Below are 142,898 nucleotides of genomic sequence, written 5' to 3'. Positions count from 1 at the left end.
AGTTGTTTGTTGAAATAGAACTGTTAACAGATTTTTTTTTCTCTTTTAACAGTGTCAGTGGAATGCACCTATTTTAATTTTATTGCTATCGCTAAAAGAGCACTATTTTATGGTGATGGCTTAGTAGGACCTGATGAACTATTTCTGGGCACGGGCTGTCAGGCAATTCAAGTGCGCCCAGATGAACTTGAATTTGATTATCCTATTAGTCTCTGTGGAATCGTAACTCAGGTAAGAGGCATAATTATTTTGTCCTAGCACTGTCTTTGAAAATGTTGCTCTGTGGTTGTGCTTCTATCACTGGTATTGCTGATTTCTATGAAAGATTGAGCGGAAGTCTCCAAAAAAAATAATTAGCATAAAGGACCTTTTTCTGTTTTCATTCACCAAAGACCCACTCTGCATCAGACCTTGAAGATGAATAAGAAATGTGAAGAGCTTTCTCTTAGCAAATTTGGAATTTGCTAGAGTAGAACACACAATCCATGAGGTGGGATCATCTCATGGATTGAGATCCAGCATCTTCAGAAACATTTTAAGCCTCACAAAAATATAATTTTTAATTTGCCGTTCTCATTTTTGTCTAACATTTTAAAAGATTTACAGACACCAGAGTAAGCAAAAAATGTATTTCAACTCAGAGATTATATAAAACATTTTAAAACCTTACAACAATTGTCTTTTTAAAATATTTTCTCTTGGGCCAGAGCAATACTACAACGGGTAGGACGTTTGCCTTGCATGCAGCTGACCCGGGTTTGATTCCCGGCATCCCTTATGGTTTCCCGAACACCATCAGAAGTAATTCCTGAGTGTAGAGTCAGGAACAGAACCCTTAAGCCTTACCAAGTGAGACCCCCCACACCAAAAAGGCCAATAAATTAATTAATTAATTTAAAAAAATTTTCTATATGGGACCAATTTTATCCCAAGCACCTCTAAATAATTTTTCTTTCCTGGAATTTTTTGTAAGAGACGTCAAATGAAAAACAATTTTGTTATTCAAATGAAAAATTGACCTGTCTACTGTCTCTAGAGATCCTACACTATATGGCTGTGTTCTGCTATCTAATAGAGTTGCTTCGTCAGGAAGAACTTAGAATGGTCTAAACTTGGGTAATATGTGATCTCCACAGACATTGGATTAGCTAACTTTTTATTTGAAGATATTAATATTAAATATTCATTATTTATGTATAATGAATATATTAAAATATTTCAAGGGTTCATTTTTCTCTTTCAGTTTTTCTGCGATGGAGTTGTTTTTCATTCCTTGCTCACCTATAGACCAAAGAATTTGTCCATTTCTGCGGTACTTCATTTGGAGTGTGTGGTCACCAGGTCAGCCCCCAAATATCTACTGGCTTCTTCCTGAAATAGCAGTAGCTTTTTGCTGAATAGTCTCACTGTTTATCCAGAGATCCTGAAATCTTGTTGGTTTGTATTTAGCTTCTCAATCTTCTAGAATGTATCTGGCCTTGTTAACGCTCTGAACTCTTTGCTCTTCTGGTCCCAAAACTCAAGTGCATAAGAGAAAGCTAAAATGTCAGAAATGCCTCTTCAGTCAGACCCTCACAGTTCTTTCCTTTCTGCTCTCCTACAGATTCTGAGGACAAACTGCCAACCCTAACTCGCAGGAGCAGCAGTTGAGACATAGCATAGAGAGATGTTGTAGGCATGCAGATTAACTTTGATTTGTTCACGACCCAAAGGCTGAGTGGTGCACAAGAGTTTGGGTTTAGGAAAGCACGTAACTATCCAGTTCACCACCTGAATTTAAGATGAGTGAATCAATCATGGGGTATAGAAAAAGTAGATGCAAGCATAGCTTCAGGTCTAAGAAAGCCATGGCTTTAGATCACTTTGTTCTGCTATTCTGTGCTAATTTGTTTCTCAGTTCAGTCTCTAAACTGATCCAGGTAGTTCTTTGAATAAATGAAGAGAATTCAAGTAGAAAATTTGATATTAATAAATTTCACAAGATTCTAAGATAACCTTGCCTTAGACCAGGTCTTCTCTTCAAGAAAAAATTAATGAACAACTTGAAATTGTTTATTTTTGTTGTTTTAGGGACACACCTGACAATGTTTGGGGCATACTCCTTGCTCTGCAATCAGGGATCATTCCTAGCAGTGCTCAGGGAACCATACAAGGTGCTGGGGGTTGGTACTGGATAAGCCATGTGCTAAGTAAATGCCCTATCCACTGTACTATCTCTCTGGACCCAACTTTTTCTTAATTTAATAAAATGTTTCTGCATCCATGATAGAAAAGTATGAGGATTTGATATAGGATTAGGAAAGTATTATAGTATGTTTTTTTATACAAAATTTAAAGTTGTAGCTGTTTAAAGCAAGGTTAGGTACTACCTGAGCCCAAATTTTATCCCAGAAATGATACCTTGCCTATTTGTACTACCTTTTATTTTCATGTTTTCCTTTAAAAGATCTTGTGTCTCACCTGATGACTTCTCTTCCAACAACAACTCAAGTGACATCGTCATGTCCCCACCTGCTCAGTATTGGTTCTTGGATCAGTACAGATACTGTGTGAGATGTGGCAGGTCCCACTTCAGAGATAACTGGGTAAGGATACCATATAAACCAACACGTGATGTACTCAACTTGGTGCTAGATGGTGATAAAATGTATTCAGAGCAAGTTACAACAGGTGAGGTCTAAATCCCCACTAAGGTATAAACAGGATGTGAATCAGTCATAAACATAAGCAAAGAGGAATATACTGAATTTCCTCTCTAATATGTGTACTGTAAAAAACTTGTTATTAATTAATAAGGAAAAACTGGTACTAAAATTACCAGTCTTATAAAATTCTCTCGCAGTAGGATTTTTTCCTTTCATCTTCCTTTCACTTTCTTCCTTCTTTCTTCCTTTCTTCCTTCCTTTCTTTCTTTCTTTCTTTCTTTCTTTCTTTCTTCCTCCCTCCTTCCCTCTCTCTCTTCCTCCTTCCCTCTCTCTTTCTCTCTCTCCCTTTCTCTCTTTTTCTTTCTCTTTTTCTTTCTTTCTTCCTTCCTTCCTTTCTTTCTTCCTTCCTTCCTTTCTTTCTTTCTTCCTTTCTTTCTTTCTTTCTTTCTTTCTTTCTTTCTTTCTTTCTTTCTTTCTTTCTTTCTTTCTTTCTTTCTTCTTTCTTTCTTGTTTTCTTCCTTCCTTCCTTTCTCTTTCTTTCTCTTTCTTTCTTTCTTTCTTTCTTTCTTTCTTTCTTTCTTTCTTTCTTTCTTTCTTTCTTTCTTTCTTTCTTTCTTTCTTCCTTTCTTCCTTTCTTTTTCTTTCTTGTTTTCTTCCTTCCTTCCTTCCTTCCTTTCTTCCTCTTCCTTCCTTCCTTCCTTTCCTTCCTTCCTTCCCTCCCTTCCTTCCTTCCTTCCTTCTTTCCTTTCTTTCTTTGTTCCTTCTTTCTTTGTTCCTTCCCTTCCTTTCTTCCTTTCTTCCTTCCTTCCTTTCTTTCTTTCTTTCTTTCTTTCTTTCTTTCTTTCTTTCTTTCTTTCTTTCTTTCTTTCTTTTTCTTTCTTTCTTTCTTTCTTTTTCTTTCTTCTTTCTTTCTTGTTTTCTTCCTTCCTTTCCTTCCTTCCTTTCCTTCCTTTCTCTTTCTCTCTTCTTTCTTTCTTTCTTTCTTTCTTTCTTTCTTTCTTTCTTTCTTTCTTTCTTTCTTTCTTTCTTTCTTTCTTTCTTTCTTTCTTTCTTTCTTTCTTCCTCCCTTTCTCTCTTTCTCTTTCTCTCTTTTTTTTCTTTCCTTCATTCCTCCCTCCCTTCCTCTCTCTCTCTTTCACTCTCACTCTCCCTCTCTCCTCCTGGCTATGCACTCAGGAATACTCTTGGTGGTACTCAGAGGACCATATGGGATTGGTCACATGCAAGGCAACCACCCTACTTGCTGTACTATCTATCCAGCCCTGGATTATTTTTTCTCTGGTGTTAAAGATTTCACTGAATACGTAAGTCCAAAATCAGTTACATCGTGAGAGGATATGATAAGTTCAGAGGTTTCCACATTTTCTTTGTCTTTTATGAAGATATTAAACCCATATGATTGAAGAGTGTTCCCTGCATCCATCTCAAACTAAATTGCAAATGTGTACCTGACTCCCTTGAATTTTGTTTTTATTTCTTCTATAATCTATAAGAGACAGGTTCTATGTTGGTCCCATTCTTAAAGTCTGGCTGATCTCAGTATTCTTTGGATGATACTTACAATCTTAGAGTTATAAGAAAAAATTCTTTTTTTAGGAAAAAAATGTTTTATAAAGCTAACCTTTGTATTTTAGCTAGTTCCTTTTTCATGGCTTTGAAAATAAGCCTGAATTTTGTACTTCATAAGATACCAAAATGTCACATAATAACTTCTTTGGTTTTCACAGTCAACACCTTTTTATGGAGTGGCCAACTACACCAAAGGAACTCTATTCGCCCCTTCATCTAAATTTTAAAGTATTGTACTCTTGAACATTCAGAAAAAAACCCGGTTCAATGATGTCTTTGTTATTCAATATTTATATATTTATGTATTTTTACCTATTTTATTCCCCATCATGATGGTTTTAAAGAGTTGTTTTTAATTTTCAATATGGCCACAAATCCATAAATAAAACTTGACAATTTTTATTACATATGTGTTTATTAATCTCAATCTTACAGCTTTGTTTTGGTGCCACACCTGATGGTACTCAGGGCTCTCTCCTGGATGTGTATGCAGGGATCACTCACAACAAGGCTCAGGGGACCATATGGGGTACTAGGGATAGAACCCAGGTTGACTGTACACTAAAGCTCCTTACCTGCTATTTTATCTCTCCAGTCCCCATCCACCCACCAATTTCACATTCCAAGTTCCTGAATTGAGTTTCCATGAAAGTGGGAGCTAGAAAGGAGGTCTTTATTACCAATCTGTTCTCAATAGCTATTCACCCAGCTGTCGAAATCTTGTGCTATCTCTATGCTGTCATATGAAGAGAGAAAAGAATCTGAAATCTAAATCCAGCATAACTGCCTCTCTTGGGCTCTGCAAGTTTAGACACGGAGACTACAGTGTGACTTGAGTCTGTACTCTGTTATCACCGCAACCCATGTCAATACTTACTATATCCTGTTCTATTTCCTGGAGGGCCCTAATTCTCGGCTATAGAAGCTTTTCTCAGAGTTACTGTATTGTTGAAAGTCCTACTGCTCCTCGCCAAAGCTACCAGTCAAGAGATGAGGTGACAAAAAAAAAAAAAGAGATGAGGTGACAAGTAGAGAAAGAGCTTTATTAACATCAAGACACAGGGTGGGACATAGCACATTCAGATCCTCAAGAACCACTTGCTTACATGCTGTCAAGAAACATGTATTAGAGAAACAAATATTTTTTTAAATGTAGATTTTCAAACTAGTATTTGCAAACTGCATAAAGGTAGTCAAGAAATGACAATGTAACCGTCCTGTTGGTGGCATTGTGGCTAGCATAGCCACCTTCCAAAAAACACGCATGTGAATTTATTGAAGTTCTTCTAAAACATATTTCATGTATCAATAAATCTAAACGAAGATTTCACATTAAGGGTTCAGCCTTCATTACCTTCATGATAATGGAATTTGGGGGAAAGATCACGAGAAGGGAAATATTCTTTATATCCTCAACTATCTATCGTAGAAGAAGTTTATTTCACAGTTCTTAAATCCAGCTCTTAACTTTTTAAAGCTCATTTTACTATGAAAAAAAAGATGTGCTGGAAGTTGTGGATATAGAACTGGTGTACGAGAACACAAAAACATTAACTTGAAAAGATCTGTGTACAATTATGTTCATTGCAGTGCTTAGTACGCTAGCCAGGACATGAAAACAACACAATTGTCCAAGAGCTGATAAATGGATAAAGAAGTTGTGGCAGACATACACAATTTCCTATGTAGCCACAAGGAAAGATGAAATCTTAAAGTTTGCTGAAACATGGATAGAATTGGAGGGCATCATGTTGAGTAAAATATGTCAGGGGGAGAATAACGAACAATAAGTAATCTCACTTATGGTACACAGCAACAAATCAAGGGAATAGACAGGATCAAATAATGACAAACTCTTAGACTTGGATTATAAAACAAATTACTTAGCAGTGGAGGGAGGGATGTGGGGGACGGAAATATAGCCTAGAACAGTGATAGAGGGTTTTGAACACTTTAGTGGTGGTGAGGTAGAGTAACTTGGGCATCAAAACCACTAACATTAACACTACCCCTAAACTATAGTACATTGTAAATTTTTAGAAATAAAAATATTATACACACACAACATAATACTACTTGGCTCTAAGATGAAATCTTGGGGCTGGAGAGATTGCACAGTGGATAGGGAGTTTGCCTTGCACACGGCTGACCCAGGTTTGATTCCCGGCATCCTATATGGTCCCCTGAGCACAGCCAGGAGTAACCCCTGAGCATCACTGAGTGTGACCCAAAAAGAAAAAAAAAAACAGATGAAATCTTCCCTTTCGCTACAACCTGGATGGAATGAGAGGGTATCACATTAAGTGAAATAAGACAAAGGCAAAGGGGTAAGTGTCAGACAAATCTCTATCATATGTGGTATTGAGAGGAATACAGCAAGGGATTGAATAGTATACAATGATAGCAAACCCTTAGACTTTGTCAACAGAACTGAGATTGCCAAGTGGTGAGGAGAGGAAGGTTGCAGGTGGGAAGGAAGAGGTGGACAAGATGTGTTATCCGGAGAGTAGTGGGTAGTCTTTGGTACTTTGGTGGGGGGGGGAATAAAATTAAACCATACATCCAAAGTATTAACACTATTGTAACCACGCTACCTCAACAACAATAAAATATACCAAAAAAACCCTAATTTGATAAAGAGAAAAGTCTTCCCTGAATAACCTACATATTAGGAATTAACCTAATTCCTAACCTTAAACACTAGGAATTATGTTGTACCTAATAAAAGTAGTGGAGCAAATATACTATGGCAGGCAGGCAACAAACAGATAAATTAAATTAGGCAAATTTTTTTTCATTTACCATTTTTTAAAATTTTTTATTGAGTCACCATGTGGAAAGTTACAAAGTTTTCAGGTTTAAATCTCAGTTATACAATGCTCGAATACCCATCCCTTCACCAGTGCTCATATGCCACCACCAAGAGTCCCAGTATAGCTCCATCCCGCCCCCCCACACCCCTAACCCCCCCACGCCCCTAGCTCCCCCACCCTTAGCCCCCCCCCACCTGTGTAACTAATAAATTTCACTTTACTTTCACTTTGATTGCATACAATATTTCAACAAAACTCACTATTATTGTTTGGAGAGTCTCTCCCCTAAAGTCAGACCTGCTGAAAAGGAAAATTTTTAGACTAAAATAAAAGAACAATTAGTGCCCAAGGGATTGTTCTTGTAGTGCTCAGGGTACCATGTGGTGTCATGGATCAGATTCTGGTTCTTATACATGGAAAATGTACACTTAGTGCATCAAGGGCTCTCTCTCTCTCCCTCTCTCCCTCTCTCTCTTTCTCTCTCTCTGTCTCCCCCTCTCCCTCTTTCCCTCCCATCTTCCTTCCCTCTTATCTTCCTTCCCTCCCTCTCTCTTCTCACATAGATCTTAATTCATCCCTCTATCTTCCCTTTGTGTAGCCATTCAACTACTAGGAAAACAATAATAGGAAATGAAGCAAACAAGCAAGGTGGCCCCTCAAAAAGCTTGGGTATAACAAATATATATTGGAAAAATCATCAATTGGAAAGTTAGGTAAAGGTTAAAGGGCTATTAGTGCTGAAAATTTTTTTTGTAATAGCAAGTAAATTTTTGCATAAAAACTGTATGGAAAGGGGCCACATCAGAAAGATAGTACAACATGTATGGTGCTTGCCTTGCATGCAACCCACCTGGGTTTGATCCCCAGTGTCCATATGGTCCCCCAAGCACCACCAGGAGTAATTTCTGAGCGCAGAGCAAAGAGTAACCCCTGAGCATCACCAGGTGTGGTCCTCAAACCAATAAATAAACAAATAAGCAAATTTATTCATAAATGTCTATATTTCCAATTCAGAACACTGGTTTATGCATCTTTGCCACTGTGACATATTGATCTACTAACTGGAATTAACCACAAAATTCACATTGCTCCCCATGTACAAAGGAGGATGAGGAAATATGTGAAAACTTTTAGCAGAGTTAGAGCCAATACAAAGTTAAATTAAAAATATTTTTAAATTGATATCCAAACCATGGAATATGAACCACAAGTGTGCAGTATCATGATTTATTTATAAGAAAAATATAGCCCCTTAATTTTTTAGGAATTAACCTAATACCTAATCATAAACACTAAGAATTATGAATTGATAAAAGGAGTGGAGTAAACATACTATTCCTGGGAACAGATAGGGAGGCGCCTAGGGGTGTCTCCCATAATCATATCCCCCCTCAAAGAAAAAAATTTTAGTCCCAAGCTACCAAGAGTATCGCGCCTGCACGGCAGAGCCTGGCAAGCTACCCGTGACGTATTGGATATGCCAAAAACAGTAACAAAAAGTCTCACAATGGGAGAGATTACTGGTGCCCACTCAAAATCAATGAGCAATGGGATGACAGTGACAGTGATAGTGACATTCTGATGACTAAAATACATTTCTCATTTATTTGGTAGGGGACAGATTTCCTGACTCACACATTCCCAAATGCATGGCATTTCTTAGGTGTTGAGAGCAATCAAATTGTCATTCTGCTGAGAAGAAAAGTACCTGCCATAGAGGCAGGCAGGGGGTGGGGATTGGGGGTTGATGGGAGGGAACCTGGGGACACGGGTGCTGGGAAATGTACACTGGTGAAGGGATGAGTGTTGGAATACTATATGACTGAAATCCGATCATGAACAGTTTTGTAAAAATTTTTTTAAATGTCTGTTAAAAGATTGAGCTAACTTTTGGAAGCACCCAAGGATGAGGGTTGGCTGCCTGGAGAACAACGTGACTAAAGGTGGTCAACTTCCAGTCCTAAAACCAGACCTCTGGGGGGGCCGGAGCGATAGCACAGCGGGTAGGGCGTTTGCCTTGTACGTGGCCAACCCGGGTTCGAGTCCCAGCATCCCATATGGTCCCCCAAGCACCGCCAGGAGTAATTCCTGAGTGCAAAGCCAGGAGTAACCCCTGAGCATCGCTGGGTGTGACCCAAAAATTAAAAAAAAAAACCCAGACCTCTGGAGAGCGGAGACTGAGGTGGAGTTCAACTGCCAGTGATCGAAGATTTAGGTCGATGCCTACGTAAGTAATGAGGCCTCTATGCAAACTGTAGGGATAGACATTGAAGAGCTTACAGGTTGATGAACATGTATAATTTGAACATGTCACGGAAGACCCCAGTTCTCTTTCCATATCTTATCCTATTCATCTCTTCCACTAACTGTTGTTAATATCTTTTTGTAGTATTTCAGTGATCCAGTAAATAAATGGGTTCCCTGAATTCTGGTAACTGAATCAAAAGACCACAAGACCTTTGATTTAGAGCCAGTCAGTCAGCAAACAGGTAATAAGCCTGAGTTGGTACAAGCGTCTGAAGGTTGAGAGCAGGTGTTAGGAACCTTCAATCTGAAGCCAGGTGGTAAGAAGTACAGGAAACAGGTAACAGGCTAAGCCTGCAACTGGGACTTAAAGGGGAAGGTGGTAACCCTTACATGATAACCTTTCAGTATCTGTATTACAAATCATAATGCTTAAAAGAAGGGGAAAAGGAGAAGGGGGGAAGTGTCTGCCATAGATGTGGGGAAGGGGGCAGGAGGGAAACTGGGGACATTGGTGGTGGGAAATGTTGATGAAGGAACAGGTGTTGGAACATTATATGGCTGAAACCCAATAATGAACATTTTGTAACTGTATATCTCACTGATATTAAATTAGATATATATAGATAAAAATATAGATATAGATATAGATATATGGGCTGGAGCGAAGCACAGTGGGTAGGGCATTTGCTTTGCATGTGGCCAACCTGGGTTCAATTCCTCTGCCCCTCTCAGAGAGCCTGGCAAGCTACCAAGAGTATCCCGCCCGCATGACAGAGCCTGGCAAGCTACCCATGGCATAATAAATATGCCAAAAACAGTAACAACAAGTCTCACAATGGAGACGTTACTGGTGCCCGCTCGAGCAAATCAATGAGCAACGGGATGATAGTGATACAGTGATATATATATATATACACATACATATATACACATATATATATTTAAAGGTAAAGGTGGTTTTAGTTGACTGAGTCCTTTACCTATGGAATCCGATGATATCTCTGGGTAGATAGTATCAGAATTAAGTGAATTCCAAGATTTCTGCTGGTGTCTGGAAACTAACAGTTCTCAGATTGTGGAGATGTGAATGCAGGCACATACACATGTGCTAGCTTATATAAACACATGCACACACACACACACACATACACACACATACACACACGCTGAAATTGGGTTCAGAAACCTTATTCAGCATGGGGGAAGGAGGGAAGTAATTCATGAAAACATGCACATAGAAATATAAAATTCATATTCTGCCCTGAAATAAAACTCTTTCTACCAAATAATACTTTTTCTAAACTAGATGGACTTTCCGTCCTCAAAGAGCTGAGAAGGAAAATTCTGAATACTTTGTAGACTTTCAATAAACATCTCTAAAGTTTAAGAGCTAGTGATATGTTAATTACTTCCTAAATTTTGAAAAGTGTCACAAATGATATATGGAGTCATATATTGTATATCTCGACCTTATTTCAAATTTAAAAGAAATATTAACATAGTCTTCATATTTGTAAAAATGTAGAGCAAAACTACTTATATCCCTAGGTGTATAGACTCCCTATTTTAATTAAAGCTTTAGAACATGGATCCAAATATTATGTCTTTCCCTTACCCTCTTCATCTTTTTTTATGACTTAGTAGCACTAGATCTTCTGAGACAAAACTTTAAAAATAATAAATAGAAAGGACGTTGTTACAACTTCTAATTCATTTTTCCTTTGAAGAATTTTTCCTTTTTTCTAATTTTTTTTTGTAACCTTAACCTGTAACTTCATTCACTGCTTTAAAACAAATAAAGAAAGACAGAAAGAGCCAGCCCCATCTTCTAAACCTTTGCTCACTGCCTCTCCCTTCCTGGTGTGTTTCAATAAAATGTCACAAGGCATTCATATCTGTGGGTTTTATATACTTCAGATATATATTACTCAAAATATATAAATACATATAATATATATTTTATGGGGCTGGAGCAATAGCACAGCGGGTAGGGCATTTGTGTTGCACGTGGCCAACCCTGGTTCAATTCCTCTGCCCCTCTCGGAGAGCCTGGCAAGCTATTGAGAGTATCTTGCCCGCACGGCAGAGCTTGGCAAGCTACCCGTGGCATATTCAATATGCCAAAAACTGTAACAACAAGTCTCACAGTGGAGACATAACTGGTGCCCGCTTGAGCAAATTGATGAGCAATGGGATGACAAGTGATACAATGATACAGTGATATATTTTATATATAAAAATATACATAACATATAATATAATATTAATATCAACATATATAATACCTGGCAAGCTACCCGTGGCGACTTCGATACCCAAAAACAGTAACAATAGGTCTCATTCCCCTGACCCTGAAAAGAGCCTCCAATCGTTGGGAAAGATGAGTAAGGAGAGGCTGCTAAAATCTCAGGGCTGGGAGGAATAGAGATGTTGCTGGTGCCTGCTGGAGTAAATCGACGAACAACGGGATGACAATGACAGTGACAGTGATACATATAATACATATAAATCTTCCCATTGCTCATCGATTTGTTCCAGCAGGCACCAGTAACGTCTCTCACTGTGAGACTTGTTGTTACTGTTTTTGGCATATCCAATACGCCACGGGTAGCTTGCCAGGCTCTGCCGTGTGGGCGTGATACTCTTGGTAGCTTGCCGGGCTCTCTGAGAGGGATGGAGGAATCAAACATGGGTCGGCCGTGTGAAAGGCGAACGCCCTACCATTGTGCTAGCACTCCAGCCCACATATAAATAAAATACTCAAAATCAATTCTTTGATTTTTCAGTGATATCATCCACAAAAAAAATCATTAGGACCAGGAGCCAAGACTTCTTTATCCTGAATACAATGTTCTATTTTGTTTCTGGGGGTTGAAATCAGGGTCAAGAACACAAACTTCTTTGCTATCTCTAATCCAGAGCCTTCTACTTGGGCCAAACAATATTAAGCTTGTCAATAGAAACATGCATAAGACAAGGGAAGTTAGGAAGAGTAGGTCAACTGCAGCCCCAACGCTGCTAAATGACTGCATCTGTGACTTTTTACTGAAACCCAGTCACAGCCATTCACTGATGGATGTGTCTAGGAGCTGAGGGGAAAAAACTGAAACCTAAGAACTGAGCATGAGGCGCAAGTGATAGAACACACACAGTTTCTACACTGGGAACCAGATGGTCTGTGTTCTACGCTGGCGTCCCAGCATTAGCAAGTGTGGATCCCACTCCCCCACTTCAGGGGAAAAAAAAACAGCAACACGAGTGACCCCTTTGTGCTATTGATTAAAAGACTGCTATCCACCTGTATTTCCACTTATTACATCATTTATTGGATTGGGCTGGAGCGATAGCATAGCAGGTAGGGCGTTTGCCTTGCATGCGGCCGACCTGGGTTCGATTCCACCGTTCCTCTCAGAGAGCCCGATAATCTACCAAGAGTATTCTGCCGGCACGGCAGAGCCTGGCAAGCTCCCCGTGGCATATTCGATATGCCAAAAACAGTAACAGCAAGTCTCACAATGGAGATGTTACTGGTGCCCACTCGAGCAAATCAATGAACAACAGGACAACAGTGTTACAGTGCTACATCATTTACATTTTTTTTCACCCGTGGAATCAAACAGTATCCTTGGTGGGTGGGTAAGAGGTATGAGTGGAGATTTAATTTTCAGCAGCCAGTGGGGTCTTGGGAATCCTTGAGGATTTAAAAATGAGCCTCCACAAAGCTGAATGAAGAACTGCCTGACAAGGAAAGGGTGATTCCATAGACGCAGAGCAGACAAAGGCCAGAGAAACCTCAACTGACACGATCTGCTATAAACACTTATTCATGTGTAATCTGAGTGCCAGATCACCAACCTTTACCCAGTTGAGTTAATTGGGCGTTCTCTGATGCTGTTCAAGTGTAGATTCAAATACAGTGAAGGCAGTTCACTTGTTACTGGACAATATTGCTTTCCTTCCCTTAAATAGTGCCAACCCTCCACGTTGCAGAATCTTTTTTAAAAAAATCAATTCAAAAGATGTGAATCCTAGCAAAAGGCTTCATTCTTGGGGGCGGGGTGGGCTATGAGAGGGAGAAAGAGCCTTTTTCTTTAAGTGTGGAAGCACTAAAATAAATCTACCTCCAATTTATAATTACAGGCCCTTGTGAAGCTGTAAAGGCAACATTTCCCATATTGGCCTGGGGAATGTATTTATGATATTAAAATTTTTTATGAAGAAAGTGGGGGGGCTCCTATGTGGTACTCAAGGCAAAGGCCAAAGGATGTGATACGCTGAGGCCCTTCAGTGCTGAGGGGTACCCAGGCCTAGGGAACCTGGCAGAGTGGGGATTGCTGGGCTCACAGGTCTTACTCTCCTGAGAACCAGATGGCCTGTTTTCTACCACTGGTTTCGAAGCATGAGCCCTAAACGGCATCATTAACACCTGTACTAGCTCCAAGGGCCCCGCATGTTAAACTCGAATCTCAAGGATTGCATTGGGCTCAGACCTAGATTTTTATCCTACCTCAGGGCACCAAGCAGTAAAAGCAGTCTTTGATGAGTCAGGATGTCAGAGTGACCAAGTGCCTCTAGAGGACAAATAAAAAGTCTTTTTTTAATACTTGGCGATGAAGTACTTCAAGACCTCCTCTCTTGAAGGTCTCCCGCTTGTCAGAAGTCTGTGTTGAAATGTCATAAGCAGCTCCAAAAACACGTTCGTCTTCTGCAGGGCAGCTAGGAGACACTGAAATCAAGTTCTTACTTTTGTCCCAATGCAGAAATGACTCCTTCAAGTTAGCAACATTAAGAGTTTGCATGTTGTGTTTCCTCCTCCCTGAGTGCCTTTCCCTGCACGTGGGACAGCTTTCATAGCTTAGATCCAGCTTGAACATAGTTCCTGAAAGGGCATCCCAGAGGTCCTGCTCTGAAGTCCTGTCTTCCTCCCCTTATCCCCACCTTCCCGTCTCCCTCATCAGTCGCATCCATCCAAACATCTGCTACAGTACCAACTTATCCATTAGCTATGTGTAGGGAGCCATTTTACAAGCCCAGCTCTTATCCTCTAGTCAAGCGGAGGCTTACTTGGGATTCCTGTAACAAGGTCACCACTGTTGACCTTACTGATCTTATCAGTTCGCCATTCCTCTCTCACTAGCCAACACCCATGCCTGATCTGCATTTTACTATTGTTCCTATGGGGGTCCAAGCGTGCATACCACCCCCTCCCACCAAGAGGTATAAGTATTGTAACTGCAGTAGAATAAACTCTCTCTCTCACTCTCTCTCTCTCTCTCTCTCTCTCTCTCTCTCTCTCTCTCTCTCTCTCTCTCTCTCTCTCTCTCTCTCTCTCTCTCTCTCTCTCTCCCTCCTCCTGCGTCTGCGTCTGTTCATTTGGCTGCATCCCCTCTTTAGCCCCGAGAAGGGTCCTCCCTGCGGGACAGGATGACGCCCGCAGGGGGGACCCCACAGCTATGCATATGTGACCTGTCCTTTAGGCCAGAAAGCTCCAGGCTGGAGGTGACCTTGTGTTTCCTGCCAAATGCTCAACTCCTAGGACCTAAAGCATCATCCAATACAGGGGACGGTGCTCAAATTCTATTCCTTACTATGTGGAAAGGTAACAGTTTGACCAGAACAAGAAAAATCCCTTGTTTCTAGGAGACAAATGGAGATACAATATTACTTTCAAGAAAGAAAACTGATAACAAGATTTTCTTGGTTACTGAACTAATTGGAGCGGAGGAGCTCTGCACAGAGAGAGACAGAGACAGAGACAGACAGAGACAGAGACAGAGGAGAGCCTGCAAACTCATTTCCATTCTCCACGCATCAATAAGCAGTCTTGCCCACATCTTCCCTGTGCCATGCAGGTGTACCAGAGCAGAAACACTGTATCACTGTATCACTGTCATCTGTTGCTCATGATTTGCTCGATTGGGCACCAGTAATGTCTCCACTGTGAGACTTATTGTTACTGTTTTTGGCATATCAAATAAGCCATGGGTAGCTTGCCAGGCTCTGCCGCGCCGGTGGGATACTCTCAGTAGCTTGCCGGGCTCTCCTAGAGGGGCGGAGGAATCGAACCCGGGTTGGCCATGTTCAAGGCAAACGCCCTACCTGCTGTGCTATCCTCCAACCCGTAGCAGTAACAATGGAATGTTAATACTATTTTTTAAAATTTTATTGAATCGCTGTGAGATAGTTATAAGCTTTCACGTTTAGGTTACAATCACACAATGATCAAACACCCATCCCTCCACCAGTGCACATTCCCCACCACCAATATCCCCGGTATATCCCCCCCCCCTTTTGCATCCTCCTCCTGCCTGCATGGCAGAAAGTATTCCCCATACTCTCTTTCTACTTTTGGGCATTATGGCTTGCAACACAGACACTGAGAGGTCATCATGTTTGGTTCATTATCTACTTTCAGCACACATCTCTTATCCAGACTGATTCCTCCAGCCAACTGGGAACTTTGCAAGTAAGTCCGTTGTTATTCGCTCTCCTCCCTACAGGGGGCACTGCTGAGTAAACCTAGAGGCACCCATCAAGGTCTTTCAGAAAAATAAACAGATCTGTGAACTTTTACTCATTTAGCAAATATTGTAGCACCTGCTTCCGGTTTTTTTTTCATTGATTTGAACTTATCATCATTTTCACATAAGTCACTATTTTAAGAAATGTTAAAGAAACTACTGATCGATCAATCTGACAGTATTTATCACAGCTTTTGAAAAATCACTTTATGCAAACAGAGAACTCTTATATGCACTTTAAATTGTATCATTTTCCTGCTGCATACAAAAGCAAATGCAAGTCACATTAACTGCTCAGTAATCCGTGTCCCTGTTTTCCCACAGAATAATCCTCTGGGCCATGTAGGTATTGATTATGCAATAGCTCTTGAAAAAAAAAATCACTATTCTCTTCAATTATTCTCTCTAATTGCCTGACTAGTGGTCATCGTGTTCAAGTTTTCATGCCTGACTCCTTCTCTGATTTTTCCTGGATGAGTAATAGAAAGTTCCCGATTAAGTTCTCCACTTACACATTCACAACAACAACCCTTCCCACTGGCCAATTGTAATGTCATTAACTCAAAAATGTCTGGATATTGGTTAATTGGGGGCTTCGGGGTATTAAAATAGATGAAATGTGGTGTATTTCCCAGTTCTTTTCTAGATAGGAGATGCAGATGTAGGGGTGGTAGCACACAGTCAGGGTGGGGGGGACAATAGGGCAGGGGTCACATATCTGGTACTACAATGAAGAGATGCAGACATTAAGAATTAAGCAAAGTTAGGGGCTGGAGCGATAGCACAGCGGGTAGGGCGTTTGCCTTGCACGCGGCCGACCTGAGTTCGATCCCCGGCATCCCATATGGTCCCCCAAGCACCGTCAGGAGTAATTCCTGAGTGAAAAGCCAGGAGTAACCCTTGTGCATTGCTGGGTGTGACCCAAAAATAAAAAAAAAAAAGAATTAAGCAAAGTATAGTCTCATATTAGATGGCAGAAAACACTACAAAAGGTTTCATATGTAGGATAGAATTTTTGAATAACTTTCTCTGTCAGGGAAGTCCTTGATGAGAACTCAGCATGTCAGGTGAATGACCCATATGGCGGTGGGGGGGGGGGGGCGCAGATGGCAGTGAATATTCCAGGCGGAAGGAACATCAAGATGCAAAGATCCTAAGGGAGGGGCATGTCTGCCCTACTCAATGAAGGACAAGGGCAAGGAAAATGAGGAGTTGAGGGCTGGTATTCCCTAGTCTTCTTCCTAGAGAAAATAATAAATGCAGACTCATGGACCAGAATAAATCCTGTGGTTTCTACTGTGAATCATAGTTGCACAGATAAAGACATTGAGCAGAGGAAGGCCATCATCTTAATGTTATTAGGTTAAATGGTATTTCCCTCTCACCAAGAGATATGCTGAAGGGCTAACACTTGTGTAACACTGTCCTTGTGTATTAGTCTCAGACTATTTTTAGTAAAATCCCACAAGTGCATTCAATAATTCTATGTCTGTCCCTCTCCCTCTGACTCATTTCACTCAGCTTGATACTCTCCACATTCATCCATTTATCGGAGAATTTCATGACTTCAGGTTTTCTGGTAGCTGCGTAGTATTCCACTGTGTAGATATACCATAAGAACCTGGGTTTAAGGTAGGCATATTGGGGCTTGCCTAACTCCCCAAGGTTTGCCTTTAGTAAGTCAAGGAAAAATCAGAATGATACTAAGCCTTGTTTAACTACACAGAGGAGGGGGAAAATGTATAAATGATCTAAACATGAATATGCCAGCTCAGGGGCTGGAGCACAAGCTATGCATGCAGAAGGCCTGGGTTCAGTCACCAACACCACCATAGTCCCCTGAGCATAGTGGAGGAGGCAGCGATCTTCAAGCTCAGCACTGGGATTAGACCCCACTCAGTGTGACTCAAACCCTGTCCCGTTCACTCTGAAAATAAAAGCATCTGCTTAATAAAGAGATGCTGAGATGGTGGCGAAAATAGATGCAATATGCAATACAGGAAGACTCCAAACACCAAGCCCTTCAGGTTGGATTCCTTCTTCATGATGACAAGCATCATCTCAGTCATTTATTTCAATTTTCAAGTTTCTCCTCTATAAACTTCCAATATTGATTCTAATGGGAATACCCAGTAGCACGTGTTAGTAACTCATTATTTGGCTTAAGGATCTGAAGCAGTTCCCGCCATCAAATATTTGACAACCTGTTAAGTAACAGGTGTTTGCGTGGTGCAGTCATAGATAAGAGAAGGGGCAAGAAAAACTTACCCTTGCCACTGGCCCATGGTTGGAAGCTTGCCTTAAGTGGAGGAAGGGGGAGAAGGCAGTTAGAATAGAGAAGGGAGCACTGTGACTGTGACAGTTGGAAAATAGCACTCTGGACAATAATTGAAGGCTAAAAGTAGGCACAAGGTTATACATAATAACCTTACTATACTGTACCTTACTGTATTGCAAACCATAACAACCAAAAGGAGAGAGAGAGACAGAGAGAGAGGAGGAGGAGGAAGAGGAGGAGGAGGAGGAGAAGGAGGAGGAGGAAGGAGGAGGAGGATAAGGAGGAGGAGAAGGAGGAGGAGGAAAAAGGAGGAGGAGGAGGAGGAGAAGGAGGAAGAAGAAGAAAAAGAAGAAGAAGAAGAACAACAACAACAACAACGACAATGACGACGACGACAATGACTGAAAGCCAATCATGGGCAACATTGTGACTTAAGATGATTTAGTAAAAAAATAAAATAAAATAACTTACCGTTTTCTTTAAGGAACTCACATTCTGGTAGGAGACACACTTCAAACACAATCAAAGGGGTTGGGGACAGGGTGATTAGCTCAAAGTTCTGGGATGTATGTTTGAAACAGGAGCTTCAGGTTTGAGCCCCATACTGAGCTCTTGCTCCCCCAGTACTGCTGGGAGTGACCTTTACACACCAAGTTGGGACCAGCCTCCCATGCCCAGTCAAATGTGACCCAGAATGGTCACTGTCACTGTCATCCTGTTGTTCATCAATTTGCTCGAGCGGGCACCAGTAACGCCTCCATTGTGAGATTTCTTGTCACTGTTTTTGGCATTTAGAATAGTCACTGGTAGCTTGCCAGGCTCTGCAGTGTGGGCGGGATACTCTTGGTAGCTTGCCAGGCTCTCCAAGAGGGACGGAGGAATCAAACCCAGGCCGGCTGCATGCAAGGCAAACACCCTACCCGCTGTGCTATCGTTCCAGTCCCAAAAATAAATCATATCATTCTGCAAAGAGCTAACTGCAGAGTTAGCAAGAGAAGACTAAACAGAAGAAATGATGGGGGTGAGAGAGTTATCTCTAGGCCTGGAGATTCAGAAAGATTGTCTCTAAGTAAATACCATTTCAGTGGAAGGATGAGCAGGCTGCTTGAGGAAGCAGTGCCACCCGAAAATAAGCTTTCAAGAGAGGAAAACCACACTTGCACAGAAGACCTGGGGCAGGAAGGAACTTAGCACAAGAGAAGAACTGAAAAAAAAAAATGAAATTGAAGTGTGATGTTGAAGATGGGGGAGACGAGGCAGTTAGATGGACCGGGTCAGAAGGCATCAGTGCTTAGAGATCAGTCTTCAAATATAGAGTTAGGGGCCCAGAACAATAGTTCAGTGGGTCAGGCATTTACCTTGCAGGCAGCTAACCTGGGTCAATCTCTGGCATCCCATATTGGGCCCTGGGCCCAACAGGAGTGGACTATAGAACCAGGAGTTTCACCTGAGCATTGTCACCGCCCACGCAAAAATATAAAGTTTCATCTGAAGTGCAATGGAAACTGACTATTCCTAACTACAAGCCAGTAGATCTGCTGGGAAAATACGTATGGGCGGGTGGAGGGAGGTTATTGTAAATGTACAACTGGAATATTACTCGGCTATGAAAAAAATTTGCCATTTGGAATGACATAGAGGGTGTCATACTTAGTAAACTAAGTTAGATGGAGAAATATAGACACACATAATTTACTCTTTCAAGAGAAATCGAACAAATGAATAATCTAAGTAAAAACAAAAATAAACTTTTGGACTATGATACAGAATTGGTGATGGGGGCAGGGGGTGGCGGGAGTGGAAAGGGTAAATGAGACAAAAGGGGTCAGTTATAAGGCAGAACTGGAATTTTTCATGATAAATTTAATGTAGCATACTGTAGATGTTGATGTGCAATAACATATGCCTGAAACGTACATCTTACACTATAATGTAACTTCAAGTTACAAGTGTTGTTATTGGGCCAGAGAGATAAGGCGCTTGCCCTACATATGGGAAACCATGGTTCCTATCCTGGCACCACACATGGTCCCTGGGCATTCCCAGGACTGATCCTTGAGCACAGAGCTAGGAGTAAGTCCTGAGTACCTCTGGGTATGGCTCAAGACAACCCCCCTCACATATATCATTATTATTTGGGTGGGGGACTCCATACCAGTGCTTAGTGACCAAGGCCACTTCCTGTGACACTCAACCACCTGCGATGGATGACTGACACTGAGAACATGACCCTGGGGACTGCGAAGACTCTGGTGCTGGGAATATCAGGACCACCCCAGCAGTGTTTGGGGGGTCTTAGGAGTACACTCTATAATAGCCGTGTGTTGCTAGGGAAAGAACCATATATATGCCTTGTATATGCACACATTCTTGCATTTCCAATTCCCCCAGCCCCTAGGAATTTAATTTTTAAGAAATAAAAAAATGCAAATAAAGCAAACCACCTTACTGAATATTAGGTAGTTGGTAGACTGGGAGCTATATTGTGTGGGTTCTCTAAGTGGCTTTCCCAGCAGGTTAATTCATGTAACCATACATTGTGGGGCCCAGCTTTCAAACCACACAATTTGGTGCAAGAGCAAATTTCAAACTTTCACTTGCATCCTATGTGCTAACTTCCTATTGACTCAATAGGACCAATACAAGAAAAACTTAAATTTAGGCAGATGGCTCTCATGCAAATAAAATTTGCAAAACAGTAACATGCAATTATCATTTAAACTGGGTATTAAAAATAAACTCTAAGACACTCCCAACATAAATGAGTTTACCAAGAGGAGGAGAGACGAAGCTAGAACTTCAGCACAGTGGCGGGTATGGGCACTTTGGTGGTGGGTATGTTCTAATCATACCACATGCCTAACACATAAATACTAACACTAAATTTGAGTTAGGTAAACCATGTCACCTCAAATTTTTGGCTTTTGGGGTCACACCTGTCAATGCTCAGAGGTTACTCCTGCCTCTGCACTCAGGAATTCCTCCTGGCTGTGCTTTGGGGGACCATATGGGATGCTGGGAATTGAACCCAGGTCAGTCACATGCAAGGCAAATGCCCTACCCGCTGTACTGTTGCTCCTGTCCCATCTCAATTGTCTTAAAAGAAATTTTATTAGATTGTTTAAAAAGAATTCCATAAATAGGACTATAGTGTATTACAACTTTTTAAAATTTCAGGTACATTAGGAGAAGGAAGAAAAACAACAATAAAAAGATTAGTCCGGAAGGCAGGGAAGGAAACTTTCTACAATTGACACTCCATTCTACAACTGAAATAAAAAAGGTGTTCAGAATTAAGAACTCTGAAGCAAATTGTCATGAACAACTTTGTAAAGCACAGTGTTTAAATAAAGTTTTTTGGGGGGACAATTCTGGAGCACACAGAGAACAGATAGACCTAGTAATTTCCAGCACAACATCCTCTGATCCTACCATTAAATCCTATAGTATTGGTCAGGTGTCTCCAGGAGGGACCCCCAGAACACTGGAGCACTATTTGGTAGGTTCACTTAAGACAAATAAAACAGGACTCATGTTTTCTGGGTCTGTTACTGGGATCATGATCATTGAACCTAGCTTTTCAGGATACAACAGAGCAAATTCTAGGTCAGCAAATTCTAGGTCTGAAAAATAAGAGTTGGTAGATTCCGTGCTTTCTCTTATACAAAACACAAGTTTTTTGCCCAGTGATGGTGATTAAATCATGGTTGTTTTGGGGGAATATCAAGGGGACGCCTCCTATTCTGCTCTCTTGGTGACACAGAACAAACATCTTAAAGCCAAACTGCTAACAGTTCTTGGGGAAACTATGTTATAAAACACTTCTCCCATGTAACATGCAGCATTTTCCCTAACAAGGCAAAATTCATATGTGGTGCACATTTCTTTTTTTTTCTTGTAGGCTAACAAATTTTCTGGGTTTCCAGCTTAAGGAGAAATTCATAGATCAAGATAAATCATAGATAAAGAGGGGCCGGAGCGATAGCACAGCGGGTAGGGCGTTTGCCTTGCACGCGGCCGACCCGGGTTCGATCCCCGGCATCCCATATGGTCCCCCAAGCACTGCCAGGACTAATTCCTGAGTGCAAAGCCAGGAGTAACCCCTGAGCATTGCTGGGTGTAACCCAAAAAGAAAAAAAAATCATAGATAAAGATATCTCTGCCTGAGGCTGGAGCAATAGCACAGCAGGTAGGGTGTTTGCCTTTTTGCCGCTGACCTGAGTTTGATTCCCAGTATCCCATATGGTTCCCTGAGCACCACCAGGGGTAATTCCTGAGCCAGGAGTAACCCCTGTGCATCACTAGGTATGACCCACCCCCACCCCCCACCCCCACAAAAAAGAAAAGGAGCTACTATGCCAAAGATCTAACTGTGTGCCAAGGTCCTCAGTCCTGTCTGCTCCAATTTTAGTCTTCTAGCTTATATTTCCATTTTCATATGCTGTGAATTCAATCTCTCAGAAACACAAATAAGATATAACCGAAGTGGAATGGAAAGAGGGAAACAAAATTTAAAACAGCTACTTAGTCATTCTCTCTAAAAACCATATGAAATATCAACCCTAGAGGTTTGGACTAGAAAACAAATAAAAATGATTTCCTTATTCTCCCTGATCAGACCTTACTTCTTCCTGGTCGATCACATTACTTGGGCGATACACTTGACTACACCCCCTGATGTTGCTCAATATTTCGGTGAAAGAGGTGTTGGCAATCTAAAGGAGGAGCTCTCATTTTCCTCCCCCTAGCACCCCATAACCTTCTGGTGGAGCCTTCACTATCCCAGTCCGCCTGTTGGAGAGATGAGACTGCACCATCAGATGCCCCTGAGGGCGCTCCTACTGTTTTCTCTGATTTCAAGCCAACTGTGCAAGATCTGTGGTGAGTATACTTTGAGCTAAAGCTACTCTAAGGGTGATAAACTCCTGAGGGCTCCTGTGTAACATTATCCAAGAAAAGATCCTACTGACTGCAGTAAGATCTCTGTGTGGCTGGACTCCATGTAAAAGGCAGCAGAACAGGGGCCGGAGCGATAGCACAGCGGGTAGGGCGTTTGCCTTGCATGCGGCCGACCCGGGTTTGATCCCCGGTATCCCATATGGTCCCCCAAGCACCGCCAGGAGTAATTCCTGAGTGCAAAGCCAGGAGTAACCCCTGAGCATCGCTGGGTGTGACCCAAAAAGCAAAATAAAATAAAATAAAAGGCAGCAGAACATAGTGAGTTAAGTTCCAGAATGTATCTTGTTTTAAGAAGGAGCCTAATATAGAATAACAGAGTGGGAGACTAACACCCAAGAATCGTAGAAATAAGTACCAGGAGGTTGACTTCATGGCTTGGAGACTGACCTCACATTCTGGGGAAAGGGCAACTCAGAGAAGGGATCACCAACTATAATGTAGTCGAAGGCCATGCGGGGGAAGGGAGTTGCGGGCTGAATGAGGGCTAGAGACTGAGCACAATGGCCACTCAACACCTTTATTGCAAACCTCAACAACTAATTAGAGAGAGAGAACAGAAGGGAATGCCCTGCCACAGTGGCAGGGTGGGGTGGGGGGAGATGGGATTGGGGAGGGTGGGAGGGATGCTGGGTTTACTGGTGGTGGAGAATGGGCACTGGTGAAGGGATGGGTTCCCAAACTTTGTATGGGGGAAGCATGAGCACAAAAGTGTATAAATCTGTAACTGTACCCTCACGGTGATTCACTAATTAAAAATAAATAAATTCAAAAAAAAAAAAAGAAGGAGCCTCGATTCAGCCTCATTGTGGCTTCCTGTTCTTCCTCAAGCTCAGATTCTCTCTGTGGCAGCCTCCCTCCCCCATCGCAGTCCATTCCTGCTCATTTTTAATCAGAGAAATGGAGGGTCCCAGAAATTCTTGAAGTGCATGGAAAATGTTCCTTTCCATTTTGAGACACAATCTGTTTCCCTAAAGTTAAATCTGTGGGTTTAGGGGCTAGCCCTTTATAACTCAAGGGGGGAAAAAAGTTAATAATCTGTTTCAAATAATGAAAACATTTGCCTTGGCATTAGAGTTTGTGTGTCTCAAGTTACAGTTTTCTGCTTGTCTTTTGCTACAGGACTTGCATTTAAACCTCGTTGTATGATAACATTGGTTTGTCCTTTCAGCCTTGCCGCAGGGAGTTTAGGTTCATTGGGTTATTCCCACCACAGTGCTCCCATTCCTCTGTGTTTATTTGTAACCAGTTTCTTTGTGCTCTGTTGACTTGTAAATATTGTTTTTCTCTTCTCCTTAAGTCCTCTGCATAGTTAATTCAGAGCAATGTCCTTTTTGTATGGACACAGTAAGAGATATATTGAGCTTGTAGGGTGACTCTCCTGGGAACATCTTGCCACAGACTCAGATTACAGTGCTCAGGCCGGATTAATCATTCCTAACCCTAGCAGGGTCTGAATCTAGTTATTACTTTTTGGATCATGACAGCATTTGTCCGTGACCATGCTCTTAACTTATAGTTAAGTATGATGGCCCTTTGGTCTGGCCCTTTCAATGTCAGGGTAGAACATAGCTCAGAGCTTGTCCTGGGTCCATCCAGTCCCTCGTCGGGACCCTGCTTTTGGGGTGCTAGGAAGTAAGGGCAACTGAGGCTTAAGTTGAGAGAACAGATGTCCAGGAAGAAAATATCATTCAGAGTCAATTAACTCCCAAGTTACAAAAGCATAGTATTAACTGTCTTCCTGTGTCCATACAAAAAGGACATTGCTCTGAATTAACTATGCAAAGGACTTAAGGCAAGAGAAAAACAAAATTTACAAGTCAACAGAGCACAAAGAAAGCAGTTACAAATAAACACAGAGGAATGGGAACACTGTGATGTGAATAACCCAATAAACCTAAGCTCCCTGTGGCAAGGCTGAAAGGACAAACCAATGTTATCCTACACCTCATTTCTCTTCTGGGTGTTGGCCCCTGTGTGGTTTTATTCTTTAATAATAAAGTAGAAGAAAGAAACCAGGGTTTGACGTTAGTCTGACTCCTTTGTACTGAATGATCCAATGTTTCTGAATTTTTTTTCCGCTTCATCCATGAATGGAGGATAATGCAGAGTGGGGATTGAAGCAAGTGATTTCTTAAAGATGGGTGTAGTTTGTTACGGCCATAATTTCCCCTTTGTAAATCTTTTCCCCACATTTTTAGTAAAGCACTGTGATTTACAAAGTTACTCATAGTTGAGTTTTAGACATGCAATATTGCAGCACTGATCCCACCACCAGTATCAACTTCCCTCCATCAAGTTCCCAAGTTCCCTCCCATACCCTGTCACCCTTCACCCACCTCCAGCCTGCCCTCTTGACAGGAATCTTTCCAAGTTTGGTTGCTAAAGTTTGGGCCTATTGGTTTCAGTGTTGTCGACTTTTGTGGTTTGGATATTTGACTCTAGCATTCCTTAACACCACCTGGCCTCCATTGCTTCTCATCTGTCTCTTATCTCCTTCCCCTCCACTCTTTTTTCTAAATGAAACTTTTTTTAAATTTTATTTTATTGAATCACCATGAAATATAGTTACAAGCTTTCATGTTTGAGTTACAATCATAAAATGTTCAAACACGCACCCTCCACCAGTGTACATTCCCCACCACCAATCTCCCCAGTATGCACCCTCTTTCCCATCATCCCACTGCCTCCATGTCAGACAATTTCCCACATACTCTCTCTCTACTTTTGGGCGTTATGGTTGTAACAAAGATACTGAGAGGCCATCACTTTTGGTTAAAGAAACTTTGGTACATCTACACAATGGAATACTATGCAACTGTTAGGGGAGATGAAGTCATGACATTTGCTTATAAGTGGACAGATATGGAGAGTATTATGCTAAATGAAATGAGTCAGAGAGGGACAGATATAAAAGGACCGCACTCATTTGTGGAGTATAAAATGACATAACATGAGACTGACACCCAAGGACGGTAGACACAAGGGCTAGGAAGATTGCTCCATAGTTTGAAACCTGCCTCATGAATGGAGGGGAAAAAACAGCTTGAATAGAGAAGGGATCACTAGGAAATGATGGTTGGAAGGATCAGTCAGGGTGGGAGATGTGTGCTTAAAACAGATAAAGGCCCTCCACTCTTTCTTTCCTTCTCCTCCCTATATTTTGGGGCCAAGTTTGATCAGGGTAGTGTAACCCCTCCCCTTTAAAACACTGCATTCCCTCATCTAGTAATTCTAAATACCAAATATAAGTGCTATCATCCTGTTTTTATCCTTCTTCTTCTGGCTTACTTCATTATATATGATGTCTTCCAGTTCCATCCGTGTTGCCACGAATTGCATGATTTCATCACTCCTTAGAGCTGTGTAGATTCTATCATGTATGTCTGCCACATCCTCATGTCAATCAATGATTCTGTCGTTGGACATCTAGGTTGATTACAAATCAGCCATTGTACTTAGTGCTGCAATGAACAATGGTGTGCATATGTTCTTTTGAATGAATGTTTTTCTGTCCCGGGGATAGAGACCCCAAAGTGGAATTGCTGGGTCAGATGGGAGTTCAATTCTGAGTTTATTGCATACTGTTTGCACTGTTTTTTATAGGAACTGGACCAGACAGCATTCTCACTAGGAGGGATAAGGGTTCCTTTGACACCACATCCTTGCCAACAGAGATTGTTCCCAGTATTTTTGACACATAACATTCTCACGTGTAAGATGACATCTCATTGTCTTCTTGACTTGGATTTCCCTAATAATAAGTGATGATGAGAATTTTTTCATGTGCCTGTTGGCTATCCCTTGGTCTTTTTCAGTCAGTGTCTGTTCATTTCCTCTCCCTGTTTTTTGACAGGGATTTTAGATTTTTGTTGTTGTTGTTGACAATGATATTTGTGAAAACACTTTATAGATCCTGGATATCAATCCTTTATCTGATGTGTTGAGTGAAAATAATTTCTCCTATTGGAGTTGTTCTTTAGTTTTAGCCCGTGTTTCTTTTGCCTTACAGAAGCTTTTGATTTTTGTAGTTCCTATTATTTAGTTTTACTTCTGTAAATATTTACCCTGGAATTGAAGTTTCAAACAGTTCTTTTCCTAGGCAGCCACATCTTCCTGGTGTGCAAAACCGGTAACAAGAAAAGATCAAAACCGCAGTGGAAAGACATGTTCTCCTCTGAGCTAAAAGCACAGGATCCTCCAACTCTAATTTTTAATCCTGTCCCATCATCTCTTCTATTGTATTTACAAATATTTAGAAAATTTCCAATGAAATTTTTATTCATTGTAAACAATAGTTACAATTATAATTATAATTCACTTTGTCTTCCTTGGCCAAAGAAGCTGATTTGAGTTGTTGACCAGGAAATGAACAGGTCTATTTCTGTGCCAAAAATACATATACTGAGCTGGATGCTTCCACAAAATTTCACAGTAAATGACTCACAATAGTTGAATTGTGCATGCAACAAGCCATGACCTCTCAACAACTACTTTATTATGACCTTCCTGACTCTTTCTTTTATAGTAAAATAAGGTGGGCAGTGAAAATCATAGTTCTCGAGCTCACTAAGTATAGTGATAGGAACTCCCACTGAGTTAGGTGTAACAATATAGACAAGTGTTACAGTTCATAAAGTGATTTTTACCTAATATCTATGAGTAGGTATTACAGTAACCATTCTAGAATGAAGAAACTCAAGGTCAAGAAAGGTATACCGGGGGCTGGAGTGATAGCACAGCGGGTAGGATGCATTTGCCTTGCACGCGGCTGACCCGGGTTCCATTCTCTGACTATCCCACTCACCTCTGATACAATCTAGAGATGGGTAAGATTTTCTTGGGTTTATGGGCAGAGTTTATTTGTTTTAAATATAAGCTATAAACATGCTAAATATTTGTTACTATAAGAGGATATGTCTTAGTATAAGCACAGTTTAAAACATTTAAAAATATAAAGGATTGGGGCCAAGAATATAGCTCAGCAGTAGAGCCTATGAATTGCTTGCATGAGTCCCTGGGTTAGATCCCTAGCAACAACTAACAGTTACATGCATGCACATGCATGTGCATGCCTCTGTGTGTGTGTGTGTGTGTGTGTGTGCTCATAGCAGTTCTTGGGCAACTCTGAGCTCTCTTTACTTCCACAGTAAAATGTGTTTCTCTTCAGTCCTCACCCCTGGGACCTAGAGGTGTTGTGGGTTAAAACTAGAAGATTTTCAGAGTAGGTACTGACAAATTAAGATTTTTTTTTTATTCCCAGTCTGTTGAGCAATCAGACGATGCATCTGTGGGCCACTTGCCAATATTATACAGATATTTTTACTTCTTTCTCTCAGTATTAACCTGAAGGAAAGAAAATAGAAGGTGAAATAACTGAATCCAGGAAGTAGGAGGACTATAGCCTGCAATCTGCTGATGTGTATTTTATCTCAGTGAAGACCCCAATGTCCCCATATTCAGAATCATGGATTCGTAGTAACATTGTCTACAAGACTGCTATGCTTCCTGCTCACAAGGGGGAGTTTATGCAATTGTCAAATTAGTGAAATACTTCCATGCTGGCTGGTAAATGAACAATACCTGGCAAAACTGGTGCTATAGATATGTTTTGTGTTGTTTCAGAAACCGTCACCACTGGTTGACATATGCCTGTGCCATATATGTTAGTCAACGTTTCTATGTCACTCCTGTTCCTATTTTTAACATTTTCTAACATTTTGGTTCCTCTCTCTCTCCTGCTACAGAGATAGGCAGAGAGAAATACTTCCACGTAAACCCTCTGGTGAGCACAATAATCAATTCCAAATATACTGAAGGAGTGCAAGCGGCTAATAGCCTGTTGTCCCTCAGACTTGTTGGGATCCATAATCAAAGCCTCGATCAGCGACTGATCCAACAAGTCCAAGACAGCGTGGCAAGAAAAGGTCAGAGTCCTTATCCTCTGAAAGATTGGGGGTGGGGGGGAGGTGAGCACATCTGGTAGTCCTTGGGGCTTATTTCTGGCTCAGTGCTCAGGACTCCTGGAAGTGTTCAGGGGACAATATGTGTTGCCAGGGATCAAATCTGGTTCGACTTCCTGTAAGGCAATCATCCTGCCCCTCTGAAAGGTTTTGAAAAAAATAAAGGCCTAATTTACTTTGTGAGGCTCTGGCCCAGGACAGACCACAGGAATCTATTTAGCTTTCTTAAGACTCTTTTTACAGTAGCTCGCATTCTAGAATAACTTGTCTATCTGTCCCTGAGCAAGGAATTTGGATATAGGCACCCTGGGTCACAAGAAGGGTGGTGGTCAGATCAGATAACCGGACCCATATCACACGACCCATATCACAAGACCCAGGACTGCCCCAGAACTGGGACATTCCTGAATATTGGCGCAAATACTGATCTCTAAAGCCATAGGCTAAGGAGTGATGTTCTTTTAAATGGATTGGTTAAGAAAGGTTGTAATATTACAAATCTACTGGCTATGAAATGCGCGGGCTCTGCTGTAACGGTCAGGGAAGGCCTATATAAGATCTCCTTTGGGGAAGCTCGGGGTCTTTTGTAGGTGGCTGGACCCTGGCTAGCCAGTCTTACAATAAACCCTGCTTGCTGTTTGCAGTCTCTGGACTCCTTGTCGGTAAGGGAGATTTTGATCCGCGCCCTAACAACTTATAAAAAGTATCTCCAGAAATTTTAAACTTGTATGTACCCCCACCATAATTGTGGAAGACTTGAGGCTCAAAACTTAAATCTGGCATTTGAAGAGGTTTAACTTCTCTCACTTCTGAAAACCATGTTTCCTTAAGAGGGAAAAAAGCAAAAGCACAAGAAATTGTAAATGTTTCCCCATTTACCATATTTTATTAACAAGATAGGAATATGGACCAAAGGAAGGAAGTTGACAATAAAGGGGCAATCGTGGAGCATAGAGATGTAAACTGAGGTTGAAATCTGACTCTACCTTAAACCTTTCATGCCAAAAGGAACCTCAATAAGTGTGAATAGGAAATGAAGCACTGCTTCCTACTTCACATGATTATTAGAATTATATGGTGTCTGAGAGTTTTGTTACTCTGTAAGGCAAAATAAGCAATTAATTGTTACTCTCCTAGCAAGATGACACACACAAAGACATAAATCCAAGGTTTTACAATTTATCTTACTTCTCCTGGTTTGCTCCCTTTTAATTATTTAACTGGGGTCACACCTGGCAGTATTTGGGGCTGAGTCCTGGCCCTGAGCTCAGGGATTACTCCTGACAGTGCTCAGAGGACCTTATGTGGTGCTAGGAATCAAACTAGGGTCAGCTGCTAGGCAAGGACCTTGGTACCTTGACCTGGGTACCACCTCTCTGGCCCACTTTGGTTCATGCTTATAAGTACTGCATGATTCAATTGGTTTTTTTACTGCTTCATAAGAAAAGATATAGCTTTCATTTAAATAGTACTGCCAAAAAAAGAGAAAATGAATCTGATCTGGGGAATAAACAAACAGTTAAATATCAGTATGGAGTGGAACAGAAGACAGATATGACAAACAATCTAAGTCACAAATTGTGAGGAACTGGCCCAGGACAGACCACAGGAATCTATTTAGCTTTAAGACTCTTTTTACAGGAGCCCGCATTCTAGAATAACTTGTCTATCTGTCCCTGAGCAAGGAATTTGGATACAGGCACCCTGGGTCGCCAAAAGGGTGGTGGTCAGACCAGATAACCAGATGCATATCATAAGACCCATATCACAAGACCCATGTCACAAGACCCAGGACTGCCCCCAGAACCGGGACATTCCTGAATATTGGCGCGAATGCTGATCTCTAAAACCATAGGCTAAGGAGTGATGTCCTTTTAAATGGATTGGTTAAGAGAGTTTGAAATATTACAAATCTATTGGCTATGAAATGCGCGGGCTCTGCTGTAACGGCTGGGGAAGGCCTATATAAGATCTCCTTTGGGGAAGCTCAGGGTCTTTTGCCCAACCTGCTGGACCTGCATGTCCGCGTAGGCGGCTGGACCCTGACTAGCCAGTCTTACAATAAACCCTGCTTGCTGTTTGCAGTCTCTGGAGTCTCTTTGTCGTTATAGGGAGACCTCAATCCGCACCCTAACAAAATAAGACAGAGAGTCAAAAAATATCATAAGCAGGAGGGAAACTGGGGACATTGGTAGTGGGAATTTTGTAACTGTATCTCATGGTGATTCAACTAAAAATTAATTTTAAAGATAAAAATTTTTTTAAATGTACATGAATGATAAAACTTAAACTTAATTTTTTTTTCAGGATCGGATTTAACCTCAGGACAGCTTGCCTTAATTACATTGGCTTTGGGAGCATGTCAAAACCCCAAGGCTTTATTTAGATATGATCCTCACCTTGTTGGTCAACTGGAAAAGAAACTCCAAGCAGAAATAGAAAATATGGGTAAGAATCAAATGTTCAGAAACCTTCAAAAGTCCTATCCCTCCACTTGTCCAGAGCTGTAGGAAGTTTCCCTTCACTCCTTCCTGCTCTTCATTCCACTTTTTTCACTCCTCTTTGCAGATAACTGTCCCTTCTTTCCTCATTCCACAGGCAACATAAGCCTCCGTTTCAAATATGTTCAACTGAACACTGACATTACGGCAAAGAACTGTTTTACAAATGATCACACACACACATCCATGCACACGCAACACAAAGTCCTCTACCAAGCCGGGAACCTGAATTTTAGATTAGTATGAAACATACAAGAAACAACATTATGAGATGTTATGTCATAAATGCAAAAGTTCTCCTCATTAGTATAAGAGCTGAAGGTGGCCAAACTTCTGTATCACTGAGAGGTGTGAGACGTCGGGGAGGGGCTGGGGAGGAGGGGACAGGAGTGGGGGCGGCTTACCATACAGTGATGGTTGCTAGTGAAGTGTATTGCTTTTCTTTTAACTCCTACAGCATATTTATTACTGAGGGTTTTTCTGATTTATTTTTGGGCCATACCCGCTGTTGCTTGGGGCTATCTCGTGGCTCTGCACTCAGGAATCACTACTAGCAGTTCTTGGGGGACCATGTGAAGTGCCGGAGATTAAACCCAGGTCAGCCATATGCAAGGCAAGCCCCCTCACCGCTGTCCTCTCTCTCCAGCCCTTCCCCTTATGTTTATCCTATAGCTCTTTGTCTTCACTCCCATCTTTTTCTGGGATGGCCTCCAATTTGTGTTTGTCATTTCAGCACATTACTATTGAAATTGGGCTGGACCGATAGCACGGCGGGTAGGGCATTTATTTGCCTTGCACGCAGCCACCCGGGTTCAATTCTTCCACTCCTCTTGGAGAGCTGGCAAGCTATCTAGAGTCTCTCTCCTTCTCGGCAGAGCCTGGCAAGCTACCCATGGCGTATTCAATACACCAAAACAGTAATTTTAATTGTCACTGTCATTGTCACTGTCATCCCGTTGCTCATCAATTTACTCAAGTGGGCACCAGTAATGTCTCCATTGTGAGACTTGTTGTTACTGTTCTTGGCATATTGAATATGCCATGGATAGCTTGCCAGGCTACCCATGGCATATTCAATGCGGGCAGGACACTCTCGGTAGCTTGCTACTGGTACCTGCTGGAGCAAATCGATGAACAATGGGATGACAGTGCCACAGTGCTACTATTGAAATTGCCCAAGACTTGGAGGCGGGAAAGCTGTGCTCCTCATAACTCAGCGACCATGTGAATACTGGGGTAGTACTTTGACATATTTGGTGCTGGGTGCTCTCAGTTATAAAATAATAAATTGAATTTGTATGTCTTTAAAAGTTTCAATGTATCAGATTTACTGGTTCTATGAATTACCTCCTTCAGCTATTATACCTCCTAAAATTAAAAAATAAAGATGGAGGGGAGTGGCATTCAGTAAGAATAGATTGAAAACGCTTTACCTTTCTGCCAATTCTCTCTGTCAAATACTGTTTTCTCTCTGCCAGAAGCACACGAAGGCAATCCACTGACTAACTACTACCAGTTCAGCACGGCTGTTTTGGCCTTATGTCTTTTCAACGGAACGTACTCAGTTACCAAAGTTGCCCAACTCCTGATGCCTGAAAATAAAAACTATTATTTTGGTGGCCAGTTCTCAGTTGGTGAGTCACTAAACACGATTCCTTTATACGCAGGAGACCACTGGCACTGGGCTCAGGGATCACTGCTGGAGTAAGGTCTTCTCTGTGAGACCTTTGATTTTTTTTTACCTCAAAGTAAATATTTGGATTTGTCTACCTCTTTGCCCTCATCTCCTTATATATTTATTTTATATAACTATATGATATAGTTATATAAATTTCATATAAATATATGTAATGTATAAATGAGTTTTGTATCAATATATTTTATATAAATAGTGCATATTTATATATAGGCAAAGTTATATAAGTTATGTAAAATTATATAAATATATGGAGAAAAAATTTGTTTTTGCTTTTTGGGTCATACCCGGTGATGCACAGGGGTTATTCCTGGCTCATGCACGTCCTCCCCGCTGTACTATCGCTCCAGCCCCAGAGAAATTTATTTTTGAAAATAAAGTCTATTCTATCTAATCACATTAGATTATGAAATGTTCATATAAGATATTTTAGGAAGCATGAAAGGAAGAAATTAATACTACTTCTATTATTGGAACAATTTGGATGTGTGGATTTATTTTAACGAAACCTCTACAATAACAAGGCCCATATTTTGGGCAATTAGATGTACATTCACTACAGAAAAGGATAAGAAATTTTCCACCAAATCCAAAAACTACCATATCTGAAAGTCCCTTCTAGAAACAGGTATTGGTGTTCATCTCCTAAATATCCAGATCCAAGCTCACCTTTCTAAGAAACTTAAAGTAAATCACTATTCAGTGTCTCAAGATAATTAAGAAGAATGTGAATGTTTCCATACTTCTTTTCCTATAATATAGGGAAGACTCCTAACCAGGGGAGCCATGTAATGAGTTCTTATTCTCCCTGTTTTCAAACCTTTCCCTTAAGAAGTTTTATTGGGAGGCTGGAGTGATAGCTCAGTGGGTAGGCATTTGCCTTGCACACAGCCGACCCAGGTTTGATTCCCAGCATCCCACATGGTCCCCTGAACACCACCAGCAGTAATTCCTGAGAGCAAAGCCAAGAGTAACCTCTGTGCATCACCAGGTGTGACCCAAAAAGGAAGAAAACAAGAAGATTTATTGGAAAACAATTCTATTAAGTGCTATTTTCTCATCAGTCTAATAGAAGTCTTAAAATATTTCAAAGACATGTTACATACAGACAATACATTGGCGTATCATCCTGGGTTTTCTTAACTTCTTTGCCATTATGACTAAAAGATAAAAAGACAAAAGTAACTAAAATATAAAAATGGAAGGTTAGCCCTGTGTGTATACACCTCCACATTCACCATGAATATCTAAAACCAATGTGGGAGGAATTGAGTACCCTGAAACTCACTAAATGAAAAAAGTCTTGCAATGTTTGAAAGGCTAATGTTAATGAATGACTGCTTTGTCGTATCCTTCTCTCCCATCATTAAATAACAGGACTGACCATTCCCTAGAGATATGTCTGTTAGAACACTGAAAGTCCCATACTCTAGGAAACCCCTCAACCCAAGGGACATAGGGGTGGGTGGTCTTCCTATCAACGATTCTGTTTCCTGACAGATACTGGTGCAATGGCTGTCCTGGCTCTGAGCTGTATGAAGAAGAGTGTAGTAAATAAACAGATACAAACAGACTTAAAGGTTATCAATAACAATATACAGCTACTGGTCAAAAAGATACTGGCTGAGAAAAAGGATAATGGTCTCATAGGAAACACATTTAGCACCGGAGAAGCTATGCAGGTAAGTCAGAGGGTGAAGCATAAGACAGAGAATGGTGTCATGGAAGGAAAACACCTTTGTCTATTTTTATTGACCTCTAAAATTGTATTATTTATTTAATTTTCAATGATGATATGTATTTTACTCATGTGATTCCCTTTCCCTGCAATCTACAGTTTTCCATATCCAAAGGTTCTATGAAGGTTTTCCTGTCTATAATGTTTTATAAAGTTCTAGAGTCTTCTACAACTAATATACTATTCTATGAATGCAATTTTACACTTTACCACACTTTTCCATTATGTGTCCATTTTTTCTCTCAAATTGCTATGGAAGCATTAAATAGAAGTGATAGTAAGGGTAGTAAGTATTTATTGATGTTAACGCTAATGCAAACAACAAACCAACGAGGAAAGAACTATAACCTCCATTCCCTAAAACGAGAGCATGAGTCATAGCCAGGGATTTCCCTACCATTATAAATCCAGAAAGCAGTGAAAATGAATGTAACCCAAAATAGCTGGTTTCAAAGCACACTCAGGAGCTACACTTTTACTGATACATTCCTTGGTCTGAGATTTTCATATATTCACTCACTGATTTACATAACTCTAAGGATAAGAAACAAGAAGAGTGCATGGCAGATTTACAGGGTTTTAAAAAAAGCCCTTTACATGAATAATTCAGAGTGAGAAAGAAGACTTTTGAAAGGGATAGAATAGAAAAGGACAAAAACGAAAGGCATGAGCCAAAATTGCGTATTTTAGGAAGATCAATGCATTGGGCATAGTCAGCCAAGGATCCTTGGAAGAACTTACCAGATGAAGCTGGGGATATAAGCAAGGATCCAGTGATCAAGTTCCCTGCATTATTGTTACTATTCATGTGATTCAACTTCCTATGTTTGAAGTTAACAGAAAATAGTAGTTTCCCCTTCTGACTGAACATTTGAATCACCTGAAGGAGTTTTAGGAAATGTAAATGTCTAGACAACACAGTAACTAATTCACTGTATCACTGTCTTCCCATTGTTCATTGATTTACTTGAGCAGGTGCCAGTAATGTCTCCATTTGTCCCAGCTGTGAGATTTTAGCAGCCTCTTCTTACTCATCTTTCCCAATGATTGGAGGCTCTTTCAGGGTCAGGGGAATGAGGCCTGTTACTGTTACTATAGTTGGCATATCCAATACGCCATGTATATATTTCCCTCTGTAATTTTATGGAAAAGGGGCAGGGATTTAAAACCATAAAACAGATAAATCCTGAAAAAAGCAAGCAATACCCAAATCCAGGAGGATGACAGTGAATGTCTGGCTAGAAAGGAACCAGGTGCATAACAAGAATGTCAACATATCAATGTTTTCATTTGTTTGCTTTTGCTCTGCTTTTTAAAATGCAGGATAGTCACACTAACTAATCAAAACTAACTAATTAAACCAGAAATTTGGGGGTGGAACATGACCTTGGTCTTGTCGAAAAGCCCTACATAGGATACAAATTCACAGTAGGATCAAGAGCTACATGCCATTTCTATTTGAGCATCTTTGGTCCTGGTGGCCCTTGTCAGCAGAGTGCTCCCCTCCCTCCTCACATCACATACTAAAATGCCGTTGCACCACTAAAGCCTGTCTCGCATTTCCCTTCTCCACAAAGCCTTTCCTCAGTCCCACTAAATGCTTGTAAGCTCTCCCTCGACTGAAAGGCCATACACAAGGTGGTCATTTATCTTAGGGCTCATTTCATGATTTTTGTTGATAATATTTCTTGAAGGCCTCCTCTAGCACAGCTATTGTTCCATATCATCAGTTCAGAAATGACATAGAGGAAAAAAAAGTTCTCCTTGGAGGTCCTATATTATAGCTTGTGTTGTTAAGCCTTTCTCTACCACTTCATCCAAACTATTTTGGACACTTCCTGATGGCAGTAGACATCTTAGCTGGCTAAAGTTCCCTTCTGCAGTCAATATTTACAGAATTCATTAGCTGTCATCTTTCCTCTTATTTAACGTTTATTTCTGTCATTTACCCACTCTCGCTCTCCCATTAGGCTCTCTTTGTCTCATCAAATGATTACAGTGAACCTGGGACAGTTTGGAATTGCCAACAGACTCTGGACACGGTACTCAAAGAAGTCTCTCAGGGAGCATTCAGTTTGCCCATTGCTGCAGCCCAGGTCTTACCGGCCCTACTGGGAAAGACTTACTTGGATGTTAACAAAGATTCTTCTTGTGTCTATGATTCAGGTAGAGCACTGAAAAGCAAACTATTTTACCTTTCAGCATTATGCCCAAAGCAGATGAGATTTTGATGCCCTGAGTACCAAAAGGGACCAGGTAAACAACAGAAGCACAACAATCTTACAGAGAACTCACTCTCAAGAATTTTCATTCCCCTGAGAATTTGTTCTTAGTAGGGTAGCAGGTGTCATTCTTGGTTCAAATGCTGATTTTAAAAAATTGTTTAAAAAAATCCAGATCCAAAAGGATGTTTTCTGATTGTTAGATCCAAGAGCTATTCCATTCATCAATCCAATTTGAAGTAATTTGATTCTCTGTCATGCATGGAGAGTGATCCCTCTGGGAAAGAAGATATCTGTAAGGAAGAAATTTGGTCAAAAATAGAAAAATGCAGCATGAATCATTTATTTTTTTAAAAAAAACTGGTTTTGCTGTGAGGTATAAAGGAAGGAGAGATTTTTCCCTTCTACTTTGCTTGCTCCTCACTAGTCACTTATAAGTTTATGGACCTCGGGCAAACGTTTAACCTCTAAATGTCAGTGATCTGGCATAAACTTGCGAAAAGAATAAGATCAGGTAAGACAGTTTAATAAGGTACAACTGTGTTGGCAGTTATGAAGCCAGTAATTTTATATAAAAATAAAATCTTGGGGAATAAAAGAAATAAAAAATAGGGGAAAGGAAGCATTATTGTACACTATACCAAAAAGAGAAAATTAGGTGTGACTAAAAGGAGATTGGAGATGAATTACTTGAGAAGCTTGAAACTGAACTAAACACAAGCATTTGCAAACTTGTCAGTATTTGGTTTAAGTTATGTATTTGTGAGGGTCCCTCCTGGCCAGCAGGTAGGACCCTTTGTGGGGCTGAGGAGGGGATGCAGCCGAATGAACAAACGCAGAGACAGAAAGCAACAAGAAAGAGGAGAGAGAGAGCGAGAGGGAGAGAGAGAAGAGAAAGAGAGCTTTATTCCACTGGCAGCTACAGCATTTGTACTTGCCTGCTGGGAGGCCGTGGTATGGCATGTGTGCCCGGACCCCGTACAAGCAGTAGTCAATCACAGATCGTGACATGTTCATCTATCATGTCAGGCATGGGTATCGGCTAGTGGGATGGTAAGATCAGTAAGGTCAGTAACGGCAACCTTGTTACAGGAATTTTAATTAGGCCCCTGTTTGAGAAGTGCCAGGCTCTGTCTTACTTGAAGATAAGAGCCAGGATTGAAAAATGGCTCCCTACATGTATTAGTCCTAATTTCTGCTTAAGATCTATATCGATGCTGCTTGTTCCTTACAGCAAATCCTTCTGTACATACAGAAAAATGATTCCTTGGATAGGTGTTCAAATTCTAACATCACTTTTAGTACTATTTCATTAATCAATTTTTCTTTATAATGCACGTTTCTTATTTATGTTGTTTACTTTGTATGTACATGAGATTATTTACCTTGTTTATTATATTTATCACTGTTCAGGCCATAATAACTTCCCTGCTTTTCTGTTTCGGATAGGTAAGTTCAACGTCTCCACTCATCAGCCTCTCTCCGTGACGCCTACTGATGCAATCTCAGATATCTCTGTCCATTACTCTGTGAAAATCAATGAAACATATTCCACTACTGTCACTGTGAAAAATGGTTCTGTCTTCTTAGATGTAATGAAGGAAGCTCAGAAGAAAAATGAGACCCTATTTGGGTATGTCTTTACCTAAGGTTAATGTGTTTGGTGTGGTTTTTAAAAGACTCGATAAAAAGACATCTGTACCTGGAGCTGGAGCGATAGCACAGCAGGTAGGGCCTTTGCCTTGCATGCGGCCGACCCGGGTTCGATTCCCAGCATCCCATATGGTCCGCTGAGCACCACCAGGAGTAATTCCTGAGTGCAGAGCCAGGAGCAACCCCTGTACATTGCCGGGTGTGACCCAAAAAGCAAAAATAAATAAATATAAATAAATAAATAAATAAATAAATAAATAAATAAAAACATCTGCACTAGAATAAAAAGGTCTAAAACTCTTCAGTTCTTTTGCTATCTATCCATCTACGAGGTATCCATCCACATCTTCCAACAGGATCAAAAAATGTAGATTAGACATTCCACTTTCTATAACACTGTAGAATTTCAACTGAAGTTTATTCAACGAGTGAATAAATCCCAGCAACCTCTGTCGGCAAAATTCTTTAAACAAGTTCTTTAAACAAACTTCTTAGGTCATACATTTGTGTCAAAAACAGTGTATTTTCAACCACTGATCTGCTTGTTGATTGTGGTCCGCATACATTTCTGCTAGTATCCAGGAAAAAAAATGTTGCAGTATTATAAAAACTACACATAAATGCATAGTTTTTATGTGGTTTACATAAGTAAATAATGGTTTTACTTCTTACTCAGAAGCCATTGAAATACTTCTCTTATTTTCACTGGTCTGAAAGAAGGAAAAGGTTTAAAAACACTGGTCTAGTTTCTTAACTACTTCTGAATCTCTGACCTATTTGAAAACCAGAAAAATAAATATACGCATACAAAATATATGCAAACAAAAAAGCAGGGGTTTCATAAACACTCCTGAAACCTCTCCACTTCCCACTTTCAGGAAAAATCAGACACCTTTAGATTAAGGTTCCCAATCTTCTGTATCACTGTCATCCTGTTGCTCATCGAGTTGCTCGAGTGGGCACCAGAAACGTCTCCATTTTGAGACTTGTTGTTACTGTTTTTGGCATATTAAATACACCACGGGTAGCTTGCCAGGCTCTACCGTGTGGGTAAGATACTGAGAAGCCAAATAATAAAATTGAGAGATCAACTTTGCCTCTAGAAAGAATGGCTCATTTGACCCATTTAACCTAACTGTTAATTATTTATTATGCTTAATAATATGATGTTAGAGGTGTCCGAGAAAATCCTCTAAGAGGGTGCTGGAGCGATAGCACATCGGGTAGGGCCTTTGCCTTGCATGCGGCTGACCCGGGTTTGATTCCCAGCATCCCATATGGTCCCCTGAGCACCACCAGGGGTAGTTCCTGAGTGAAGAGCCAGGAATGACCCCTGTGCATCGCCAGGTGTGACCCAAAAAGGAAAAAAATCCTCTAAAGATAAAATATATGCATGTAGAATTATAAGGGTTGTCTTCAAGGACTTCCAGAAAGAAGAATAACATGACTAGGAAATGAAAAACACTGACCATATTACTTTTCAATAAACAGCATCAGTGTATCACTGTATCACTGTCATCCCATTGTTCATCGATTTACTCGAGTGGTAAAGTCTCCATTCGTCCCAGCCCTGAGATTTTAGCAGCCTCTCCATACTTGTTTTTCCCAATGATTGGAGGCTCTTTTCAGGGTCAGGGGATTGAGACCTGTTATTGTTACTGTATTTGGCATATCGAATATGCCACGGGGAGCTTGCCAGGCTCTTTCAATAAACAGCATATAGCACTGTAGCACTGTCATCCCATTGTTCATCTATTTACTCAAGCAGGCACAGTAACATCTCCATTGTGAGACTTGTTACTGTTTTTGGCATATCAAATACGCCACAGGTAGCTTGCCAGGCTCTGTCGTGCAGGTGGGATACTCTCAGTAGTTTGCCAGGCTCTCTGAGAGAGATGGAGGAATCGAACCCAGGTCAGCTGCATGCAAGGCAAATGCCCTACCCACTGTGCCCTATAGCATAAAGAATTAAATTATTCTTTCTTATTCCCTCTTTCCTAAGAGAAATTCTGATAACTTTTGTGTGTCTAGGACACAGGGACAACTTTCCTTCTACTGTTTTTGGATCACAATGGTTGCTAGCTAAGTGTCCATTGGAAATGGATCACTGACAAGCGTCTACCATGACAAGAGGTGGGGACAGAAGCCACAAGCATATTTCTCTAACTTAGCATGGAACTAAATTGAGTGCTTTGTAGAGAGCTTGCATTATCCCCGAGAATGTTTGTAAAACCTGCAGATCCCTGATCTGACACAGATCTACAGAATCATGGTATCTGGACAAAAAAAAAAAAAAGGCTGAGAAAACTGTATTGTTTGACAACAGTTTCAAGTGATCCTTAAGCACAGTGGAGTTTGTAAAACTGCCATATGGGGTTATCTAAATTCCTATCACTGTTCCCACAGTTTTACAGTGACAGAGAGTTCGTGGGGCCCCTATGTCACGTCTGTTCAGGGCCTAAAAGCCACCAATGAAGATAGAAGCTACTGGCAACTTCTAAGTGAAGATAAACCATTAAGCCAAGGTAAGGAGGAGCACCCACAGAGTAAAAATGCCCAAAGATGAAGGGTGGGGGGAAGGAGGAGAGGGGGTTGTTCTTTTGAGGAACAGGTCAATGACGTGGAAAGTAGTCATCATTATTCAGTATCACTGTCATCCCATTGATCAATGATTTTCTTGAGTGGGCACCAGTAACATCTCCATTCGTCCTAGTCCTGACATTTTAGCAGCCTCTCTTTACCTGTTCTTCCCAGCAGTGCCACAATGGAGGCTCTTTCGGGGTAAGGGGAATGAGACCCATCATTATTTCTGTATTTGGCATATCAAATATGCCACAGAGAGCTTACCAGGCTCTGCCGTGTTCTCAGAGAACCTGCCAAAACTCTTGCCAGGTTGTCTGAGAGGGAGAACTAGGCTATAAGAGGTCATGCGGCCGAGAATGTGGCCATGTGCTTCTGGGAGTGTTGTTTTATAGTCTCTGGATCTTGGCCATTGATGGGATTTTAGTGTTCTTGAGTAAAAAAATCATTATTCGGTGAATTCATAAAATCATTTGACCCAATTTCTTTTGATTTTCCTAAATTTCACTTCCTTGAAGCACCATGATTTACAAAGTTATTTATAGTTGGATTTTAGAAATACAATGTTTCATCACCAGTCCCACCACCATCATTTGACTCACTTTTTTTTTCTTTTCTTTTTCTTTTTTTTTAATCTCAGGCATTGGCAGTTACCTTGTTCATGATGGAGAAAATTTGGAGATTCGGTGGAGCAAATATTGAAAAACTCAAACCTTCCTCAGCTGGATCTAACCCTTTTTTTCAGGGGACTCTCGTGTGGAAAATGACCTCATGTCTTCCTGTTCTCTTCTCTCAACCCCCACACAGAGAGTCAGAAACCTTCTTTTCTCTGGTTGTATGTTCAATAAAAGATCAACAACAGTATGAAAACGAGCAGCTTCAACTTGGCTCATTACTACTAAAATGGATTCTTATTAAAGGGAACAGTGGCCCAGGAAGGAACAATGTGAAGAGAGGGTCAACCATGAATCTAAGAGCTTTAGTTCCTCTCAAGTTTTCTCCCACTGACTAGATGACCTTGGGCAACAGGAGAAAATAAAGATAAAGTTTTAGGTCAAATGATATAGCAACAACCAATGAATCAGGAAGAATGTTTACAGGGAAAGTGAACTCTGAAGTCCGGATGCTAGGGCTGAGTGGACATAATGACCTCATTCAGGCAGGGGGAAAGGGGAAATTTTCTGGAAGAGAGGAAATGTTCTAAGAAAAGGGAAGAATGTGCAACTTCTACATTAAAATTAGTTCATGGGGTCAAAGAGCACTTGATTCACCTGTGGGAACTCCAAGTCTGATTCCCAGCACTATAGGGTCCCCCAAGAAACTTTGCTAGATGTATCCCTGAACAGTCAAAAGAATTAAAAATTAACTAGTATATAAATTTTGAGGGACAGTATCATCTTCACCTCCAGCTGCATTTTTACTTTTCCAAAAATTATTTTCCCCTTACATCCCCATCAAAATCACCTGATTCCATATCATTAAAATACACATGCAAGTTCCCTGAACAACACTAGGAGTAATCCCCTAGCACAGAGCTGGGAGTAGCCCCTAAGCACCACTAGGTGTGGCCCCAAAACAAAAAATAATAATAATAAAATGCATGAGCCCCCCCAAAACAAAAGCAAAAACCACACCTCCAATATTAGTTTTAGCACAACAACCAGAATGCTCATGAGCACCACAATGAAAGGGATACAGTGCTTCATGCACCCACCCCGCCCCAGTGAGGCCCACAGCTGCGCGGGAAAGTGCCAAAGCATGAGGCACACTCCAGGTCATAACAACAGTGACAAAGGGAAGGGAAGGCGGGGGTTAGAAAGCAGTGGCTGAGGCAGGCATATGGGAGAAGGGCCTGGCAGTGAGGTCTCAGGAAATGATAAAACCAAAATGTGTGGCTGGAGCAATAGCACAGCGGGTAGGGCATTTGCCTTGCATGCAGCCGACCAGGTTCGAATCCCAGCATCCCATATGGTCTCCCAGCACTGCCAGGAGTAATTTCTGAGTGCATGACCCAGGAGTAACCCCTGAGCATCTCCAGGTATGACCCAAAAATAATAAAAAGAAAACCAAGATGTGATTTAAAGAAGTTACTCTGTCCACTTGTCCTAAAGTAGCCTAAAATGCACAAAGGCCAAACTCCTTTGGGGATATAGAAATTGGGCCAACAGGACTCTCGTGCCAAGGTTGCCTCCATAGAAGCCTGGATCACCTCAGGAGATAAGTTTCATCAGGAACAAATGGCTGTGATAAGAATTTGAAAGAAGACCACTGAAAGTTCTGAGCTCTTCTGTTTGATAACACCTTGCAATAGACTCTTATGGACATAAAAAAAAAAGTCCCAAGGGAGTGGGGTGGGTGGTTATTTTTGGGGGAAATCTCATAAAACCAACTTTGCAAAGCAAATTGCACACTTTCCCCATTGGGGAGCTTACCCACATCTCTACTTGTCTCTGCCCTGGAAAAGTTTGTGCTCTGTCTTGAATGAATTTCACTCTTTCCCACCTCAATCTCTAAATAAAATTGTTTCACCCCATGGTACATCTCCTCCTGAAATTCTTTTCTGCAAAAGTAGTTGTCAGATCTGGAAATGTGGGTGGAGGTACAAACTGGTTTTCCTTTTCCTGCAAAGGATAATCCCTCCCTCCACCCTGAGACCACAGTTCCCCAAGAATTCAGGTGATGGGAGCCAGTTCTCATGCCAGATAGATCAAGTGGACTGTGGGTGAAGCTTGATGGGTGCCCAGTAAGATGGTAAGACACTAGCATACAGGCCAGGTGAATTGTTGGTTGCAGACTTTTCCAGTCCCAACCACCCCCAGGGACTTCCCTGGGAAGATGGTGGGTTGAGCAAGAAGATGACAGTACTCTATATCGAGACAATTACCTCCCTCATTCCCCACTTCTCTGGAGCGATAGCACAGCCAGTAGGGCATTTGCCTTGCATGCGGCCAACCCAGGTTCGATTCCCACATCCCTCTCGGAGAGCCTGGCAAGCTACTGAGAGTATCCCGCCTGCACGGCAGAGCCTGGCAAGCTACCAGTGGTGTATTCGATATGCCAAAAACAGTAACAACAAGTCTCACAAAGGAGACATTACTGGTGCCCACTCGAGCAAATCGCTGAACAATGGGACCACAGTGCTACAGTGCAACTCCCCACTTCTCCCACCAACATCACTTGGGAAATACCAGGAATCCTACGTATCTTGGAGGAACCACCCACAATACCAACATCAACAGAATAACATTAATCTTTGAGCAAAGATATGAAGGGAGGGAGGGAGTCACAGATTTGGAGGAAGAGAGTTCTGGGCAGAAGGAAGAGCAAGTGCAAAGACGCTGATCAAAAACAGCCTGAAGGGGGCTGGAGTGGGGAGGGCATTTGCCTTGCACCCGGCCGACCCGGGTTCAATTCCCAGCATCCCATATGGTCCCCTGAGCACCACCAGGAGTAATTCTTTAGTGCAGAACCAGGAGTAACCCCAGCGCATTGCCAGGTGTGACCCAAAAAACAAACAAACAACAACAGCAACAACAACAACAAAAAAAACAGCCTGAAGTTCTCAGGCAGCTGCACAGAGTGAGGAAAGGAGAAAGTGGCTAGAGGTGAGGTCTGAAAGGAAATCAGAGGCCAGATCCTACAGGACTTTGATTGATCACTGACAAGATTCAGAGAGGCCTAGGAATGGCTCAGTGGTAGACCAGCAGCCGGGGAGGCATGAGACTCTGAGCTCAAACCCCAGCACCAATCCTTATCCAGACTCCCACTGGAACTCTGCCGCTTGGGATCCCAGGTCACAACAAAATGTGTGACCTCTGCAACCAAGTGGGTGTGAACTTGTTAAAGTGTGTTACCTCCAATAAACACCACAGCCAAGCCTGCAGATGCCACGACTGACCGCAGGCGGTGCAACTCCCCACACCCAGCCCTCTGCCCTCATCACAACAAACGAGAACACTTAAAAGGGCCGTAGGTGGGGCTGGAGTGATAGCACAGCGGGTAGGGCGTTTGCCTTGCATGCGGCCAACCCAGGTTCGATTCCCAGCATCCCATATGGTCCCCCGAGCACCGCCAGGGGTGGTTCCTGAGTGCAGAGCCAGGAGTAACCCCGGTGCATCGCCGGGTGTGACCCAAAAAGAAAAAAAAAAAAGGGCTGTAGGAAAAGATGAAAGCACTTGGAATTTCATTCAAAGCCACCTGGAGAAGGTGCGCCTGAAAGGAGCAAACTCGAGTTCATATATGTCACATTTTAATATGACTTCAAAAACTATATATCTGGAAGCTGAGTATTTGAGACCGCTTTCATCCCAGATACGGGGAATAAAAGTCAAACAAAATAATTTCTGGGAAACCAGGAACTATGGCTTATCTAAAGTCAACGGACTTCAAAGAATCTAAGGTAGACTCCAGGTTGGATCAACTTCACTGCACAGAGCCGGGCCTGACCTGGCGGGTCCGCATCTGAGGTCTAGGAGAGCAGACTGTACAGCCGGGGGCTCTGGCTGGCCACAAGATGAGTTCCTTAGCAATCGCTCAAGCCTCGGAGAAGTGGTTTCTGACCATTGGCCAATGACTGTCTGACAGGGCACATCAAGATGTAGTCCTTCCACTGGAATAGAGAGACAACGTCTTTCTTTTTTCCTACTTTTTAAAGATAGACCCTTACAAAGCTGTTTGTGGTTAGGTTTCAGCTGTATAATATTCCAACACCCATCCCTCCATCAGTGTACATTTCCTGGCACCAGTGTCCCCAGATTCCCTTCCATCACTCCCCACCCCCACCCCACCCTGCTTTTATAGCAGGCACTTTTCTTCTCTCTCTCCCTCTCCCTCTCTTTCTCTCTGTCTCTATCTGTCTGTCTGTCTGTCTCTCTCTCTCTCTCTCTGCAGAGTCAAAGTCTTGTGTCTATTCATACCATAGCCCGACCTCCCAAAGCAATGACCCAGGAATGCGGTAAAGGGCGCTTTGTGATCCGTCTTGACTTCACTAGAAGCCCCAAGTTTCTCATGTGACTGAGCTTTCTAGAAGTCACATTCAGACTGCCTGGACAGAGTAGGCAAACTTAGATAAGCAGAGGGACGGAAGCTCTATCAGAAAGAGAGGTCAGCAAAGACTGGAGGTCAGCAAAGGTCCGGAAAGGCTGGCTCGGGAGGAGGGCAGGCTGGTTTCCCAGGAGACGCACATATGTATATAAAGGAAAGACGAGAAACACTCTCTTGCCAGCACAAGGATTTGTGGAGAACAGACGTGGGCAGCAGAGAAGAGAGAGATGGCCTGGTTCACTGTCCACCTCTTCGCCCTTCTCTTCTCCTTGGCGAGGACCGGGGCCCTCACCTGCTGTGAGTTGAGCCTTTTTGCCCCAGAGCACAGGGAAGCATCTCCTAGGATTCCGAGAAACGGCAGGCACGGGGCATCCATCATTCAGCTGATGAGAGAACAGCTCTTGCAGGAGGAGCTCCCAAAGGGGCAAGGGGGGAGGAAGTGGTGCGGGCCCTCTTTCCTAGCTTAACACGCTCATGCCGGTGCATAGATGGCTCACATGGGGGTGAGGATCAACTCACCCAAATTGCATCAGTGCCTTAATAAGTCCTTGGAGGGGCAACTTGATGCCTTTTTTCTTTTCTTTGTTTTTTTTTTTTTTTTTGAGAATGATTGAAATACCCACAGAGGAATGAAGCTTGATGGACAGAGTCACACTCCAAAGATGATTATCCATCTGTGGCCATTTGGGGTATTTGCTTGACAAGTCATGTCCCTAATCCTTTTTTCTTTTTTCTTTTTTCTTTTTTCTTTTTGCTTTTTGGGTCACACCCGGCAATGCCCAGGAGTTACTCCTGGCTCTGCATTCAGGAATGACTCCTGGCCGGTGCTCAGGGGACCATATGGGATGCCGGGGATTGAACCTGGGTCAACCGCATGCAAGGCAAACGCCCTACCTGCCGTACTATCACTCCAGCCCCCATGTCTCTAATCCTTAATGGTCCTTCTGTAAGAGTGGGGGTGGGGTGAAATCTATGCAAGGAGATCTGTCATTTCTAGGAATCTACTGCAAGGCATCAAAAATGCCTGTGAACCGGGGCTGGAGCAATAGCACAGCAGGCAGGGCGTTTGCCTTGCATGCAGTCAACCCGGGTTCGATTCCCAGCATCCCATAGGGTCCCCTGAGCACCGCCAGGAGTAATTCCTGAGTGCAGAGCTAGGAGTGACCACTGTGCATCGCCAGGTGTGACCTAAAAAGAAAAAAAATGCCTGTGAGCCATCTGCTGGAAATTCCTAAATGAGAAAAACGTTCTTCCGGGGGAGGGTTATTTCAAAAAGTGCTGGGACTAACCAGAAAAGAAAAATCTCCATGTCGCTCCACGCATCTTGGATGCCCACCCCTACTCGAGGGCATTCCCTGGGAGGGCTGCACCAACCATCTCCTCCCCAAAGGCCCAGACCTGCTTCTCAGATATGGAGAGGGAGGTCTCGGGGTGGAAAGTGGCTTTTCTCTCCCCAGCTGTTCCCCCGGCACAGCAGTCCTTGGTGGATGGGATCCAAGAGCTCATGGAGACATCGGTGAGCAACTCGGCCTTCCCTAACCCCAGCGTCCTGCTTGCCATGAACCTGGCTGGTGCCCAGGACTCAGAAGCCCAGGAACTGCTGGTGTACAAGCTCATGGCCAGTGACGCCCCTGGTAAGCAGTCCCAGCCCTCCACGGGCTCCCTGAAGCCCACGGAGATCCCAACTTCCTGTCTCCCAGACCCCATGCTGCCTCTGATTAAACCCCATCCCTTCAACGCCTTTCCCAACACATCTGGGAAACCCCAGGAAAGAAATGCGTGTGATGAAGAAGCAGTGTGTGACAGACAGAGCCTTAGACCCAAAGTAGAAAGAGCGGACTTCCTCCACTTCATTTCCTCCTCTGCAAAAGGCAGATGATTCTAATCATTAGAACACTAGTGGTGCCCGAGTGATAGTACCATGGGTAAGGTGCTTGCCTTGCAAGCCGCTGACCCAGGTTCGATCCCCGGCGCCCCATATGGTCCCCTGAGCACTTCCAGGAGTGATTTCTGAGTGCAGAGCCAGGAGTAACCCCTGAGCACTGCTGGGTGTGCCCCCTTCCACCTCCAAAAAAGAAATACTAGGAAAAAAATAAAACCCTAGTATGGGCTGAGCTGGGGTTCAGCTGGGTAGAGCAGAGGCCTCACATGTGAGAAGCACTGAGTCTCATCCCTGAAACCACACGATCCCTGGGAATGCTCCCCTTCCCACACCACCAAAAGTGGCTCTCGCTACAACAAGGACCAACCGGAAGTAAATAAAAATAGTACTAAAAGCAACAGAAACGATGGTGATGAACTGTTCTGCCAGCCTGCCTCACAGGATTCACCTGGAATGTCCAGTTAAGTCACTGGGTCAGAACTGTTTTAAAACAGGGCCTAGGGAGCTAGCACAGAAGTCAGAGGCAATGTACTTGGCCTGTGGAGCACCCTGGTTTGATCCGCAGCACTCTAGATGCCCTGAGCACTGCTGGGTGTCACCCTGGGAACCCTTGAGCACTACAGGGGTGCCTGGTATTTCTCTGCCCTACAAGTCTTGCCTGAACAGCACACATCCTTGGGCCTTGCATTAAACCATGCTGCCCAGAGACCAGAGTGATAACACAGCAGGTAGGGCTTTTGCCTTGTATGCGGCCGACCCAAATTCAATCCCCCGCATCCCATATGGTCCCCCGAGCACTGTCAAGAGTAATTCCTGAGTGCAGAGCCAGGAGTAACCCCTGAAAATCCACTAAACTATCCTTCCCACCAGCCCATCATCACTCCCTAGCCCTCTGAGTACTGTTTGAGAGAATAAAATAAAGGCTATTTGACAGCTATAAATTTTGATGTATAAATTTGCATGGGCTGAAGGGATAGCACAGCAGGTAAGGCGTTTGCCTAGCATTCAGGTGACCCAGGTTCGATTCCTCCTTCCCTCTTGGAGAGCCCGGCAAGCTACCAAGAGTATCTTGCCTGCACAGCAGAAACTGGCAAGCTACCCATGGCATATTCGATATGCCAAAAACAGTAACAAGTCTCACAATGGAGACATTACTGGTGCCCACTCGAGCAAATCGATGAGCAATGGGATGACAGTGATACAGTGAAATTTTCATGAATATTCTGACTGATTTTCTATTTGGGTGGGTGGGAAGGCCACACCTGGTTGTGCTCAGGGCTGACTCTGGGCTCACAGATCACTCTTGGTGGTGCTCGAGGGACCCTATGGGGTGCTGGGGATCAAAGCGAGGTTGGCTGTGTGCCAGACAAGTGCCTTAACCCCTGGACTAGCTCTCAACCCCTCCTGATGCTTCTCTAAACAGCAGAGATCCTTAGTGGACGGGTCAAGTCGTACAAAGGCCATTTGATTAAATATTCCTGAAATTAAAAATTTCCCACATTCCTTTCCCTTAGCCAGGTCAAAACTAGGGAAATAGCACTGGAATAGACTGGAATTCATGTCTTTCCTGCAGAGGCCTTGAGATTAACCCTGGCACTACATGGTCTTCCAAGCACTGCCCGGATGGTCCCCAAAACCACTGGTCCCGAGCAGCACTAAATCAACGTGTCTGAGTATTGACCTTTCCTGCCCACACTACCAGGTAGGACAGGAGGAAAAAATGGCCCCAAGGTACCCAAAGCACTGCTTGGGATACCTCCCTAGAAAAGATCAAAATATGGGGCTGGAGCGATAGCACAGCGGGTAGGGCGTTTGCCTTGCACGCGGCCGACCCGGGTTCGATCCCCGGCATCCCATATGGTCCCCCAAGCACTGCCAGGAGTAATTCCTGAGTGCAAAGCCAGGAGTAACCCCTGAGCATCGCTGGGTGTGACCCAAAAAGCAAAAAAAAAAAAAGAAAAGATCAAAATATGATCCAGTCAGATTACAAAATTAAATGATCTGAGTAAGATGCAGAAAACTTGGACCAGAGATATAGTACAGGGCTAAGGTGCTTGACTTGCATGTAGCTGGCTCTGTTTTGATTCAGGAACCACATTAGATCTCTGGAGTATCGCCAGGAGTGATCCCCGAGCACAGTACCAGGAGTAAGCCCAGAGATGCATCAGGTGTGATCACTCTGTAAAATGACAATAATGAAAGAAAACAAGCAAGCAAAAAATATTGGGCCGGAGCAATAGTGCAGTGGGTAGGGCGCTTTCCTTGCATGCAGCTGGCCAGCGTTTGGTCCCCGGCAACCCCCTGTGGTTCCCCTAAGCTCTGCCAAAAGTGATCCCTGAGTGCAGAGTCAGGTGTAAACCCTGAATAGAGCGGGGTGTGGCCCAAAAAACAAAACAACAATAAAAAAGAAAACCACCAATGAAACAAAGTACACACAAGATATACATACATCTTGTGTGTATGTACTTTGCATATAAATATATATATACATATATATATATATAATCTGGGTAGGATACAGAAATCTGGGGCCAGAGATATAGTACAAGGGTAAGGTACTTGCCTTGCATGCGGTTGACCCTTTTTCTATTTCTGGCACTTCATATGGTGCTCTGACACCTGCCAGGAGTGATCCCTGATTGCAGAGCTAGGAGTAAGTCCTGAGCACCTCTGCTCGTAGCCCCCAAAACCAAGAGAAGAAGCAACAGCAGCAGCAGAAGAAAAGCTCAAGTCTGTCCCCAGAGCCCTTTTCTCCACTAAGCTGTGTTGTTTTCTCCACTGTAGACCTGACCATTGGCCAGCTCGCCCTCACTGTTATGGCCCTCACCTCCTCCTGTCGAGACCCCACAAATAAAGCAGAGATTCTACAGAGAGAGATGGAGAAGTGGGCACCCTCGGGTAAGATCTCATCTGAAGGAAGGGTCAGAGTGAGGCAAGTAGCCCTTCCTGAGGGTTTCAAGTCTCGAACAGGGATTGGGAGGGGGACTAGAGAGGAGTGGAAAGTTAAAGAATCTTGAACTGGCTCCACCCAAGTGCCCCCGAGTGAGGCTAATCCTCCTCCAACTGAGACCCTCACTTGCAGGCCACATTGAAAGTGACGCCCTTGTCCCAGTGACACGGATGTGCCCAGAGCTTCACTACCTGCCTGGACACAGAGGCCAATGTCCTTTGATTTCATTCTCCCATCAGTTGGCCAATAAGTTTTTTTCCTTGGGGGACAGGGTTTTCTAGCACTATCTCTTGTAAAGGTTTGGTTCTTCCTCTTTCACAAGCATCCTTGACATGGTGTATGTAAGTCTGATGAGGACCCTCTGTTTCCGTCAAGGTCTCAATGAGCCAGCTTCGTCCTTCTATGGCCCCAGTCTGGCCATCTTGGCTCTGTGCCAGAAGAACTCTGAGTCCACTTTGCCAATAGCAGCGCGTTTTGCCAAGTCCCTGCTGGTCAACACTTCTCCCTTCAATGTGGGTGAGTAAGGTCCCTGCTTTCATCCCCTGACCTCAGCAGGGAATATTCAGGGCATCAAAATGCCTAGAGATGGAAAAGATTTGATCACATGTTGTCAGTTCTGTGGATGAATGGATATATCAAAGGGATATAGTAAATCCTAGAAACCAGGATGACATTTGTCTCAGTTACCAAATTGGGAACAATAAACACACCACTCAATTCAGAGTGGTTTCCTGACAAAATATTCATCATTAGCATCATCATCATCCCATTGATGGTCAATTTTCTCAAGTGGTCTCAGTAACGCCTCCATTTGTCCTAGCCCTGAGATTTTAGAAGCCTCTCTTTACTCGTCCTTCCTAACAGTGCTGCATTGGAGGCTCTTTCAGGGTCAGGGGAATGAGACCCATTATTGTTACTGGTTTCGGCATATGAATACGCCACAGGGAGCTTGCCAGGCTCTCCCCTGCAGACAATAAACTCTCGGTAGCTTGTCAGGTTCTCCGAGAGGGAGAACTAGGCCATAAGGCCATAAGATGTCGCGAGGCCACGAAGCAGCCTGGAGATTCCAGGAGCTTGGTTTTAAGTCTATGGATGTTGGCCGTTGATGGGATTACATGGCAGCGGGGGGGGGGGGGGGGGGCGCCGGCAGCAGTTTCTGGGTGTCACCACCTACCTACTGGAAAAAGGGAAATCTGGATGGAAGAGACCCAGTCCTGATCCGAGCAGGCTTGGAGATCTCAGCCCCGGGTCCCACACACCTGGGTTTCTTTACCAGTTCCTTCATGCCTGAGGCTCATCCAAATGTGCGGAGAGGGGCCTTGAGTATGGCTGTAGCTGGGTTCCACAGGTCTTCGGCTGCCGGGGCTCTGCTCAGGGCAGGGAGGGAAAGTCAACCTACCCTCTCAGGAGCCCCTGTGAAGACAGATAGGCGCGAGGGCAAGAGATGTTGTGCAAAATCCTTACCATAAACAACCTCATAGAGAAGAGTAATAGTAGTAATAAATAATAATAGTAATAATAATAGCAACGTGCTGAGACTGCATAATAAGTGCAAAAAACAGAGGTCAGGGGCTGGAGCGATAGCACAGCGGGTAGAGCGTTCGCCTTGCTCGTGGCCGGCCTGGGTTTGATCCCCGGCATCCCATATGGTCCCCCAAGAACCGCCAGGAGTAATTCCTGAGTGCAAAGCCAGGAGTAACCCCCTGAGCATCACTGGGTGTGACCCAAAAAGAAAAAAAAAACCCAGAGGTCAGAGGGTTCAGAAAGGAGACAGCAGCTTCTGACTGGGAATCTGAGAAATGGTGGCTTTTTGAAAGATTGAGACCAAATGTTGAGACCAAACAAGTGGGATGGATAATACTCCCAGTCAATCAAATAAAAACAGAGGCTGAGGAGTCATACAGGTCTGGGAGCATGACTTACTTGCTGTGTGCTCTTGGGCAGTTACTTGATTGACCTCTCCAAGCTTCTATCGCCTCATCCTAGATTTGAACATCATTTCAGGTTCCATTTCACAGGTTGTCCTGAAGAGGCAATGTGTCCGGAACACATTTTATCTGGCACCGTGTATCTGGAAAGCAACATGCTCAGAATAAGTGGTGGTGTTGGTATTGTGGTGGTGGTGGCGATGGCAGTGGTGATGGCGGTTGTATTTTCCCTGTGATTCACAGACACGGGAGCAATAGCAACGTTGGCTCTAACCTGCATGCTCAACAAGACCCCTATTGGTGCAGAAGAAGGTTACAGGACCCTGTTTGGTCAAGTATTAAAGGATATGGTGGAGAATATCAGCCTGAGGATCCAAGACAATGGCATCATCGGGGATATCTATAGTACTGGCCTTGCCATGCAGGTAAATACATCACTTCGTCTCTTCACCAAGTCCTTTCCAATTAGGTTGCACTATAGACCAAGAATTCAGGATTCTCTCCATATCTCTGGGGAAGATCAGTGAGTATGATATGAAGAAGTTTCCTTATGGTGCCTCTATTTTTCTACTGATAAAATGCACTTACTAATTAGGTTAAATGTTCAAACAAATCTCCTTTCTCTTCCTGGGAAACAAAAAAGAAACAATCCAAAAATATTGGCTTATTATTAATAACCGTGTTCACATAATTCGCAGCTGACCCAGGTTCAATTCCTCCATCCCTCTCGGAGAGCCCGGCAAGCTACTGAGAGTATCTCGCCCCTACGGCAGAGCCTAGCAAGCTGCCAGTGGCATATTCAATATGCCAAAAGCAGTAACAACAAGTCTTACAATGGAGACATTACTGGTGCCTGCTCGAGCAAATCGATGAGCAACGGGATGACAGTGACAGTGACTGTTGACATAATTGTAAACAATTGAAAGTTCGCGGCATTAAAAAATACAAGGTGCTAGGGGCTGAAGAGATAGGACAGCGGGTAAGGAGCTAGTTTTTCACATGACCAACGTGGATTCAATCCCTAGCATCCCATACGGTCCTCTGAGCCCACCAGGAGTGATCCCTGAGCATAGAGCCAGGAGTAAGCTCGGAGCTCCATCAACGTGACCTTCCCACACACCAAAAATAAATAAACAAAATAAATAAGTTTTTTTAAGGGACTAAAAAAAAACTACCAAATTTTCTGACCCCATCTTGCTTATCAAATGTTCTTTTTAAAACTGTCTTGATATAAAAAATTAATAACCAAGGGGGCAGGGAATAGAGACTTAATGGACTGAGGGGTGTAGTTCAGTGAAGGGGCAAATGCCTCACCTACATGAGAACCTAGGTTTGAAAGCTAGCGCCAGGTGGGGTGAATGTTTGTTTAAGTAATGACGGGGGCTGTGGATTTTATTTTTAAGTAATAGAAAGCTCTACCTACATATCTAATTCATGAAGATCTCCCAAACTCACCAAACAACGAATCCTTCTCAAGCTGTCATACAATCTCATTGTCCTTTCAGCCTTGAAAAGGTCCTAGGAAATAACAGTACCAGCTGAATCTGCTACAAGTCTACACACTTAGTCCTGTGCTTTTCTGAGTTTAGATTTCCAGTCTTGGAGTCTATAAGCTACTCTTTTTAAATTTTTTTTCTTTATTAATGAGTCACCGTGAGGGTACAGTTACAGATTTTCCTGCTTGTGTTACAGTCATACAATGCTGAATTGAGTACCCATCCCTCCACCAGTGCCCATTCTCCTCCACCGATGGCCCCAACATCCCTCTCGCCCCCCCCATTTCGTCTCCCCCACCCTACCCCCTCCCTGTGGCAGGGCATTCCCTTTTGTTCTCTCTCTCCTTTTGGGTGTTGTGATTTGCAACGGAGGTACTGGGTGGCCATCGTGTTCGATCTATAGTCTGCTTTCAGCCCACCTCTCCCATCCCAAGAGGATGCTCCACCACACTTTAGTGTTCTCTTCTCTATCTGAGCTGCCTTTTCCCCCAGCATGTGAGGCCAGCTTCCAAGCCATGGAGCAAATCTTCTGGTACTTATTTCTACTATTCTTGGGTGTTAGTCTCCCATTCTGTTGTTTTATATTCCGCAGATGAGTGCAATTTTCCTATATCTGTCTCTTTCTTTCTAACTCATTTCACTCAACATGATACTTTCCATGTTGATCCCCTTATATGCAAAGTTCATGACTTCATCTTTTATGACAGCTGCATAGTATTCCACTGTGTAGATGTACCAAAGTTTCTTTAACCATAAACTACTTATTGTTCTACAGCTCCACCCCATCCCTCGGGCACCATCCTCCCAAGCAAGATGCATTCGAAATAGCAAGTAAAAGACCGTGTAGTCAAATTCCCTAGTCCAGGGGTTTCTAACCATTCTACACCTGCCAGTCTGCATCCCAGCAGCTGAACTTGTTAGTTGTTTCGCTTTGTTTTTTGTGGTGGTGGTGGCTGTTGTTGTCCCGGAGCCATACCCAGCCCTAGTTCAAGCACCCTGCCCTCTGTACTATCTCTCCCAGCCCCTTTTGTTTTGTTTTGCTAAGCCCAGGATTCTGGGTTCCCAAGTGGCGAGATGAACAGAAACACAAACTTGATAATGCAAAAGCAGTAGGAGTTTTATTCCAATATACTGGAGTCAACTCTCCCAACTCACCACCCACAGAGTGGTCTCTTGATAGCGACTCTGACTTCAGGCAGCAAGCAGTTTATATAGGGTTTGATTACACAAGTAGTACATGCCTTATTGTTTCAGAAAAGAATCGTACTTAGTTACCAAACAAAGGTGTTTTGGCAAGTGTCTAGAGTACGTGTTGGACTCTGATAGGCTTGCGATTGATGGGTACATTTTCTATGGTATCTGGCACATCATGACTGATTGAGCCCACTTGCCCACTTGCTGGGCTCAGGAACTTTCTGGGGGGTTGCAGTGCAGGTTGGTTAGTTACACATTGTTTTATTGCTGGGAAACTGAAACTGTTTTAGTTTCCTTAACTGGCCCCGAGTTCTAGTTGATTTTGCTGATTTCTGCCTCCTGTCATGGCATCAGTTTTGCCCTTACAGTTTTTGTTGGGGTTTCTTGGTTGAGACTAGGGGATTTTGTTTGTGGCAACAGGGATTGAATCCAGGGCCTCAGACATGCAAGGCGTGAGTTCTACAGAGCCACATCCCTATCCCTGAAGAGCAGAAGTTAAAAACTACTGTGAAATCTGTTCTCAAAATGTTTTCTGGGGACTGGAGAGATAGTACAGCAAGTAGGGTGCTTGCCCCACACAAGGCCAACCCAGGTTCGATCCCTGCCACCCCATATGATCCCCCAAGCCTGCCAGGAATGTGACCTGAGAACAGAGCCAGAAGTGAGGCCTGAGCATTGCTGGGTCTAGCCAAAAAAACAAAACAAAACCCCAAAAATCCAACATCAAAATACAACTAGGATTAATAGAGAAACTATATTATGACTCTTCCAATTAAGAAAGCACAGGAAACAGAATCAGGGGGTTACAGGTTGTCATCCTAACTCTAATGTAACTCGGAATGTCACTGTCACTGTCATCCCGTTGCTCATCGATTTGTTCGAGTGGGAATCTGTGACGTTTCTCATTGTGTGACTTATTGTTACTGTTTCTGGCATATCCAATACACCTCGGGTACCTTTCCAGGCTCTGCCATGTGGGCACGATACTCTTGGTAGCTTGCTGGGCTCTCTGAGAGGGGCAGAGGAATCGAACACGGGTCGGCTGCATGAAAGGCGAACGCCCTACCGCTGTGCTATAGCTCCAGCCCAACTTGAATGTAAGGACATAAACTAAAAATTTGCTTATATGAAGCATGCATATAAATGCAAACTACATGATAAGAGCAACAAATAAGAACAAAGTCCATTTCCATGTCAGAGTCAAGGAGATTCTGCCACAAACACACACAGAGCTTGTCTCCATGCTGAACTCTACATGTTTCACTCTATATTTGCAGGGCTGAGCTCCACAGGGATTTGTGGAGAAACAAAAGCAGTTTGGAAGGCTTTAAAACATGGGCTTATTTATGACTCACTGAAGAGTAAACTAATTTAACCTTCGTGCTAGACTGAGAAGTGTTTGCTTTCAATAGTCTGGTTTGTCAATTACATATGCGATTTTCTCACTACAGGATATATGGTGATAAATGTACCCGTGAATGAAAGCTTTCCTAGAAAAAGGCAAGATGTCATCTAGAGCCAAATATCACTGGCCTCAAGGCTTTCTTAAGGATACACAACCTATCTCTCTCCTGACAGCTCATAGCCAAAGTTGAATTGGTTCTGACTGCAACCTTTAGTCTGAAATCACCCCATATCTAAGACAGACACTTTCTCTAATTAAAACATTCCAGTGAAGTTAAAAAGTGCAAAGGAAGCCAGATCAGTGCTGACGTGGATGTGAGTCCCAGCTCTGCCACCATTTTAAGCCCACAGTGAATTTTATTTTGCAAAAGTAATTTTAACACATGTTCCATAATTATCTGTGGCCGCTCCCAGCAAAACTAGTGTGACATTGGGGCAGGAGTGGGAGTACATGGGGTAGGATGCTTGTCTTGCATGCAGCTGACTCAGGTTTGATCCCTGGCACCCCAAACAGTCCCATGAGCCTTGCCAGGAATAATCCCTGAGTACAGAGCCAGGAGGAAACCCTAAACATCACACTAAGTGTGGTAAAAAATAAAAAATTTTAAAAGTAAGGGTGACTTTGAACTTCCTTTCTTACCACAGTCACCCACTTCTGCCAAGTCCATGAACTTTAAGTGATTTGGTCCATCTTCATCACTTCCCAAAGACACTCAGATAATTCCTTTGTTCCTATAGACCTTCTCTATCATCATCATCATCATCACCATCACCATCATCATCATCATCATCATCATCATCATCATCCCGTTGATCATCTAATTTCTCGAGTGGTCTCAATAATGTCTCCATCCGTCCTAGCCCTGAGATTTTAGAAGCCTCTCTTTACTCGTCTTTCCCAATAATGCAGAATTGGAGGCTCTTTCAGGGTCAAGGGAATGAGACCCAGCATTGTTACTGGTTTTGGCATATGAATACACCATGGAGAGTTTGCAAGGTTCTCCCATGTGGGCAGGAAACTCTCGGTAGTTTTCCAGGTTCTCCCAGAGGGAGAAGTAGGCTATAAGATGTCGAGAGGCCACTTTGTGGCCGCGCACTTCTGGGAGCTTGGTTTTAAGTCTCTGGATGTTGGCCGTTGGTGGAATTACATGGCGCCGGGGGCAGTTCCTGGGTGTTACCTCCTAGCTACTGGAAAATGGGAAATCTGGGCAGAAGAGGCCCAGTCCCAATCCAAGCAGGCTTGGAGATCTCATCCCTGGGTCCCACACACCTGGGTTCCTCTGCCGGTACCTTCATGCGTCAGGCTCATCCGAATGTGTGGAGAGGGGTCTTGGGCATGGCTGTGGCTAGGCTCCGGAGGTCTTCGGCCTCGGGAGCTCTGCTCAGGTCAGGGAGGGAAGCTGGAGCCCATCCCATCCAAGGGGCCCCAGGGAAGACAGCCAGGCATGCAGGCAAGAGACTCTGTGTGGTCAAAGAAGTAGACCTTCTCTATAGTCCCACATATTACAATGCTTTAATGCTTCTACTGAAAATAACCTGGATAGGGATCTAATATAATTCCCTCAAAATTATGAGCAGTTTCTAACAAGTTGATGTGTTTCTCTTGGGTGTTGGGATGGGGGGGGGCTTTATCTCAACCAGATACATCCCACCTGGGGTAACTTAACCGTTGACTGTATTTGCTGAGGAATAACTACCTGATGCCTCTTAAAACAAGTTGCCTTATATTGTGACCTCTGTCAAGAGCCACTGTTCAAATTCTCCAGAGTTAGGAGTGAAAGTGTGTGTGGTGGTGAGGGTGAGCGGGGATGTGCGAGGGGAGTGGAGGGGTTAGGTGATTCAGGATAAAGCAGAACAATAGAGATCTACTCTCATGTTTATATGGTCAGGGTGTCCACACTAAAGCTCCCCTAAGTTTGCTTTCCCAGTTCCTGTTCTCATTTCCTACCCAGGGATCATGTGTAACTACAGCAGTGACAACCGCTTCTCTAAATTGGAGCTGAGAACAGATATTTGTTGTGTGGCTACTAGGTCATCCCGCAGTGAATAATTCCGAGGCTGTCTCAAACCTTGTGCAGCCTCAGTTCGGGACTCTGGGCAAGCACAAAGATTAGTGATCACGCCTATCCTTGAGATGACTTGAAAGGGTTCAACATCAAGCGGTGTCTCCACTTTCTCCCTTTCCCCTGTCCTAGGCACTCTCTGTGACACCTGAGCGACCTAACAAGGCGTGGAACTGCAAGAAGACTATGGAAGCAATGCTGAGGGAGATTAAGAAGGGGAGCTTTCACAACCCCATGTCCATCGCCCAGCTCCTCCCCTCCCTGAAAGGCAAGACATACCTAGATGTGCCCCACATATCTTGCATCCCTGGTAAGAACTCTTAACATCTGCCTCTCTTTGGGTCACTAAGTAGCAAGTTATGTCAGGAATGGTGTGGAAACTGATTTTTTTTCTTTTTTTTCTTTTTGGGCCACACCCAGTGATGCTCAGGGGTTACTCCTGGCTTTGCACTCAGGAATTTCTCCTGGCAGTTCTTGGGGGACCATATGGGATGCCGGGGATAGAACTGGGGTTGGCCACGTGCAAGGCAAACGCCCTACCCACTGTGCTATCGCTCCGGCCCCAGTGTGGAGACTTATTTTAAGGGACATGCAGGCTCCTTACAACTAATACTCCCATGCAGGCAAAGCTGGAGTGCAATCCCAATCCCCAGAGTTGTGCGCTAGCTAGCACTCAGGCATACCACCCTGCCCTCACGAATCAGCACCCACGTCCACTTTGCCCAAAACATCACTGAAGAAAATGGATAAAACATTTTGTGGGACGCTGGAAAGAAGCTCAGTGGTGCTTAATAAGAAGCATACGGAGTTTCTCCATTCATTTCACAAACATACCAAATATTATGTAAGGTATCATATCTGTTTTTTTATAAAGTCAGGAGACATGATGTGAGTAAAAATTACAAGACTGGTAAGAGTGAAATAAGCGTTCCTAGAAATGAAAGCCACTATCAGTACCAAAGCAAAGAAAGCATAGCAAATGCCTTGACTTTTGTTGGGAATCTTAGCAAAAGAACTGAGCTGATATTTGATATTTGAATATCCAAATGCATAGCATGCCAAAAGAATGTGGCATATTGTCTTTTTAATTTATTTTAATTTATCCAATGACAAGTGTGATGCAGAAGTACCTACAATTCAAACATTACAGAAGAATACATTTAGAAAGGGAGACTCCAGCATAGAAGTGTTAACCACCTAGAGAAAATTGGTGTTTGGTATGGATATATCCAACTCTTCTTTCCAATCAACTATTAATATGAAGTATCATTCACCTTTCCTTGCATGTATCTTCCTAAAATAAACAGATGACTAAGTTGTCTACCTCAGTGAAAAGTCTACCGAGGCCACATTCAAACAACCTAAGTCAAATCATACCAAATGCAATCATATTCACCAAATTCTTCAGCTGCTTTCCAGTGATTTTCAATTTTATCAAAGTATGAGCGGGGCCTTTCTCCATGGAGTCTATATTAGTTGTCCAGGTATTTTGTTAAATGTCTGAAACTTACTACCTTTGCTCCCAGACCCTTCAATTAAACAAAGCAAACACTGATTTGGAAGTACCATCTCAAATATACAATTTAGGGCTCCTAATCTTGCCTTTACACTCTCGATTCTTGGAGCAAAATAAATGTTCATTGTAAGACTTTCTTCAGCGATGGTTCATTCTCTAGCCTGGAACCGAGAGCTTCCTATCATATCAGCTGCTCAAAGAAAATGATCAAGTTCACAAACTCATTGACATTTCCTAAAATGCTTCCCAGGAGTCACCAGCCACAGAGATTTTGCTCCCAAAATGCAAATTAGGGCGTTTGTCTTGCATGCGGCCAACCCAGGTTCGATTCTTCCATCTGTTTCAGAGAGCCCGGCAAGCTACCAAGAGCATCTCGCCTGCACAGCAGAGCCTGGCAAGCTACCCATGGCGCATTCGATATGCCAGAAACAGCAACAAGTCTCACAATGGAGACGTTACCAGTGCTCGCTCAAGCAAACTGATGAGCAAAGAGATGACAGTGTGACAGTGTGAATGCAAATTCCATCCCCTTTAACATCTCTGGGTTCTTCGCTCTTCTCAGATCAGGAGGTGCAACCAACTCTACCCGACCATCCCAGCCCTGTGCCCACATCAGCATCCAACATCACAGTGAGATACACCATCAACAACCAGCTGCGGGGGGTGGAGCTGCTCTTCAACGCGACCATCGATGTCAGTGTGAAGAGTGGGTCTGTGCTTCTTGCTGTTCTCAAGGAAGCGCAGCGCAAAAATCCCATGTTCAGGTGAGCCCTACAAGGGCCTCCACGATTCCCCCACCCCGGCCTCACTGGAAAATAAAAACAAAAATTCAGAGAGAGAGAGACAGAGAGACAGACAGAATCCTTTGTGAATTATAAATGTGAGGGAAGGGGGCCAAAGGGATAGCACAGCAGGTAGGGTGTCTGCCTAGTGTGCGGCTGACCTGGATTAGATCAAAGCTCCCAGATCTCTTGTAACCTCGCCCACTGATGTGCCTAAAGCAGCACACGTGTTTGGTTTTAACATACTTGCTTGTATTCTTTGATATACGTTCTTCGTCCCTCTTGGAAAGCCTGGCAAGCTACTGAGAGTATCCTGCCCACACAGCAGAGCCTGGCAAGCTCTCATGGTGTATTCAATATGCCAAATACAGTAACAATAACAGATCTCATTCCCTTGACCCTGAAAGAGCCTCCAATCATTGGGAAAGACGAGTAAGAAGAGGCTGCTAAGATTTCAGGGCTGGGACGAATGGAGATGTTACTGGTGCCTGCTCAAGCAAATCAATGAACAACAGGAGGACAGTGATAGTGATGCAGTGATTTTCCCATGTCACTAAAATAACTAAAAATATTTTCATAATTTAAAGTTTTATCTTCACTATTCCTATTTATTTGCCACTGTTGGGCATTTTTTTCTTTTTGGGTCACACCCGGCGATGCACAGGGGTTACTCCTGGCTCAAGCACTCAGGAATCACCCCTGGCAGTGCTCAGGGGACCATATGGAATGCTGGGAATTGAAACCGGGTCAGCCGAGTGCAAGCCCTACCCGCTGTGCCATTACTCCAGCCCCTAGTGTGGGACATTTTAAAGATTTGCTTCTTGATAGTTTTTTAAAAATCCACTCACTTAAATTTCACTTAATTACAAGTCAAATAATAACTTCATTGTGGGTTTTTTTTTTTGCTCTTTTTTGGGAGGAGGGGGCGTCACAACCAGTGATGCTCAGGGGTTTCTCCTGCTTCTACACTCAGAAATTACTCCTGGTGGTGCTTGGGGAACATATGGGATGCTGGGGACCAAACACAGGTTAGCCCAGTACAAAGCAAATACCCTCCCCACTATACTATCGATCCAGGCCCCTCATTTTTATTGTTAAGCATAATTCTATCTGATCTTTAAGGTACTTATACTGTTTCCATCCCTTTATCTTAATTTCTTGTTGCTTGAACCAAAGTGAAATGTTTGTTGTATGTATTCATATTCCTACAGATTTGAAACTACTATGACATCTTGGGGACTTCTTGTCTCATCTATCAATAATATTGCTGAAAATGTTAATCATAAGACTTATTGGCAGTTCCTCAGTGGCCAAACACCTCTGATTGAAGGTGAGTGAAAAAATATCTGGAAAAATCTTCCATTGTTTGAAGTCTTCATTCTTTCATTCCTTTACATAATTCACTTATTCCTTTGATCAGTATATAATTGAGAAATTGCATGTATATACTGTAATTCATGCACAGCGATTACATGTATATGCACATATGCTAATATTGCCACTACATATAGTGGTTCGGGCTGGAGTGATAGCGCAGCGGGTAGGGCGTTTGCCTTGCACACAGCCGACCTGGATTTGACTCCTCCACCCCTCTCTGAGAGCCCGGCAAGCTCCCCGTGGGTATTCAATGCGCCAAAAACAGTAACAAGTCTCACAATGGAGATGTTACTGGCGCCCACTCAAGCAAATCGATGAGCAACAGGATGACAGTGATACAGTGATACAGTGATATAGTGGTTAAATGGCTATAGTAAAGATGAATAGCTATGTAGATGAATGAGAAAGAGAACAGTTAAATAGTTATATAAAGTATTTTTTCTAAGTAAAAAATCATAAAAGATAAAATAAAATAAATGCAGAACTCTGAGTCAGATAGAAAATATCAGGTGAGCAAGAGAAATAGATTGACCAACTTAAAACAAGAAGGGCTAAAAGAAGTAAAAGGGCGATAATGTTAGGGGAAAAAAAAGGAATGGATAAATCAAAACATGATGTTGGAACATGATGTTAACCTGATTTAACTATCACCACACAGAGATATAACGTCAAATAAAGTCACAGAGAGTCGAGATGCTTCACTATTCAATATTGTTCAGTTTTTTGGTTGCTTTTATATGTGTATATAAATCATGCATTTATATAAAATCTGGACACTCAAAATTTGTAAAATTGCAGCAAAGCATGAAATAACGATCCCAAGAGATAGTACAACCAGTAAAACACTTGCTTTGCATACAACAGATCAGGGTTCAATACCCAGGACATATTCCCAGTTACCTCTGAATACAGAGCCAGAAGGCAGTCCTCAGCAGTAAAAGGAAAGAAAAAAGACAAGGAGGAAAAAAGGAGAAGAGGGGGCAGAAGGAGGAAGAGGAGGAAAATAGAAAGAGGAGAAGGAGGAGGGAGAGGAGGAAGATGAGGAGGAGAAGGAGAAGTACAAGGAGGAGGAGGAGGAGGAGGAGGAGGAAGAGGTGGAGAAGGAGGAGAAGGAGAAGAGGGGGAGGAGAAGGAGGAGGAGGAGGAGGAGGAGGAGGAGGAGGAGGAGGAGGAGGAGGAGAAGAAGAAGAAGAAGAAGAAGAAGAAGAAGAAGAAGAAGAAGAAGAAGAAGAAGAAGAAGAAGAAGAAGAAGAAGAAGAAGAAGAAGAAGAAGAAGAAGAAGAAGAAGAAGAAGAAGAAGAAGAAGAAGAAGAAGAAGAAGAAGAAGAAGAAGAAGAAGAAAAAGAAAAGAGTAATGAGTCTTCTCTGAGGCACAATTTTCACAGCTACAAGATAGAAATAGTCATAGCCATTTCTGAATTATTATTAGGATTAAAAATATGCATTAAAGATGAGTGAGTGCAGTGTCCATTTTGGGCTGAAGATGTGTGTGAGAAGGGTGAGAGAGTTAAGTACAATGTCCAGAGGGTGGTTATATGCTCCGTGATCACCTCCCTCTGCTCTCTGCTTACTCCCAGGAGTTGCTGACTACATCCCCTTCAACCATGAGCACATCGTGGCCAATTTCACGCAGTACTAAGAAGGAGATGGCTTCAGCTCCAATCAAACCTCTCCAAAGGATGGTTGAGACAGTTTTCACTTTATTTCACTGGAATTTCACTTCACTTCATGTCTATGACAGAATATAGAATATATCAACAATGCTACCATGTTCTTGGTAAAAATGTGGAAACTACTGTGTAGAATAAATGATGCAAATTTCCCTGATCTAAATATTTGTGTTCCATGGGTTTCAGGGTGGAAAAAAGTCCTTTCTCAAGGCAATACAAGCACTCATTGCTTAAACCTAGAGCTGGGGGCAACAGCAAAATCCAGAGGATATTTCAGACATCATTGTGATTGTCTCAATCAATTACCTAACACACTCCTAAAATTAGTCACTGTCACTGTCATCCCGTTGCTCATCGATTTGTTCGAGTGGGCACCAGTAACGTCTCTCATTGAGAGACTTATTGTTACTGTTTTTGGCATATCCAATACGCACGGGTAGCTTGCCAGGCTCTGCCGTGCAGGCGCCATACTCTCAGTAGCTTGCTGGGCTCTCCGAGAGGGGCGGAGGAATTGAACATGGGTCGGCCGCGTGAAAGGTGAACACCCAACCGCTGTGCTATCCTCCAGCCCCTATGTGTTTAAAATCCGAGTACTTTTACAAATTACTTAGTGTGAATACTACATGAAATGACCGGGGTTGTTCCTTAGGAAATTCCCAAATAGTTCAGAAATGGGTCATGTCTGAACTCTCCCCTTTTCCAAAATGTGTTTTAGAGAAAGCCAAGTTTTAAAAAATATCTTGATGTAATTTACATTCATAAATATATATTAACACTATAATCTGTATGTGAATGTCTATCTTAATATATATTTATATATTAAATACAAAATCTATCCATAGATCTATCTATATAAATAGATCACCAATAACCCCATTTCTTATACGACTTTAAATATTAATTATTTATAACTCTACCCCATACGTATATAGTTGAGTCGCTATATTTGACAAATTTAAGCTTTCTGTAGCTGCTGACTCCTGTCAATGAGCCAAACATCTAAAGAAAGATAAGAAAGATCGCATCAAAAGATTTAAAACATCTCACCTTTGGCACACTTAGCCCCATCCCATTTTTTTTTTTTTATTGTTTTGAGCCACACTCAAGGGTGCTTAGGGGTTACACACATAAGTGGCTCTACACACATAAACCACTCTTGGCCGTGCCTGGAGGACCATATGGTATGCGGGGAATTGAACCCGTGTCAGCTGCATGCAAAGCAGCCGGCCCATCCAAATTTTGAAAGCTATACAAAGGGGAGTATCATAAGAGACAGATACACGAAAAGCAATGTCATCTCAGGCAGTTAAGGAACATACTCTAGGTCGGCAACTTCCATACCCTTCCTGCTACTGACCCCCAGAAGCAGGCCAGTATAACTGCCCAGTCCCAGGCCTCCCTTCCTGGCACCTTAGTGTAAGAACTTACTTCCTGGCATCTTAGAAAAAGAAAAGGAGGTTCTGATCTGCAGACCCAGGTCTTCATCCAAGCGCACCTACTAGAACGGGGTTAGCTGTGTGTGTCCAGTTGTAGACACTGGTGGGAGACCGGGAGACTGACAGTGCGTTTTCTATAACAAGTTACAACTCCCCCTGGTGGAAGCACTTTAAGGAACTGTAACCTTGAGTGTTCTCGCGGGATATCTCTGTGTGTGTGTGTGTGTGTGTGTGTGTGTGTGTGTGTGTGTGTGTGTGTGTGTGTGTGTGTGTGTGTGTGTCCAATAAAGTGCTTTTTGTGCCCTCTAGTGGCTGGATCTGGTAAAGTCTAGGTAAAGTCTAAACTTTCTTCAGGAGCATGGTCTGTTAGGCATAACTACTTTTGTGAAGATGAGAAATAAGAGAAAAGATTGCTACCAAATATTTTCCAGCCACTTGAAAACGGTTTGCTATCGTACTTGCCTTTACTAAGCTGTATGAATGACCTATGGCAAGCACTAATTTCATAAGAACTGGGAATAGCAAGTCTGTAGTACTTTAGTAACTCCCCAGGACTGAGTTGGATCTAGATTTAAGGCTCTGGAATACATATAAACACATAAATGTTTCTCCCTGAAATGACGAAGGCACTCAATAGAGATCTGTTAAATAAATAAAGACTTTTCAGTGCCCGTTTCTACCACTATCGTCTACAGGATTTTATTAAGATAATCTATGGGTATATGAAAGCTCTTTGTAAACAGTAAATTATTCTAGGGCTGGAGAGGATATGGTCCTTTTTTTGGCATGTGGCTAACCCTGGTTTTGATCTTCAGTATCACATATGGTCCTCGAGCCTGGCCAGGAGTGATCCTTGAAGACAGAGCCAGGAATAAGGCCTGAGCACCTTTGGATGTGGTCCCCCAAAAAACAAATAATAAATCATTCTGATATGTTAGTTAATGTTAATTAGAATAAATATAATGTTAATATTACACTGGTTTTGTTGTAGCAAGGTTATAGTGCCATTGCACTTTAAGACATGTCTTTCAGAGGCCAGAGAGATAGTACAACAGGCAGATGCCATGCACGCATCTGATCCAGGTTTAATCCCCAGCTCTATGTATTGTCCCCTGAGCATCACCGGCAGTGATCCCTAGCATAGTGTCAGGAATCAGCCATAAGCACTGCCAGATGTGACCAAAAGAAAAAAATGGAAACAAACACCCCCAAAAATCTTATGTAATATGAAAGCTGATTCAATGTTAAGGCACCCTTGACAAAGAAAGCTTTGTGGCTTTCACCCCATCTTATAATTAATAAATATTTTATTTAAATTATATAGTGCACCCATTTATATACATACACATGTGTGTTCCATTTATAACTACAGCCAAACTTGGAACTAGTTTGGGGTTCCTATTATATCTTTATATTAAAATAAGTAGGTTAAAAACTGAAGTGCTATACAATTTTTATATGCATAGAAAAAAATAACAAATCCTAGTGGTGTCAACTTGAATAAGCCAGAAACAGTACCTTGTACAGACTCTCAACTTCTTCCACTGTGAAAGTGTTCACAGAACACTGCATCTCAAACTTTATCAGGCATTAGAACTATCTGTAAGGCAAGTTCTCTGTAGAAATTCCTGAACCCCATCTTTAAACTTCTGACTGATGTAGAAACCAGTTACACTGTTCACAAGGAATAGTCTTATGCAGATGATCTAAAGACCAATTTGGGGAGAGATTTTATATCAGGTCTTAATCCTTTTGAGCACACTTGGTATCATTCTAACTGTGTGGCAAATAATTTAATCTTTTTTCTTTTTTTTGCTTTTTGGGTCACACCCAGCGATGCTCAGGGGTTACTCCTGGCTCTGCACTCAGGAATTACTCCTGGAGGTGCTTGGGGGACCATATGGGATGCCGGGGATCGAACCTGGGTCGGCCGCGTGCAAGCGATACCCTCTGTGCTATCGCTTCAGCCCCCAAATAATTTAATCTTAAACCTTCAATGTCCTACAAATGGCAACTAGAAACATTAGAAATGTAAATATCAGAACAAAATAAGGAACAGTCAGAAATTGTAAGAAAAAGAATAGGTAAGGGGCATGAGATACAGTATAAGACTAAGGCACATGCCGTGCATGCAGCCAACCATCTGATCCCCAGCACTACATGATACTCAGAACAAACCCAAACACTGAACAGGGGAGATCTTAGGTGCTACATTTGATTTTTTCTGACTTATATACACTTCTTTACTGAAATCCCAATATAAGCTAGTTGTAGCCTCATCATAAATTAAGACTAGTATAAGTTGCTAAAGAATTTATGGGGGGAGGGTGGAGAGAGTACAGCAGGCAGGGCACTTGCCTTGCACACAGTTGTCCCAAGTTCAACTCCTGCTACCCTATATGGTCCCCCAAGCCCCACCAAAAGTGATCCCTGATGGCAGAGGCAGGACTAAGCCCTGAGCACCACCAAGTGTGTCTCTCTCCCCCAAAATAATTGTACCGTAGCACTGTAGCACTGAAGTCCCATTGTTCATCCATTTGCTCGAGCGGGCACCAGTAACATCTCCATTGTGAGACTTGTTACTGTTTTTGGCATATCGAATACACCACGGGGAGCTTGCCAGGCTCTGCTGTGCGGGCGGATACTCATGGTAGCTTGCCGGGCTCTCCGAGAGAGATGGAGGAATTGAACCCGGGTTGGCTGCGTGCAAGGCAAATGCCCTACCCGCTGTGCTATCGCTCAAGCCCCCAAATAATTAATTTTTCAAATTATAGAATGTTCAATATACTTTCTAGTTCTTTTAAAATAAACTAGGTGGAAATTTTCCATTTAAAAAAAAAAAAACCTTAGCAACCAAAGATTGTACTGCTGTCCTATTTTCTGCCCAAAGCAATATTGCACAACATTCAGTTTGAGTTTTTTTTTCTTTTTGGGTCACACCTGGTGATGCTCATGGGTTACTCCTGGCTCTGCACTCAGGAATTACCCCTGGCCATGCCCAGGGGACCATATGGGATGCTGGGAATCGAACCCGGGTCGGCCGCATGCAAGGCAAACACCCTACCTGCTATGCTATTGCTTCAGCCCCCAGGTTGAGTTTTTTTTAATGCTTGCAAGCAAGTTAGCATTAGACTACCTCCTTCTCCACATATGTACATCTGTCTTCACTTCTCGTTGGCTTTTGTACCCAGTTTCCCAGTCAAGAGTGGAGGGAGAAGAGCAAACACCAAGCAGGCCCTCCTGGGACTTCCAAGGAACATTCTACTATCTCCTCAGGGATTCATTAAGCCACTGAAGCAGGCCCATGGAGACTGAGCCCCTCTTGCTCCCTGATCCTCTGTAGCACTGTAGCACTCTCGTCCCATTGCTCATCTGGAGCGGGCATCAGTAACATCTCCATTGTGAGACTTGTTGTTACTGTTTTTTGGCATATCGAGTATGCCACAAGTATCAGGGAGATGCAAATCAAAACAACAATGAGATACCATCTCACACCACAGAGACAGGCACACATCCAAAAGAGCAAAAGCAACCAGTGCTGGCGTGGATGTGGGGTAAAAGGGACGCTCTTTCATTGTTGGTGGGAATGCCGACTGGTCCAGCCTTTCTGGAAAACAATATGGACAGTCCTTCAAAAACTAGAAATTGAGCTTCCATATGACCCTGCAATACTACTTCTGGGAATATATCCCAAGGATGCAAAAAAGCACAGTAGATATGACATCTCTACCTATATATTCATTGCAGCACTGTTCACAATAGCCAAAATATGGAAACAACTCGAGTGCCCCAAAACAGATGACTGGTTAGAGAAACTTTGGTACATCTACACTATGTACTGCTACATATGGAATACTATGTAGCTGTTAGGAGATATGAAGTCATGAAATTTGCTTATAAATTGATAGACATGGAGAGTATCATGCTAAGTGAAATGAGTCAGAAAGAGAGGGACAGACATAGAAGGACTACACTCATTCATGGAGTATAGAATAACATCACATGAGGCTGACACCCAAGGATGGTAGATACAAGGTCAGGAGGATTGCCCCGTAGCTGGAATCCTGCTTCATGAGCAGAGGGGAGAGGGCACATGGAATAGAGAAGGGGTCACTAAGAAAATGATGGCTGGAGGAATCAGTCGGGATGGAAGATGTGTGCTGAAAGAAGATAATGGACCAAACATGATGACCTCTCAGTGTCTGTGTTGCAAGCCATAATGCCCATAAGTAGATAGAGAGTATGGGGAATATTGTATGCCATGGAGGCAGGGGGAAGGTGGGAAAGGGGAGGTATACTGGAGATATTAGTGGTGGGGAATGTGCACTGGTGGGGGGTGGGTATTTGATCATTGTGTGATTGTTACCCAAACATGAAAGCTTGTAACTATCTCACAGTGATCCAATAAAATTTTTTAAAAAGAATATGCCATGAGTAGCTTGCTAGGCTCTGCCATGAGGGCAGGATACTTTCAGTTGCTTGCCAGTCTCTCTGAGAGGTACAGAGGAATCAAACCCTGGTCGGCCCTATGCAAGGCAAACGCCCTACTCGCTGTGCTATCGCTCCAGCCCAAACCCACTACCCATTTTTATTATATTTTACTTTCTCAACTAGTCCTGCATAAATTCCTAACCCCAACCTGGGAATAACACTGTTTAAACGGACAAGTCCACCATTGTCCTTCCACTGTTGTCCTTCCATTGCTAAGCCCTGAATAAACCAGCTCATCACCCCCTCCTTTCAAACTATCATCTCCAAAATGGGTTCAATAGTGTGCTAACACCTTAATAATGGCGCACATAAGGCTGAGGAGCACGGTTTGATCCTCTGAGAAGTTCTCTTTGGACCATAAGTCTTTGCTATAGGGACTGGAGAGGTAGTAGAGGGGTTAGTTAAGGTGCAACTTTGTACCCAGCCAAGGCCACTTTCTGTTTTTAATTTCTAGCATGCCAGGAGTGATCCCTGAACAGAGCCAGAAGTAAATCCTGAGCACCTCATGCCATGGCCTAATCCATCCCTACCAATTGGTTATAAAAATAAAAGCCCATTAACTCTACTGAGGGAGATTTAGTGTGCAGACAAAAGAAGCCCGTAAGATTGTGAGCAGAGTTCTCCCAGTAACTTCTTCAGCATAACAGATTTAATCTGTTGCCATCTGTGAAGTTAATCTCGTTGATGCTGGGGGCATGCACAGATTTAGTTTGATTTAACTACAAGATATCAGCCACAATCTGCTAAGCCCTAGTGTGTCCTAAAAACTTGGGAGGGCGGGCACTCTCTGTCTTCCTAAATATTATGATGCTTTAGGCTCATAAAAAATATTTACCCCGCACTCTCCAAATAAAATTGCACGTAACTTCCTTCTACTTTCATAGCAAGTTCACTGGGGTCTCTGGCATGACAGATTGTGCTCAAAGTTAGATCCAATTGTTTTCCTGATATGTGACCTTGGGAAATAAAGTCCTTTCATGCCTTCGATGGAACCCATCAACTGGTGTCATGACCTATCTATATCTCACGGATTTGCTGGAAGACCTCAAGGCTGTGCCCAAGTACTCAAAGCCTGACACACTGCAAGCGCCCAGTAAAGCTAAAGGTCACGGTGAACCAGTAACATTCTTGTCATGCCTCTGAGCGGCAGCCTAGAAACGTGGCATTAGAAGGGTGTTATACGGGCCTCAGTGACAATGCAGCGGCTGGGGCGTTTACTTTGCACGCAGCCCACCCTGGGATCGATCTGAGATATCGATCCTGCAAGGACCATATATGGTCCTGGGTGCAGAGGCAGAAGTAACCCCTGAGCATCGCTGTGTGGGGCCCCTCGCCCCAAAAAACAAACACCAAACCGAAAAAAAGATCTAACCACCCCCCCACACCCCGCCAAAAAAGAAAAAAAACAAGCGCGTTATCAATGAACCCAGGCTCATTCCGAATAAGAAAGGAAATGAGGAAACGGAGCAAAAAAAAAAAGAGACAGAGAGAGATGCCAGGCGGTCCCTAGCGCCGCCGGAACGCACGTTCCGCGGCTCTGGTTTCTCCTGCTTCCGGCGGAAGTCTCCCGGCGGAGCTCTGGGGCGCGGACCGCCCCGACCGGAACTTCCGGCGCCGCCGAACATTGCCGGAGTCGCTGCGCCCGTGGGAGCCCGAGTCGTGGCCGAGCGCGCGTGGCCATGTGGCGCCTGCTGGCCCGCAGCGCCGCGCCGCTGCTGCGGGTGCCCCTGGCAGGTGGGAAGCCCCCCGGGGCGCCCTCGACCGCCCCCCTCTTGCGCGCCCTAACGATCACGGGGGTCTCTGCGCCCAGCGACCCGCGCAGGCCCGGCCTGGGTGCCCACGAAGCACCCCTGAAATCACCTGCGTGGTTTGCAAGCTTCTGGGCACCGCCCCGCCCCCCATCCCACCTAGTTTGCGCTTGCGCCCACTCTGCCCTGCAGGTTGGACTCTGACCCTCATAGTGCGCCCCCCTCCCATTTCTGCAGTTTTCACCCGTGCCTCCCCCACCCCACCCCCGGGGGGAGGGGGAGATGTCCACGTGGCCCCGTTGGGAAACGCTGGCCCCCGTGTGCCCTTGGCCCAGGGCTCTTACGTTTGTCCCCACCCCATCCTCCCCATCCCACCCACCCCCTCAACTTGCTCTGTCTTTGTAGATTCCTGGGCCGCCGCCCCCGCCAGTGCTGGGCTCAAGACGCTGCTGCCCGTGCCGACCTTTGAGGGTGAGGACGTTTGTGCCATTCTCCTGCTCGCTTGCTCTCGGATAGGACCTCCCTCCCCCAACGCAGAGAGGGGAGGTGGCAGGGGTGTCTCCCCGTGGGCTTCCCTTCGGCCTGTGTGCCAAGGAGGGAAAGGACCCCCGAAAGGTCGCGGCTTGGAGGGAGCAAACGTGCAGGGGGATTCCCTAACCCACCCAGCAGCGGGTGTGGCCCGAGTTCCATCCTCAGCCAGGCCCTCACACTTGGAACTCCTGGGCTTTCTCACCAGTGAGGCGCACACAGCTGGAGGCATTTGCTTTTATTATGCGGTATTAGTTTGCCAAATATAGACAGTATTTGATAAACCACAATTTCATCAATCTGGTTTTTGAATTTTTTTTTTTTGGAAGTTCTGAGGAAGGGAAGAGAAAGAGAGAGACACTCAGGAGAGAAGTCCCCAGTCCATATCCCAGCGTTAAAGTAGGAAAGGACACATCGCAAAAGGTGACATGTGGGTGACATATGCTCAGGCAACTTATATCCCAGGCAACACATGTGCACTCTTGAGTGACACATGTGTTCAGGCCGCACATGTGCGCCTGATTTGCCATTTTAAAAAAATGATTGGAGGACTGGAGCGAGAGTACAGTACAGGGTAGGGCGTTTGCCTTGCACAGGGCTGACCCGGGTTCGTTTCCCAGCATTCCACATGGTCCCCCAAGCACCACCAGGAGTAATTCCTGAGGGCATGAGCCAGGAGTAACCCCTGTACATCACCGGTGTGACCCAAAAAAAAGAAAAAAAATTATTGGAAATCTCAAGAAGTGAGATGGGCCTGGATCTATAACTGTTAAACTTCTTCCACCTCTGTATGCGCAGGTGGACTCCAGGCTACAGGCTCACAGTTTTCCAAAAAGAAGTGCCTCTGAAAGCCTCAGCTAGAAAATAGTAGGGGAAAGTTTCTGTAACCCTTTCTTGTCCCCTTGCATGTTGCTGTTTGGGACAGGAGGAACTCGATGAGCAAATGCTTTCATGCAAGAGACTTGGGTTCTGTTATTGAGCATTGCTGGGTATGGCCCAATAATACAAAAAAACAAAAACAATGATTTGATGTTTCTTCGAAGTCTTCGGTTCTCATAGCTGACTCTACCATGAAGCTTGTTTTACTATACTATTTTATTTTTTAAATTTATTTATTCACAGGGGTTACCCCTGGCTTTGTACTCAGGAATTAGTCCTGATGGTGCTCGGGGGACTATATGGCCTGCTGGGAATTGAACCCGGGTCGGCCGTCCGTGTGCAAGGCAAATACCCTGCCTGCTGCACTATCGCTCCAGCCCCCCCCCACACACTATACATTTTAAATGACTTACAAGTTAGTTTTCCCTCACCCCAGAATTGCAGGTGTAGCCTGCATCTCACCAGCCCACCCTCACCCAGCACCTTGTCAGATAGGTCCAGGTATCCGGGTGAGAGAGCACTGCGTAAATAAATGGCACTGATCAAAGGAGTCCTAGTTGTTAACGTCCCCACAGGAATGTGGCAGAGAACGAGGGCTTAACTAATTTTGTGTAGAATACACTATCATTTCTGTCCTTCCTCTTTAGGAAGAGGCAGTAGTGTGTCATGTCTGTGGGTGTGTGTACTGTAGTGTGAGCCTGCCTGTGTGTGGACCTGTGCCTTTTCTATATGTTAACGTTTCTTAGAAGTTCTCTGTTTTCCAAAAGGAAGTCCGGGGGGGAGGGGGAAATAGCAAGATTATAAAGTTGATTTAGAAATTAAATGAGGTAATGCATGTAACGCTTTCATCTCAGGCACTTAGTACACATGTGAAAATAACGTTGACTAGTAGTATGCTGTGACAATCTTATATCTCTAACCCTTTCCAGAATAGCCCCTGCTGGAGTTTTAGGCACTGTCTAATAAGTGCATTTTGGTTTCAGGTTTAAAAGTTGATTAGCTTTAAGGGCCCAGAAGTATTTGCATTGTCCTTCACTGATAACTTTGACTTCGTTTTTGTTGTTGTTGTTGTTGTTAAGATTATCATCTGACAGTTGTAAATATTTCTAAAAGAGAAAATGAAGGCTCTGAATTGTATAGCATTACTTAATCTTGGTTGCCTATGCTCCTTCTAGATGTTTCCATTCCTGAAAGGCCCAAACTTAGATTTGTCGAGAGGGTACCACTTGTACCCAAACTGAGAAGAGAACCTAAAAACTTGAAAGACATACGGGGACCTTCTACTGAAGCTACTGAGTTCACAGAAGGCAAATTTGCGATCCTGGTAAGTTCCACGTCAAGCAGCCACAGTGGTTCCTGAAGTGCCCAGTACTCCCCCTGTGGGTGCAGGAGCTGTCCAGCGGCACTGCCGTCCAGCCTCCAGGGCACTGGGTTGTTTTTAGTTTGTTCTCTTGGAGAAGGTAGGTATCCAGGGGGCGCTTTTTTTTTTTTCTTGAAGAGGAAGTGGTAGATCAAATAAATTTGGGGACCTCTGAACTGCCTAGTGGAAACCAGGGATCAACCAAATCTCATGCTTTGCATTCAGAATTCTGTTCCATGGTTTTGTTCTTGTTTCCTCTTTTTTTTTTTTAGAACTGCTACCAGTTATTTAGTTTGTCTGTTTTCAGTCTTTTAAACTGATGTACAGTACCCAGTGAGGAGAAAAATGTTATATGTAGACATAAATATAAGAGCAAGAAGAGGCAGCCTAATTATAATTAAACCAGGAGATTTTTTTTTTCTTTTTCTTTTCGGGTCACACCCAGTGATGCACAGGGGTTACTCCTGGCTCTGCACTCAGGAATTACTCCTGGCAGTGCTGGGGGACCATATGGGATGCTGGGAATCAAACCCAGGTCGGCCGCATGCAAGGCAAACGCCCTACCCACTGTGCCAGACCAGGGGATATTCTTAAGTCTCCTAAAATCAAACTATTCTTGGACTGGGGAAAGGGCTCAAAGGACTAGAGCACAGGGTTCGATCCCTGGCATCACATGGCCTCCTCAGCATGGCTGGGTATAGCTCTGGAGGGCCCATCCCTCCCCAGAATGAAATGAGCAAATGCCTATGATCAAAGTAAACTGCCTTTAACACCGGGTGTGGAAGAGTGTTTCTTGACTCCATGAGGAGCTTCTGGGCAGCCATGAAGCCATAGGCAACCAAGATTAATTGATGCCATGCCTACACAAATAGGTGTGGAGCAGGATTTAGTTCCCAGAAGGTGGCACAAGTGATGTATTATTAGAAGGTCTTCATTTCTCACTATTCCTGCCACCCTGGCTTTGCTTAAATCCTCCAAGCCCTTTCTTTGGGGCCCTTCCTCTTCCTGGAACATGCATCTCTTCCCTGGGCTAGACCTTACCAGTTGGGCCTGCACTTTCAATGTCACCTCAGTGAGACCCTGCCTTTCTATCCGCTGAAGTGGGCGAGCCATCCTCCCTTACTACCAATCCTTAGATTTTTGGTTTTTTGGTTTTTGTTTTTTTCACAACAGTACTTATCATAAAACTTGGTTGTATCTTCACATGTATCGTTGGAGTCACTGTCATTGTAAAAAAGAGAACTAAGACTGAGTCTGTAACGTTGTTCAGTCCCCACGGTGTTCTAATTTCCCCATTCATTTTTAGGCACTGGGTGGCGGTTATCTCCACTGGGGCCATTTTGAGATGATGCGCCTGACCATCAACCGTGCTATGGACCCCAAGAACATGTTCGCCCTGTGGCGAGTGCCAGCACCTTTCAAGCCCATCACCCGCAAGGGCATGGGGCAGCGCATGGGAGGAGGGAAAGGCGCCATTGATCACTACGTGACTCCCGTGAAGGCCGGTCGCCTCATCGTCGAGATGGGCGGGCGCTGTGAATTCAAGGAGGTAGAGGGTCTTCTCAACCAGGTTGCACACAAGTTGCCCTTCCCGGCCAAGGCCGTGAGCCGTGAGACTCTAGAGAAGATGCGAAAAGATCAAGAAGAACGAGAACGTAACAACCAAAACCCCTGGACCTTCGAGCGCATAGCCACCGCCAACATGCTGGGCATCCGGAGAGTACTGAGTCCCTACGACCTGACCCAGAAAGGGCGGTACTGGGGCAAGTTCTTCTTGCCTGAGCGTGTGTAGTGAGAGTGTGAGGAGAACAAAATACAGACTTTCAAGAAAGCCAGAATCTCTCTTCCCCTCAGCCTGCTTGTAAAGTCTGGGATAGCTCTGTGGGCACACAGCCTAGGAGCATATGAATAGATGTTTTGGAGACAACTGTGTTACTTGTTGGTTTATTTTTTAAAGTGTTATTTTAAGTCTGAGCGTCATCTTAAGATACAACTTCTCGGGGCTGGAGTGATAGCACAGCGGGTAGGGCGTTTGTCTTGCACGCGGCCGACCCGGGTTCGAATCCCAGCATCCCATATGGTCCCCTGAGCACCGCCAGGGGTGATTTCTGAGTGCATGAGCCAGGAGTAACCCCTATGCATCGCTGGGTGTGACCCAAAAAGCAAAAAAAAAAAAAAATGCAACTTCTCATTGATAAGCTTGAATTGCTTAAGTGATTACCATACTGGCCCAGTTCCTGGGCGCTCTGCTTCTCCCTGGCTGAAGAGGAGTGTCTTTCAGGCGGAAGTGCATATTTGGATCTTCCACCCCTGATGTAAGTCAGACTCAGTATCTTCACTGCCTTCATCTTGTTCACACTTTCTTCACTACCTTCATCATGTTCACATTTCTGCTCATTGTTAAATAGTTTTGTGAACACATTTTGTTACTGGTGATTTTGGAAAAAATGGGGGGGGAAAATGACAAAACATAGTTCATTGATTCAACAGGTATTTATTTATGATTCAGTAGACATTTGTCTGGAGTTCCCCATCTCTCAACTTCAGAAGGGAGGATGGTTAGCAGGAAGAACTGATGCATAAAGACACTCAAACTGGCCTTTGTTAGGTCTGGGATTCTGAAGTTTTCTGAGGGAGAGTGGCTCTGCCTTTGTATCCCTGCTGGGTCCAGTGGCACGGTGCTATAGAGAACATCACTGCTTGGATGAATGAGGGACCTATCGACTCAAGGTCCCATGGTCCCAGCTTCCTGGTTCACTTTTAACAAGATGAAACTTTTCAGAGCTAGTCAGCACTAGTTCTCTGCCCCCTGTACAATCTAAAGGAAGTACAAATTGTTAAAAAGATTTTTCGCTCTCTCTTTCTTAAAGCATAATAATCTCCAGCAAAGAAAATGATTTGTTTTCAGAATTTCAATAATTCAAGAAAAAAATAAGTATAAATTTATCATCAAGAATTGGCCTGATGTGGGGCTGGAGTGATAGCACAGTGGGTAGGACATTTGCCTTGCACGTGGCCGACCCAGGTCTGATTCCCAGCATCCCATATGGTCCCCCGAGCACCACCAGGAGTGATTCCTGAGTTCAGAGCCAGTAGTAACCCCTGAGCATCACCGGGTGTGACCCAAAAAGCAAAAAAAGAAAGAACTGCCTGATGTTTTGATGTAATCTTAGTGGCCCTCTTAAGTTATGACTAACTGCTGAGTTACATTAGAATCCAGCAGAATCTTACCAGCTGGACGTGTCTTTATTGGCTTTTTCATTTGGGGTTTTGGTCCCTACTGGCAATGCTCAGGGCTTGCTCTTGACTTGCTCAGGGATCATCCCTGGTGAGCACTGGGGGACCATACAAACCCAGTTTGGCTATGTGCAAGGCAAGCACCCTACCCGCTGTACTGTCTCTAAGGGCCTGGGTTGGAATGTGATTTCAGAACACATTCTTCAGGATTCCTGCCCAACAAAATTAGTTTCAGCCTCAATCAGGTGAGAGGTGATGCAATGGCCTCATTTGACCTCTGTGATTTAACATCTTACTATTGTCTGTTGTCTTGCATAAAGCATGACACTGATGAGTGCTGGGAGCTCAGTAGTAGAGAGACTTATTTGGGGGCTATGTGTTTAGTTTCCTAACCGCAGTCCTGAAGCCAGCCATCATCTCAGAGAGGGTACTGGCAGAACTCTACCATCAGCCCCCCAGAAAACAAGCTCTTTTATCTTAGGTAATGGGGGGGAGGGGGGGGCAGCGGCATCCATGGCGTTTTTGCATGAGTGGGTCACTGCGAATTCTGGCATGTCTTACTTAGCTTCTGATACCAAAAAGCCATTTTCCACTGAAGGCTTAAAAGGTTTCAAATCCAAGCATCCATCATGAGCAGAAATCGGAGCTTCAACAGAAGTAATGAACATGTCTAAGCAGATCTCCACGTGCGCACAGTGCTAAGCACTGGGACACAGCAACGAGAAGAACATGGATGGTACCTTTTGTCAATCTTTAAGAACTATAAGGCCCTAAAAGAAGGATACGGGTGTAAGCTTAGTTCAGGGTGAGCCCTCGAAGAGCAGCAATAACAAGTGCCCTGATCAACTCGGAGTAGTCGGAACAAGAGCCTAAGAAACTGGACATCCTGTGATATCTGTCTGTCTCCTGGCAGACACTGGTGATGGCTTAAATTCAACTTCCTGGTTGGGTTCCTATTAGGGGTTCTTCTCTACACTGTAGTACCTTTAAACCATCTTCCTAACACAGACTGCTCTACACCCTGTTCCAACTCAGCCACCACCCGATTCTGCATTTTCGTAAGTCTCCCTTTGCATAACTTTTAATAGGTATCTGACTTTCTGATTAATATCCTGTGTCATAAGAGGTTTCACAATGGAAAAAGGAGCAGTTGAGGAATCTGGAGTGGAGAAGTGGTGGCACCACAGTGGTAGGATTGGAAATGCCCATCGAGGATCCATCTGCCTGAAGGAGACAAAAAGAAATGTGGGGGCGGGGGAGAGGGAAGAACTATAGATTACACTGTAAGGTATGCAAGGTCGGGATCACCAAATCTCCTCCTGCAGGGGATCGGCTTTATTCATAAGGACATGCCCTTCTAATCTTAAGTAGATCTCTATTTTTTTTTTTTTTTTTTGCTTGTTGGGTCACACCCGGTGTTGCACAGGGGTCACTCCTGGCTCTGCACTCAGGAATTACCTCTGGCGGTGCTCAGGGGACCCTATGGAATGCTGGGAATCGGACCTGGGTCAGCCGCGTGCAGGGCAAACGCCCTACCCGCTGTGCTATCGCTCCAGCCCCTTAAGTAGATCTCTAAACTTATCAAGACACTTAGGTACTTTGGTTTTACTCTGTGTCCCTCTTCCCAAAAGTTTAGGGTGCTTCCAATACAAGAATTAATTCTGTCGCCTCTTCCTCTTCATGCTGAGGCCCAAAGTTTCCCTGCAGAAACGTTCTTAAGACAGCATGCTGGCCTGTTCATGGAACGGACTACACCTGCCTCCCCGTCAACAACTGCCAACTCCTTACTCGTTCCTCATTTTCCTCTTCATAAAATACCCCTGTCGTCTTCCCCAGTCTACTCCCACACTCCATCCCACCCAGAGAGGGGCGGCCCATGGTGAACAATATCCTAAGGACACGAGAGTGCCAAGAGGCTCGATCCTCTCCAGGGATGTCTCACCTTTTTCAGGCAAATATGCTCCCAATGGTGGAAGCTAAGATGATGGCGAGGATAATGCAGCAGATCATGATCATGATCTTCTTCTGCTCGTCCAGAGAGGAAAAAGTATGGGAGAAACATCAGCATCGTGCATGGGGTGTTCCGAAAGGAGGGAGACAAGGAAAGGAGCTGGAGGAGAAAGGAGTGCCAGAAGGGAGAGGGAAGATGGATCTGGCTGCTAGAACCCAGAGACAGATCGAAGTGTTACTTCAACGTGAGAGAGTCACCAGAGGTGAAGAGTCAACGGCCAAGGTGGAAGATGCCCTCTACCTCCCAGAAAGTCACCGCTTCCTGCTAGAGACACATACTCGGAAGTGAGTGGACCAAATTCCTTTGGGTAAGAGCACCTAAAACCTGAAACTCACTATTAAATGTTGATGTCTTTGAAAGTTAAGCCATTTAAAAATAATAATAATAAAAACAGAATTTCTGATCCATCTGACTCAACACAGTAGTTTTAAAAAGATTCCAGGGGCCAGAGAGATAGTAACAACAAGGAAGGCAAGCACCTGCAAGGGCCGACATGGATCAGTCCCCAGCAGCACATACGTTCCCCTGAACTAAACCCCTGCACACCACCAGGTGTGGCCCAAAGCAAACCAGAAGATTCGAGGCCCTTTGCAAAAACCTACGCAGCACCCACCACGGTACCAAATCACAGAATGTTTTTCAGGAAAATAGAGCCAGAGCTGTTTCATAATCAATATAAAGTCATTTATTCTTAAATTAGCAATAAAATAATCATGTTTACATTAAAAAAAATACACACAACAACAACAAAATACCTTCACTTGCATTCTAAACTCTAAGTCCCAGACGCCAGTCTCCAGAGCATGAAGGACTGAGTACAGCTTGTCTGCATGCTGCAGGACCCAGTCCTAGTCTGACTTCACAGCCGTGGGCCAGAGCGACCCCCTGGCTCTGTCTGAGTACTGGGCAATGGCGGAGTAAAGGAGCCCGCGTGAAGGAAGCCAACAGGCGATGGCTGGACGAGGGTGCTCACCCTGTCCGGAGAACATGACGGTCGGAGCCGAAATACAAATCGGGGAGGACGGAGGCAACAGGCAAGGGGCTCACCGGCTGGTGGGCCAGTCACTACACTTGAGAACTTCCCAGCTGTTGCATCCTCCATGATGACACATGGAGGCCACAGTGAACCATTCAGATTCACTCTGGCAGAACCACCCAGTTGTTCCTCATCCGCGCCTACTAGATCAGCCCCAGAGAGAAACAACACCCGCCATCCCAGGGCCACTTGGGTGATATCACACCCCGACAGGATGTTCTCAAGTCAAGCCTAGCTTCGGGGCATCGAGGAGAGGTGCCAAAACTTTGGTCACACTTTCTGTCTGCTAAGCAGAAGAGCTGAATGACAGCTCAGTCCTCAGCCCAAAGATCTGTGACTCTCCCAGTACTCTCCCAAAGAGCCCAGTGCTCAATGACATGGTAAGATTCTATTCTCAGTAGAAATTCATTCCGTGAGTTGTTTCTTGCATAATTTTCACTCGTGTATTTCTTTTTTAAGGTCATAAATATCCTTCACTTCTAATTTATTATTTCCTGAGAGATACACGCATCCACAGACATGCACCTCAAATACAGAATTAAAAAAAAGAAAAAATCATCTGGAATCCATGAAGTGAGTGAGTGAATACTCTGTCTGAAACATGTCCAGAGCCCGCGATGTGGAGCACCTAGCCCCTGGCCCAGTTTCCAGACTTGGTTATTGCTGGTCTCCAGGCAGGGGCTTCCCCGAGTGGCCAACAGCGAGCTGGTGTCCAGGACTCAGACATGGAAGCAAGTACCAGACTTTCAATGCTAACAGATGGTAACTTCAAAGGACGGTCAGCCTGGTGCCTCCCTGGGTAAACATGAGCAAATACAACATACGCAAAGATCAAAGTTGGCCGGTCACCAGGCTGAGAGTAGCTTGAAGCCTAATTTCAAACAGCCCAGCTGCTGAGGCCAAAATGACATCTGCTGGTCCCTCCTATTTCCTGACAGAGGGAACAACAGACCGAGGATCGGGGTCCTCCCTGGCCTTTTCAGCTGCAGGCCTTTTCACTGCAAGACTTAGAAGAATCCCTTTACTTTTCTTCTAGAAAACCACCCCAGCCCTGCCCAAATAAAAGCAATTTCTAGGAGAAGAATCCTCCATGAGGTAGAAAATACAGCACCTTGGGAAGGCCTCAGCTAAGCTTTTCAAGGTGCAGTGTCTAATTTGACACATCGGAATGACAAGGTGCAGTGTCTGATTTGACACGTCAGAATGAAGAAACGCAAACGGCTACTTCCTCATCCAGGAGAAAAGGCACTTCGGCATTGGTAGGGCAGGAGAAGGTTTGGAGAACTCAGGGTTGCGCTCGGTCGGCGGGATTCCTCCAGGCCTAGATTGTTGGCTGGGTCAGGTCCAGGGATGGTGACACGGAAACAAAGGAATGGGTTTCTCTCGCCCTTGGGTGCGCCATTCCAACTCCATTTCCATCGAAAGTCACGGGTGGCCGCTCCAGGCTGGAGAAAAATTGGGTTCTAAGAGAGGAGGGGAAGGAAGAGCCGATCAGTGTACAGGATGATGGCAAAGAGCGACATGAAGAATCACCCAGAAACCTAGAAGGTGCAAAGGTTAGTTATAACTGAAAAATGGAGAGTCACAAAAAAGTCAACAGGAAGCTCAAGAAATCCAACAGACAGCCCCCAAAGCCCAGAATTAACTACCCCACTGTACTAGGGAGATAAAAGATACTTTGATGAGGGAGGGAAAAAATAGAAAACTCTGGGCGATTGTGAATCCTTCACACTGGCCACCACATGCTCATGAAAGGACTTGTCAACGGGGAGGCACGATCTGACTAAAAACACCAGTTCTCACCGCACAACTCCCATCAGTACCTTTCGAATACAGCTGCAGAAGCCTCCGAGGTACTCGAATCTTCTCCATCACTGCCCCCCACCCCCTGACCTCCCAGAGAGCTTCCAAAAGGCACAGTGAAGTGAAGAGGGGAGGGGCTGGAGCGATGGCACAGTGGGTAGGGCGTTTGCCTTGCACACAGCCAACTCGGGTTCAATTCCCAGCATCCCATAAAGTCCCTCAAGCATCGCCAGGAGTAATTCCTGAGTGAAAAGCCAGGAGTAACCCCTGTGCATCCCAGGGTGTGACCCAGAAAGCAAAGCAAAAAATAAATAAACAGGGAAAAGCTTAGGGGACAGACGATGGTGCTCTGCCTTATAAGCCGTGTGGGCTGGGCACGTTTAACTTTAATGAACTTGAAAGAGCTTCCGTGTCTGGAAAAGGAGAATATTCCTGTGCTAGAGCTGCAGCTGGCACACAGCTGGGGAGTATAAATGCAGACTTCCTCTCTGCTCCCGTTCACAGTCCTCTCTCCCTCAGGGCAGACGGATGCCCAGGGTCGATGTCAGTAGGGAATATGAAGTGCAGCAGAGCAAGCACCCAGACAGCTGTTCAGCCACTGGCATCTTCAAGCTCAGATGAGCCAACTCCCAGCAGCGTTGGAATTATTGCCCTGGTTTTAAAAAATGATTTGTGGGTGCCGGAGCGATAGGACAGCGGGTAGGGCTTTTGCCTTGCATGTGGCTGACCCGGGTTCAATCCCTAGCTTCACATATGGTTCCCCCGAGCACCGGGGGATTCCTGGTGTGCAGAGCCAGGAGTAACCCCTGAGCATCGCTGGGTGTGACCCAAAAAGGAAAAAAAAACAACAACATAAAAAATGATTCATTTGCCTTCTGAATTCCCAGGATTTGGAATAGAAATAGGCACTATGCATTTGGAAGGCATCTTTCATCCAAGGCTAAGGGAAGATTTCAACTATTTCATCCTTACCTAATTTTTACTTCCATTTTCAATGAGACTTAAGAGCCCAAACAAAATGTGACCCTTAATATGAGTAAAAAAATAAATAAATAAGGAGTAGGGTCCAAATGCCATGGAGAAAAACGGAATCAGGCAATTAATTGTCTCAGAGACATCGATGACCTCATTGAACTGCTTATTTTCCAAGAAGAATTTGAATGCTAGTACTATAGTAATTTGGCTTTCAAACTACTTGAAAGGAAGAAGAGGAGGAAGAGTCATATTGAAACAATACAAGGAAGCATCAGTTCGAAGTATCAACATGGCAAAATACACAGTCTCAAAAATACATCTATTACTCAGTAACACCTACGAATCTGTAATAAAGAGAAAATGGGTATGAGAAAAAGGTTAATTTAGTCGTACCATTAGTAATAGCAATATAGGGGCTGGAGCGATAGCACTGAGGGTAGGGTGTTTGCCTTGCATGCGGCCGACCCAGGTTCAATTCCCAGCATCCCATATGGTCCCCTGAGCACTGCCAGGAGTAACCCCTGTGCATTTCTGGGTGTGACTCAAAAGGCAAAAAAATTTTTAAAAAATAGCAATACAAAAGTAAAACCCTACAAATGTTGGGGGAACACTAAGGAGTTGATGTGATTGAAAAAATGGACTTGTACCATGCACAGGCATAATTCTACCTGCAGTTCCCAATACGGATGTTGGTTGGATAAATTCAATAATCTAGATGGCTGGTGAGAAGTTGTTTATAATGTTTATGCTGAATGAGGGCAGAAGTCCTGCCCACCAACAAGGAAAGGTGGATAGTCACAATCTCAAGCCAAAAATTAGATATACAAGGAGATTTTAGCATTGAGGAATAATGCCTGTGATTTTGTAACAGTGCCCAAAACTTTAGTCACACATGAAATCACTGTCATTGTCACTGTCATCCCATTGTTCATCAATTTGCTCGAGCGGGCACCAGTAACATCTCCATTGTGAAACTTATTGTTACTGTTTTTGGCATATCGAATACACATGGGTAGCTTGCCAGGCTCTGCCGTGCGAGAAAGATACTCTTAGTAGTTTGCCGGGCTCTCCAAGAGGGACAGAAGAATTAACCTGGGTCGGCCGCATGTAAGGCAAATGCCCTACTCGCTGTGCTATCGCTCCAGCCCCACACATGAAATATATAAAATTACACTGCTTGTGAGGATATATCAGTATTAAAAGTTAATTATTTCACCTTTTCTATATTTTATATATCTTTTAAATATATATAATCCTTGTATACTGTCCTATTCAAAAATAATATTGAAGAAGCTTTAACAGTCCCCAAAATGAGACCATTCTTGCCAAGATATTTCTAGACACATGAAGCTCTGAGGCAGTCATCAGCTCATTTTAAAGAAATTAATAGGCTAACCTTTAAAGTCATCAGCACTAAGATTCTCTAGCTCTTGGGGACATTTCTAGATGGCTACTTGTTTCATAAAGAGAACTTAGGATGCAATAAGGAAGACTCCTAGACCCATTACAAGGTGTGTATGTGTGTGTGTGTGTGTGTGTGTGTGTGTGTGTGTGTGAACTTGCTTCTGTTCTTGTCTTGAAGTCTGAGTGTCTTCACCTGTAAAATGTGGATTATAATTCCCCTCTCACAGGGGTGCTGTGAGGACTCCGGGGTAAGTGTAAAAGGTGCTTACGAATACACTGTCCTGCACGACTCAGTATTCAAAAACATTAACCACTTGAGATGCCATCACTCAGCCACAGACCAAACCCGAGGAGCCTAATCCCGATTCCCAGCTTCGTTCACATCGAAAAGGATACCAAAGCAAAGCCCCTTACCCAAGCAGGCCAGAGAGAATGCAACAAACTCCGGATCCCAACCACCTATTCTCGTACCCAGCTAAGGAGCGGGCTTACGGAGTGAGGAGAGTGGAACGGAGGTGCTCAGCTGTGCCAGGAGAGGTGGGGAAGCACATCCCAAGACAGAGGGCAAAGACAGAATCTGCAGGACAGCAGCAAGCAGAGATGTTGTGGCCCGTGGACCAGAATCCAAGAGCAGAATCTGAAGCAGATGCAAGAACGCACAGGTCACCGAACGTCGGAGAGTTACAGTGTCCGGGGACAATCAGAAGGGAGAAGCAACTGATTGATCGGCAGCCTCAGGGAGCCCATCACAGTCCCCCGGAACCTTCCTGTACTTACATTTCAGTGCAGCAGCCGCTCAGGCCGCCCCATTAAAGGGCAACGGAAAGTCCAATAACCAATGCTAGAATGCCCAGCAACACACCTACTACCACAAAGATAATTATCAGTTTCTGGAGAGAGGAATAAGAAAAAAAAATATGTATTACAAACGACAAAAAAAAAAAATCAGAAATTCATCCCCAACCCAAATCCTCTCACCTCGACATAAAAGCATCATCAATCCAAATAAAAAGCTGACGTCCCTACACAACACAAACATGCCAATCAGCATATTGTGTTTTCCTTGATTGCTTCTTGGCTAGCAAGGCCAGCAGTCAGAAATAATAGCACTTCGAGCCATTCACATAACAGTTCTGCGTGCTGGGACAAAGGCAGGGTTCCCAAGCAGCAAAGGGTCAGCATAATTGTCTTTTTCAAGCGAGTAAAGCTCTTTCTTGATAGTCCTGATTTCAAACTTTCATCCGTCAAAACTTGACACCCCACCTCTTATCACAAAACACACAACTACGGTTCTAGAGTGAGCTGGCCTGGATTCATAATGACAGTCGTAAAATCACTTCAGGTCCTTTAACTCCCTGCCCAAGCAATAGATGAAGTCTGGAAGAAAGACTCAGGAGTGAAAACACCAGAGCCCGGGAGAAAGCGCCGGAAAGGGACAGCCTGAGAAAGAGGGGCCATCCCTGTCACCCACCGACACCAAAGACAGAGAAGCCTGGATGTCCCCCAGCAAGGGGGGAATGAGAGCGGAAGGGAAGCGGACGGAGTGCTTGGATGAGCGTGATGACTTACTAAACCTCAACTCTCACCCGGACAGTTCTGAACCTCTGAGCCTCAAATTTTTTTTTTTTTTTCACTGTGAGGCAGAAATACCAGGTGCTCTAGAAGATGTGCGAGAATGTTCCCGGGACAATGAGCACAGCACCCGGCTCCTGGCGGAGGCAAAGGTGTGTGTGGGGGTGGTGGTGGCGGGAAACAGGCTAGTCCACTACGGTGAGAGACCACAAAGAGGGGGACGAGGTGTCTGAGGGACGGAGGGGTGAAACAGCCTGGTGGCAGGGATCCTAAGCTGTGTCCAGGTGCCAGCCACTGCTGGGCAGCGTGTCCCCCCGCCAGAGCGGCCGGGTACGGGTTCACGGGGGGAGTCTGAGCCAGATCCATGCGCTCCTCAGCGGGGCAGGAGTCCCACCCGGGAAGGCCGGTGTAGGTCTGGGGACCGAGGAGGGGACAGGTAAGGGGGAAGGCCTGGGGCCCGAGGACACAGGCGGGCAGGGCTCTGAGGAGAAGCCGTCGGCCCCGCCGGGCAGGGCGCTCACCCGCCGAGCTTCGCTCTGGTACTTGACGGCCTTTTTGGTATCGGCCACCGCCCGCTCCACGAAGCCCACCGACTGGTCCATGTTGCTCTCAATCCGGTCAATCATGGCTCCCTTGGCCCGCGCGGAAGACACGGCAGGGACAGAGGCAGGCAGGAGAGAAAGCGAGAGACGGCAAACCCCAGTGGACTCTCTCCTCTGAGGGCCGCAGAGAGTCTCACCTTCCGGGCCTGGCCCTTGTACTTCACGGCTCGCTTCGTCTCTTCCCGCGCCTTCTCCACGTGGTCCACGGTGTGCATGACATTCAGCTCTATGTTATCTAACATCTCACCCTGCGAGGGACAGACACTGGTCACACCCCACGAGCCTGCCCCGGAACCGGGACACTCTTCCTCCTCAGGCTCAGGGTGGAGAGGCCGAGCCGGCCACTTGACATGTGGGCAGCGTGTGCGTTCGCGTCCTCCTCCTGCACGCCTGCGGTTTCCCCAGTCCTTGGTGAGTGACCTCCACTCACTCAAGAAAGTCAACCAAATGACTAAAAAACTCCCTGGTGACCAGCACCGAGCTGTCTGGATACCCAGGAACCATAAATTTAATCGCTTTTCTTTCCCTGAGGGATGCCACCACCAGATTTTTTCCCTAAAATTCAGCACGTGAGAAGGGAAGCCAAAGCAAGACTATCCTGGGCTGGGGGTGTGGCTCCGTGGGGAAATGCCTGCAAGGCACGTCAGCCAGCCCCGAGTACTGTCTAGCTACCCGAACTCGAGACTTGAATAGAAACACTAGAAGCCTCATGTACTTAGCACATTACCCATCTCCTCCCGGGCACTGAGACCTGCGCCAAGCTGGTCGTTCAGCCCGACTGGGTCTATTCTCCTGCATACAGCGAGTGCTCAGCAAGTATACCAGAGTTGGGGGAAAACGTCTGCTTCCTCTGAAAGGCCCTGAAGGGGGACACTCGGCACATCCTCAGGTGACTGACAGACATTCCGCGTGACTGACCCACGAGTCACTGGTCTCTCAGCACTCCCAGCCGTCTCCTCGGCCCAGTTTCTGAGCATCTCCGGATGGGACTTCCCCTCCCCTCCCCCACTCTCTCCCCCAGCCGTTCCCTGTGACCTGGCCGTGTGAAAACAGAGAGTGGCGACTTACCCTCACCGGAACCTCAGGCCAGTCCCTCCGCAAGGCAGTGGGGGGGAGAAAAGAGAAAAGCGGGGATAGGGGGGCTTGAGCAATGGTCTCTCGGGCCAGGGGTGGGGGAAGGCACAGCCAGAGCCCTGGGCGGGGGCTGAAGCCCAAACCAGCCAGGCAGGGCTCAGAGGAGATGGCGGCAATCCTCTCCCGGGGGGGACACAGCAGCGGGAAGGTCAGGATAGGTGACACCCCCCCTCCCCACCCCTCCATCACTTGTGTCTATCAGCTGCACCCGAAGCCCCAGGCACCGGCTGTATGGGAAAGTCACCCCGTCCACGGGGAAGCCAGGCTGGTGACTGCCCAAACAAGCGTCTCCAGGGACAGGACATGCCACCCGAGGAGCACCGGGAGTGCAGAGGAGTTTCCGTTAACTAAATACTACTCTCACTTTTGTGCTCTGCTAGTCTTTCAGGAAAAAAAAAAAAAAGATGTTGTCAACTTTTTTAGAAAAACACAGAAGGAAAATATCAGACATGGGGTCTCTGTCACTGTCACTGTCATCCCGTTGCTCTTCGATTTGTTCGAGCGGGCACCAGTAACGTCATATGCCAAAAACAGTAACAGTAAGTCTCTCAGACAAGGGGTGAAAAAGCAAAACCTCTGCTGAACTTAACATTTCCTCCCTGCAGCTGGAGCGACAGCACAGTGGGTAGGGCGTTTGCCTTGCATGCGGCTGACCAGGGTTCAATCCCTGGCATCCCATATGGTCCCCTGAGCACTGCCAGGAGTGCAGAGCCAGGAGTAATCCCTGAGCATTTGCTGGGTGTGACCCAAAGAGCAAACAAAAACAACAACAAAAAAAAACACAAAATACTTCCTCCCTGTGAACCAGGGAAAAGCAAGCATGTGCACATCATTAGCGACAGTTCCTCTGAGAGGCAACGGCATTAAGAACCCGGCACTCTAATCTGAGAGAAGGGTGGGGGAGGGAGGGAGGGAGAGGGGGAGAGGGAAAGGGGGGGGGAAGAGAGAGAGAGAGAGAGAGAGAGAGAGAGAGAGAGAGAGAGATGGGGTAGGGGGCAGGGCTGGGGAGTGACTCTAGGCCTGCAGGAGCCCAGGGCATCCCTCGGGAGCCTGCAGTTCGGAATCCCGAGAACTGCGGGCTGTGCTCCCCACGGGCCCTCACCCCGAGAGAGGGAGAAAGACACCCTGAGCAGCTCAGAGCCTGCGGCAACACGGGGTGGCAGGAGCCTGTGTGCTCAGCAAGGAGTGCGGAGGGCCAGCACCTGGGCGTGCCTCTCCCTGGACCCCGGGATGCTGGTCCTCCGGGCGGGGAATTTCAGAGGATTCTCCCCGGGATACACACACACGCACACACACACACACACACACACACACCCCAGCACCGCCCCCCCACACACACACACCCCACACACACCAGCACCGCCCCCCCAGCCCCTCTCCTCCTCCCCGACCCCGGGATGCTGGTCCTCCGGGAGGGGAATTTCAGAGGATTCTCCCCGGGACACACACAGACACACAGACACACAGACACACACACACACCAGCAACCCCCCAGCTCCTCTCCTCCTGCCTGCTCCTCCCCCGCTCCCCCGAGCGGCTACCTGGTTCTCCACCAGCATGGTGATGTCTATAAACACACACACACACACACACACACACACACACCAGCACCCCCCCAGCCCCTCTCCTCCCGCCTGCCCCTCCCCCGCGCGGCTACCTGGTTCTCCACCAGCATGGCATGTCCATGAACACACACACACACACACACACACACACACACACACACACACACACACACACCCCAGCACCCCCCAGCCCCTCTCCTCCCGCCTGCCCCTCCCCGCGCGGCTACCTGGTTCTCCACCAGCATGGCGATGTCCATGAACACACACACACACACACACACACACCCCAGCACCCCCCCCTCCAGCCCCTCTCCTCCCGCCTGCCCCTCCCCGTGCGGCTACCTGGTTCTCCACCAGCATGGCGATGTCCATGAAAACACACACACACACACACACACACACACACACACACACACACACACACACCCCCCAGCCCCTCTCCTCCCGCCTGCCCTCCCCGCACGGCTACCTGGTTCTCCACCAGCATGGCGATGTCCATGAACACACACACACACACACACGCACACACACACACACCCCAGCACCCCCCCCCAGCCCCTCTCCTCCCGCCTGCCCCTCCCCGCGCGGCTACCTGGTTCTCCACCAGCATGGCGATGTCCATGAACATGTCGTGCAGCTCCTTGATGCTGCTCTCCAGCCGCACGATGTCCTTGTGCCGCCCCTCGATCTCGCTCAGGGCTTGCTTGGAAATCTGAGAGTCGATGATCTAGGGGGGCCAGGGCAGCAGGCTGTCGGCCACCGCTCCCCGCCGGCGCCCCCTCCCCGCCACTCCGCAGCTGCCGCCCCCAGGCGCTCACCCCGGAGGTGAAGATGGCGGGGTTCCCGCTCTCCAGCATCTCCTCCAGCTCCTCGTCCGTGGTCTTCTTGCCGGCTTTTAAACGCAAGAACCAGGGTCACGTGTGAGGTCGAAGGGGGCTTGAGAGTTCCCTAACGGCAGGAGTACTCCCTTCACCCTAAGGAGAGAGGCCCTTCACACACACCACACACTACTCAGAGATGCACAGGCACATACACACACACTCATACAGACACACAGACACACACTCATACAGAGATACACAGACACATACACACACACTCTTACAGAGATACAGACACACACTCATACAGACACACAGACACACTCATAGAGACACACAGACATACACACTCATACAGACACACAAACACTCATACAGAGATACACAGACACATACACACACACTCATACAGACACACAAACACACTCAGAGATACACAGACACACACACTCATACAGACACACAAACACTCATACAGAGATACACAGACACACACTCATACAGACATACACACACACTCATACAGACACTCATACAGACACACAAACACACACTCATACAGACACACAAACACACACACTCATACAGAGATACACACATACACACACTCATACAGACACACAAACACACACTCATACAGATACACAGACACATACACACAAACTCATACAGACACACAAACACACACACACACTCTTACAGAGATAGACACATACACACATACAGAGAGATACTCATAGACACACAGACAAATACAGACATACTCACACAGACACTCATACAGAGATACACAGACAATACACACACGTACAAAAAAACACTCATATGGAGACACAAATACACACACTCATACAGAGATACACAGATTCATACACATATAGACACTCATACAGAGACACACAAATACACACATTCACACAGACTCATACAGAGATACACAGACACATACATACATACAAACACTCTACAAAGACACACAAATTCACACACACACTCATACAGAGATATACACACATATAGACACTCATACAGATATAGACAATTACACACACACTCATACAGTCTCATACAGAGACGTACACAAACACACAGACATTCATAGACACACAAATACACACACTCATACAGAGATACACATGTACACACATACACTCATACACACACAAATTCACACACTCAGAGATAGACACATACACATACAGACACTCATACAGAGATAGACAAATACACATACTCACACACTCATATAGAGATAGACATACACACACAGACACTCATACAGAGACACACAAATACACACACTCATAGATACAGACACGTACACACACGTACACTCATACAGACACACACATACACTCATACAGACACACACATACACTCATACAGACACACAAATTTACACACACACACACTCAGAGATAGACACACACACAGAGACACTCATAAAGACACACAAATACACACTCATACAGACATTCATAAGAGAGAAACAGACACACACACACACACACACTCAACAGCCTCCTGACTTGTCTGGACGAGAAGGCCCCTCCTGCCTGAGCCCTGCTCCATCCATCCATCCTAACCCTCACGTACCCCCCAGGACCCCCTCACCCCAGGCGCTGGACAGCCTCCACTCTTTCTGAGGAGACGTGTCAGAATTCCTCACACCTGAGGAGTCCTTATTCCTCACAGCAAGCCCACCCCGCCTGTTCTTTACCCATGTCCTCTGCGGTTGGAGGGGGGCCGTGACTCCTCAGGGGAGCGGGCGCTCAGCCAGCGCTTCCTCGGCGTGTGAAGCAAGGCGGGCTTCCCCCACCCAAGGCTGAAACGCCCCCGCAGGGCTGGAACACGGCCACACTGGGTTCTGGGTGGGCGCAGGGAGAGGTGCGGCGGCCCGGGCCACACTTCCAGCACGTACTGATTTCGAGCTGCCGCTGGATCCGCCCCTTGCTGCGCTCTCGGAAGTCCACCTGCGCCTCGTTGTATCTGGTCATCACCTCCACGAACTTCCGGGACAGGACCGAGTGCTGGAGGGAGACACCGGGAGATGGAGGGCGCCCCCAGGGGGAGACGGAGACCCAGGAGGCCCCTCACCTCTGCAGAACCCGCCAGCCTCCCCAATGCCCCTAGAGGCAGGGCCCCAAGGGTCTACGATCTGGACATAGAAGCCCAGGGGGTCAGGCTCCACGTCCTGGTTTCCTCACGAAGCCCACTGGCCTTTCTAGAGCATGTTTGCAGCCCCTGTCCCCTCCCTGCTGACCTCAGTCATGGTAGGGCCCAAGCCACCAGCTTCCCAACATCCCACGCGTGCTGAAGTTCTCGCCAAACTGATCACCCTGCCTCCCTGCCTTTTCCTGCTTATAACAAGACCAATTTACTCAATAATACTGTAGTACTGTCATCCCGTTGCTCATCAATTTGTTCGAGCGGGCGCCAGTAACGTCTCTCATTGAGAGACTTATTGTTACTGTTTTTGGCATATCCAATATACATGGGTAGCTTGCCAGGCTCTGCCGTGCGGGCTAGATACTCTCGGTAGCTTGCTGGGCTCTCCGAGAGGGGCGAAGGAATCGAACACAGGTTGGCCGCATGAAAGGCGAAAACCCAACTGCTTTACTATCGCTCCAGCCCCAATAACTTTCTTTCTTTTTTTTTTTTTTGGAGGAGTGTGTGGGTCACAACCAGCGATGCTCAGGGATTACTCCTGGCTCTGCACTCAGGAATTACTCCTGGCGGTACTCAGGGGACCATATGGGATGCTGGGAATCGAACCTGGGTCGGCCATATGCAAGGCAAACGCCCTCCCCGCTCCAGCCCCTCAATAACTTTCAAACGACTCCTACATTACTGTCCTCACATGCTACAACCTACAACTGGGGCATCCAGCCAGTTTCAGTCACAGCCAGTCTCCCCAGACCAGAGTCCACGGCCTCCAGAACAGGGCTCTGCCTTCTCTCTGAAAATGTCAGTGTCTGCTATGCCACGACAGGTGTTTTTTCTCCACACACATTAGTCTCTTCAAGTCTGCCGCTCACCCCATCTCCATCACCACTTACTGCTTCTAGCCCCTCGCCCCCTCTCCTTTGCACCCCACCTGGTGGCACTCAGGAGTTTTCTCCTGGCTCTGCACTCAGGAATTACTCCTGGTGCTGTATGGGGGACCCTAAGGGGTGCAAGGGGTGGAACCTGGGTTGGCCCCCAGGATCATTTCCTCTGATTACCTCTACACTGGACAGCTACAGACTAACAACCCTTAGAGAGACTTGGGCCTTCCCGCTTGCATGAGGGGGCTGGGCTCAGAGGGCCTGAGTGCCAAGTGCTCTGAGGAGCCTGCAGAGAGAGAGAGACAGAGACAGAGACAGAGACAGAGAGACAGAGAGACAGAGTGTGAGTGAAAGGGCCCAAAGGGCTGAACTCTGGCCCTGGCCCTGGCTCCCTCTGGCCAGCTGCCCTCTACTGGCTCTTCAAATCAACGGCCAAGTCACAATCATGGTCTGCAGAAGGAAAGACCCCTTGGCCTGGGGGAAAAACAATGAACCGGTTCTCGGACGGAGGGAAGTTTTACCTGGGATTTCCGGATGCGAAGGTCTGCAGACGAGCGGACTTCTTCGTCTTCAATGTGCCTCTCCATGCCTGGGGACCAGAGAGAGAGAGGTGATTCCGGCCACAGAGGGAGGTGATCCCGGCTGGGTGCCAGCCTTCCCGCTCGGGCACACACCCGCGGGTGGGCGATGCCTCACCAGCAAGTGCTGTCCCTCAATTTTTATATTTTATTTCCATAAAAGTAGTTGACGATAGTTTCTGACAGATAACATCCAAACACCAATCCCACCACCGAGCACCATCCCACCACAGTAAGAGGGAAGTGTGTGAAGGTTGTTGCATTTCATTCTGGAGCCATTCAAGCCTGAATACAGGAGGATACAAGCAAGTATGTTAAAACCAAACACATGTGTGCTACTGTTGGTAAGTAAGTGGGTTAGAGTATAAGAGGTCGCGTGGCCACAAATGCGGCCGCATGCTCCAGGAAATTCTGCAGCCCTCTCTTCCGGGCGCTTTAGTTTATAGTCTCTGGGTCTTGGCCACTGATGGGACTACATGGTGCCGGGGACAGTTTGTGGGTGTGACTGCCAAGCTACAGGTGCCATCCCTCCAGGGCTGCTCCCTGAGGACCAACCTCCCACCTCCCCATTGGGCCCCTGCTGGGCTGCTGTGGGCTCCAGCATACATGGCTGCTCCTCCTCATCAGCAGTGTGACTCCCTGCCCCCGCAACTCCTCGCCCTGCCGCTTCTAGTGAGTGTGGGGTGGGGGGAGGGGGAGGTCTGAGCCACACCTGGCAGTGCTCAGGGCTTCCTCCTGGCTCTGTGCTCAGGGATCCCTCCTAGCAGGGCTTGGGGGACCATGTGGGGTGCCAGGTGTGGGGTTGGCCACATTTCAGGCGTGGGGTAGGCCTGCCCTGCCACTTTCAACAGTATGAGATGCTGGGAGAACTACTATGGGCCTGTCCCGGTGAAAGGGGACAAGTGGCAGTGCCCCCAGCACAACATGGTGAGGGCCACAGGCAGAGCGCCTGGCACAGCGGCTTCTCGCCCCGTCCACCTCCGCCCTCCGTGGGATCAGACCCAAGGCTGGGCAGTGCTGCTCTCGCTCTCCGGCCTGCGGGACACAGCCACCGCCCCCCTGGGCAAGCACAACGCCCAGTGACCAGGGAGCGAGCAAAGTCCCCCGAGAAGGATCCCTCCGGCAGGGGCTTCTCTGACCCAGGCTCTGACCAGGGGGCGTGGGGTGTGGAGCCAGTGACACAGACGCCCCCAGAGTGTAGCCCAGACTGAATGACCACACAACTCCACGGCTCAGGAGGGCCAAGCGAAGAGCCCAGTTCACAGGGCACTGGAGCTGAAGGCGCCCATCCACCCCACCCCCTCACTTCAAGTCTGGACGCTTCCAGCTAGGGCCACACTTTCCAAGCACAGGCTGAATGTCCGGGGCAGTCACGGGGCCAGGGGCCGAGCCCCAGAAAGGACAGGAGAAGGAGGGGCAGCACGCCAAGAGGCCGGACGTGAGGGGGGCGGCGGGGCCGGCGGGCTCCCAGCTTACTCTTCAGCTTGTTCCGGACGTTGTTGGCCCTTTTCTTGATCTCGGCTGTGAGCTGCTCCAGGTCATCCTTGGTTTCTGGGGTGGAAATAAAGGCAGGCTGAGTCCACCGGGGCTTGACCCGCCGTGTTAGGCGCTGCTGCCTAACGTGGGGAGAGCAAGGGGCTCTCTCAGCACCCGCACCCAGAGCTGTTTCATTCCAGCAAGAATCCCCATTAGAATCCCAGCTTCACAAAAGGATTTTTTTTTTAAGGACACCCATCCCAGAACTCTAGAATTAAAAAGAAAAAAAAAAGAAAACACAGCTGGAGCCTACTATCTGTCCTTATAACCAGGCTACCAATAGGAAAACATTCTAAAAGCTTGCTTCTGGGTTGTTTTTTTTCCTTTTTGGGTCACACCCAGTGATGCATAGGGGTTACTCCTGGCTCATGCACTCAGGAATTACTCCTGGCGGTGCTCGGGGAAACTGGGAATTGAACCCGGGTCTGCCTCGTGCAAGGCAAATGCCCTATCTGCTGTGCTCTCGATTCAGCCCCTTGCTTCTACTTTTAAACATTTATCTGTTTGAATTTGGGGGCCAGCCATGCCAGGGATGACTCCCAGCTCTGTGCTCAAGGGCCACTCCTGGCAGTACTTGGGGAACAATATATGGTGCCAGGGATCAAACCTGAGTTGGCTGCATGCAAGGCAAGCACCGTAACCCTTGTACTATCTCCCTGGTCCCAAATGCTGCTTTCTTTTTTTCTTTTCTTTTAAAAAATTTTTTTTTTACTGAATCACTGTGAGAGAGACCCTTACAAAGCCATTCAGGATTAGGTTCCAGTCAGACAGTACCCAACACCCATCCCTCCACCAGTGGACATTTCCCAGCACCAGTGTCCCCAGTTCAAATACTGCTTTTAGAGGGGGAAAAAAAAAATCTGGTTTCAACGAGGAAATGTGGACTGTGTTTTCCTGCAACTTCTACACTTAGAATCAAGCAAAAATGTAGAGCACCCGGGCTGCGGGCCCCAGGCACACGGCATGCAGATACGGGGAGTGAAGTAAGTAGGAGTGAGATAAGTAGGAGTGAGGACCGTTCAAAAACATCCTCCAGCACCTGCCCCAAGGGTGGCACTGGGCAAGGAACACAGGGTCAGAGACAAGTGACATCCGGAATCTGCCTTCAAGGGCTCCGCATCAGGACAAACAGATGAGCAGGTCTAACGTACAGAGCACGTCAACCACTGGACGGGGAGGGGTGCAGAAAGGCTTCTCACACAGGTGAAAGGAGGACTGAATCTCCAGGACCCAGGGCTTAGCAGGTAGAAAGGCAGACCCGGAGTGTGTGGGAAGAGGAAGGTCTCTGAAGGAACAGGAACTGTCCGCAGGACACAGCTGAGTCTGGGGCTATGCCGGGCGACCAGCATGTGGGGGAGGACGGAACGAAGGATGGCAGGGAAGGGACACATGGGACCACGACAGTGCCCGGGCACCTGCTCTTTGCAACCTGATCTTTATGGGGTGGAGCAGTCACGGAAAAATTCTAAGAGCAGAATGACAACATGACTGTGTCCCCTGTCCCCAAGGAATACAACGTATCACTTTGAATGCTACCCTAAAAATGTGACATTTGGGGGAAGAGGGGGAAGTATTTTCCTGGGTGGTAACAAAATCACAGGTTAAGGGTGGGAGGAATAAAGGGGGATATGGATCATGTTGGACACATGTCGAGGGAGGAAAAGAAAAAGTAAGAATGTGGAGAGGGAGCTGGAGGAAGGGGAGAGCGCGCCAGCCACGGTGCAGTGGATACACACACATGGATGCCGGATGCCGCCCGGAGCAGTAAGAGGCCCAGCACACACACACACACACACACACACACACACACACACACACACACACACACACACACACACACACACAGAAGAGCAGTAAGAGTCCCCAGCCAGGTCCTGGCCAGATACACACACACACCCCCCCCCCCCCCCAGCAGTAAGAGTCCCAGGGCGCGCGCGCGCACACACACACAAACACAAACACACACACACACACACACACACACACACACACACACACACACACACACACGCTGGAGCAGTAAGAGTCCCAGCGCATGCACACACACACACAGAGCAGTAAGAGTCCCAGCCAGGCCCTGGCCAGGTCCTGGCTGAAGGGATTACATGCAGGTCCATAAAGGGGCCGGAGGCTAGTACAGTGGGTAGGGCAATTGCCTTGCATGCAGCAGACCCATATGGTCCCCAAGCACCGCCAGGCGTAATCCTTGAGTGCAGGGCCGGGAATAACCCCTAAGCATCGCTGGGTGTGACCCCAAAGGCAAAAATAAATAATATTTTTTTTTTAATAAATGCAGGACCATAGAGAGAAACGCTTCCCAGGGCTGGGCAGTGTGAGGTCAGGGAAGGCAGAGGAGCTGGAGACAAAGGGACGAGCCCATCACGTAAGATGCTGGGGCTGGACTCTGCGGGAGGGAGGAGGGCGAGCTGGCTCGGTCCCAGGGCCAAGGGTGGCGACCGGAGAGTCCGCGCGTGGAGCAAGCACTCACTTGGCTCTGGAATGGGTGCGGACAGGATGACGCTGTAGAGCTTTTTGGCCTCCTCCACGTGCTCTGAGATCTTGTCGATGTTGAGCCGCGTGTCCTCGATCTACCAGGGGAAAGACAGTAACCTCTGTCACCGAAAGGAAGAAGACACCCACCACGGAGAGGAAACGCTGGCAGCACTCCTGGGTGGAAGCGGCAGGACAGGGAAGGGGGGGAAGAAGAGGGAGAAGAGGAGGAGGAGGAGGAGGAGGTGAAGGAGAGGAAGAAAGGAGGAAAGAGGTGGAGGAGGAGGAAAGAAAGGGAGGAGGAGGAGGAGGAGGAGAGAGAGAGGGAGGAGGAGGGAGGAGGGAGGAGGGAGGAGGGGGGAGGAGGAGGAGGAGGTGAAGGAGAGGAAGAAAGGAGGTGGAGGAGGAGAGAGAGAGGAAAGAGGGAGGAGGAGGAGGAGGAGAGAGAGGGGAAAGAGAAGGAGGAAGATGTGGAGGAGGAGGAGGAGGAGGAGGAGGTGGAGGAGGTGGGGGAGGAGGAGGAGGAGGAGGAGTGGGGGAGGTGGGGGAGGAGGAAGAGGAGGAGGAGGAGGAAGAGGAGGAGGAGGAGGAGGAGGAGGAGGAGGAGGAGGAGGAGTTGGGGGAGGTGGGGGAGGAGGAAAATCCACACCCACTGCTTCCTGAGAGGAAAACATCCGCCCGCCCTGGAAGAAAGAACCTCCAAGAGATACCCTGGAAGAAAACTCGGGGGCGGGAGGGTGAGAATCCTTCAGCCCAGGGTTCTCGACCTTTCTCCCCTCCCGCTCGGGGGCTCCTTCCTGTGTCTCTCCATCCGTCCTACCGGTCGGCCCTCTATTCTTATGCCGCACCCCCCATTTATGCCATTTTCATCTTTCATCTGAAATATGGCGGGGGGGAGGCGCCAGGCACATGGACCCTGACTGAGAAATGCCGCCCAGCCCAACCCCCCACCGCAGTGAGAGCAGGAGGGGGAGCACGGGGGGAGAAGAAAGGGAAAGGGGGAAAGAAAGGACAGGAAGGAAAAGGGCAACAGAGAATGACCGACAGAGAAGGAGGAGGGGAAGAGAGAGGCGAGGGGGCAGAAGCTAAGCCAGGGTGCACTCAGAGGCCGACTCCGCGCCTCCTGTGCAGTGACCTCTTGCTCGCTGAACCCTCAGGACAATGGGGACCGAAACGGAAGCCAGGAAGGCCTCCTGCACATTTCTGATCTGACAAGACGTGACATTTCCAAACCCAGCGCTCCCAGCACTACATTCCCAGGGGGGACGCAGGCCACTGAGGCATGAACACAGGGTGCAGCTAAGGGCCCCCCCGCCCCGCACCAAGGCCTAAGCAGTGGGGCAAGTGCACAAGAGCCCCCTACGCCACTGCTACACCCGCCGGGTCTGCCCGGCTGCTTCCCAAGCCAGGGGCACATCACCAAGGAGAGGGACGCTCGGGCCAGCCAGGCAGAGATGGACGCCCGGGACCCGGGGGGCGAGGAGAACATAACCCAGCATGCTGTTTCTAACGGCCCCTTCTTCTCGGCCCAGATACTGGCCTGTAGCTCTCCAAAGCACACAGAATAGGAGGAGAGAGAAAACTGGATCTGCCTCAGCCTCAAGCCAGCAGTTCCGCCACTGGAAGGGAGACGGTCCCCTTCAGAGATGGACTTGGGTGTCCCACTGTAAGCAGCGTCTGCTTGCTTGCTTACAAAACAGCAGAATAGGGGCTAGAGCAATAGCACAGCGGGGAGGGCATTTGTCTTGCATGCAGTCGACCCGGGTTCGATTCCCAGCGTCCCATATGGTCCCCTGAGCACCGCCAGGGGTAATTCCTGAGTGCAGAGCCAGGAGTAACCCCTGTGCATCACCAGGTGTGATCAAAAAAAAAAGAAAAACAGGAGAATAAAATCTCAATATACTCATAATCTCAGGACACAGAGGAAAACACAAGCCGTCAAGCAACCGTCGGAGAAGCATTTTGATGGCTGGCAACACCAAAGGTTGAAAAGGTCTGAGGCCACACAGCTGGCGGGTGGCAGAGCACTTCAATAATGCCTGGGCTTCAAGAATAGTAGAAATAAGTACCAGGAGGTTTGCTCCATGGCTTGGAAGCCAGCCTCACAGGCTGGGGGAAAAGGCAGCTCAGATAGAGAAGGGAACACCAAGTCAAGTGTGGTTGGAGGACCTGCTCGGGATGGGAGATGCGTGCTGAAAGTAGACTATAGACTGAACATGATGGCCACTCAATACCTCTATTGCGGACCACAACACCCAAAAGGAGAGAGAGAACAAAAGGGAAGGCCCTGCCATAGAGGCAGGGTAGGGTGGGGGGGATGGGATGGGGGTGGGAGGGATACCGGGATCATGAGTGGTGGAGAATGGGCACTGGTGGAGGGATGGGTTCTCGAGCATTGTATGACTGAAACACAAGCACGAAAATATGTAAATCTGTAACTGTACCCTCACAGTGATTCACTAATAAAAAAAATAATAAATTAATTAAATAATAATGCCTGGGCTGCTTTTTCCATTACATCCGAGACCTGATTTTTCTTTCTTCCATACAGTTCTATTTTCAGCAGAACCCCAAGTGACCTGGTTGTAAAAAGAGGAATGCCAAAATTCCCCTGGGAAGGCTCTGGGGGTACACCCACCTCCAAATCTGACCCTTGGGGCTGGAGCGATAGTACCGCGGGTAGGCTGTAGGGTGTTCGCCTTGCACACAGCCAACCTGGGTTCGATCCCTGGCATCCCTTATGGTCCCCGAGCACCGCCAGGAGTAATTCCTGTGTGCAGAGCCAGGAGCAACTCCTGAGCATTGCTGGGTGTGACCCAAAAAGCCAAAAAAAAAAAAAAAATCTGCCGCTTGAGTGACCTGGAAATGACCACCTTCTTCTGTCCTTCCCCTTCATCTCAACACTGGCAACCTATAGAAGGCCATGGCGTCACACCCCGTTTCTCCTTCTGTCACTGGACTGTCTGTCCAAAGCAATCAGAGTTATCCTCACCAGGACAGGGCGAAAAGCTTCTCTACAATAAAATGCACGAACCGCCTTTGAATGGGCCCACCGTGTTGTAATGTACCACTGGATCTTCACTGGTGCAAAGCCTGGGGGATCGGACGTCTTAAAATAAAATAAAATAAAATAAAATTTAAAAAAAAGAAAAGAAAAGAAATCCTGGACCCTTAGTTCACAAACTGAGGAGTCCTCTTTGGCCCGAAGTTGTAGGAAAACGCAAGGCAAGCAGCTGCTGGGGTGCGACTGCTGGCCTCAAGCACAGGCAAGCCCCAGACAAGTGGGGACTGGATGACAGGGGACCCACGTGAGCCTGTGGATGGGAGACCTGAGCCCCAGGGGCTCCGTCCTCAGCCTGCCTGCGGGGCGCCCGGGCCCAGGAAGCACATCTGTCCACCCTTCTCCACCTCTACCCTCACTGCCGCCTCTCTCCTCTGTCCTCATCAGCCTGACCATCTCGGGGCCTAATTTTCACTCTGTAATCTAGTAACTGCATCATCAGAAGCCCTGGAGAGGATCAAGCTGGGCAACTGGCCAATCATAGAACTTGGGGGGGGGTTCCTTCCTGGGGGGTGGGGGGGTACATTCGGCTGTGCTCATGGCTTACTCCTGGCTCTGTGCTCAGGGACCACTCCTGGTGGGGTTTGGGAATCCACGTGGGGTACTGGGGCCCAAACCCAGGTTGGCTGCGTGCCAAGGCTAACACTTCACCAACGGTACCATCTCTCCGCTCTCAGACGGGAGAGCAGGCGTCATCCCTCCACCTGCCGCCTAGGAATCCTGGTGGCCGCCATCTTCCAGAACCCAGTGAAAAGTCCAAGTACTCGGGGTTTGTGCTGGCAAACTCCAGGCCTCACTGGAGAGGGGACAGGCCGGCTTTTCCCATCTCCCGGCCCCGCATGGGACCCTGGATGTCACGGCCAAGGCAACTACTTAAGCTCCTTAATGGCCATGATCCAGAGACATACAAAGAATCTCAGAGCCAGGCAGCTCACTGCAGAGACTTCTCCAGACCCTAATGATCTAAAATTTTCGATTTCTAGGAGCACGCGGACACTCTCGCAGCCGTGCAACATCCTATGTTATTCACAGCGGGCAAAAGAAATAAAGTATCTAGCACCTGTATTCAGCAGGTTTGGGTGGTGCTGGGAAATTCAAAATAATCAAAATAATGGTGGTGGGAAGGTGTGATGGTGGTGGGGCTGGTGTTGAAATATTGAATGTAATTCAGTGTTGTGAACAAGTTTATGATAATTGAAAATAATTTTAAATAAAAGTGAAAGTGTTGGACACAGAGCGGGGGCAGGAGTGACTCCATCATGCCCAGTTCCTTCCTGCTCTATGTCCTGTTTTACTTAAACCTTTTTGTTTTTCTTAAAACCCCCACTTCTCCCTCTGGCCATCTGTGAGGGAAGGTCATCTGGGCTGGAAACTCGGCCTTGGCAAATAGTTTCATCACCGATATTCACTATCTATAGAAGCCACCCACATACAAGCCGGGTGGGTCGCTGCCAGAATGTTCTGAAGACATGTCTAGATCACTTCTCTAACTGCTCGTTTGTACTACTTGAAAGTATGTTTTCTTCTGAATCATTAAACTTTCATTTTCACTTATGTTTCTGTTAAAATCCATATGTGCGGGTTGGGATGTAAGCAGATGTAAGCCCTGACTATAAAATTTGTGGCTTTTCCCTTGTTCGGGGTCTTGCCTGGGCCTGCGTGCCTAGAGGCTTGACCCCAGAGAGCTGGCTAATAAACTCCGCTTGTTTATTACATTACTGGCTGCGCTCTTTGTGCGGATTTGGAGGGGGAAATTATTGTTCCGGGACCCTAACAAAAGGAAGATTGAACCAGGGCCTGGGAGAGAAACCCTCCCTGCCTCTGGGCCCACCTCCCCGAGGCTCATCCCTTCTGCCCGCGTGTGAGGCGGGTGTCTGACTCTCTTGTGACATTTGCCTCACTGAGATCCTCACTTTTCCTTCATTCTCCAACCAAGGTTCAGGCGGGAGAGCATTTTACAAGGAGAACTCAGGAAACCTTGGTGACGCCGGGTGGAGCTCAGTGTGGGCGCACTGGCCTTGCATGTGTGAGGCCCTGGGTTCGATTCCTGGTCCCACAAGTGGCAAACAAACCCACCCAAATCAATGATGATGGGAGAGTCGATTGAGTGTTCTTAACTCGCCTTGCTAAAGGTATAGCTAATACAGCCTCAAGCCCTTCTTACTTAATGTCCTTCGACACGTATATTTTCAATGATTTGTCAGTAATGTGGCAATCCTGGGAGTTCCAGTTTAATAAATCACCATCGGGCAGAGCTGGGTCAAGTTTCAGCTCTACCTCCTAGCTGTTCCGTGACTCTGCACAACCCATACCCCCCCCACACCCCCTACCCCCACTGATCTCCAATGCCAGTCTCTCAGATGTGCAATAAGGGTGATCAAAACAGGATCGCAGGCCAGAGAGGTAGTTAAGGCACTTGCCTTGCACCCCCATTTCAATCCCTGGCACCCCATGTGCCCCCCCCCAAGCACCACCAGCAGTGACCCCTGCGCAGAGAGTCACAAGTAAGCTCTGAGCACCGCTGAGGGTGACTCCAAAAACCAAAAACTTTCAAAACAGGATACAGAGAATTTTTGGCTTGAGAATCGGAAGGACCAAGGAGCCAAAGGAGGGCGCTGGGCAACTCTGGAAATGAGCAACTGCAAGATGGGGGACAGAGAGGACAGAACGGCCAGCACCTTCCCTCCTGAGTCACCCCGAGAGTCTGAGTTACCAAGTCTGAGATCCCATCTCTTGTTTTCCACTTCACAAGCAGAGAGGGTGGAGCAAAAAAAAAAAAGCGTCCACCTCTGAAGCCGAGAGGAAGGGAGTTCAAAGGGCGGGTGCTCCTGTCGGAATGCCTCGGGCCCAGGCTCTTGGGCAGAGATTAGATGGTCCCCCAAGGACAAAGCTGGGAGTAGCCCCTGGGTATGGCCGGAAGCAAATAAACAAGCAGCATATACGGGCAGGCTTGACGGCGGCATCCACAGAAGAAACACAGGGTAAAGGGGCAACCAGCTCACTCAGGGGCGGGGTGCAGTTCTTCCTCCCCCCCTTGGCTGTGGGCTGTGACAACAGGCGACCCACAGGCCTTCTCTCCCACGGCCCCCACCGGAATGCTCCCCTGAGAACAAGGCGGGGGTCCACAGTTCCTTCCACAAACCCTCCCCCACGTCTTAGGAGTCCTTAACTTCAGCAGGAAAAAAGAACCCATGGGGGGCGGGGGGGATCAGGCTGGGCAACTGGCCAATCACAAGACTCGGGGGTTTCTTGGGTTTCTCGGCTGTGCTCATGGCTTACTCCTAGCTCTGTGCTCCGGGGTCAGTCCCGGTGGGGTTTGGGAATCCACGTGGGGTGCTGGGGACCAGACCCAGGTTGGCTGCGTGCCCAGGCAAACACCCTTCACCAACTGTACTTACTGATTCTCTGGCCTGATGGCGGGGGAGATTTTTGGTTTGGGTACTCTACATGAGCTCTGTGTCTTTATTTTTTGTTTTTTTCTTGCAAGTGAATTACTAAATTACTAGATTACAAAGTGAAAACGAGGCCCTGAGACGGTCTGGTTGATGAGGACAGGAGAGAGCCAGCAGTGATGACAGAGGTTGAGAAGGGTGGAAGCTGGAAGAACTTTCTAAAAATTCCCTAAACCTGAACCATCCCAGGGTCCTCTCCATACAGGCTTGAGTGTGCGAAGAAGTCATCCTGGGGCCAGGGAGCTTAGTCAGGGGGCAGGAATGCCTGCGGGAGACCTGGGGTTCGCTCCCCCAGCCAAGAGTGAGCCCTGAGCACTGAGCTGAGAGTATCCCCTAAGCTCTGCCAAGTGTGGCCCTCTTAAACCCCCAAAAAGAAGTTCTGGTGACCATGATGGGAAATGCCTAACCCTCCCCCGCTCATACACCCCCTTCCTGTAGGCAGAATGCAGTGATTCCTTTGGGGGGCTCCCATGTCCTGGTAGAACATGTGTCCTATGACTTTTTCAATCTTTCACTAGATACGGAGGCAGAGAGAAGGACCCGCTATGGTGGGAGCTGTGTCCACAGCCCAACTCTGAAAGATGGTAAAAGGTGTGGATTCTGCGGACTAGACGAACGCATACAGCACCGAGAAGCCCTTCGTGTTCCACCTTCTCTGCTAGAGTGATTTATTTCCTGAAACACTGCTCCCTGCCAAGTGAGCAAACAGACCAGGAGAAACACACAGGCGTGCGCCCAGGAGATGAAATCGGAGGTTTATGGCTTATAGGGCCCTGGCGTCATCGGCCACGAGGCCTGGAATACCTAGCGGCCAGCGCTATTCCCGGGAGGAAAAGCAGAAGGTGCTGGTGGGGTTTTACAATGCCAAGCACGTTCTGGGGACGTCCCCGTCCTATGACTTCACCCACACCTTGGACCAGCCTCCTGGCCAGCGCTGATGCACGCTGCCAAGTCCTCTGCAAACAGCCCCGGTGACGTGTGTCCTGGAGCCGGTCCAAAAGGCAAGTGATCAGCAGAGCGTCTTCCCGAGAAATCTCCCTGTGGTACTGAGTGTTCCCTCAGTCAAATTCAGGGGGGACACCCTCGGGTCCCCAGGCCCCCGTCCTCGGGAATGTACTTTGTCCCATTTTCAGGCAGCATCCGGAGGAATCAAGTGTGTGTGTGTGTGTGTGTGTGTGTGTGTGTGTGTGTGTGTGTATTTACAAACACCCGAGGAACACACAGTAACGAGAACTCAAAGTTCCTTGAAAGACATACAAGCTCTCTCTGCTTGGCCAGTGCTGAGCGCAGCCTCGGGGTTTTCATTTTGCACCCAGAGTAACCAGCAGGGAAGAGCCTTATCCCGGCTTCTGAGAAAATGATTTTAAGAGTGTCAAATCTGTGCTTGTACGTTTACTGCAGCACTATTTACAATAGCCAGAATCTGGAAAAAAGCGGAATGCCTGATGAACAGATGACTGGTTAAAGAAACTTCGGTACATCTACACAATGGAATACTATGCAGCTGTTAGGAAAGATGAAATCATGAAATTTGCATACAAGTAGATAGACAGGGAGAGTATAGTGCCAAGTGTAATGAGTCAGAAAGAGAGGGACAGACATAGAATGACTGCACTCATTTGTGGAAAATAAAGTAACATAATAAGAGACTAACACCTAGGTATAGTAGAGATAAGGGCCAGGAGGATCACTCCACGACTTGGAAGCTGATCTCATATGCTGAGGGAATGAGATGGGCAGGTGGGATAGAGAAGGGACCACTAAGTAAATGATGGTTGCAGGGCTTGCTCAGGATGGTAGATGCGTGCTGAAAGTAGACTACGGATCAAACATGATGGCTGCTTAGTACCTGTATTGCAAACCGTAACACCCAGAAGGAGAGAGAAAGAGGGAATGTGCCTGCCACAGCGGGGGGAGGAGGAGGTAGGGAAGGCAGGAAGGATACTGGAAACGTTGGTGATGGAGAACGGGCACGGGTGGAGGGATGGGTACTCAAACACTGTATGACCGAAACATAATCATGCAAGCTTGTAAGTCTGTAACTGTATCCCACGGTGATTCGTTAAAATAAAAAAAAAAAAAATTAAAAAAAAAAATAAAACAAGTGTCAAGTGAGTTTTCCAAAGTCCTACTCCTGGCTATGTGCTGAGCCGAGCTGAAGACTAGGATCTGCGGGCACAGAATCTCCTTCTCCGGGACTATCCCGCCGCTGCTCTGGCTGATGCTCGCCTTTCTCTGCCCGCTTGGGTAAGAAAGACGCGAAGGCGCAGCCACGCTAAGCCCACGGTAAGCACTTCCGGAGTATTAGCTTCTTCAATCCCCCACAAATCGGCGAGCTGAATATTTTTCTCTCTGCCGCACAGATAACCCCACCAAGATGTGTAAAAGTTATGGAACGTGCCATGGGATCCCACGGTGAATGGCAGATCAGGGCGTTTCCTCTCGAGACCACAACGTGCCTGCCACGCCGCCCGTGGTGGCCCTGTTCCACCCTACACAGCATTAGCTCTTCCTGACATGACAGAAACTCGAAACGCGCTAACAGAGCGTTAAGAAAAAGGGCAGCCCTGATGATTATGTCATGGTTTGCATCCCCAGCATCCCACATGGTCCCCTAAGCACTTCCAGGAGTGACTCCTGAGAGCAGAGCCAGGAGTAACCCCTGAGCATCGCCAGGTGTGACTCAAAAAGTTCAAAAAAAAAAAAATTGTCCAAAGGACTTAATATTTGAAAACAACAAATTGGATTCGTTGAATCCCAAGCCTAAAATAAATCGATGCTTCAGCTAGGAGCCCATATTTGTTCCTGCATTTCAGTTACGTAATTTAGGTAACCACCTTGCCATGTGGCAGCTAGTTTCTCACACTGTGGGTAACTGAATGTGGGGGGTGCAGGTAAAAAAACATTTACTTTGCTTTTTTGTTTGTTTGGGCTGGTCACCCCCTGTGGTTTTGGGGGCTACTCCCAGCTCAGATCTTAGGGGTCACTCCCACAGTACTCTGGGGACCGTGCAGAGCCAGATTGTTCTCATACAAAGCGGGAGTTCCAGCCTGCTTAGCTACCTCCCCAGCCCGTGTATGTGTATATATACATGTATGTATATATATATATATATATGTATACATATAGACACATATATATTTTGCAAGCAATCACGTTTTTAAAAATTTTTTATTAGAGAATCACTGTGATGCACAGTTACAAACTTAGGAACTTTTGTGTCTGCATTTCACTCATACAGTCCCAGCCCATATTTTAAAGTAAATATGTGGTTTATAGTCAACAAATGTTTAATTTTCATACCTTTCTGAATTTTTTTTGGGGGGGAAAGAAGCTGAGCCACACCCAGAAGTGCTCAGGGCTTACTCCTGGCTCTGTGCTCAGGGATCACTCCTGGCAGGGCTCAGAGGACCACAGGTGGTGGCATGACCTGGATACAAGGCAACCACCTTATCTGGCACTGATTCTCATGCCTATTTTATAGGGTCATATACAAACTTCTCAGGTGAAAAGGGACCAAGAGGGACCGGAGCGACAGTACAGCAGGGAGGGCATTTGCCTTGCATGCAGTTGAGCTGGGTTCAATCCCCCGGCATCCCATATGGGTCCTCAAGCACCGCCAGGAGTAATTCCTGAGAACAGAGCCAGGAGTAACCCCTGAGCATCGCTGGGTGTGACCCAGAAAGAAAAAAACAAAACAAAACAAGGGGTCAAGAAAAGCAAACATACAAGAAACCCAAAGTGCTCAAGAAGACAAGAAGACTCTAAAGCACATCTACAATTACAGATCATTTCGCTTGCCCAGACTTGCTGTCAGAATCAAAACCCCAACCGTCCAGTGTTAAAGAGAATCTCCCCAGGGTTCTCACCTGGTCTTTGGGGCCAGCGAAAGGCTGACATCACTCTGTGATCCCAGACAGAGTGCCCGGCGTTTCCTAGTCTTTGCTAAGGAAGCTGTGTTTCCTTGTGTGCACTCGGGGGGAAAAAAACACCATACTGAAGGATGCCTACCTCAGCGAAGAACTCATCCATGAAAGCCGTGTTGTCGATGGCAATCTCCACATCCACGGCATCGTCATCCTGTGTCAGCTGCTTCTGGGAAAGACGAGAAAGTGGGTGAGACAAAGTGGGCAGAGGGGACCAGGGGCAAGCTCTGGAGCTACGAGGGGTGATGCAACGTGCCAACATCAAGAACTGAGGACGCCCCAGCCAACTCTGACCGCCAAACAGTCTGGAATTAGGTCCTACGCACCCCCTGCCCCTCCACTGAGGGATTTATTTAAACCCCTTTAAGGTGGCCAGGATGAGAGGGGCTGGCATATTACTAGCCCCCCTGTGCCCAAACGCTGTGATAATAACACAACTCACACTTCCGAGGGTTACCGACAAAATGATGTGATGGTAATGATAAATGCTCTTTTTTGCCCAGTGCCTGACGTACTCTAAGTGACCATTACATGCAAGATTTAGGTGGATGGCTGTAACGGTGACCCACGTTACAGAAGTTCCCCACTGGTCTTTAGATTGGGGTCTCGCGTTCCTAACCCACTTCTCTGCCCTGTCCACCAGCGTGATCCACTAACCGGGGGTGTGCACCGTTTCTAGCTTCAGCCCCACCAAAGAATGCTCAAGCTTCAAATCCACACAACAGGAGCAGAAGATTTCCTGTTTTCAGAAACCATGCAGTATAGAGGAAACAACAGCGCTGTGTGTCTTGCCCGTCATGGAGCTTATGTTTATAAGGAAAGGGAAGTCTTTCCCGCCCCAGCGCTGGCCTCAGCATCCAATACTGCCTGCCCCCAGGACTCCGGCCTTCTTAATCTCATTCAATTTTCTACACACACACACACACACACACACACACACACACACACACAAAATATCACTGTCACTGTCATCCCGTTGCTTACCGATTTGCTCGAGCAGGCACCAGTAACATCTCCACTGTGAGACTTGTTACTGCTGTTTTTTTTTTTTTTTCTTTTTTGGCATATCAAATACGTCACAGGGAGCTTGCCATGCTCTGCCGTGCGGGTGGGATACTCTCAGTAGTTTGCCAGGTTCTCCGAGAGGGATGGAGGAATCGAACCTGGGTCGGCCATGTCCAAGGCAAATGCCCTATCTGCTGTGCTATCGCTCCAGTCCACACACACACACACACACACACACACACACACACACACACACACACACACACACACACACACACACACACACACACTCACAAGAATGCGCGTTGTAAAGGAAATGCTTCCATTTCGCCCCCAGCAGAGGGCCTGGCCCCTGCTGCCCTGCCCGGAGGACATGTGGGCCTGCGGGGTGTGGACCGGCCAGGACGTGTCCATCTCCAACACTCCTGGCTCCACGAGCCCCCGGGATCTCTGCAGCAGGGCATGAATGACCAGGAAACGCCACCAACCTGGTGAGCTCTCCAGCCATCTGGGGAGTCCGTCTTGACTCCCTCCCACACCCCTGATTTCTCGGACTCGCCTGGAATCATCCCCCACTGCGCCCCAAGATCTTCCTAAAACCTGGACCGCATCGTGTGCCTGTGCTCACACGTCACCAGCGCCTCCTACTCTCCACGTCCCCAAAGCTTAACAGGGTACACGGACCAAGAAGCCCGCCCTGCTCCTGCCTGCCTCGTGCTCTAAAGCACCCCTTAAGAAGGTGTCCGGGGGCCGGAGCGATAGCACAGCGGGTAGGGTGTTTGCCTTGCATGCGGCCAACCCGGGTTCGATCCCCGGCATCCCATATGGTCTCCCAAGCACCGCCAGGAGTAATTCCTGAGTACAAAGCCAGGAGGAACCCCTGAGCATCACTGGGTGTGACTCAAAAAGCAAAAAAAAAAAGAAGGTGTCTGGACCTCCCAAGACCCTTGGATGTGGCCCTTCTTCCCTGCCGCTGAACTGTCACACAGGAACTTCTGAAGATACCCGCACCTGCTTGCAAAATTCGACTTGTCCTCTGACACAGCGCCGACCACCCCCAGTGTCCATCGTACCTCATTCTCCCCCCTCACTGGCCAAATTCGAGTCCTCGTAGTGTGTTTCGTGTAAGCCTTTCACGCAACGATCACAGCTGGGTAGTGATTCTATTATTTGACTGATTACCTGATTGATTTACTTAAAGGTCTTCCCCACTAAAATTCCCAGAGGTCCAGGGCTGCCGTTGCTCTTACGTTAGAAATGAGGGGGTTGTGTGTCTGCCCGGAACCCCTTCCTTGCACCCTGCCTGCAGAAGTCTGGGGGGGCGTATAGATCCCCACCCAAGCACCCCCTAGGATATCTGGACTGTGACCTGAATAGAGTTGAATCAACAGCTGTGATGCTTAAAGGGACCTTCCCTTTGGTCTTTCCTCAACTTAAAACAGGTTCAGGAATAGATCAAGTCCCAGATTCTTTCAATGAGCTGCGCAGCACTCAGCCAGAATCAGCTTCTGTCCCTTTAGCATTATAATGGAGCACTGAGGGCCAGAGCCACAGTGCAACAGGAAGGGAGTTTGCCTTGCATGTGCTGACTTGGATTCAATCCCTGCACTCCTATATGGTCCCCGAAGGTCACCACGAATGATCCCTGACTGCAGAGCTAGGAATAAGCATGGAGCACCACCAAGTGTGGCCCTAGACCAAAAAATAAAATAAAATAAACAAAAGGAAGCACTGTACTCGTCATCAATTAACCCCACATGCATACTGCACACCTACCACACTACAGAAACTGTGCTCCTGGCTGGGGCTGGAGCGATAGCACAGCGGGTAGGGCGTTTGCCTTGCACGGGGCCAACCCAGGTTCCATTCCCAGTGTGCCATATGGTCCCCTGAGCACCGCCAGGAGTAATTCCTGAGTGCAGAGCCAGGAGTAACCCCTGTGCATTGCTGGGTGTGACACAAAAGGGAAAGAAAGAAAGAAAGAAAGAAAGAAAGAAAGAAAGAAAGAAAGAAAGAAAGAAAGAAAGAAAGAAAGAAAGAAAGAAAGAAAGAAAGAAAGAAAGAAAGAAAGGAAGGAAGAAACGGTGGTCCTGGGCTGAATAAATGACTAGATTTCACAGGGTCAAGTGGCTAGGATTCCCCCGGCCACATCTAAAGTTTGGTGGCCCTTGGAGCCTACTGAAGCAGGATAACCCATGCCGATGGGCTCAGGGTAATTTTGGGAGGTTGGAAATTTGGGGGTCCTGCAGCAGAGAGGAAAGCACCAGGTCTCGGGACCTGTATTCCTGAGCCCCCGGGAATTCGCGCCTCCAAAGGAATCCCCTCTTGCCTCTAGGCAGGCCCTGCTGTCGCAGTCTGGTCCCCTTCCCTTAGAGCAGGTGTGAGCTGGGCAAAGCCACATCCTCGGGAACCTTCAAGCAAGGTCCACTGCCCTCGGGGGCTGAGAGACCTCCGCCAACCCCCTCCCGAAGGCGGCGGCAGCCACCCGAGGAGAGCGTGCAGGCCGCGAGCTCACCGCTGGCCGGGCAAGCTGTAATGAGGCACAGGGCGTTCTCACACACCAAAGCAAGGCCTTAGATGACTCGAGTTCCAGAACCAGCTCTGTCATATGCTTGGCACCGAGTTTTAAACAAATGGCCCAACGCGTCTGAACCCCAACCAAAACAGGAAGAACAATGTCTTCTATGAGTTTCTGTGAGGCTCAAGAGGCAATTTTAGAGTCCCGTGGGCAAAGCGAAAACTCAGTGGAGCGACCAGCCAGCTTTCTCTGTAAGTTTAACCTGGACAAAGGGAAGGGAACGGGGAGGGACAGCAGGATCTGACGCTTGAGAGCAACTGGCACCTTCTATCACCAAATTCTTTCGGGTAGAAATAGACAGATGAGGGGCTGGACCGATAGCACAGCGGGTGTGGGGTTTGCCTTGCATGCAGCGGACCCGGGTTCGATCCCCAGCATCCTATAGGGTCCCCTGAGCACCACTAGGAGTGATTCCTGAGTGCAGAGCCAGAAGTAACCTCTGAGCATTGCTGAGTGTAACACCCACCCTGAGGGGAGGGGAGGGGAGGGGAAGGGAGAGGAGGGGAAGGGAGGGGAGGGGAGGGGAGGGGAGGGGAGGGGAGGGGAGAGGAGGGGAGGGGAGGGGAGGAACAGATCACAGCCCACAACCCAAGCAGAAGGTCACGACCGAAAATGGAAAGCAGGCTTTGGGATCACCAGGCAGGGAGTTCCCAGTACAGCAAGGGTTACCATTATTGGAAAAATACATGAATAACTTCAATTTAAAAAAAAAAATCAGTAAAGACACCAAAATTGAACCTAGATCAGAAAATTCCCAGGAAAAGCCCTGATCACAAGTTACATGAGGGCCACGTGACACAGGGACTAAAATCCCAGGGCCACCTCCCTTCTAAGACAGCCCAGCACTTTCGTCCCTGGGCCAAGAGAACATATGAGGGGGCTGGAGCAATAGCACAGCCGGGAGGGCGTTTGCCTTGCAGACGCAGGCCGACGCAGGTTCGATTCCCAGCATCCCATATGGTCCCCTGAGCACCGCCAGGGGTAATTCCTGAGTGCAGAGCCAGGAGTAACCCCTGTGCATCGCTGGGTGTGACCAAAAAGATAAGAAAAAAAAAAAGAGCATATGAGGCCCTTGATCTGTAGCCCACAGGCCTGAGCACAGCAAAAGAACTTGAGCATCTTTATCAAAGGATCAAGACGTGTGGTAATAAGAACGTTACTGTAGCTGCAATATCAGCTGCAATAAAAAAAAAAAAAACGTACAAAAGAACCACGAGTCCAGTCACCCACTTCCTCTTCCCGCACCCCAGCCTCCTGGTCTTATCCCCAAAGACCTACGATGCATGAAGAAAGAAGCCAGGCCCTATCCTCCCTCACACCCCTCAAATGTGCCCCCAAATTCAGCGAGGACGCGGGGGATTACGACCTCCCCAGAGCTCACACTCAGGCATCTGAATCTTCGGTTCCTCTGGCTCGGCACTTCCTGCTCTCAGAACAGCCCCCTTCTGTTTCGAGCTACCTCGTCACTGGCCGCCCCAAGCCTAAACCTCGAGCTGTGTCACCTGCCCCCGGCTCTATGTCTTACAGCTGGGGACTGCAGGTGACAGTAGCTCTAAGGCTTTCCAGCCTTCTCCAGCTCTGATTTCACCACGGGGGCTCCAGCTCTGCCCGTCTGCCCAGTGGCCCAATGAGTCCGTCAGCAAGACTGTGGGGGCGGGAGCCGGAGCGATAGCACAGCGGGTAGGGCGTTTGCCTTGCACGCGGCCGACCCAGGTTCAATCCCCAGCATCCCATATGGTCCCCCAAGCACCGCCAGGAGTAATTCCTGAGTGCAGAGCCAGGAGTAACCCCTGAGCATCGCTGGCTGTGACCCAAAAAGAAAAAAAAAAAAAAAAAGACTTCAGGGTGCCCAGGGCAGCATCAACCGAGCTCCGGAGCAAGGAAGCCAGGCTGGGAGAGAGACCCTCTGGCCCCCTGAAACACTGCCCGGCTCCACTCAGCCTGGGTTTCTCACACCGAGGAAGGAAGTTGGCGGTTCAGGGTGGCTCTGTGGCACCTTTGAACCAGGTTCGATGTGAACCACCAAAACCACACAGAGACGTCGAGGAGGGAGCAATCAAGCAGGTGGACCCTCACATCTTCCCTCTCTCTGGCCTCCTCACACCCTCTGCCTCGTCTCCGCCTCAGACGGCGGGGCTGAACAGAAGATTTCACTTTCAGAAACGGTCCTGTGGTCAAGCGAGGAAAGAAGGAAGCGCTCGGGCTGGGCCAGCCCACCCACCCTGAACGCAGAGGAGCAGATGCACTCCAAAGAATAAGGAGCACTGTAGCACTGTCATCCCATTGCTCATCAATTTTGCTCGAGCGGGCACCAGTAACATCTCTATGGTGAGACTGTTACTGTTTCTGACATATCGAATACACCACAGGGAGCTTGCCAGGCTCTGTTGTGTGGGCAGGATACTCTCAGTAGCTTGCTGGGCTCTTCGAGAGGGACGGAGGAATCGAACCCGGGTAGGCCACGTGCAAGGCAAACGTCCTACCCACTGTGCTGTTGAATAAATTAAGGCCAAGGTTAGCGGGCTAGAGTGACAGTACAGCAGGTAGGGCGTTTACCTTGCATGTGGCTGACCCGGGTTCGATCCCCGGCATCCCATTTGGTCTCCTGAGCACCGCCAGGAGTAACCCGTGAGCATCGCCAGGTATGACCCCCAAAAGCAAACTAATAAATAAATAAAATCTTAAAAAAGGGGGAAAGACCAAGTCTAGCATCCCCTCACTCTGCCACAAAGCTGAAAACCATCAGCAATTCCGGAAGGATCATTCCGAACCAGAGCAGCCGGGCGGAAGGAAGAAAAGGGGCCATCCCAAACGGACAGCACCGATCGCTGGCTCTCTGACTCTCTGCGGGGGTGCCGGGTCCTGAGGAAGGAAAGTGTCCCCGGTCAAGCCGGGGGGGGGGGGGGGGCCGGGAGAGCTCGCAGGAAGCTTTGAGAGAGGGAAGCACTAACAGGCCGAGACCGGTACAGGCGGGACCAGGAAGGCACAGCCGGTCCTCAACTGCCCACTGCAGATTAGCCAAGGACCAGAGCAGAACTCGGGCTCCTTGTCCCCCTGCTTACACAGCTCTCTGCGGGCGAGAGCAGCGAGACAATCAGGGCTAGCGCTTCTGCTCTCCGGGGTCCCCTCCGTTCGCCTGCCACCCTCCGGGCTGCGGGGGGGGATGGGGGGGGTCGACGGATTCAGGCTTCGCAGACACACACCACCCAGCTGCTGGTTTTCCCAGTCCTGAGTCATCAGCGGGACGAGGCAGGCGCTCGGCGAGCACTTGGAGCTCTGTTCCTGCACAGTCAGTCACGTGGCCCTGGGCCCAGGCCCGGCCAGGCCCGCGCTCCTGCCTACACCGTCTCTGGGCCAGGGAAACCCTCCCAGCGGGAACACCACTTCCCTCCCCACTGCCTGGCGCCTCCCCCACAACCCCCCCTCCCCCCCACATCCTTGGCCCTAAGGAATCAACAGGAGATCTTGAGGAACAAGACACCACTTTCACTTCCGAGGCCCGGTTCCAGCGGCGCGACAAACACCCACCTCGCTTGGATGACAGAGACACTTGGGATGTCGCTCGTGCCCAGGTCAGTCCCCGGCCATCAGAGGACACGGGGACGGGCCCCCAGGTCCCCGATGACCCCACGCCATCCGAGAGGCGTGTGGGTTCTGGTGCGGACACTCTGTGGTTCCAGAGGTGTATTTAACTCACACGGGGGCCCTAGGAGGGGCGGCGATTACTTTCCCCACTTCCAGAGCTGGCAGCGGCTTAATTAGGTCAAATAACTCACCCGAAGTGATTCAGCTAATGAGCAGTAACGTTCAGGCTTCGGGCCCTGACCTTAGGCTGTGCGAGCAGACGCCCGGCCCACTCCGGGCCGGGGGTGCTGCAAGATCCATTAAAAACAGACTGGACTCGTCTTAGATGCACAAATGAGAGAGAGAGAGAGAGAGAGAGAGAGAGAGAGAGAGAGAGAGAGAGAGAGAGAGCTGGCATGAATGTGAAAAAACAGAGCCGCGTCTGACCCTGTCTGCGCCACTCCGTGGCTGTGTGATCTGAGGCAGGTGCCTGAACCTCTCTGTGCCTTGGCTGCTGCTGTGGGGATGACATCAGGTGACCTCAGGGAACTGCAGAGAGCGACGGTGGTGCAGATTAAATGCCAAGACCGTGCCAGTTAAAGGAGGGGCCCAGCCTCGTTTTACCCTCCAAGAGTTTCTGCTAAAGACGTGACTGGTTCTGGCGATTCTCCGGAGCTGAGTGTGGGACCCCCAGAAAAAGTCGTTTCATGGAACCCCCGAAATTTAGTCATTGTTCTGCCCTGTGCATTGAGAGATACCCAGCTCCCCTGGGTCCCGTTTCGGCAGCTTGCACAGATTGCCACGCAGGAGGAGGGCAGTTACTGAGCCGATCGTTCCTCTTTCAGTCCTAGCACTTGTCCGGAAACGTGGGCACATGATTGATGGTTTTGTGAAATTGGGTGTTTAGGTCTCGGGTCACGTTTGGTGTTTTATTTCCCTCGTCTTGTTCGTGCATTTGGCAAGACGTCACATTCCATTATTGGGGACAGAGCCTAGGCAAGTCCCATTCCCCGAAAGCGACGTTAACTCCTCCCCGCCTTTGATTCTGGAGACCTGACAAGTCCCCAGAAAAGGGAACAATGAAAGGGATGAAAGCTCCTGTCAGGAGAGAAAGGGCAGGAGGCCGGAGAGCTAGCAACAGTGGGTCCCTTCCGTAGGGTCAATGGACCCGGGTTTGATCCCCAGGACCCCACAGGGTCCCCTGAACACTGCCAGGAATAAGCCCTGAGCACAGCCAGGTGTGGCCCAAAACCCGAAAGTAAAGAAAGGGGGTGGCAGGGCCTGGAGGCCGGTACAGTGGGGGGGGGGGGGGGAAATGCTCCCCTCTCACGAGGCTGACCTGGCTCCGTCCCCCACAGCAGCCCAGACCCCTTGGAGCACTACGGGGAGTGATCCACACTTTGGGGGGTGGCCCCCAAGCCAACCAACTAAACAAATAAGAACAACCACGAGGAAAGGAAGGAGAGCCGGCCGATGCTGAGGGGGAGCGTGCGTGAGGGGAGCGAGGGTCTGACTCGCCCGGATCATCGCGCGGCTAACACGGGGCGAAGCCAGGACGGGAGCTTCTCTGGCAGCTGCGCTTCCTGTCTCCCAGACTCAACGTCTGCAACTTTTATTTTTTTCTTTTTGGGTCACACCCGGCGATGCTCAGGGGTCACTCCTGGCTCATGCACTCAGGAATCACTCCTGGCGGTGCTCAGGGGACCCTATGGGATGCTGGGAATTGAACCCGGGACTGCCGCGTGCAAGGCAAACGCCCTCCCCGCTGTGCTATCGTTCCAGCCCCTCAACGTCAGCAACTTTATTGAAAAGGGGAGAAGCCAGGGCGCCCTCCAGCATTGTGCCTGCGAGGGGTGCGTCCTGCGGGCAGAGGAGACGGCTGAGATGCGAGGGGGGCCCGGCAGTGCCCGGGGCTGTTGTAGGAGACGGCTGAGATGAGAGGGGGGCCCGGCGGTGCCCGGGGCTGTTGTTGGGGGGGGCTGGGTTTAACCTCCCCACCCCGGAGAGAGAGGGATGGGTGAGCAGAGACCCCCACTCGCTCTGGGCGCCGAATCTCACCCAAGGCCACAGGCAAAGCCAAGGGTGATTTTCCACCAGGTGCACTTCTCAGGAGAGGAGCTTGGGGGTCCTGTGCTTAACCGCAACCCCCGCCACGCTCTCGGCTCATTACAAGGTCCCGTCCGGAGAAGCATCCGACGGCTACTGCAGGTGACAGCTGCCAGCAGTAGGCCGGACGCGGCAGGCCTGGCCAGCAGGCTTGGTCTGCCCTGCCCTCCTGCAGCCCCCGGGCCCCCAACGCCAGAGAGGAGAGGGGAGCTGTGGGGCCGGGGCCCGGGGCGTGAATCCCACGAATGCTGCAGAGGATAGGAGCTGGTCGGAGAACGCTCACAGGGCGGGATCAACAGAAAGGTCATCCCAGCCCTTTCAGTGCTCCTCCCCCCACCCCAGGCACCTCGCAGCCTGCACCTCTCCCCTCCTCCTCTCAGCCCACCCGGCCCCTCCGCACCCACGGGGCATCCCACAGGTCCCCATGGCCTCTGAGAGAGGGAGGCAGTGAGTAGTGATTCTCGGGTCCTCCGTTCCAGAACGCCCCCCAGTTAGCACGGGGAAGGCGCCCTCCGAGGCCAGTGCTCCCCGGCTGCCATGGCATCATTCCACCACCCCACCCACTGTCCCGGGCCCCTCCGTGTGTTTGCACTGAGAAGGGAAAGTACCACGGGTCTGAAGTCACGGGCTCACGGGCACCTGATGAGGTGGGGGTAGAGAGCGGGTGAGAGGCTGCAGGGCCCTGGGCCCCCACCGTCAGGTGGCAATGTCTCCTGGGGGCGACGCGCACCCCAGCTGCTCCCCCAGCCACCTGACGAGCCCGAGGAAGAGAAGGGAAGATGGACAAACTCCCCAAGGCCGGGGGAGGCTAAGGAAGCCCGTCATCACCCAGAGGCCAAGCAGGGCCGGGGGCTGGATCCTGGCGCAGAGCTGGGGTCATTCCTGGTGACGCCCATGAAATCCAGATCCAGTCTGGCACTGAGAAAAACAGGGAAGGAAGCTCTCCCATTTCGGGGACTGGACAAATGGACGGGGGCCGTGGCAAGAGGTGAGCAGCGGAGCTGGAGCGATAGCACAGCGGGGAGGGCGTTTGCCTTGCACACGGCCAACCCAGGTTCGATCCCCAGCATCTCATAGGGTCCCCCGAGCACCGCCAGGGGTAATTCCTGAGAGCAGAGCCAGGAGTCACCCCAGTGCATTGCTTGGTGTGACCCAAAAAAGCAAAATACAAATAATTAACTAGAAAAATAAAATTCACCCAGAGTCAAAAGTTGACTGAGAGGAAGTAAGGAAAGGCGAGCTGGAGGCTCCAGCGAAAGGGCCCTTGCTCAGACGGCGAAGCATACCCAGACGGTGATCCGCGCCGCTAATCAACTTAAGTGCGGGTTGAACTTCACTCCCGGGCCCCAGACAAAGACTGGGGGAGTTGCCATGGGAATGGCCCTGAGCCGGAAAGCGGGCTGACCTAAGCGAGGAGAGGAAGGCGCGCAGCCTGGACTAACGGAAAGGTGGCTGGAGATAAGGTCTGGGAGAGCGGGGAGGGGCGGGCGCGGGTGGGAAAGGTAAGGTCCTCTGCAGAATCCCCGCCCTCCACTGCACCATCCGGCCCACAGCCCTCCGGGAGCGGGTTGGGAACGGAAGACACACAGGCCTGAGGCAGGTATGGTCTCCGGCCCCTCCGAGGGCTGGACCTGACGGGGCGGGCAAGCTGCTGAAAGGTCAACTCTTTGGGGCTGGAGCAAAGGTACAGCGCATAGGGGCTTTGCCCCGCAGGCGGCCGACCCAGGTTCGATTCCCAGCATCCCATAGGGTCCCCGAGCACTGCCAGGAGTAATTCCTGAGTGCCAGGCCAGAAGGAATGCCTGGGCATTGCCAGGTGTGACCCAAAAATTTAAAATAAATTAAAAATAAATAAAATAAAACAAAAAGGAAAGGACAACCCTTTGTGGTGACCTTTCCCACGACAACAGAAACAGTCTGTGGATGCTCCGGGCAGACCTGGCAAATGCCGCTGGCTCAGGATCTGGAACCTTCCCCGCAAAGGATGACACAGGGAACTGTGCTCCAGGGGGCTGGGTGGGATTCTGCCACGGTAACTGGAAAACCTCAGCTTCTCCTTCACCCTCCTGCCGAGCAGGGGTGGGCCTCCATGGCACCGAGGGCTGGCACTCGAGGTAGGGTGAGAAGCTTGGGCATCGATCCTTGAACACAGACACGGTGACCTTTGGCACGGTGCGCAACCTTAGGGACTTTTCTGGGGAAACTGTCTCCTTGGGGCGGATCCAGTTTCACCCACCCATGGGGAATGGAGTGGGCAGAGCAATTCATGACGATGACTAAGGCGTGTGGAAGGGACGAGATGAATCGTCTCACAGAGAACAACCGGGCTCAGTGTCCGACACAGGTGCCCCGGTGGAAGGCCATCTCTGCCACAGGCTGCCCTAAGGAACACACAGCGGTGTCGCTGGGAAGAGGCTCCGTGTACGGCGACACAGAGAAGCAGAACAGACATCTCCGGCTCACGATCCTCCGACCTCCCCGTCCGGGCTCTCCGTCAATCAAGTTTGAGTGTCGAGGCCCCTGTCTGCCAAGTGGGGCTCAAACACACACACACATACCACACCCCCCGGCGGGTCAGGGTGAGAGGATCACGGGCAGTCCTGTCCACTAAAGAGTCGCCCCTTGGCACGTGGTCATTGCGTCAGAGCTGATACGGCGGACGAGAGATCAAGGCGTCGGGACAAAGGAGACAGAGAGTCACACAAATCCGAGACGGTCTCAGTCCTGTTCCATGGTCACAACGTGTGCCCCAGGCTTCACAGAAGACAAGCATGTTGTTGTCAAGCAGACACCCAGCCCACACAGGCTGCTGGCAGTGAGTGGGGCTGTCCGGAGCTACAGGCAAACACTCTAACCTGCACAGAACGGGTTTCAGGCATCGGGGAGGAATCGGGGATGGGAGGGGGGGGCGGGGGGCGGGGGGTTGGGGTGCGGGGGGAGCTCGAGGCAAAGGGATGACCGTGAGCGACTGCTTCTCCCTCGGCACCCAGCCTCCCCCTCCCGGCTGCCAGGAATAAAAATAAAACTAATCTTCTCTCATCCCAGCCTGTTCGCTCCTGGCCTTTGGTGGATGGAGCGGTAATCCCCCCTCAATCCCTCTCACTCTCCTCTCAGCCCTGCCTCCCGTCTGCTCACAGCAAAAAGAGAAAAAGGGGGTTGGGAGGTGGGGGGAGCATGCAGAAATCGCTGTCCAGTTCCAAATGTGATGGATCAAGCGTGGGGCCTAAATGGAGAGAGTCTCACGTTGGGAAGCTAAGAGATCTGGTCATGATCCAGAGCCCTGGGGACGGGGGTGGGGGCAGGGGCAGGGGCCGAGGTGTGGGGGACAGCTCCAGGAGTGGGGGTTGATAAACAGTTACTGAATGGAGGAAGCTGGAAAGGACATACAGTTTCACAGGGCCGACTACCACCATCACCATTACCTGAAGGTCTCTGACCCTGAAGAAGCCCAGGCACTTCTAACGTGGGCAGTGAATGGGGCCACGATGTCCTCCCAAGACAGAACAGCGGGAGGAAAAGGGCCTTCCTTTTTTTTTTTTTTTCCTTTTTGGGGTCACACCTGGTGATGCACAGGGGTTACTCCTGGCTCTGCACTCAGGAATTACCCCTGGCGGTGCTCAGGGGACCATATGGGATGCTGGGAATCGAACCTGGGTCGGCCGCGTGCAAGGCAAACACCCTACCTGCTGTGCTATAACTCCAGCCCCCGAAAAGGGCCTTCCTTGAAGAGCCCCAGGCAGCCGGTTTCGTTACTGTGGCCCAAAACAGCCGCTAACTAACTCGGCTTTCTAGTGCAACATGGACCGATCTGCAAAGAGGTCCCAAATGCTTGCCATTCTGGCTCAGACATCACTGGCTTCTCCAGTGCCATAATCCACCTTTGTTTGGGGGGATTCTTCTTGTGAAATGCTCCCCTTTATCTTCCCTGTATCCCTGGCTGTTTGCTCTTTCCGACCTGGACTTCCGACTGCACAATGCGAGCAGGCTGAGGTGAGAAAGAATGCGGAAGATGGGGCTGGAGGGGAGAGGACAGGTAAGGCACTTGCCTTGCATGCAGCCACCTGCATTCAATCCCCGACACCCCCCAATGGTCCCCGAGCGTGCCAGAGTGATCCTTGAGCGTAAAGACAGGAGGAAGCCAGGTATGACACAAAAACAAAAACAAAGCCCAGAAAGAAAGACAGACAGAAACTGAAGGGGGGTGAGGGGAGAGAAAAGAGGAGATGGGAGGAAGGAAGGAAGGAAGGAAGGAAGGAAGGAAGGAAGGAAGGAAGGAAGGAAGGAAGGAAGGAAGGAAGGAAGGGGGGGAGGGAGGGAGGAAGGAAGGAGGGGGGAAGGAGGGAAGGAAGGAGGGAGGGAGGGGGGAGGGAAGGAGGGAAGGGAAGGAGGAGGGGAAGGAAGGAAGGAGGGAGGGAAGGTGGAAGGAAGAAGGAAGGAAGGAGGGAAGGAAGGAAGGAAGGAAGGAAGGAAGGAAGGAAGGAAGAAGGAAGGAAGGAAGGAAGGAAGGAAGGAAGGAAGGAAGGAAGGAAGGAAGGAGGGAAGGAAGGAGGGAAAGAGGGAAGGAAGGATGCTCATGGTGTGCACATGAAGCAACTGGCACAGAGACAGTGACTGGGGCCACCCCAATGCTTGTCTTTCTTGCAGGAGAGAGGACCCGAATACCCAAAGACATTAAGGTCTGGCTGAGGGGCTGCAGTTCAAGGTCACTTCCGGGACGCACCAGGCTCCTGTCCTCCTCTCCCCGAGGCGAGCCACCAGGATCTCCCCTGCGCGACGGCCCGCGGGGCTGCGGGATCTGCTCTGAGCGTCTCCCACCGGATGCCGTCCTCCCTAAGGCCCAGGGTGGGGGCGCCCCTCTCCCACCGGCAGCCCCCGCCACGAGGCCGGGGGCACGGACAGCAGCTGCGTGGGGCGGGCTGACGGGAGGCCAGGCACAGGCGGGCCTCCGCGACAACGGTCTGGCCCGGGGCAGCTCCAAAGTTCAGCGGGAGAGAGAGCAAGGAGAACCGCTGGTGATGATAAGCTGGGCGTGGGCACTGGGACATTCCAGGCCTGCCTGTCCTGCGTCACCCAAGGGCCAGGCTGCTGAGGACGCCGACCAGGAAGCGCCGTGCGAGAGATAAGAGGCGTGGGGGCTTGTGACGGTGATGGCACGAGGTACGCCCTTCGGGGGGGATGCTGCCGCAGGGCAAGACAGGGAACTGCACGTGGAAGGGGGCACAGGATTATGTCAATTCCCCCTCCAAAGGGGGGCATGATGAGCTACGTGACAGGTGTAACTCAGAGACGTCGGACCCAGGACTCCAGAGCCTCCAAGAACTTAGGCCAGAACGCGGAAACGTTTTTATAGAGCCTTCTCCATCCCCAGGGCTGAAAAGGGCCCAGAAAGCTCCTTTGTCTCCCTTCATCCGAGTGAGGCTCAAATTCCTGCCACATCTGACATCCCAACCAGTCTCTGGCCTCTGCCCAGTGCTTGCTGGGCGGACAACCCCGCCCCCCCCACCAACCTCTGCCCAAGCCCCGCCCCGCCCCCAGCACATCTTCTCCTGGAGCAGCTCGATCAACTGAAAAGGTATGCGTCCTTTCAGAGAGCATACGGAAATTTAATTTTAGAAATGAAACGGCCCATCTTCCTCCTTGGGGTGGCCAGAGCGCCAAGCTGATTGTCTCCAGGTGATCGCCCCCTGGACACCATGCTCACTTCTGTCCTACCTTTGGAAAGATCCCACTGAGAGAGAGAGAGAGAGAGAGAGAGAGAGATGAGAGAGAGAGAGAGAGAGAGAGAGAGAGAGAGAGAGAGAGAGAGAGAGGGAGGGAGAGAGAGGGAGGGAGAGAGGGAGGGAGGGAGGTTACAGAGGCAACTCGCTGTGAAATTCCTTTCGTGCAAATTAACAACCTTGATAAGGGGAATCAGCAAGAGGAGATGTTTATCTCATTGCAGTTAAGAGCAGCTGCTGTTTCTCTCTCTCTCATCTCTCTCTCTCTCTCTCTCTCGTCTCTCTCTCTCTCTCTCTCTTTCTCTCTTTCCCACCCGTGCCCCCCACCCCCCCCAGAGGAAGACGGAAGTGGGAATGGGCTTAAAATACAAAATCTAGGGCTGGATGGAGCGATAGCACAGTGTGTAGGGCGTTTGCCTTGCACACGGCCGACCCAGGTTCAACTCCCATATGGTCCCCCGAGCACCGCCAGGAGTGATTCCTGAGTGCAGAGCCAGGAGGAACCCCTGTGCATTGCCAGGTGTGAACCAAAGTGCAAAAAACTAAAATAAATAATTTTTTAAAAAAAAATACAAAATCTACAGAACCTGCACCAAAGTCCGCAGAGATACGATCGACACTGCCAGAAGGGGCCCTGGGGAACCCCCAAACTTCAGTTTGAACAACCAAAGACTAGAGAAGGCGGTCAAGGGACACACAAGAACACGGGACACAGGGCCACCGTGACCAACATTCGGGCCTTCAGACCTGTCGGGCCTATCCCCCCTTTCCGGGGCTGTCTCCCTCCCAGCCCCAACACCAGAGCACCCCCACAACAACAGCTCCCACACAGCTGTCCCTCGGGGAAGAGGAGAAGGAAGAAGCAGAAGGAGCTGTTTCACCGTGGGCGAGGAAGAGGCTCGGCAGAGCGGAGGGGCCTGGCCCGGGTCCCTGGGCCAGCTGAACTCCTCGTTCTTGGAATGCAGAGCGGAGCCTGCTGACCATGGGCTCCCGCAAGGTGCCTTCTCAGAAAACGGATTTCCCAACCAAAGGGAGGGTGTGGTCTGGGCCCAGATGCTCAGTTTGGTACAGTTTCCTGAGCACTGGGTGGGCGGCTCCAGGGAGATCCCCAGGGGGGAACCCTCTGCTCGTTCCCCAGAGAAAGAAGGAGCACTGAAGCCCGAGTCCACCCCTCTCCCGGCCCTAGGCCCTAGCCGCTCCGTGACCCACGCCCTCCTGCCCAGCCTCAGCGGGCCTCCTCCTCCACAAAGAACAGGCACCGCAAACTCCGCCTGGTCAGCGACCAGGAGTGGGTGAGACCCCCACCAGCGGCATCCACCCCGCCCTGCCAATTCTCTCGATTTCCCATGGCCCTCCTTCTCCTCCTCTCTCAGCCCCGCGCCCAGCAGGTGAGAGGTCGCCAGCTCTGACCCAAGTGGAGGCAGAGAGAAAGGCAACTTCATCTTCCCCGCAGTTCCTCCCACTCAGGCCCCGGCTGGCGACTTCCAAAGAGCTCCCACGGTCTTCAGTGGAGTGCTTCTGGCTCTCATACCCTCACTCCTTGACGTTTTACAGCGACAACACTTTGGCTGCCAGTACGCATAAGGGGGGGAGGGAGGGGGCAAGAGGCAACCCCCATTTTCAACCAGTCCAAGTCTCCCCCAAAACTTGAAGGCGCTGGAGAATCCAAACGGCAAACCGGTTGAATCATCAGGCCTTGTGGGTCCAGACTGAGACCTGAGCCTCACAGCAGCTCATAAACTCTGCCACACTTTGCTCGACGGGAGGGTTGAGTTCTAAATCCTACTCCTTCCCACCGGGGCCCGCGTCACCCAATCCCCGGGCCTTAGCTAGCCACTGAGAACACACTCCAAGCGTTCTTTGTGGAGTGAATCAATGCAAGCCTGATTCCCAAAGCCTATGGTACTTCATGTGGCGTGAGGTCGACAGAACTAAGGGCCGAGCAGCCCCGGGTGGTGATCTAGAAGCAAACAGAAGCTCCTGGGCAGGTTGACAGCATGTGTGCAGCCGGGAGGGGGCAGGGGGAGGGGGGGGGGGGACTGGACGTCTCGGCCGCCGCTCTGGGGCCCGACCCACAGCTGTCCCCAGGAGGGAATGAACCATTCGGAACCGGGCGCGGGCGAAGGGCTGGCCCCAGCCCCGGGCCTGTCATCAGATTAGTTATTCGAACGTCATCCCAGGAGCTCCGGGGGCTCTGCTTCCCCGGGGAAGGGGGCTGCCCGGCTGGGGGTGGGGGGGGTGGGGGGGAGCGGAAACCAGAGGGCAGGGGAGAGGAGAGGGGAGGCCGGCCGTGGGCACCGCGCCACGCAGCAGCAGCGGCAGGTGGTGACCCCGCTGGGAGCCCCCCGCGCGGGGCCCAGACTGCCACCCCCCCCCGCCCCGGCCCCACCCCACCCTGCAGATCCCAGCGGCAGAGCGTCGCGGCTGCAGCCGGGGAGGAGGAAGGGGGGAGGCGGCGGGCCGGAGAAGCATCCAGGAAAGATCTGCGGCCAGCGAATGAATCACCCCGCGCATGACCTGGGAGGGGACAGTGCGGAACTAAGCCCGAGGCCCGGGTGGCCGGGACAGGCAGGCCAGGCGATCCGCGCCCCCCCACAAACACACACAGCACCCCGCGCCCCGGGAGCCCGGGGGGCGGCGGGGGCGACACTCACGGCCTTCAGCTGCTCCAGCCGGTCCTTCATCCTGCCGCCCCGGCGCGCGCCCGCAGGTGAGCGCGTCCCAGGTGAGCGGCCGGAAGGGGCGGCGGGGTCCGAGCGCGGGCGCGGGCGGAGGCTGAGGAGGAGCGTCCGAGGCCACGGGAGCTGCTGGGCCGCCCTCGCCCTCGCCCGGCCCGCCGGCGCCGCGCTCCAGAGCCGGCCCCCGCCCCCCCGGCCGCGCCGGCGCACTGCGCTCCGCCCCGCCGCCCGCCGCCCCTCACCTGGCCGCGCCCCCGCGCTCCTCCTTAAAGGGACAGTGCCCAGCGCGCGCGCGCGCACACACACACACCGCCACCCCCGCCGCGCGCGCACACGCACACACACGCGCACCCGCACACACCCAGCACACACACACACACACACACACACACACACACACACACACACACACACACACACACACACACACCCCGCCACCCCCGCCGCGCGCGCACACGCGCACCCGCACACACGGGCACGAAAACCCAAACGTGCCGATAGATGTGGCGGAGGGTGGAGGCGAGGTGATCTCAGTTTCGTCCTTTCCTTTATTATTATTATTATTATATATATATATTTTTACAAACTGCTCATGCGTGGGTACAGTCAGACAGTATTCCAGCGCCCACCCCTCCACCAGTGTAATTTCCCAGCAACAATGTCCCAAGTTTCGGATATTTAGGTGGTGGGGAATGTGCACTGGCTGGTGGGGGGATGGGTGTTTGATCATTGTGTGATAACTCAAACATGAAAGCTTGTAACTGTATCTCATGGATATTCAACGAAATTAAAAAAAAAAAATGTCCCCAGTGTCCTTCTCACCCACCCCTCAAAAACACCTCCACATCAGCCTACCTTTGTGACAGGTAACCCCCCCCTCTCTCTCTCTCAAGCTCTCTCTGTGTGTGTGTTTCTGTCTCTCTTTGTGTCTCTCTCTGTCTCTGTCTCTCTGTCTCTGTCTCTCTCTCTTGCTCTCTCTCTGTGTCTTTCTGTCTCTCTGTGTCTCTCTGTGTCTCTCTCTGTCTCTGTCTCTCTGTCTCTGTCTCTCTGTCTCTCTGTCTCTCTCTCTCTCTCTCTCTGTCTCTCTCTCTCTCTCTCTCTCTGTTTAGGTTTAGGCATTATGGTTTGCAATACAAATGCAGAAAGGTTATCATGTATATCCCTCTACCTACTTTCAACACTCAGTTCTTGTCCAGAGTGATCATGTCTAACTAATCTTGTCATAATGGACCCTCCTTTATCTTAACTATCCTCCACCCCTCACCCCCTTGTGGTCATTTCCAACCGTTGGCCAGTCCTCCTGACCCATTTGCCCTGGCCCTGCCTTTCTTCCCTTTAGACTCTGCAGATCCAGCAGCTGCTGGGCTGGGATTCAGCCCACCAAGGGAGTTCGGAGCTAGGGAAGTGCTCGGCAAAATAGGCAAGCTTTTGTCCAAACGAATGCAACCGGTTATACCCGGAGGTGGGGTAAGGCAATGAACTTGCCCAGTCCTTGGCTATTTGAGTAACTGGAGGGGGGGCGTTGGGAGCTGGAAGCTAAGGGAAATAAGTAGGTGTGAGGCTGGGAGGCAGGATTGGGGTTTCATGCACTTGGCTCTCCGGACCCTTCAGAGAAGTGAAAGCAATTCAGCGTTGCAGACAGAGTTGGCTGTGAACAGTGTAACTGTGGGAGATCAGATCGTCGCCCTGGAAGAGTCCCTCTCTCTAAATCTATAAAGCATCGACAATCCCCGTGTCACTCTCTCTAAGTCTATAAAGCATCAACAGTGCCCGCTGGGCAGCCAACTGGATGAAAGGGTTCTAATCACAGAGCAGGCTTGCAAGAAGAGTTGGCTTCTGTCATGCCTGTTTCCCACCTTCAAGCAAGGTGGCTTGAACCTTGGGAAATAGAAACAGGAAGGTTCTGGTCAGTGCTCTCTAGCCCTCTCCCTCGCCACCCCTGCCCGCTGCCCTGTCTGCCTTCTGCAGCACCAGGAGCTTCTCCAAGCCCTGAGTGGCATCCCCGCGGGCGCTGGGCTGACGGCGCCAAGATGCACTTCTCAAGGCAGGGGGAAAAAAAAAACTCTGCTCTATCTATACGTTCACGTTGAAAGGCTAGAAATATTTACTTAATTCTAGAGGACTTTGGCCTGTTCTGTGATCTCTATCAGCGCTCATGCTGACTTCATTGCCTCCCATAAAAAGATACGATCTGCTGCGGTCAGGCCGTTTGAACTCGTGGAGTCTTGCGCCTCTTGCACTTTCTTGAACCCCAGCCAGAAAGTTTCCGCTGCGCTCCAACGTTTTTTCTTTACTTTTTAGCTTGTTGTATTGAATCACCATGAGATGCTATTACAAAGTCGCTCCTGTTTGGGTTTCAGTCAAAGCGTTCCAACCCCCGCTCCCACGGGTGCGCATTTCCTACCAACAATGTCCCCACGGCGCCCCCTGGTGCTCAAACATAGGAAGAGTTCCGGAGCCGTGAATCCTGTCCTAGAATAAAATAGATGAGTGGAAGTAGTCAGGTGAAATTTTTTTAACTTTATTTTTATAAACTTGTTCCCAATGATTTATGAAATTCAATACTCCGACACCAAATCCACCAAGCTAGGTGAATTTTAGGGCAGGAAAATCTCCTGAGAATGATATGTGACCGGTTTTTACATCACACTCTGTATAAAGAATCTATGGTACATATACTCAGAGTAAGATTTACTCTGATGTGAAAAAAAATGAAGGGCTGGAGCAATAGCACAATGGATAAGGCATTTGCCTTGCATGCGGTGGACCCAGATTCAATTCCTAGCATCCCATATGGTTCCCTGAGCACCGCCAGGGGTAATTCCTGAGTGCAAAGCCAGGAGTAGCCCCTGTGCATCACCAGGCGTGACCCAAAAAGCAAATATATATATATATATGTATATATATATGCATATATATACATATATATATATTTCATGAAAAAACAAATCACAAAATCCCGTTAATCTCGGGCGGGCTTTTATTTATTTTTTATTTTTATTGAATCACCATGTGGAAAGTTACAAAGTTCTCAGGTTTATGTCTCAGTTATACAATATTCAAACACCCATTTATTCCCAGTGCCCATATTCCACCACCAAAAACCCCAGTATACCCCCCGCCCCCGCCCCCCATCCCCAACTTATAACTGATGAATTTCACCTCATTTTTCTTTACCTTGATTACATTCCATATTTCAACACAAAACTCACTATTATTGTTGGAGTCTCCCCCAAGAAAGACAGCCCTACTACCAAGGAAGCATTTGATAATTAGTTTTCCATTAAAAGATTGTATGTTTTCAGTTTTTAGAAAAGGTTGCATGGCTGCTTTAGCGGCCGCGCAGTTCGGAGTTGTCCCAGTCCTCGGGTGGGCTTTTATACATATATAAAAGAAAAAAAAAGGTGAAATTAGGGACCCAAGAAATGGTTCAATGAGCTGGACCATTTCTCTAGCTTTCTTCCCACCGTGGCCCCTTTGCAACATTGTCCCCATTTAGCGACCCCATATTCTGTGCTTGATCCCCCAGTCTTGTGCCACACCCCGCCCCAAGTACGCAATGTTCACTTGTGGCCTCCTTGGAATGTTCTGGAGCCCACATGGGAAGATATGAACCCAGGGTTGAGAAACACTGGGTCAGAATATATGCTTTGGGTTCAGAAGTCCTGGGTCGGGTCCCTAGCACTGCAAAATCCACCTTCCTCCTCCCAGAGGACCCGTAGACCCGAGCCCTGAGCCAGGAGAAGCCTCTAGAATCACAGGGCACAGTGCTCCCCCCCAAAAAAAATAGAATTTTTTTTATTTTTAAAAAATTTAATTTTCATAAGGTTGTTCACATTAATTGATTACATTCAATATTTCAATACCAATTCCACACCATTATACCTTTCTGCCACCATTATTCCCAATTTTCCACCGCCACTCAATTTTGCCTGCCAGGAGCAGATGTTGCACTGTAGCACTGTAGCACTGTCATCCCGTTGTCCATCAATTTGCTCAAGCGGGCACCAGTAACATCTCCATTGTTAAACTTGGTACTGTTTTTGGCATATTGAAACGCCACTGGTAGCTTGCCAGGCTCTGCCATGCAGGTGGGATACTCTTGGCAGCTTGCCGGGCTCTTCGAGAGGGATGGAGGACTCAAACCTGGGTCTGAAAAAAAAAAGAATTTCAAAGCTTTTCTATCTATAAATTTGTCATTTGGGGGGGATGGAGGGGTAGGGTACAGTTTGGGCCAAACCCGGCAATGCTCAAGGGCTACATCTCTGTAGGGAACTAATTCATTTTGAGGTTTATTTGGGAGTCCCTGGATCAAGGCCATGGATGCTCTGAGAGAGCACCCAGAGGCAGATCTTTGGCAAGACAGCCAGGACCCCAAGTGGGAGGGGAGATGGGAAGGATGGCCCCCTTCTTCATTGCTGCCATGTGGCCTGGAATCTTAGTCCTTGAACCCTCGTACCTGGGGTTTTCTTCCAGAAGCTCATGGCCAACTGAGTTTCATCTGGAGTGGGCCGAGAGGGCACACCCGCTCCACCTGATGTGTTCCGGTGGAACTGGCTTGATATGGGGTCTGGGAGAGATCTCCAGCGAGCTGCTGTTTTCCAGGGTTCACTGCTGTGTCTCTAGATCAAGGCCATTGATGTACGGAGATGAACAAATAGATTAAATCATACTCTTGGGTACCAGAGATATGGATCTTGAGATGATTATGCTAAATTACATTAGGAAGTGAAATAATTGCTAGGTAGTACACAAATACATTGAATATTAGTCACTAAAGCAAAAGGACTAAATTAAGAACAATAAAATGGGGCAGGGAGAAAGCACAATAAGTAGGGCACTTATCTTGCATGCAGCTGACCTGGGTTGGGTCCCTGGCACCCCAGCACCCCATATGGTCTGACAAGTTCCACCCTTGTGATCCTCAAGAGTGATCCTTAAGCACAAAGACAGAAGTAAGCTCTGAGCACAGCTGGGCATGGCCTTAAGAAAGAAAGAAAGAAAGAAAAAGAAAGAAAGAAAGAAAGAAAGAAAGAAAGAAAGAAAGAAAGAAAGAAAGAAAGAAAGAAAGAAAGAAAGAAAGAAAGAAAGAAAGAAAGAAAGGAGGAAGGAAGGAAGGAAGGAAGGAAGGAAGGAAGGAAGGAAGGAAGGAAAGAAAGAAAGAAAGAAAGAAAGAAGAAGAAAGAAAGAAAGAAAGAAAGAAAGAAAGAAAGAAAGAAAGAAAGAAAGAAGAACAAACTAATTTCTGAAAATGGAACATTTATAACCTCCGGATAAAAGATCTGTGCTTTAAAAAATAAAATAAAACCAAAGTTCTCATATAGCTGTAAAATGAAGATACAACAACTATTTTGTTTAACTCATTTATCACTGGAAAAGCAGTAGGATGTCAAAACCTTGTTCAGGGAAGAATTCAAATAGGAGACATGTAGGTAGACAATAGGGAATATTGAAATTGAATTAAATAAGTGGGTGATATGGGATCAACTGTGCCCCTATCAAAAGCATTTTCTTTGCATATCTATGGGTAAGAATAATTTGCATTACTATCAGCTTTTGATAATTTATAGAATCATAAAAATAGTTACAAGATCATAAAATGCTCAGACTGTTACAAAATCAGATAACTCTGAAAGTTGCATTGTACGAGGCTTACCATGCCAAAGGAAAGCGAGTAACATTTTTCTTTATCTTTTGCCATTTTAATTTTTTTTGTTTTGTCTAAACACTCCAAGGAAATCTCTTCACTGGTTTTAACTGTTGTTAAAATTAAATTCATAGGCTCATAGGACCAAAGAGACAATATAGGAGGTAAGTACTTGCCTTACATGGGAAAGACCCAAGTTCCATCTTTGGCGCCCCATCTGTGCTAGGAGTTTTCCCTGAACACAGAGCCAGGAGCAAGCTCTAAGCATGCTGGTGTGTCCCTCAAAAGATCAATATTATTTTTAAAATTTCTAAAGTAAAATTTGTAGACTCATCCAATAGATGCAAAAAATCAGAGCAACTAGATAATAAGAAGGAATAAAAAGTATTTAGATAAAGGGCTGGAGCAATAGTACAGTGGGTGAGGCATCTGCCTTGCACGCAGCTGACCTGGGTTCAATCTGGCATCCCATATGGTTCTCTGAGCACTGACAGCAATAATTCCTGAGTGCAGAACCAGGAGAAACTCCTGAGCACTGCGTGATACACTGCTCTCCGAGTCCATCCATTCACAGGCAAATTTCACGACTTCATTTTAAAAATATTTAGATAGAAAAGAGAAAAGTAACATTGTTACTGTATGTGGATGATATGATAGTTAACATAGAAAACCCTAAGGTGTCACCATAAAACTACTAGAAAAATAAATCTGTAGCCCACAAAAATCTGTCGTTTCTATAGGAAAATAATGAATCAGTAGGAAGAAAGATGAGGAAAACTATGCTATTTATACTTACAAAGGAATAAAATACTTAGATACAGACTGAACCAAAGAAACTGAAGAACACATAAATGGAAAGATAATCTATAACAGAGATGAAAAGAAAGTGTTGTTTAACCCTCCATGACATTGAAGCTGAAAGTATCTTCAAAGATGACACACCACTGACCAAACAAGTGGAAACAGAGATAAACAAATGGGACTATCTTAAACTAAGAAGCTTCTGCACCTCAAAAGATACCATTACCAGAACACAAAAACAATCTACAGAATGGGAAAGGATATTCACCCAGTACCCATCTGATAAGGGGTTGTTATCAAGGATATACAGGCACTGGTTGAACTCTACAAGAAGAAAACATCCAACCCCATCAGAAAATGGGGCAATGAAATGAACAGAAACGTTCCCAAAGAAGAAATCTAATGGCCAAAAGGCACATGAAAAAATGCTCTTCATCATTAATCATCAGGGAGATGCAGATCAAAAGAAGCATGAGATATAATCTCACACCACAGAGATTGGCCCACATCCAAAAGAACAAAAGCAACCAGTGTTGGCACGGATGTGGAGAGAAAGGGACTCTCCTTCACTGCTGGTGGAATGCCAACTGGTTCAGCCCTTTTGGAAAACAATATGGAAGCCTCTCAAAAAATTAGATATTGAGTTCCCATTTGACCTAGCAATGCAACTTCTGGGAATATATCCCAGAAATGCAAAAAAGTATAGTAGACATGACATCTGCACTTGTATGTTCATCACAGTACTGTTTATAATGTCTAGAATCTGGAAAATACCTGAGTGCCCAAAAACAGATGACTGGTTAAAGAAACTTTGGTACATCTACACAATGGAATACTATGCAGCTGTTAGAAAGGATGAAGTCATGAAATTTGCATATAAGTGGATCAACATGGATAGTATCATGTTAAGTGAAATTAATCAGAAAGAGAGGGACAGACATAGAAAGATTTTACTCATTTGTGAAATATAAAGTAACAGAACGTGAGACTTACACCCAAGAATAGTAGAGATGTGTACCAGGAAGATTGCTCAATGGCTTGGAAGCTGGCCTCATATGCTGGGGGAAAAGGCAGCTCAGATAAAGTTTTAACACCAAGTAAAGGGTGCTTGGAGGGTCTACTCAGGATGGGAGATGCAAGCTGAAAGTAGACTATAGACCAAACATGATGACCCCTCAATACCTACATTGCAAACTACAACACGCAAAAGGAGAGAGACAGAGCAAAAGGGAATGCCCTGCCACAGAGGCGGGGGTGTGGGAAAAGGGGAGGGGTGGTGGGAGGGATACTGGGATCATTGGTGGTGGAGAATGGACACTGGTGGAGGGGGGTTACTCAATCATTGTACGACTGAAACATAAGCATGAAAGTTTGTAACTCTGTAACTGTACCTCATGGTGATTCATGTGAAAATTAGAATAAGAAAAAAAAGGAAAAGAAAAGAACATGTTTAAATGACCATGTTACCTAAAACTACAAGCCAATCAATATAATCCCAATTAAGATCCCAAATGCAAGTTTCACAGACATCCTAAAATTCATATTTATTTATGGTGACAAAAGAACTGAAACGGCCAATTGAAACTGAGAAAAAGTGCAAAACCATACTTGCTGACTTCAAACTGGACTGCAAAGTTACAATAATTAAAGCAGTCTGGCATAGGAATAAAAACAAACACACATCAGTGAAACAGAACTCATGGCTAAAAACCCCTACACATCATGGACAACTGCGTTTTCTTTAGAAAAAAACATCTTATGGTTACCCAGCGCTGAGATCTCCAAGCCTGCTCGAATATGGACTAGACCTCTTCCACCCAGATACCTCATTTTTTGTCCCCATTAAAGGGGACACTCAAGGTCAGCTATGAGATGATGGTATATCGTGGTATATACCACGGTTTCCTTATCCACTCATCTGATGTTGGGCAAATATACTGAGATCTCTTAAAGCACATGCTATGTTCCTTATTGCTCACATGGAGTCTCACTAGTTGTCAACATTTTTTTCGTAATTTTGCCCTCCCTACTTATCCTCCATTCCTTCACCTCGAACAACATTTAGAAGGACTCTATTGAGAGCGTTAGGAAAACTTCAACTCTTTCTCTTTCTCTTTCTCTTTCTCTTTCTCTTTCTCTTTCTCTAACTCTCTATCTTTCTCTCTCTCCCTCTCTCTCTCTCTCACACACACACCTTCATCACCCTCAGAAAAAAAAAGAATATCCTTCCTGAATCTCCTAGTCTTAGTGCTTAAAACTAACCCAGTTGTAGCACATGGATCTACAAAGCTAAACTCTGTGCATTGAATTGAGTGTTTATTGTTTTATTTATGAAGATATTTCATATAACATTGTTCAGATGTTTTCCTGACAGTAATTTTAGCACAACTGTGTTCACGAGTTGACAAGATAAATCATTTATACCAGTAATATTATCTTAAATTTTAACATAAATTCCCAATTCCTGGCATCCTAGAGCATAAAATATTACACTCTGTAGAGCCTGGAAATGGGAGAAGGGACAATCCTTGGAGAGGCCACATACACAGAAGTCAACTGTCACTTCTGAAACTGTAGAAGACATGCTTGTCTCTTACAGAACCTTTAAGATACCTGTCAAGAGTGACAGAACAAAAATATAGTGGATAGAGGACGTATCAGATATTAAACTGATAAGAACAGATACTACACTTGATCTTAGCCAAAAGGCCGAGAAGCGATGTTCATCGCAGCACTGTTTACAATAGCCAGAATCTGGAAAAAACCCGAATGCCCCAGAACGGATGACTGGTTGAGGAAACTTTGGTACATCTATACAATGGAATACTATGCAGCTGTTAGAAAAAAGGAGGTCAAGAATTTTGTAGTTAAGTGGATGGGCATGAAAAGTTTCATGCTGAGTGAAATGAGTCAGAAAGAGAGAGACAGACATAGAAAGATTGCACTCATCTATGGTATATAGAATAACAGAGTGGGAGACTAACATCCAAGAACTGTAGAAATAAGTACCAGGAGGTTGACTCCATGGCTTCGAGGCTGGCCTCACGTTCCGGGGAAAGGTCAACTCAGAGAAGCGATCACCAACTACATTGTAGTCGAAGGCCATGTGGGGGAAGGGAGTTGCGGGCTGAATGAGGGCTAGAGACTGAGCACAGCGGCCACTCAACACCTTTATTGCAAACCACAACAGCTAATTAGAGAGAGAAAACAGAAGGGAATGCCTTGCCACAGTGGCAGGGTGGGGTGGGGGGGAGATGGGATTGGGGAGGGTGGGAGGGACACTGGGTTTACGGGTGGTGGAGAATGGGCACTGGTGAAGGGATGGGTTCCCAAGCTTTGTATGAGGGAAGTATAAGCACAAAAGTGTATAAATCTGTAACTGTACCCTCACGGTGATTCTCTAATTAAAAATAAATTAATTAAAATAAAAAAATATATAGTGGAGTGCAGGTAAAAGGCAATTGAATAATTATGCCTTTAAACTTTGAGTATTAAGAAACAATATGTCTAAGAGTGTGAGTAACCTGCCATAGAGATGTTTGAATAATCATGCTGAAGATTTCAGTTTTTTCTTTTCCTCTCAGATCTTACAATCACTCAGAGTACAGCTACTAATTTCTCCATCTAAATATGAATTACACCAAATGTAATGGACTGGAACGATAGCACAGCGTGTAGGGCATTTGCTTAGCACGCAGCCAACCTGAGTTCAATTTTTTCGTCCCTCTCGGAGAGCCCAGCAAGATACCGAGTGTATCCCGCCCGCATGACAGAGCCTGACAAGATACCCATGGTGTATTCAATATGCCAAAAACAGTAACAACAAGTCTCACGATGGAGACATTACTGATGCCTAATCAAGCAATTTGATGAACAATGGGAAGACAGTGCTAAATATGAATTAATTACTATATCACTGTCAACCCGTTGCTCATCGATTGCTCGAGTTAGGTGTACTGCGTGCAAGGCAAACGCCCTACCCACTGTCCTATCACTCCAGCCCTGTACCAAGATTTTAAACAGGTCAAGTGTTCAAACAGGTTAAACACTTCTACTTTTAATGACTGTGTAAGACACTGTTTCTGTTTCTTTATCAGTAGGAAGAAATGATGAAAGCGTCTCAGATTGTTTTCCCTCAAGATAATCAATTGATCTATGATCATTGTTAATACTCTAATCTAATTGTTCAAAAAGAATCTTCCTAATCAAAACCATATCATCTGTTCTCTCAAAGACTATAGATCACTGAAAAGTTACTGCATATTTTATTCACTGAATATTTTAATCACTAATAAAAATGGCTCTTGGTCTTCACCATCCTCCAAAGCATGTTTGTCAAGTTCTTTCAATAGGACAAACTATTATGAGATTATCTAGAAATTAACAGTTTGGTGGTGATGGTTCAGAACACAGCATAATGTCTTCCTCTCTTAAGAGTCAAAAGAGTACATTTATATATTATGGGAACTAAGTAAACCTGCAGTAAACCACTGGCTTTAGTTGACCAATACAGTATTCTTCATGCTGGTTTCATCACATAAGGCTTTATTTCTCCAAACACCTATTATTCTACAAGACTGGTATCTGATATATAACACTGAACCAGTATATTATCACTGTAGACTACATGAAGGGCAGCACGTCTTTATGAAGCTCAACAATATCATGTTGGATTATGCTTCAAATGGAATCTTTCCTCTAATATGATTCTGGATGGCTTCTGTCTGTAGGCCTGTGGTATATTTTTAGGAAAAAAGTTAATTTTTGAGCATGCCTTTTGTGCTCTGTCAAAGATATAGAGATACCAAGAGCTTTTTCCCAATCTTGGTCTCTTAAGTCTGCCCTGCTTTAGAAGACTCCTTCCTGATCCTTTTGGCATACCAATAAGTTTTGCCCCATCATTCTTGCCCTCAATTGCCTTCACTGATCCTCCTTTGAGACTCATGGCACTGGACTACTTGACCCTCTTAGTACAGCAATGTTTGATGTTCTTAAATCCCACTAGACTTTTAACTTCCTTCAAGGCCAAATGTAACACTTCTTAATTCCCATTTTGTTCTCCTACCAGAGTTTGGTACATAGTACAGTTCAAATATAGTGGTTTGAATGTTGTTGAATAAAATTAATTACTCAACAATCCATAGCAGCAGAAAAAATGAGTTTTCTCTATCCTCCAAAAAGGTAACAAGCTATTAAGATGGATTCATTGGCTTTGAGATTCATAAAAGTGATGAATCTCCAACATACATTCATACTAATGAGTTCTTTCCTCTCTTCACTGTAAACAGTCATTGTTGGTCTTCATAGAATTAGCTTTGATGTACAAGAAGACTTTTGAATGATCATGATCTGCCTCCTCCACAGAGAGACTCAATAGCAAAGCAATCTTTTATATTATGAATATTTATCTAGAGATTACAACCATTCAGGTTTCCATAACATAATACCACAGTCAAGGTGATTTGCAAAAAAACAGAAATATATACACTTCACTCATCTAATGGCTAAAATACTGAGATCAAGAGGTCCAGCCTCGTTGGGTGAGCCTTCTCTCAGGGCAAAGACTCCTGCTATAGCTTCACAGGGCAAAAGACAAGGGAACTCAGAGGAGTCTCTTTCATCGGTGAACTAATACCTGACATTATGTCTCTAAGCTTCTGACATAACTCCCAAAGACTGGTCTTCTAATACCAACACAGTTAATTATTATTTTAACATATAAAATTGGAACAGGATAATACAATATTCAGATCTTAGCAACTAAAAATGGACAGTAATGGATATGAAATATGGTGGTATGTATTGCATGTGTGCATCCTACCTGAGAAACAATGAGAAGATGAAAACAATGAGTATGGGAAAGAGAAATAACAGAAATGAAAATAGCCATTACAGAAATACGAAGACAGAGATTGAGAGGGAATCGCATTAACTACAAGTTTAAAGGCAAGAAAAAAAAACCATCAAAACTTCTGAATCTAGAAAGAGAAATAAAGAGAGAGAAGAGAGGTGCCTGCAATATAGGCAGGCTTGGGGTTGAGGGTGGCTTGAAGGGATGGGAGGGAAATGGGACACTGGTGCTGAGAAATTACACTAGTGGAGGGATGGGTGTTGGAACAATCTCTGACTGAAATGCAATCATGTACAATTTTGTAATGCTCTATCATGGTGATTCAATTATAAAAAGGTAAAGGGAACATATGAACAAATAAAAAAGAATCTCACTGATAAAAAAAATCTTCTGAACTTTTCCCATCACCTTTCAGTGGAAGAGAATTTCAGATGCAAATAAATATAATACAAATTCATGAAAAAGTGGTTCAGTGATCCTAATTGTATATACATTTTTAGGTTCTTCCCTGATTAGAGTTTGAGTTTTAGCAGACTCTGAAAATATATCTGAAGATTGGCAAAGTAAGCGATTGTCCATATATAATGGTGAAGATTGTACAGTGATGTTCAGCTGAATATTCTTTGAAGGCTCAAAATGTTTTGGCAGAAAATATTTTGTGGTCCATAAACTTGCTGAATTTGGCTCTATGGGCATTTTAATTATTATTGAAGAAATGAGGACGCCGAGTTCAAGAAGAGAAAAATGGCCTTTCAAAAATAATGGAGAAGTAACAACCTAAAACCATAACCATTAAGTCCATGTCATCTTTCACAGAGGAGATGGATTTGCTCTGTGATTTACTCTATGAACGTTATTTACTCAGTGATGTAGTAGAAGAAGATCCAGGGTATTCATTGTGTTTAGGTCAAAAACAATCTCATCATTTCTTTCTTCAGAGCATCCTTAAGTTCTCTGTTCCTCATGCTGTAGATCAAGGGGTTTAACATAGGAGTGATGAAGGTGTAAACCACAGACACTACCTGGCCCCTCTCAGGAGAGTAGCTGGAGCTGGGGCACAGGTATATTAGGCTGGTGCAGCCATACTGCAGAAGAACCACAGTAATATGGGAGGAGCAGGTGGAGAAGGCCTTGTGTCTCCCCTCTGCTGAGTTGATCTTCAGGATGGCAGCCACAATGAAGACGTAGGAGAGAGTGATGAGCAGGAAGGGGATGGTGAGGACAATGATACTGACCACAAACAGAGTAGCTTCATGGACTCGGGTGTCTGCACAGGCCATTCTCATGACAGGGAGGACATCACAGTAGAACATACCGATTTCTTGACTGCTACAGAAAGGGAGTTGGAAGATAAGCACAGTCAGCTGGATGGCCAAGAAGAAACCCAGAACCAGAGATCCCAGGGACAGTTGAACACAGAGTCGCCAGTTCATCATGAGAGTGTAACGCAAAGGGTGGCAGATGGCCACAAACCTGTCATAGGCCATGACAGCCAGCAGGATGCAGTCAGTGCTGCCCAGGAAGATGAAGAAGAACATCTGGGTGCCACAGCCAGCCAGGGAGATGAGGGTGCGTTCTGTGGACCACACGCTGGCCAGCGTCAGAGGGGCAATGGTGGAAGAGTAGCAGATCTCCAGCGCTGCCAGGTTGCCCAGAAAAAAGTACATGGGGGTGTGGAGAGAGCGGTTGATCCAGATGATGAGAGTGATGGAGAAGTTACCGCTCACACTGACCAGGTACATGAGCAGGAAGGTCACAAAAATCAGCATCTGCACCTCGGGGAGTTTGGAGAAGGGGCGGAAATGGAAGAGAATCATCCCTGTTTGGTTTGCTTTCTCCATGGACTCAATGTGTGGGGTCTGCTAATGACACAAATGCTGGCCCCTGGGGATAGATAAATGTCAGGACACAGAGCCCCACTCTGTGACCCAGGCAGCTCCTGACTCAGCCTTCCTTTGTCGTCTCTTCTCTCACCATCGTGACCTCCAGTCAAAATCAGAAGCTGACTTCTCAAACGATTTGTTTGTTTTCATGATCCAGAGTGCTTAGTAGTTTTCCACTAAGACACTTTTTCAATTCTGGTAAAAAAAAATACAAATTAAAAATATTTATAATTTGGGCCAGAGCAATAGTACAGTGGGTAGGGTATTTGCCTGCACAATTATGAAGAACTGACACTGTGTAACACTGTCCAGATTCTGGGGGTCATAGTAATAGGACAGCAGGTATGGGCTGTGCCTTACCCATGGCTGAACGGGTTCAACCACAAGCATGCCAGGAATGATACCTGAGCACAGAGCCAGGAGTAAGCCCTGAGCACTATTCAGTGTGGACTCGCCCCCCCCAAAAAAAAAAGTCTTGTCCAGCTTCTAATACTTGTCATTGGTCAACTGGTTGACCTTGAGTACTTGTTGACACTTTCTACTTCAAGTTTTTCATATTTAATAACAAAAAAATAATCCTTAATATAGGGGTGAGAAGAAAATGAGTCTAGAACCTAAAAAAGTGTCCTGTATACATTGATTATAATCATCAATAAGCATCTTCCATCTTTTCAAGAGCACTTTGATATTACTAATGTCCCAAATAAGTTTCATTTGACCTGTATTTCTTGTTTCACTCAACCAAGATTTATGGTCCACCCCTTGGAGCTTTGACCTGATCAATGTGATGATATTTTCTATAATATATAGCATTTCTGTTCTAGCAAAACATAACTGAAAATCATCACACAGCCTGCTGACTGGTGATACAACAGCGATATCAGAGAGAGAATGGCCTTGTCAAACCTTGTTATGTCCCAAATCCTTTGCATCAACTCTTTCCTGGTCTCAGACAAAGCTAATTACCCTAGTTTCCCTTGTGAAGAGTAAAAAAAAAGATAGGATGTTTATTATATACATGCATACCAACATATATACATATATGCCACTACCACCATCAACTCTGTCTCAACCATCGTCCTATGATCACTTTCAAAGTAATCAGTCTTCCAAAATTCCAGGTTTGCTTGGGCTCCGGTAACACTGCTCCCTTACTGTAGATCCCAGAGTGAAAACAGCTTCCCAGTATTGCTCACCAATGGCATATCTCATCATCACTATCACTGTATCACTGTCATCCTGTTGTTCATCAATTTGTTCAAGCAGGTGCCAGTAATGTCTCCATTCATGCTAGCCCTGAGATTTTAGCAGTGTCTCATTACACCTCCTTCCCAACAGTGCAGCATTGGAGGTTTTTTTCAGGGTCAGAGGAATGAGACCCATCATTGTTACTATTTCTGGCATATCAAATAAGCCATGGGAAGCTTGCCAGGATCCGTCGTGTAGGCAGGATACTCTTGGTAGCTTGCCTGGTTCTCTGAGAGGGAGAACTAGACAATAAGAGGTCACATGGCCTCGAATGTGGCCAAGCGTTTCCAGAAGCTTGGTTTTATAGTCTCTGGGTCTTGGCCATTGATGGGATTGCACCGGCAGTTTGTGGGTGTGGCTGCCAAGCTACTGGAAGATGGGGCATCTGGGTGGAGGAGGCCCAGTCCCAATTGGAGCAGGCTTAGAGATCTCAGCCCTGGG

The 142,898-nt window shown here is 47.0% G+C and overlaps 5 protein-coding genes and 2 pseudogenes across 12 annotated transcripts; 3 read left to right on the top strand and 4 right to left on the bottom strand.

Annotated features, from left to right (window-relative positions):
• Window positions 1-22,833: 22,833 nt before the first annotated feature.
• On the top strand, window positions 22,834-42,156 carry TCN1 (transcobalamin 1). The gene is made up of 9 exons (XM_055143995.1): window positions 22,834-22,954; window positions 28,777-28,956; window positions 31,300-31,440; window positions 32,972-33,127; window positions 34,690-34,871; window positions 36,898-37,093; window positions 38,599-38,782; window positions 41,209-41,327; window positions 42,023-42,156. Exons 1-9 carry the CDS (start codon window positions 22,876-22,878, stop codon window positions 42,082-42,084), a joined length of 1,299 nt encoding a protein of 432 aa, XP_054999970.1. The 5' UTR covers window positions 22,834-22,875; the 3' UTR covers window positions 42,085-42,156.
• A 4,496-nt stretch (window positions 42,157-46,652) lies between these two features.
• Window positions 46,653-64,656, top strand: CBLIF (cobalamin binding intrinsic factor). Its single transcript, XM_055144141.1, has 9 exons — window positions 46,653-46,722; window positions 47,883-48,059; window positions 51,092-51,205; window positions 51,633-51,773; window positions 53,429-53,610; window positions 59,475-59,652; window positions 61,421-61,622; window positions 62,852-62,970; window positions 64,595-64,656. The coding sequence occupies exons 1-9, from the start codon at window positions 46,653-46,655 to the stop codon at window positions 64,654-64,656; spliced, it is 1,245 nt and encodes a 414-aa protein (XP_055000116.1).
• A 7,563-nt stretch (window positions 64,657-72,219) lies between these two features.
• MRPL16 (mitochondrial ribosomal protein L16) lies at window positions 72,220-77,060 on the top strand. The gene is made up of 4 exons (XM_004620792.2): window positions 72,220-72,348; window positions 72,768-72,833; window positions 74,945-75,093; window positions 76,436-77,060. The coding sequence occupies exons 1-4, from the start codon at window positions 72,294-72,296 to the stop codon at window positions 76,919-76,921; spliced, it is 756 nt and encodes a 251-aa protein (XP_004620849.1). The 5' UTR covers window positions 72,220-72,293; the 3' UTR covers window positions 76,922-77,060.
• Window positions 77,061-78,129: 1,069 nt separating this feature from the next.
• Window positions 78,130-127,214, bottom strand: STX3 (syntaxin 3). Of its 8 annotated transcripts, XR_008630649.1 has the most exons (12): window positions 127,004-127,214; window positions 109,465-109,548; window positions 98,939-99,038; window positions 96,391-96,465; window positions 94,858-94,925; window positions 93,211-93,319; window positions 91,287-91,360; window positions 91,061-91,195; window positions 87,907-88,017; window positions 86,373-86,485; window positions 86,088-86,232; window positions 82,748-82,876 (listed from the first exon to the last, which is right to left on the bottom strand). XR_008630649.1 is itself a non-coding variant. In XM_055141401.1 (11 exons), the coding sequence occupies exons 1-10, from the start codon at window positions 127,031-127,033 to the stop codon at window positions 80,314-80,316; spliced, it is 864 nt and encodes a 287-aa protein (XP_054997376.1). In that variant the 5' UTR covers window positions 127,034-127,214; the 3' UTR covers window positions 78,130-79,590; window positions 80,309-80,313. The 8 variants fall into 8 exon arrangements, 7 of the variants coding, with proteins under 7 accessions (XP_054997376.1, XP_054997374.1, XP_054997372.1 ...); XM_055141401.1 differs by lacking the exons at window positions 82,748-82,876; window positions 86,088-86,232; window positions 86,373-86,485 and adding exons at window positions 78,130-79,590; window positions 80,309-80,391; XM_055141399.1 differs by lacking the exons at window positions 82,748-82,876; window positions 86,088-86,232; window positions 86,373-86,485; window positions 87,907-88,017 and adding exons at window positions 78,130-79,590; window positions 80,309-80,391; window positions 87,689-87,799.
• LOC129406390 (small nucleolar RNA ACA64) lies at window positions 118,494-118,624 on the bottom strand (annotated as a pseudogene).
• An 8,807-nt stretch (window positions 127,215-136,021) lies between the features above and the next one.
• LOC129406409 (U2 spliceosomal RNA) lies at window positions 136,022-136,196 on the bottom strand (annotated as a pseudogene).
• A 4,032-nt stretch (window positions 136,197-140,228) lies between these two features.
• On the bottom strand, window positions 140,229-141,167 carry LOC101553650 (olfactory receptor 10V1-like). Its single transcript, XM_004620802.2, has one exon. The coding sequence runs from the start codon at window positions 141,165-141,167 to the stop codon at window positions 140,229-140,231; it is 939 nt and encodes a 312-aa protein (XP_004620859.2).
• Between the last annotated feature and the right edge of the window lie 1,731 nt (window positions 141,168-142,898).

Source organism: Sorex araneus, chromosome 6 (assembly GCF_027595985.1).
Source record: "Sorex araneus isolate mSorAra2 chromosome 6, mSorAra2.pri, whole genome shotgun sequence".
NCBI lineage: Eukaryota > Metazoa > Chordata > Mammalia > Eulipotyphla > Soricidae > Sorex > Sorex araneus.
This window is presented reverse-complemented; position numbering and strand designations above follow the sequence as displayed.

Coding starts and splice junctions, on each gene's coding strand:
- STX3 (XM_055141394.1), bottom strand. CDS start 127,033: ATGAAGGACCGGCTGGAGCAGCTGAAGGCC. Junction 109,549..127,003: donor GGCTGGAGCAGCTGAAGGCC/GTGAGTGTCGCC, acceptor CGTCTTTCCCAG/AAGCAGCTGACACAGGATGA. Junction 82,877..87,906: donor ACAAGGGCCAGGCCCGGAAG/GTGAGACTCTCT, acceptor CTCCTCTCTTAG/AACCCAATTTTTCTCCAGCC.
- MRPL16 (XM_004620792.2), top strand. CDS start 72,294: ATGTGGCGCCTGCTGGCCCGCAGCGCCGCGCCGCTGCTGCGGGTGCCC. Junction 72,349..72,767: donor GCTGCGGGTGCCCCTGGCAG/GTGGGAAGCCCC, acceptor CTGTCTTTGTAG/ATTCCTGGGCCGCCGCCCCC. Junction 75,094..76,435: donor AAGGCAAATTTGCGATCCTG/GTAAGTTCCACG, acceptor ATTCATTTTTAG/GCACTGGGTGGCGGTTATCT.
- TCN1 (XM_055143995.1), top strand. CDS start 22,876: ATGAGACTGCACCATCAGATGCCCCTGAGGGCGCTCCTACTGTTTTCT. Junction 22,955..28,776: donor CCAACTGTGCAAGATCTGTG/GTGAGTATACTT, acceptor CTCCTGCTACAG/AGATAGGCAGAGAGAAATAC. Junction 41,328..42,022: donor AGATAAACCATTAAGCCAAG/GTAAGGAGGAGC, acceptor TTTTAATCTCAG/GCATTGGCAGTTACCTTGTT.
- CBLIF (XM_055144141.1), top strand. CDS start 46,653: ATGGCCTGGTTCACTGTCCACCTCTTCGCCCTTCTCTTCTCCTTGGCG. Junction 51,774..53,428: donor CACTTCTCCCTTCAATGTGG/GTGAGTAAGGTC, acceptor TGTGATTCACAG/ACACGGGAGCAATAGCAACG. Junction 59,653..61,420: donor CCACATATCTTGCATCCCTG/GTAAGAACTCTT, acceptor CGCTCTTCTCAG/ATCAGGAGGTGCAACCAACT.
- LOC101553650 (XM_004620802.2), bottom strand. CDS start 141,167: ATGGAGAAAGCAAACCAAACAGGGATGATTCTCTTCCATTTCCGCCCC.